Source organism: Tasmannia lanceolata, unplaced genomic scaffold (assembly GCF_043159265.1).
Source record: "Tasmannia lanceolata isolate RefF3 unplaced genomic scaffold, GAP_Taslan_0.1 ptg000002l, whole genome shotgun sequence".
Taxonomy (NCBI): domain Eukaryota; kingdom Viridiplantae; phylum Streptophyta; class Magnoliopsida; order Canellales; family Winteraceae; genus Tasmannia; species Tasmannia lanceolata.
In genome coordinates this window covers 54191536-54332516 of record NW_027518679.1, presented here as the reverse complement: position 1 = coordinate 54332516, position 140981 = coordinate 54191536, and the positions used below count along the sequence as shown (strand labels likewise).

Sequence of the window (140981 nt, the reverse complement as noted above, 5' to 3'; positions counted from 1 at the left end):
CGTGGGAAAATAATATGTTACTGATTCATTTTACCATGAATTTATAAAGATTTTTGGAGTTTATTTGGTATATTATTTAATATTTTCTTTGAAACTTATCAGATTTTAGGAGAATTTTTACTAACATCAGATCATCATTAAAATTCATAAAATTTTTACAGTAGTCTTATCTTCCATATTACTTGTTACTGTAAAATTTTCGTGTTATTTGGATCTGTTTTAATATGGGATGTAGTGTTAATTTATAATCTGGTCTGGAAATTGTAAAATCCGAAATTGGTAGTAAATAATTTCTAAAATTCATGAAAATCTCACTGCATGCTATTTTGATTCATATAGTATTTCTGTAGAAATTTCATAGAATTTAGAGTTGTATTTCTACTAGTTTATGTGTTAATTGTGCAATCTGGACATTTAATGGATTAATCAAGATTAAATGTGAATTTAATGTAAAAATATGCAAAACTCATCCTGTAAGCTACATACATTTTCATCTTGCTGCTGTAGAAATTTCAAATCATTTCGAATTTATTTGCAACAATTTCACTTGTAAAACCGCTCATATGCTTAAAATTGATAAAATCCATGGAAAATTCGAAATTAATTGAAAATCATATAAAAATTCCTAAAGAACTTTAAAATTCTGTCACATGTTCACTCCTTAATCCATTGAAACAGAAATTTTAGGATCTTTAGATTTTCCTGGAAAAATGGCCAGTGCATCCATAATCGTATCCCAATTGCAACTTGATCTTTGACAATTTGAATATTTAAGTTATAGCATGTTGTTGGCTCCGAGGTTATTGTCCACGGATATCCTGAGATTCTGCCAGGCAATAAGATGCTATAACCTAAGTATTAAATTGCACAAGGAAAGAGCGCACGATTCCCTCCTTTGGATGCCATTCAAGGCCGAAATTGGTGAACCCTAGAACCATTGGTAATCCTTAAATGTCTGGAAACTAAAAATCTTCGAAATCTGAAACTCATTAACCTCGAGAACTTAAATCGATTTATCTTGTGTCTTTCGGAACCATTGGATTATGGTTTCCAATCTAAGAACCATTAGAGCCCAATTTAGGAACACTGGTGTCGTGCCGTGTCTTAGGTTTTAGGGAGTCCTAGAGTTAGGAGTCCAGCCTCATCACGGACGCTTGCTATGAATAGCAACCGTACCATAGGTCTAGTTACACTAGTCACCCGATCTTTCCCTAGGACAAGCCTAGTAAACTAGGATGTAGGCAAAACCTGCATTAGTCTAAGGGACAACTTGCATTCAGATAAGAATCATATAGCATCTTAGATGAAATCCTAAGATAATAAAATCCTCAACTTGAATTAAATAATTCCTCTTAAAACTGTTGAAACAGTCAAATCCGTCTAAGTCGGTGTCCTAGTTGAGTTAGGCATATGTAGCTTAGCTTAGGTGCACCGAACTACGTCGACTCTGATCCCAGTGAGGCTTGGGTACGTAGGCAGCTTGGATGTCTGACGGCATACCACCCGCGAGTCGGCACCACAACAAATTGTGGTGTTTTGTATATTAATTTTCTTGTAAATACTTAATCAAATCAGTTAGGGTTTTCCATGAAATTAGAATTCTAGGAGAACTTTCACGTAGAATGAATCCAGACAAATTAATAAATCAAGATACACATCTAGGATTCACATTGAAATTAGATTCTAGGATGCATGTCACTTAGTTCGCACATTAACATAGAGTTGAATGAGCCATTTAAAATAAATTTAAAAGAGTTAGCTTTTGGAATCGAAGACCGATTATCGGGCAGGAATGGTGCATGTGGCGGATAACTCCCCATACCTTCCATTCTCGTAACCAGGTAGCGAGTCTAGATTTCTGGTTAATTACGGGTCCTAGATCCCACATCTAGGTGGCGACTCTGTCAGTCTCTTTCGTGTGGAATTCGGATTGCCTTAGTGATCCCAAGTCCACAGGAAAGACGAATTCAAATCAATATTAAAATGCACACGCCAATCGCGTGGGAACGAGAGACCAAAGGAGAGCGCGCGGCGGCTCGCGCCCCGCCCCTCTCGCGGGATCATGTCCCACAGCATCACAATCCCGTGCCCACCTCGGAGCAAGTCCAAGCCCTCTTCCAGCAGATGACGGCCCTTGTTGGTCAGTACCAACAACTACTTCAAGCACCCCCTCCACCTCTTCCAGAGGCCCCGCGATCTGCCCAAGGAGTCCACAGGGGAGAGTCATCACGTCACGGGGAGGGCAGAACTCATCACTCCGCTAGACAAGTTTATCGCCCCATAGTGAGGCACGCCCAGACAGAACCTCATCACCGCGAAAGATCGCGGTCTCGCTCCACGCAGAGGCGCCGGCCTCACGAAGATCGTTTGCCACCGGCAAAATCTCGACCTCGTCGTAGGAGTCCGGAAAGTCAGTCCGGTTCTGCGGCAAGCCCATTTGTGGGAAGAATCAGGTCCCCAGACCGCAGAACGGATCCGCTGCTACAGAGAATGGAGGAGATGAACCACCGGATAGAGGAATTGGCGAAGGATCAGAGCCGGCCCGCCTCTAGAGCGTTCTCAAGCAGAACGCCATTCACTAAGGATGTCCTGAGTGCTCCAGCACCCAGAGGATTTAAGATGCCTGCCGTCCCTCAGTACGACGGCACTACCGATCCCGTGGATCATCTGGAAACATTTAGAACAATGATGCTCCTCCACGGCGCCTCCGACGGCTTCATCTGCAGAGCCTTCCCAACGACGCTCACTGGCGCGGCAAGAGACTGGTACTCCAGGATCAAACCAAACTCCATCAACAATTTCGACGATTTTGGAGAGGACCTCGTCCGCCACTTCATGAGCAGCCGCAGGCCAAAGAAAACAACAGCCTCCCTGATGGCCTTGCGACAGGAAGACAATGAGCCCCTGAAGGTGTTCGTCCGCCGCTTCAACAGGGAGGCACTACAGGTGCCCAATTTAGATCCCTCAGCGGCTATGAACGCACTCCTCACCGGTGCAAGATCTGATGATTTCCGTCGAGCGGTGGCTCGGCAAAATCCGCACTCACTGGCGGATCTCATGGCCGGGGCAGAAGAGTACATAACAGTGGAAGAAACACTGGCAGCTCTTAATTCAAACCGGAGGATAACCTCTGAAGAGAAGAATCTGCCTAAACAGCGTAGGGAGGATAAACCTCCCAGGAAAGAGAAGTCTCCACCCCCTCAGAGAAGAGAAGAGAACTTCACACCTCTCAATACCTCTAGAAAGCACATACTGGCAGCGATCAGTGAGGAGGAGTTTGTGAAGTGGCCGCCCAGAATGATCTCCAAAGGAAACAGAAGAGATCCTTCAAAGTACTGTCGGTTCCACAAGGACCACGGCCATGACACAGAGGATTGCTGGCAACTCAAGGGAGAAATTGAGCAGCTGATCAGCCGGGGTTATTTGAAAAAATACATCCAGAATGACGGCCGCACCCAAGGGCGCAAAGGAAAGAGTCCCCAGGGCCGTAGCCCTCGAAGATCACCGCAGCCCCCTCCTCAGGATAAGACTTCTCAGGTCACCGACGCGCAGCCTGAGGCACCCCGATCTCAACCAAGGGGGGTTATCAATACAATCATGGGCGGACCAGCCGCCGGGGGCACCTCCTCTGCTGCTCGAAAAGCATATGCACGGCAAGTTAACGCCGTTCACACAACCAGCAAAAAGTCAAGAACGGAGAATGAGATCTCCTTCTCAGACGCAGATCTGGACAGCCTTATTTTGCCCCACGACGATGCATTGGTGTTAACCATGCTCGTTGCCAACTGGGAGGTAAAGAAAATTCTTGTGGACAACGGGAGCTCAGCGGATATTCTATACTACCATGCCTTCGAGAAAATGATGATAGGCGACGACCGTCTAAGGCCGGCGAACTCAGATTTGTTCGGCTTCTCTGGAGAGGTCGTGAAAGTAGTGGGGCAGATTGAGCTCCCCGTTCTTGTCGGAGACCCACCTCGTCAAGCATTCGCCATGGTTAACTTCCTGGTAGTGAAGGCCACCTCGGTCTATAATGCTATCTTGGGACGGCCTGGCCAGAATCTGATCCGAGCAGTCGCCTCAGCCTACCACCAAAAAATGAAATTCATAACCCCTAATGGTGTGGGGGAAGTTCGCGGAGATCAGCCTCAATCAAGGGAGTGCTATGCAATGGCACTGAAAGGTAAAAACGCAGTGGAATCACTGCCAATCGAACTGCTTGATGTAAGGGACGAACTCAGGGGTACTCAACCCGCTAAGGACCTACTCTCCATCCCACTGTGCCCGGAGGACGGTGAGAAAGTCGCTCTGATCGGTTCCTCCCTTAGTAGTAGCATTCAACATCAACTCACCGAGTTTCTCCAGGGCAATGCAGATGTCTTTGCATGGGTTCCTGCCGATATGCCCGGCATCGATCCAGAGATCAGCACTCATAGGCTTGGTGTCGATTCAACCTGCAGACCGGTGAAACAGAAAAGGAGACACTTTGCTTTTGAAAGGCGACAGGCAATAAAAGAAGAAGTGGAGAGGCTTCTGAAGGCTGACTTCATTCACGAGATTCGATATCCGGACTGGCTAGCAAATGTAGTCCTAGTCAAGAAGACTAATGGAAAGTGGAGAACCTGCGTCGATTTTACTGATCTGAATAAGGCTTGTCCCAAGGACAGTTACCCGCTCCCGAAGATCGATCAGCTCATCGACGCCACAGCGGGTCATGAACTGTTGAGCTTCATGGACGCCTTCTCCGGATATAACCAGATCAGGATGTACGAATCGGATATACCAAAGACCTCATTCGTCACAGATCAAGGGACTTATTGCTACCGAGTCATGCCTTTCGGCCTCAAAAACGCCGGAGCTACTTATCAAAGGCTGGTGAACAGACTTTTTCAGAACCAGATCGGCCGAAATATGGAAGTGTATGTGGATGATATGCTGGTCAAAAGTCGAAGCGCACAGGACCACGTGTCTGATCTCAGAGAAACATTTCAGGTCCTCAAGAAGCACAACATGAAACTCAACCCCACCAAGTGCACCTTTGGTGTCAGTTCGGGGAAGTTCTTGGGATTCATGGTGAGTCAGCGAGGGATAGAAGCAAATCCCGAGAAGATCAGAGCTGTGGTAGAGCTTACCGCCCCAAGAACCATCAGAGAAGTTCAGCGGCTCACGGGAATGATAGCGGCGCTGGGTCGCTTCATCTCCAAATCGGCGGAGAGATGCCTGCCTTTTTTCAGTGCGGTTAAGGGCCTCAAAACTGCGCCCTGGACGGAAGAATGCCAGATTGCCTTCGACGAGCTGAAAAGGTATCTGTCCTCCCCGCCATTATTAACAAAGCCGGAGCCAGGTGAGGAATTATTTATATATCTCTCCGTTAGCTCCACGGCACTGGCAGCTGTCCTCGTCCGCGAGGAGCACCGCCAGCAAAAACCAATCTATTATGTCAGCAAGGTTCTTCACGACGCAGAAACAAGGTACCAGCGGGTCGAGAAATTGGCTTACGCGCTGGTAATGGCTGCAAGAAAATTAAGACCGTACTTTCAAGCTCATACTGTAAAGGTCTTGACTGACCAGCCGCTCCGGCAAGTACTCCATCGACCAGATATCTCCGGACGACTTGTGAAATGGGCCGTAGAGCTGAGCGAGTTCGACATCCAGTACGCTCCAAGGCCAGCCATCAAGGCCCAAGTACTGGCAGATTTCGTAGCGGAGTGCACCATCCCCCAGCAAGTCGCCGACCCTGAAACGGTACAACTCCCAGTTGCAGAGAAAGCGGTTCCTGACGAATGCATAGCAGAAACTCAGACAGAAATCTTGCAACCCCTGGCAGAGCAGGACTCCATGACCAGCACACCAACTTGGGAAGTATATGTCGACGGTTCTTCAAATAAAAACGGCTGTGGAGCAGGCCTCATCCTCACTGGGCCTGAGGAGTTCACTGCGGATTATGCTCTGAGATTCGGATTCCGTGCGTCCAACAATGAGGCAGAATATGAAGCCCTCCTTGCCGGAATGAACCTAGCAATTCAGACCGGCGCCCGGAAATTAAAAGCATACTGCGACTCACAGCTGGTAGCAAATCAGATCCAAGGGGTCTACGAAGCCCGAGATGAGCGTATGGTTAAGTATCTTGCTAAGGTTCATCAACTCTCCAGCCGGTTTGCCAGTTTCGAGGTCATCAGAATACCGCGGACAGAAAATGCCAAAGCAGATGTACTGTCGAAGCTGGCTGCTTCTGGATACACCACTCTTGGAAGCATACGTATGGAATTTCTACAAAGATCTAGCATCGAAAGGGAAGCCGCAGATATAATGCAGGTGGAGAACGAGCCGTGCTGGATGGATGAGATCATTCATTACTTACGGGACGCGAAACTTCCCGAAGATAAGAAAGAAGCCCGTAAGGTGATACAGAGAGCCGCCCGATTCTCCCTCAGCGGTGACATTTTGTATAAAAGGTCCTACACTCTCCCGTACCTGAAGTGTCTGGGACCAAGTAACGCCGCGTACGCATTACAAGAGACTCATGAAGGAATCTGCGGAGAACATCTGGGGGGCAAAGCCCTGGCGATCAAGGTACTCCTCAGAGGATTGTATTGGCCCACCATACGACAAGACGCGCTGAATTTGGTTAAAAAGTGCGAGAGGTGCCAGAAGTTCTCCCCCACCATCCACCAGCCTGCTGTGGCGATGGCCCCAATTATCAGTCCACTCCCTTTTGCAGTATGGGGGATGGACATTCTTGGTCCTTTTCCACCGGCTTCCGGAAAGCGCATATTCGTAGTAGTGGCAATCGACTACTTCACCAAGTGGGTGGAGGCAGAACCTCTAGCCCAGATCACTGAGCAGAATATACAGAATTTCTTCCGGAAGGCAGTGGTCTGCAGATTTGGGATTCCCCGTGCCTTAATCACAGATAACGGCAAACAGTTCGACTGCCGGAACTTTCGGAAGTTCTGCTCTGACCTAAAGATTGAACAGAGATTCACTTCGGTTGCTCACCCCCAGACCAATGGGCAAACAGAAGTAACCAATAGGATCTTGCTTCAAGGGATAAAGAAAAGGCTGGATGAAAAGGCTGGCCGATGGGCAGATGAGCTCTACCATGTTCTGTGGGCTTACCGCACCACTCCTCGCACGACGACTGGTGAATCACCATTCAACCTCTCTTTTGGAACTGAAGCCGTGATACCTGTTGATATAGGCACCCCATCTCCCAGAGTCATCAGTTTCCATGAGCAACTGAACAGCGACGGACTCCGCGCCAACCTCGACTTATTAGAAGAAATCCGGGAGGAATCTCGAATCCGGGTCGCCGCTTATAAGCAGAAGATGTCGAATTATCACGACTCCAAAATCCGCCCCAGAGAATTCAGGACAGGGGATCTGGTCCTGAGAAAGGCAGCCGTCTCCCAGCCGACGAAAGTAGGGAAACTTTCCCCAACTTGGGAGGGACCCTATCGAGTGAAGGAAGTTATCCGGCCAGGAAGCTACAGGCTAGAGACACTGGAGGAGCACCTATTACCTCATGCATGGAACTCCAAAAACCTCAGGAAATATTATCAGTAGTCGAATTATCCGGCGTGAAAAGGTGATCTTGTAAATTTGTATATTTGTTATTATGAATAAATAATCTTCTTACAAATTCAGTGTCATTTTTATATCTGGAAACCCAGTTCTTAAACTTGGGTACGCACTGGAAACCCAGTTCGCAAAACTTGGGTACTCACTGGAAACCCAGTTCTTAAACTTGGGTACGCACTGGAAACCCAGTTCATAAAACTTGGGTACGCACTGGAAACCCAGTTCTTAAACTTGGGTACTCACTGGAAACCCAGTTCTTAAACTTGGGTACGCACTGGAAACCCAGTTCACAAAACTTGGGTACTCATTAGAAACCCAGTTCTTAAACTTGGGTACGCACTGGAAACCCAGTTCACAAAACTTAGGTACGCACTGGAAACCCAGTTCACAAAACTTGGGTACTCATTAGAAACCCAGTTCTTAAACTTGGGTACGCACTGGAAACCCAGTTCACAAAACTTGGGTACTCACTGGAAACCCAGTTCTTAAACTTGGGTACGCACTGGAAACCCAGTTCACAAAACTTGGGTACTCACTGGAAACCCAGTTCACAAAACTTGGGTACTTGTTAAAAGACCAGTTCGTCGCAATTCGACCATCAACGGCCTCACTCACAGGTTATCAAAATAAAAAGACAAAGTCAAGCAAATCACTCAGCTGAGAAGTATCAGAGACAGACAAATTTCATTGATCAGAATATGTGGGGCCTCGAGGGCCATTACAAAATTCACTTTAAACATGCTGGTAAAAGCTGTAGGGTCTCAAGGACCATTACAAAAAGAGGTCAAAACAAAGACAAAACAAAAAAAAAAAAAAATCTCTAAGCATCTGGAAGAGAGGTGATGTCAGCAGGAGTATCAGCAGGAGTATCTGGCTCCTCATCAGTAATCTTCGGCCTGGCAGGGAGAGTCATGTTCTGCATCAATAGATTTGGATTGCAGGCCTGGAGCTCCTGGAGGCAGTCGTAGTATCCAAGACTGTAAGCCTCGCTCGACAGGCTGAAAAGTTCAGCCTCCTTTGCCTCTGTGGCCTCTTTTACTGCCTTCTCCTGCCTGTCAGTGGCCCTTCCTCTTTGAGCCTCCATGGCTTCAGCAGCCTTGGCCAGTTTCCTCTTCTCTGCGGCCAGATCTTCTTTTAACATCTTCTTCTCCTCCTCTATTCGCCCAATGCTCGTTTGAAGCTCCTGCACCTCAGCGGCCAACTTTCCGTTCACCTCTTCAGATGAAGTAATGGCTTGGGAGAAGCTCTTACTCTTCTCCTTGAGGTCATTATAGTATAGCAAGATCTGAAGAAAGAACAGAAAGAAACAGGCATCAGTATGGTGAAAGGAAGAAATGGGCAGAAAGTTAGCAAATCAAAGCACTACTTCCTTACCTGGTAAGCGGAGGACAACACAGCCTCCTCTCCTGTAGCTGGCGGCTCGTAAAGGACCTGTTGCTTGTCCTTCTGCAGCAAACACTTGCTCATAAGCTCTGCTGCTACCCGGCTCTCGCCTAAGGCAGTGTCATCCTTCAGAACGGCCCAATTGGGTCGAAAGACTTGCTCACTAATCCCCGCAGGAGGGCGAGCCCCAGAACCGGCTCCGGTAGAAGCACCACCGGACTTAGAAGAGCCACCGCCCTGAGCAAAGGGGCCTACTAGCTTCACCTTAGTCTTGGGCCTCTGGGATGGGGGAGGAATGCCCTGTGACGGGGCCGGACTCCCCAGCACAGTCGCTTTTCTCTTCTGGCGCTCCTGCTGCGCCTGTTGAGCACCTTCTTGTGCCCGCGGTTGAGCTCCCTGCCTGATTTTCTCGACGGTTGATTGTTTCTTCATCTCTGCAAGACAAATGAGCAGCCAACGGTCAGAAGCAAGTATATAAAAAAAAAATAAACAGATTGCATAGACAAGTCTAGCTACATACGTTCTGGAGTCGCGGCACTCACGCCCAGCCCGACCAGAATCGCCTCTTCAGAAAACTCCTTACAACGGATGAGGCCCGATTGCTCAATCTCCTTCCGCATCAAGGCGAATGTTATACTGTCCTCACCTTCGAGGAGCGGCTTTCGACTCAGTTTTGAGGTATCTGGAGTGTCCCACACTAGAGGGACGGACCAGGGCTCACTGGCCTCCTGATCCACAACATAGAAGAATCTGTTCTTCCACGAGTGAATCGACGAAGGAATGCCAGTGATTATCTTCCGTTCAGGGCGCTGGCTAATGTAGATCCAGCCCCCTTCTTTATGCTTCTTCAGGTGTGCACAAGCACGGAACAGTGACAAAGTCACGCTCCTCTCTAACCGACCGTGGATGAGGTATAAAAACCCAACTAATAATCTCCATGAGTTCGGAGCTACCTGGGCCGGGGCTAGTCCGTAGTATCGCAGCACCGCTGAGAAAAAGGGGTGCAACGGAAATCGGAGTCCTGCCCTCAGTGACTCCTCATAAATACAGAGATCCTGGCTCTCGTTGCAGGCTCTGTCTCCCTCTATAGCTGCCCTCAGCTCAAATCTCGGGGGCACACAGTATTTATCCCTGATATCTCCCAGCATAGACCTGGTGAGGTAGTTCTCCTCGACTAGAGCTCGCAAGTTGTATTTTGGATCGGCATCCATCCGCGCTCTAGCGATCACCTCCACGGCCCGGCCAGGAAGGAATGTTGTGGACGCTTCAGCAACGTCGCTCTCAACACTCCCTCCTGCTCGCGGGAGACTGCCAGTCAAGGGTGGAGTGGCATTCAGATCTAAGATCACTTCATCCCTATCCCCTCCGTCGTCACTATCTACAAGGTCTATCCTATCAGACGGACTAGCCAAAAAAGGCTCCTGAGGCATCCTAAACTCCGAAATACTGCTAGTGGAGGACCCCGTACCGGACTCGGAATCGGAAGTACTATCAGACATAGTAAAAGGAAGGGCTGAGAGGAATACCGGTGAGTGGAGCTCTTAAAAGATCTTGGAACGCGACTGCGAGCTACGGGCTGCGAACTGCGATCTGCGATCTGCGGACTGCGAGCTGCGAACTGAGAAGTGGAAACTCCCAGAGCAAGAAGAGAAAAAAGATGAAAGGTAAAAAGTAAAAAGTGAAGGGGGGTAAACCTCCTTATATAGTTTTTCAGAGGCGGTGGGGTAATAAATGCGATGCACGCATCTCGAGGCCATCCGGATTGCGCCACGTGTCCCCTATTTATGACGGACACATTCTCCCACCATCAATACGATCAAGCACGCGCGTAAACATTCACGTCCCAAAGATGGATCTCCGCACTCCGCACTCCGCACTCCGCACTTTGCACTCCGCATTCAGTCCGGAAAAAACCGTACTGGATATAACGCGTTCTCACAAAACGACAAGAATCAGTCCGGTCCGCACCGAACTGGCCGCTAGAAGACAAAATTCAGTCCGGAAAAAACCGTACTGGATATAACGCGTTCTCACAAGACGACAAAAATCAGTCCGGTCCGCACCGAACTGGCCGCTAGAAGACAAAATTCAGTCCGGAAAAAACCGTACTGGATATAACGCGTTCTCACAAGACGACAAAAATCAGTCCGGTCCGCACCGAACTGGCCGCTAGAAGACAAAATTCAGTCCGGAAAAAAACCGTACTGGATATAACACGTTCTCACAAGACGACAAAAATCAGTCCGGTCCGCACCGAACTGGCCGCTAGAAGACAAAATTCAGTCCGGAAAAAACCGTACTGGATATAACGCGTTCTCACAAGACGACAAAAATCAGTCCGGTCCGCACCGAACTGGCCGCTAGAAGACAAAATTCAGTCCGGAAAAAACCGTACTGGATATAACGCGTTCTATGAAGCATTAGGAGCCAGTCCGGTTGAAGCCGTACTCCGGACTGCGAACTCCCAACTCCGGACTCCGGACTGCGAACTCCGGACTGGATATTTGACTCTGTGTTGCGCCAGGAGCCAGTCCGGTTGAAGCCGTACTCCGGACTGCGAACTCCCAACTCCGGACTCCGGACTGGATATTTGACTCTGTGTTGCGCCAGGAGCCAGTCCGGTTGAAGCCGTACTCCGGACTGAGAACTCCCAACTCCGGACTCCGGACTGCGAACTCCGGACTGGATATTTGACTCTGTGTTGCGCCAGGAGCCAGTCCGGTTGAAGCCGTACTCCGGACTGAGAACTCCCAACTCCGGACTCCGGACTGCGAACTCCGGACTGGATATTTGACTCTGTGTTGCGCCAGGAGCCAGTCCGGTTGAAGCCGTACTCCGGACTGCGAACTCCCAACTCCGGACTCCGGACTGCGAACTCCGGACTGGATATTTGACTCTGTGTTGCGCCAGGAGCCAGTCCGGTTGAAGCCGTACTCCGGACGCCGGACTGCGAACTCCGAACTCCGAAATCCGGACTGCGAACTCCGGACTCCGTGCTAAATTCTTCGATTCACCCCCGAACAACGTCTCCCCATCCAGAAAAACGAGTGATCACACTTTCCCAAGTCCTTCAATGACTTGGAAAACTGGGGGGCAACTGATGGGGTGTGAAAACACCAGCCTCTCACAGGCTGCCACCTGTCCCAGAGTAGGTGAGACTCAGCCTCTCACAGGCTGCCACCTGTCCCAGAGTAGGTGAGACTCAGCCTCTCACAGGCTGCCACCTGTTCAGAGTAGGTGAGATCCAGCCTCTCACAGGCTGCCACCTGTCCCAAAGTAGGTGAGACCCAGCCTCTCACAGGCTGCCACCTGTCCCAGAGTAGGTGAGACTCAGCCTCTCACAGGCTGCCACCTGTTCAGAGTAGGTGAGATCCAGCCTCTCACAGGCCGCCACCTGTCCTGGACACCTGTCCAGGACACCTCAACAGATTTTCCCTATAAATAGGGGACTAAAGCTCAGACTGATGGGTAATGCGAAAATCCCTTCTCTCCCTAAACTCTTAAGACATCTCCCCTTCACTCCTGCTCATACTGACTTGAGTGTCGAAGGGCCTGTCCGGAGTAAAACCCGGTCTGGTCTTCTGACCTCGCTTGCCTTGTGCAGGACTAAGCACTCACCGCAGGACTCATACTCAACCTCCCTCGTCGCTCGCTCTCAGCTCTTACGCCACTGCTGTACCTGTTACCGATTTTTGGTCTAACAAAATGAACACGCCAACATCCTGTGAAAGAATACAGGTGAAAGTGCCCTAGATGGGAGAGAGAGACTAAAATGGAAGCTTCAGGGGTCGCTGTGGTACTAGTTCGCTCCTTGGAGAGGGGGTTAGCTCTTTGGAAAATACTGTGGAGAAGACAATGCTAGTTGGAGAAGAAAGTTGGGAGACGTGCTGGATAGAATAAAACGAGTTGTAGAGGTTTGCACTCGTGTCCGATAAAACGACTCAAAATCCAGCCAAACACGTTTTTATATGGGCGCATGTTTATCAAAATATTGGAGCGCTGAAATGGGATCTCGATTCGGTATCAAACCTGGGCCCATTGGGTCACCCAAGAGATGCCCCATGAGACAAATGGTCTCGATTATCAAGCATATGGTCCACTAATGCATTGGATAATGAGATTGTATTACTAGTCAATCTCGTTCACACATTTTACTCAATTATCAAATTGAGATCGTCGTTCATCATATTCCTCAGCAATAACCCTAGCCATTAGATTGATAGCTTGCTCCACATTTAACCAAAAAAAAGTTCGCTGATCCAACGCTTAGAATCATCTGATTCTTGCAAATATCGTAGGTAAGCTTAGATCAAACTTGCGACCTCAAGGTTGGGAAACAAAGCCACAACCATTGAGCTACATGGCTGGGCAAAGCCTATCTGCCTCTTTATTTGTGGATCTATGTCTGCCTCTATATTTGTCGTCCTCTGAGCATGTTGAAAACAAATCGAGACACCCTACATAGAAACCAATATCTCATCTAGCATCTCAAAAAACCTCCAAGGACGAGTGTGTATGTGCCATCTAATTATGTTAAGGGAGTCGCCTTCCACAACAATATCATCCAAGCCTTCTCTTGCGATCAGTCTAATACTTGGGAGAGTTGTCCTCACTTCTGCTTCATTAGAGTCCTTAAAACCAATATGCCCAGATAAGGCCACTTCCTTAGAGTCCATGTGGGCCTTTGTTCATTTAATCTGGCAAATGGGATCTTCCACTTATGGTTTGTAGTTTTCCTTTAAAAATAAGGAAAATTTACAGTTTGTAAAAAAATAAAATAAAAAGTCACAAACAATGACGTTACCAAACACTGGAAATTTCATTTTCGTTTTGGAAAAAAATATCATAAAAAATGACTTTACCAAACACTGGAATATTCATTTTCCAGGAAAAAAAAATTCATCCAAACACCCCGTCGAGAGTGAGGGTTTCATTGTTGCAGCCACGGGAGTGATGGACATGGAAGCTCCTAAAAAGCAATGATCTTTCTTGTAGTAGCTTTTTCTCTGTTATACATTGGAATTTTAGTTTAGATGGAGAATAATCCCTTTACTTTGAAGGTGGGTCAGGTATTTACCGGCTTTGGAATCGGTTGTGGGATTGGTATCGGCGTTGGACGCCCTTTAAACGTAGGTACAATACGTTTCTCCCTTAACTTTCTTTCTGAAAATGAATTTTGGAGGTTTTTTCAAAGGAAAGGATGCTGAAAATCCAGATAAACCAATTACTAATAGCCCAAGTAAACATTCATCTCGTTCTGGGTTGTTTTAATCCTTTCACCCTATTTTTTGTTCTGTTTCTGTTCTTGTTTTCGTTATGATGTATATATGCTTTTGGGTGTTTGTTAGTTATTTCAATTTTGGTTTCATCTTTAAGTTATGCAAGTGATATCGTTGTGTATAGTCTCATAGAAGCAAATACAATGCACTTTGGTGCTTTGAAGATTTTCCTTTTACTAGTACTGATTGTTGTTAATTGATATTATCATCATCATTATTAGCATAGTGGTAGAAGTACGGATTTTTATATTGTTTCCATTAATTTCTGGAGATGGGTAGTTCTGCAATGTCCCCACTTGAGCTGGTGTGTAGTTTTTTTGGGGACGTCTTTCGAGATCTTTAGGTGTCTGATGGTAGGAGCTCTTTAGCCTAAGTACTTCAGAACAGCTGTTTTGGTGGTTTGATATTTCTTTGGTTTGCGTTGTTCTTGTTTTAGTTCTTAATTTTGGCAGCACAAAGGATAAAATAGAAGAATGCACTTTTAGAATATGATAATTGTGTCCTGAGATTTTAAGCTTTCATTCCCTTTGGCACTCTACATAAAGTTTTTAATTACTTCTTCGAAGACATTAAAAAGTAGTATATTGGGATCTTTGATAACTATTGCATATACACAAAATACTATGAACAGAAATGAGAGAAAACATTACTCAAGAGGGGAACAAAGGCCCCAACCAACATGAAAGTCTCAGAAGTTCGTCCTTAGTCGACAATATCATTAGCTTCCATATGGAACTGATGATTGGAGACCTCTTTCATTAACGTCCATATGGAAACGACACTAGGAGACTTCTAATGGAGCACAAGATCCTGAACTGCTTCTGATACATCCCTTTTTTTCATGGTACTTTTCAACATGGCTTACCCATATGATAACAATTATAGTATCTCCATTTGGTGCAAGAGGACCTGAGAAGTAAGCAGGATACCCCCACATTAACCCCATTGTCTTTAGTTGTCAATTTTCCTGTAAAGAAGTCATCGCATATTTCCTTCCATAAACCCCAAATGAGCAACCCTTAAAGGATATGGTACCCTTTTTAGTGAAGAGTGAACACGAAAAACTCAATAGCTTATCCCAGAAAGGTCTAGCAAAATATTCAGAGCCCTTATGGCTCGAAAGTTCTATAGGAAAAATGGTCAATTTTCTTTATACTGGTACAACATGTATTGCATATGAAAAAAAAAGGGCGGCCCAGTGCACGACGCTCTCGCCATTGCGGGGTCTGAGGAGGGCTAGATGTATGAAGCCTTACCCCTGCTTTGCAGAGTGGCTGTTTCCGTGACTCGAACCCGTGACCACCATGTCACAATGGAGCAACCTTACCGTTGCGCCAAGGCTCGCCCTCTACAACATGTATCGCATATGTGATAATAAAATCTTTCTATTGGGAATGACTGATCTACTGGTGAGAATCCTGTCAATACTCAATATTATAATCCAACGAAAGGCCAGTGCAATTTTATAGGTGGGTATACACCACATGAAGCTACTCTTGTGTTAAGCTCCATTTTCACATGATATATCACCATAGAAGGATGTTACAGAGAACATAATTTTACTTTCCCACCTCTAAACTCTTTAGTCACTAGTCACTACCATTTGTTAGAATATAAGTCTCCCTATACAAGCCTGTGACCGGAAGGTCCGGAACGGATGAAAATTATACATTCAAAAGATTGTATCACTTATGCTAAATAGAGGGTATTGTCATATATGTTACTTCTCTAACACTGCCACTCAAGATCATGTGGACTCCAATACATATGTAACTTGTCCGCATGAAAAAGATGATGATCACTAGTTAGCCCTTTTGTGAAGATGTATGTGGCTCGATCTTTGCTCTAGATAAATAATGGACATATTTCTCCACTTTCTACCTTTTCTCTTATAAATATTGCGATATTCTATCTTTGCATTTCGTACTGGCATGAAACATTGGGTTCTAAGATAATTTTATTGCACTCTGATTATCAAAATAAAGAGAAGTGGAAGAGTTAGGCATATGGGGATCTATTATAGAAGATGCTTCACCCATGTTTACTCTACAGCGGGTCTCTTATATAGAAAATATAGTCATTTTTCCTTTTTCCTCGTTAAAATAAAGAAATATAGGGTTTGAAGAGAGTGGTAGTTTTATGATTTGAGAGGAGAATGTAAGATTAGGTTTTGAGATTGAGAAAAAGGATCTAGGCTTTGAGTTTGAGAAGGGATCCAAGGTTTTGCAAGAATAGGGAAGAGAATCCAATGAGAATATTTAAGAAAAAGCAAAGAGAAATGGAAGATATTAGACATACCTTGATGTGTTCAATCTTGAGGTTAACCTTATCTGTTAGCATGAAAAAACTACCTTGATCAAGAATTGAAAATGTCAAGAGAGTGGAAAAGGAAAAACGTAAGGGAGCAAGTAGAGTAAAATAGATTAAAATGTGATTTACAATGGTATTTATACTAATACAATATAGTTGACCATTATACCCTTAATAGAATGTATTATCATACAAGTAATATATTTTACTTCTCCAACCATGGAAATTTCATTTCTCGTTAAAAAAGCATGTTTTGAATAGCTAGATGTGGATCATAGGCACAGGTGAATAAACTGACATTAACTATATCTTATGAGTTATGAGTTATGACTACCTCTTTGAAGGCATGAGCTTGATCCCTTTAAATATATACACAAATTAGATCACTTTAAATCTATACACAGATTATTGCTTACATTATTAAATATTACACTGTGCTTTTCTTCCATGGATAGTCAGGTGTAATATATAGTTCCAAGGTTCCTATCTTCCTTGTATTCATTAGAGCGGATCCAGATCCATAAAAAGGTCACAAAAAAATCAATGCCATGATTCGCCTCTATCATTCTTGTTGAATTTGAATTCTAAGATTACTTACTCTCATCTTGTGGTGTTTTTTATGGTTATTTTCTTGCCCAGAAAGTGTAGAATTAACACTTGCAAAACAGGTGCAATACCGGCCCTACAACAAGTTTTGAGTGCCGCCAGAGGTGCAACAGATGCTTTTTCCGGTGCTGGGACGCATTTGAATAACTCTGTAAGTGCTTGGTTTGTGATACCATTTTTGTGTAGTTATTACTTATTTTGTTCTATATCTGGTTCTTGTACCTTAAATGTTAGCATGCCCCTTTTGTCTTCTACTTTTGCCCGTCAGTTAAGAAGGTTCGGAGTGAAGAGCGTTGAAGCAGGCATTGGATGTGGAGTTGGTGTTGGTCATGGTTTTGGCGTCGGTATGTGTCGTATTGGATCTATTGTGTGTTAAACATAGATGGAGCTTGAGTTTTGATAATTTTGTAGTATTATATTGAATCCCATACACGATAACATGCTAACAATGTGGTTATGTTACCTAATTTACATGTTCACACACATGCACATCAATGTATGGGAAGCCACATCAGTTGATAGAGAACATCATGGTTTGAAATTTTGGCCAAGACCGACATCAAAAGTACCTGAATCAAAAATTTCGTCAAAATTTCCAAGATTTCTACCGAAATGTTAAAAATTTCCACTTAAATTTTAAGATTTCCACTGAAATTGCCGAAATTTCAAGTTTCAATTTCAGCTGAAACTGAAAATTTTCGGTTTCGGTTGTGGCCGAAACAGACACTGAAACCGACATTTAAAACCTTAGAGAACACTGATTAACAATGAACCAAGAGGTTATTCATAGAAGTTATGGTTGAAACATAATACCAGTGAACTGTGTTCACGGAGTTTCATTGACTATGTTTAAATAGATTATGTACTGTGTGCACTGATACCTGCATTTTCACGATAACAATGAATTCACATCACATGCATGCATGTTAGTGCCATACATACATGTACCAGAACTATTCACAAACAGAGCAATTTACATCACAAAAATCACAACAATTGCTAATAGGGATCTAAAGTATTAATCTTTTTTCATAACAGGCCTTGCTGCAAAGCCTGGAGTGGTGCAAAAGATTCAATCTGGTTTTGTGGTATGTTTGATTTCTTTATTATGTTTTATACTCTAAAACATGGTTTTCTCTCTATTTCTTTAAACTTATTCCGTCGTATTTGCTAGCAAACTATGGCGAAGATGATGATGAAGCTAGGAATCGTGCCCGGCTTATCTGGTGTCCAGAGTGTCATTCCTGGGTCCTTGCAAGGCGGCTTGCAAATGATTACTTCTGAGCGAAATGTGCAAACCCAAATTGGAAATATCTTGCAGTTGGGATCTAAAACTACCGAAAGTGCATCAAAAATGGTTCCATCGGGAACTGCCATTGGCAGTCGCTCTGAAAAGGTTATCAGCAGTTTCTTACAGAATCCAATCTTGAAAATCAAAGAGGAAACAGAGCGTAATGAATTGGTATGTACTTCATGTGGTGACAATATCATGTTAATTTCCTACACATTATTTAATTTTATGGTTTTGTGAATCACTAGACAGAAAGGCATAATAAATCAAGCAAAACAGTACAATAGAAAATTTGGTATGTAATCATTCTCAAAAGTTGAGAATGATTACAGACCCCCATTGGCTGGAGCCTCGCGCACTGGGCTGCCCTTTTTTAATCATTTTCAAAAGTTGTTTTTGTCATAGGCATTGCATATCTCATTACCAAAATATAGGGATTCATTTAATATTATTTTCGCACCAGTTTCAAGAAATAGAACTGCCTTTTGTTTCTGTTGTCTGTAGATTTCATTCATAACAAAATTGATTTGCAATTAATATCTGCTTGCCTGATTGCATTACCATTTGAATAGGAATTCATGGGATGAAGCATGTTTTTTATTTTATATATTTTTCAGTTGCATCTTTTCAGGTGGTGAAAAGGAACAATGGAACTTACACGTTCATTCCATTCCATGTTCTCATCTGCTTTTTGTAGGACCTTTTTCCCGCCACACACAAGGTGCAACCCGTGGTTGTCTTTTTATTTTTGTGCCTAGTTCGTTAGTGAAGTCTCCTTAATCTAAGGATATCATGGAGTTATTGGCATATTAGGGAAACCTCTCCTTGTCTAGAGGTCTTTTTCAATCTTAATTCGGTTCACTTTTACCGTAGGGCGTAGCATGTTCCCTAGTATACATGTCTTTATATTGATGGTACTAAACATGCTTAGAGGCTTTCACTAAATTTGGTCTCTACTTTCTACTACATATTGATGGAGTCTTGTTTGTTAAATCTCATTTTATGCCTTTGTGGTAGTTGCCCCATCCTCTTCTTGTTTTCCTAATATTTGGAAATCCATGGTGTCCCCAAGAGCCATCACTTTTCTTTGTGTGATGCACAGTAATATTTTCTCCCACGACCATTTAGCTCAATGCAATGACTAGGTGGATTGCTGCTTTTGCATCCCTCTAGGAGATTCTTGTGAGCATATATTTACTCACTGGGTGGTTCAAGTGTGTAGTCATTTCTTCAATCTATACAAAGTTCTCTCTTGTGCGCCAGATTGGTTATCTATAAGATTGCCATGGTCTGGTGGCGCAAAACTATAGGTATTAAGCAGATTTCTTGTCTGTGGAATATTATTCTCCTCCACCATCTGGATTATCTGGATTCTGGAAATAGCGTAACTACTACATTTTTTTATAGTAAAGGAATAGCTTGGGTTGTGTTATCAGTTGGATTATCGTGAAAGTCTCAGATGCCACCCTTTTGCTAAGTTTTCTGTATAGTAGATTATCAAAGACTGGATTGCTGTCAATATTGACTACTCCCCCCAAACCGCAGTGTGATTGTATGGAGTTGCTCATCCCAATGGATAGAATGATTAAGCTAAATTTCTATGGAGACATTAAAGTTGAGTATTGATATCCATCCAGATGACCTTGGGTAGCTGGATATCATGGCTTTTGCACCTTTCTGATTGGCTGTTAGAGGCGGTTACAATTCCCCAGAATCTATCAACAGCCGATCAAAAGAATTATAAAGAATTGTAAAATAAGAAGAGTACCGTAATCAAAAGAAGGGGTGTGGATAGAATCTGTCATATGTGAAATAAAATTAATTTAGTATTAAATACCAATACTTTTAGAACATAAATTTCACAAACAAGAAATGCTTGTATAAATACCAATACGTTTAGAACATAAAATATTCTCTCCCGCCCCCCCCACCCCCGGGGCGAGAATTTAGAGCTGCATACCCTGGATGACAAGGGATAGTGACAACAGAGGATAGTTATTTCATTTTTAAGATTTTGGTTTAGCTTGTGTACTGGTATTTTCATGATGAGCTCAAAAAATACATTGATCAGGGAGCCCATTTCTCTCTTCACATTGTAATTTTGGATAAACATTGTATTTCAGCAAATATGTACCTTTCTAGAAACATGAACTTGACTTGCTCTTTTCATTTGTAGGCTGGACAGTTGCTGTCAGAAAACAATGTGCTTCAAATGGTAAGAGTTTTCATCACTAGTATATCTCTGTTGTAATTGAAATAAATTTAGTTGGTAGTACTTAATTTGGATATACACAAGATAGTTGTTAGCAATACTGCACACAATTCTGCCTTCACGATTTCTGTGGGGTTGCTCATGGATCCATTTTCTTTTTGTTATTAAAGGTTCATATTTTGGCTTTATATACAAGGTATGAAACTTCAAAGATTTGGGCAAAGTTGTGCCTACTTCTCAAGGCTTGTTTAATGACCACTTTTTAAAAACTTCCCGAGTCAAACTCCCTTTTACTGTGGTTGGGTACTTGGGTTGTTGTCCGAGTCTAAGTTTTGCCCTATCAAGTCAATCAAAACTCCTTTGACTCACCTGAGTCAAATCCTTTTACATTGGCCTAGTTTTTCTTTATTTTTTTTACAATTTCAAGTTTTATAATACTGCATTTGACGTGCCGTTTATCATCTGATTTCTGCTGAAAATCCAAAACATGGAATGCCTGCTTTTTTTCCAGAGATGTGCGAACACATGAAACACCTTTTATCCACAATGATCCTCTTCATTTCTTCCTTCCACAAACTTACGCTGAACTCCTACTTTTATGTTACCGCTTTATTGTGAAGTCTTTACACCAATGTTATCTTTGAAATTAAACATGGGTTTACCATTCCCATAGGCTCTTTGTTGCAACTTGAGGTTGTGGTTTCATTCCCGCCTTACCTACAGAAAGGGGGGAAATGAAGGGACAAAAATCATGAGTTCCAACAATTAAAATGCTGACAAAATTTCCGCCTTAATGGGGGCCAAGACATATTTTCATTAGTTCTATAGGTACTTTCTGCAATTTCCATTTCTTTTACCATTCCACTTTTTGCATGTGTCTTACACAAAACTGTACTTGTTTCGCTATGGTCCATTCTTATTGAAGTTTCTCCATGCATTTTCAGCTGTTGAAACACCAAAAAGTCATTGAAGAGCTGATGGAGGAGAATGAGAAACTGCGTAGGGTACTTGTGGAAGACCTGAAAGTGTTACCAAGCAAGCTTGAAGTCAGCAATGATAGTAGAACTAAATTTAGTAACCCATGTTCTGATTGCTTTGAATGTCAGAGAAGACGAAGAAAACCTGCACGGTGACGCAGATTTAAGACCCACACTCGCATTTAGGAGTTCCTGTCAAAATTCAACCTGATACTAGCTTGAAGTTCTTGATTTAAGAGGCACTTGCACTGCTTCATAGGCAGAAAGACTGCAATCAGCAAAAGCAAGCATGTCATGGTTAAAATTCAGTTCTTCCAGTCTCTTTATAGTGGCTGAGTAGATCAGGTTTGTTTGCTTTATATTTGATTCTATTCTTTTTTCACTTCAATCAGAAAAGTTGGCAGTGCAGTTCATTTTTATTGAGAGGCTAAGCTCGATTCAGGGCGGGTTGGGTGAACAAAAAATTTATCAAATTAGGGCTACATCAACCCAAAAAAAGGAAAAAATATGGTGCTATAAGTATGCGTTGATTTGAGAAGAGAAGGTGAAAGGCATTGGCAAAATTGCATTCTTGTTTGTAATTTTATTTGTTCCAAATTACATGGGGAGATTTATGTAAATCACGTTCTAACATAAGATGAATAATTTTATTTAGTCAAAACTACATTGTTAGCTTCATTTAAATCATTTTCTAACATAGGATGAGAAATGCACACCCATTTTAATCATGACTGCGTCCCTGTAGTGGTTATATACCTATTGGACATTTCTCTATCATGAAACCACTTAGGGGAGAATGCTACAATGAGGCACACCCACTACAGCATAGTGAATGATCAGGTGATTGGCATTGATTCTTCTGCCACAGGATATCCAAAGCAAGATCTGTAGAATGGATGGTTCAGATCTATCAAAGGTGGGTCTTACAATGAGGTCGTGCCCCACTTAAACATTCCTCAACCACTAGAAGAGGGTGTTCCAAGTAAACAAAGGGGATCAATATTACATATTGTATTTAATCAGATAAAATTAATCTTATGCAAAATAGAGTACTAAGGCCTTATTTATTTTGGATTTTGTGAACCGATTGTGACTTCAAAACTGATTATAGGACTCAAAAATCCAAAACATACAGTGCCTAAAAATAATTCATTTGTTACAAATCCCATTTAGAATAGAATCTCACTGAGCTGCCCACATATTGCTCATCTACTTACAAAAACAACTGATAAATTTTTTTGGTGGACCAGATAGTATCAAACCCATGTGGCTGTAACATTTCCAAACTTGCAGTTTACTTATTCCTAACCACTAATATAAATTGAGATGCCTTGCATGCATTAGAAAAATATAAAAAAGGCAAACGAATATGAATCGTTTTATTGATAATATCTCTGTAGTAGGTTCTGTTTACGTTTTTATTTTTAGTAGGTATGTTAACTTACCAACTTCTCCAAAAGCTTAAGCTGTTGGAGAAAGATGTTATTTATCTTTTATACTTTAACACTCCCCTCATGTGTGGCCCACTTGGCAAACACATGGCACATGTGGTCCCACTTTGGGCTGACCATTGCATGTGGATTTTCGCTATCCGGGTTTGAACTCGAGACCTTTGACTCTGATACTATGTTAACTTACCAACTTCTTCAAAAGCTTAAGCTGATGGAGAAAGGCGTTATTTATCTTTTTTAACACCCACTCGCACGTGTGGCCCACTTGGCAAACACGTGGCATATGTGGTCCCACTTTAGGCCAACCATCACATGTGGATTTTTGCTATCCATGAGGTTTGAACTAGAGATCTTTGGCTTTGATACCATGTTAACTTACCAACTTCTCCAGAAGCTTAAGCTGTTGGAGAAAGGCGTTATTTATCTTTTATACTTTAACAAGGTAAGCATAAACGATTTTTGTCCGGAAAAAATTAGGTGAATGATTATATATATGTTCATGAATGAACATTATTCAAAGCAAGGTGAGAAATGATCGAGAATTATCAAAGAACAGAATCTTTGCACTGTCATTAATGTCTATTTCGAGGACCAAACACCTCATACTTTATCTCACTCAGTGCCCAACAATCATCTTATTTATTGCTATTTATTTGTACGAGTAGAAAGAGCATGTCCAACTATGCTTACCTAATCTCTGCAAGGTTAGGTGACATATGATAGATAATGTTAAAAATAAGGAGTGCCGATATCATTTCCCTAAAAAAGAGTGGAAATGCTGGAAAGACATGTGGAAATATCATTTCTCATATATGAATATTTCCAAATAATTTTTAATGGTATTCAAAAGGGGGCTCTCAAGCAGCAGGTTGTTGCTCCTCAATATTATATACATAGAACTTAATACACGCAGTGTGAAAGAAAGGCATATTCATCATCTACTCCGTTCAACCAACGTTGTCTGTTGCCTCTTTTGTTTGTTATTACTACCTAACCAAACCTCATGCCGCTCGAGCCACCGCCCTTCACAGCCTCATCTCGCCAAAAAATGAAACAAAAAGAAAGATAAATAATCCCATATCACAATACAGAGTTTTTATATAGTGTAAATGGTTTTAAATTTCGACCGAAATTTCGGATTTTGGCCGTAATTTCATTTTTCCCCGAAATTTCACCCAAAATTTTTATTTTTTTAATTATTTTAATATTTTACACTTCTTATTGTTTCGCGAAATTTCGGCCAAAATTTTGTTTTTCAAGGGATCCAAAACCGGTACCGAAACCGAAATTTCAAACCATGAGTGAAAGCCCTTATAGTCCCATATTTTTCAAAAGGTACTGTATGGACCACACTATAGGATTAACCAAACCTTCCATGTGATGGGCCACGGTGTAAATATGTTGTGCCCGGGAGGATCATCCTATGGAAATGATTTTTGGGGCACAACCTATTTACTCTGTGTTCCATCAAATGGACGGTTTGGATCATCTTATGATGTGGTCTGTACAGTACTTTTTAAAAAAATACGGGACAGTAGGGCTTACACCATATAAAATCTCCACAATACAATGCATACGTGCCACATTTATGTTTGGGAGAGCATGGCATGCCTGAAGCAGTTTTATGCACTCATCTTGTTTAAGGGTGTCCGATGGATCCAAAGGATTTCAAGGTTAATGGACAGGATTTGGCAAGTTGGATTCGACTGTGCCCATTGGATCCAAATCCTAAGATACAGAAGTATTTTGGATGGTGACGCCGTGAAGGAAGCAGTAGAAATAATGAAGAAAATCACTGTCTTCAACCTTGAAAAATGGGGCCCTTGAATCCACAAGGAAAAGATAACTAAAATTTACTAAACAATGAAGTTTTATTGATAATAATCAAAAGAAGCCCATTACAATTCATTCACAATCCTTAAATAAACTTGAAATACTCCTAATCCAACTCTATTTGCATACGTAGTAAAAATGATAATTAGTTTCTTAAAATAATAAAATTCGACGCAACAATAAGTAAGAGATAAAAAAAAAACTTATTAAAATCCCTACTCAAAATTACAAACAACATTTTATTTTCATTTTTCACAGCTTTTGGTTTCACTGATGATTCTTCTCACTTCTCCTCTAACCCTAAGTCCTAATTCAGACCGATGAAGAATCTAATAACCAAGACATAGATGTATCCCATATTCGAAGTGGATCCCTTGACAACCCTAATCTTATTTTCCTAGGACCTCACTCCACTTAAAATAAAGACCTGATGCTATGGGAAACTTGACTTGGGCCCACACACATAATGTTAGAATGATCTGAATTCATCATCAAATGGCCTCAATTTCAAGATGGCATAAACTTGAAATTTTCTAAAGGATTCATTAGCCGACCCCAACTAGTTTGGGTCAAAGGCTTAGTTGAGTTGAGTATAAACGTGAAAATAGCTGGTCGAGCAAATGTGGAACATCTGCAAGCCATAATATTGATTGGATTTCTAGAATTGATTTTGTGAGTCCATAACTAATTATTGGATGCAAAAATAAACAATTTTGAGTCCAAAATTTTGAGTCCAATATTTTTGCTTCCAATAATCAGTTTTGGACTCAAAATTACTCCAAATCCAAATTTTGGAAGTCATTAACTATATTATTTTCTAGAAGCATTATTTGCAAATAGTCATATTTATCTACAAAATTCTTTGCATATAAGATCACATGCAACTAATCTTTTGAGGTATCCAAAGAGGCCCCAACTCTCCAAGGCATCAAAATTTCAATAGATTAGGTAGACAAAGGAAGGTGTCTAGGGTGGCTGAATAAAATAAAAGATGATAAATCAACAAAACAAAGAAGATTTGGAAGAGACTTCTTCTATCTCCTAATAAACTATTCCCAAGTTCCCTTACTATCTGGCTATATAACAAGGCATCACCCATCACCTTCTTCCAAAACATTTATCTTAGCAGCTTCATTTTTTTTTCCTTTATTGTGCATTAAAGGACATGGCCGGAGCAACTGCTCTCCTTATCTTTCTGTTTGCCATTCCGGCAACTTATGCCGCCAATTATATAGTCGGCGACTCCGCCGGCTGGGGTACGGGCGTTAACTACAACAATTGGGCTTCCGGCAAGACCTTTAATGTCGGTGATTCACTCTGTAAGTTTAATTAAAGGCTCACATTCTAGAAATTGAAACATGAGAATGTTGGGTTCCTGATAAAATAATGCACCACCCAAAAATGGTTAGTTTTAATTTTGTGAAACAACCAATTAGTCCAAGAGCTTAAGCCCTCACATGTGGCCCCTCTTTTTTGGGGGATGGTTAGCCATACATGAGGCCCCTCTTTTGGGCTGGCCTTACGTGTGGATTCTTAATATCAAGGTTTGTGGGGTTCTGAACCTAGGACCTGCAGTGAGGCAATTGCTCCAATACCATGTAAGACAACCAATTACTCCAAAAGCTTAAGTTGACAGAGATAATGTTATTTAATCATTTATACTTTTAACAAATTTGTGTCACACACACACACATATATATATATATATATATATATATATATATATATATATGAATTAGTCTTAATTTATATAAATTTATATGTAACTGAATAAATGTAAAATCTTCATAATACCCATCTAGTCATTACCACAAGAAGGTGCAAGAGTGACATTCGTCCCATTATCAAAACATGGCCGCATGGATACAAGTAGCCTTTATTAATTAAACAAATTTCTTTTCCTTCAAAAAATATAGATTTCTTCCTTCCCTTCTTATCCCCTTTATTTCTCACAAAACCACTTTTCGTTCTCTTCAAATCATTTTTGTTTCTTAATCATTTACTTCGTTCTCTTCAAACCTGCCATCGTACCTCTTGAAACACGACTCCATTTCATACGTGAAGGACATTTTTTTTCTGAATTTTCTACTTGTAAACAACAGTTTCCTAAAGAAGATTTTCCCCTCACGTGTGACCCCTCTTTTTTGGGTTTGCCTTACACGTAAATTTTTAATATCAAAGAGTTGTTAGGTTTTGAACCCAGACCCTGTAATACCATGTGAAACAACCAATTACTCCAAAAGCTTAAGTTGTTAGAGTTAAAGTTATTCAGCCCTTGTTAGTTTAGGATTATTACAACCGATTGTGAGTGCCAAACTTATTATTGGACTAAACTTACGATTAAATTTGAGTCCAATAATCGGTTTAGCACTCACAATCGGTTGTCATAATCTTAAACAGGGCCTCAATCCTTTATTCTTTAACACCTTGATTCCTAACACCACTATAAATGAAATAAGAGAAGTCATGCAGAGAGAGAAGAGAGAAGAAAAGGGTTGGATAAAGTCAAATAACCACCCAAACCTGCCAAGCATCTCGCTCGTATAAAATCGTGGGTTGGTATTGATCAGTTTATACTTATAATAATATTCATTCACATTATAACATGAAAATTGGCCCACCCGGCCATATCACCCTAATTAGTTGAACAAATATGGAGTACTTGCCATGTTCTCAATAACTTTATTTTGAACCCATCTTCTCTTCTTTTAACTACTTGAAATTCAAAAAGAAAAATGCTAAAAAGACAATCACATTTATCTACTTTCCTAATGGCTACTTTTTGGCCCCGGCCATGTCCTTTGATCTTACCGAGACCCCACCTCGATCGGATGATGCTAGCCCTTTGATATATTATCACTTCTTTCCTTGGAGGAAAATAATATGAAGACTCACTTGTGTTAGCTTGTCCCTAACAGTCCAGCTAAAATGGTGCTCCATTCTAAAAATAAAAACTAAGGTGGTTAATGACCAAATTAAAACCCCATGATGGGCTATTCTGTTCATTTTAGTAGAGCAAAAATTTTTACCCAACAATCGAAGCTGTCACTTTGATCTTATAAAAAAGATAGGTACACCAGGGAAATCAGCCTTTCACTTTAATACAGGCTGAGATTGAAAGACATATTTTCTAGTGAGATGAATCTCAGCCCTTCACTTTAAAATGAAAGGGTGATTTCAATGTGGGGCACTTGGTCGCGATAGAGGTGAAACAACCTCATACTTATATCACAAAAATGGTCATTAATGTTTTGTAAAGGTAAGCCGGTAACAGAGAGGGCTGTTAGAAAGCTCCCTCACAAGGGTGTGTCTTCCTAGTCTTCAATGAGCCGAGAGGCCCAAGCATGGCTGGGACGGATTACAAGCCCATTAGCATTCCTAAATCTCCTTGTGATAACAAATCTATGATCCTTGGAACTACAGTATTTTCATACGGCGGGTTACATACGGTAGACGAAGTGAGCGCCTCTGACTACAGCAGTTGCAACTCCGGCAGTGCGATCAACAGTTACAACGACGGAAACACAAACATAACTCTTTCGACACCGGGCCCACATTACTTCATATGTCAAACTCCTGGCCACTGTGGGGGAGGAATGAAGCTACAAGTCGCAGTGACTTCTGGGAGCAGCTCTACACCCACGCCGGTGACTCCATCTACACCTACTCCGACCGGTTCATCAACTCCGACTACTCCGACAGTCGGAAGCTCTCCTGCAACTAGGACTCCGAGTTCTTTGTCTCCTACTCCTCCATCTCTGAGTGGAGCCAATGATATGAATAGTCTGTTTCTTGGAGCTCCAATCTTGCTGGCAGCTTTGCTTGCAATTATGGGCTAAGGAAGAGGCAGTGCTTGTTGTGGTGTTTTGCGCTATCATTAATGTTTTTTATTTCAGGTTTGTGAATTTTGTTGTTTGTTGCACTTCCATGTAACATTGTTTATTTGATGATAAACGTAGGAGGTTTTTTTCCCAACATATAATTTGTAATAAAGTATATTAAAATTGTGGAGATGGAATTTCAACAAAGTCGTTGTAGTATAGTGGTGAGTATTCCCGCCTGTCACGCGGGTGACCCGGGTTCGATCCCCGGCAGCGGCGTAGCTTTTTTTCTATTTTTTATTTGTTACTAGTAGGATGGTAGCCGTTAGGATCAATCCCCGCCGTCCAAGTTGGTTTCACATAGAAGTGAGTTTTGGTAATCTCGTTGATCTAGTGGAGCAATTTGAGGAAATCACTTGTAAATGACGCCTGCTTGATAATTGGTCGTGGCAGGTGGGCCCAACTTGTGTACTCCATCTTGCCCCATTATTTTCTTTTTTCAGGTTGGTAGGACCCTCATTGGGATTGTTGGTCTGTACCTTTCCAAATACTTTCGGATCTACTTTTTGAGTTGAGGTCACGATCCATTTCGAATTGGACCGTTGGATTGTCCTAGGTCCTACTTGTGTCTTGAATTGGACCGTAGGATCATCCTAGGCCCTACTTATGTTGTATACAGTTAGGACAGAGTTGAGAGAGGATCATACTACATTTAATCTTGATTTCTATTAATCCAAACTACTTTCCTAATCACTCTAGGTTACCTCTTCTAATCTACTTGCCTAATCAACCACCAAGACAATTCAACAGTGAGATCTCTCACACTCTAATAGTCCAAACTTGACAATGGATCGTTGTTGATCTTGGTTTGACCTGGAAGTGGTTAGAGGGCAGTGGCAATATCATTGGTGTGTGAAGATGATTTTAACGTCATGAAATTCATTGATGGATGTGACGGGTGTGTGAGGATATCGCCTAACATGGTGTCCTTCTCAGAGTTTGTTAGTAGAAACACCTTGGTGGACTTGCATTTGTCTGGGGAGCACGTTATATGTGGGCTAAGAACCATAGCAGAAGCAGATTGGACCACTTGTTTGCCTGGTTTGAATGGGCCTTCATCCCCTTTTCCACTTTGAGTTAGGTTAGTTGGAGGAGCCCAAGATGATTGAGTGGCTTTCTGATTGGTGGAAAGAGACTTGGTCCTATGGCTCGGAAGATGTCGATTGGGCAGACGCCGAGATTTGTTAAAGACAAACTTAGGAGGTCGCCTCGATAAGAGAAAGATCTCGCTAGTAAGAGGAAAGCTGATATTCAGTAGGAATGTTAGGGCCTGTTTGGATACCTCAGATATTGTATTTGGATTTGGAGTTGTGTTTTGAATACAAAATAAATAGATCCGGCAGCTCATGTTGAGGGAGAGAGAGAGAGGGAAGGGGCTACTTCCTATTGGAGGGGAGAGGTTGAGAAGCAAAGAGGGTGAAGGAAACTGCCAAATCTGTGGATTTTCAATTTCTTATTTGCACAGCTAATTTGGAAATCTGATTTTTTTTACTGTCAGTTGCTGAATTGGAAATCCAAGAATTTGATCAGATCCAAATTACAATGCAAAAAGGGCTGCAAATGTGAGAAATCCAAATCAAAATATTCTCTGCATCCAAACGGGCCCTTAAGGAATTGGATGGCAAAGATGTTGGCCCCTTTTCGGAAGGGTAGACGATCATGAGATTGAATTATAAGGATTATAATAGGATAGCGCTATAAGAAGATTTTGTCTTGTTTCTTCCAAGTGTGTTTGGAAATTCTGAAAAGGGGCCTTGATGGTCATATTTGAGGCCTTTTCATTTTGTCTTGCTTTATTATTCCAAGTGGGTTGGAAAACTGTGAAAAGCGACTTGATGGACATGTTCAAGGCTTTGAGCTTTCATGGGGACTTGATTTTGGACAATAGCATGGATGTGTCCTACGTCACTAATATTCCCAAAGATGGGGTTGACCATCTATCAGATCTTTCCTATTAGCTTGAGCCTAGGTGGATGGTGTTTACAAATTATTGGCTAAGGCCGACATGGTAAAAAAAAAGTTTAGAAAAAGTTATATTGCAGAATGAAAGAACTCACATTGTATCAATTCAACACTACAGACTTGTCCATCAATCCTTTTAAGGACAGCCTTCCATCACACAAACAGTAAGCCAATATAGATGGGAGTATTCCAAGAGTTTTGATAATCTTATTGAGGAAGACTATTGCTATTTCAGCAGGAAGAACATCATAATACAATTGAAAGACCAAAACCAACCCACTAGGAATATTATCAATAGCCGGGAAAAAAAAGCTTATATTGATGATCTCTATAGAGTACAAGTGATAAGCCCAAAAATGGTATTACAATTTGAACGAGAACAAGTGTTACTTGTTCATCATTTGTTCCACTTTTTTTTTTCTTGCTTTGGTCAGAAACATTCTTAAGCCTTTAAAATTCCACAAATCTACAAAGTTTGCATAACTCCATACCTAATTAAGATGTTTGAAAGATCATCATCGTGTTTCCTCTCCTAGAAGAGGTTCAGAAGCATGACCTGCAAAAAGATAATTCAAATAAGCTGAAAGTCATGTAATGACATGTAAAAGGAGAAAAACTGATACAAGGTAATCTTTGTAAAATCACCGCATTCTTAGCAGAACAGAGATCTATTTGCACTGCCACAGAAAGTAATAAAGACATCCTAACAAAACCACATTGCCGTATATTATTTACCTCTGGTTCGTTGCTCCGTTGAGCCATCAGTTGGTGGCTTTTGTATGCAGGATTTCTCTCGAAATTCGGCACAAACTAGGTTTGTTAGAAGGAGACCGGCGACAAAAGCCCCAAGAACAAGCATTAAAAAGACTAAATCCCATCCTTTCGTTGAAAGAAACCCCGTAAGAAGAGGCCCAAGAGCAGCGCCTACTGATCCGGTACCATCAATAATGGCTGTCACTGTTGCCAATGCTCGAGAATTCCCTCTGAGAGAGCTATGGGTGCCAAGATCAGCAGAAACTGCCGTTGTGATGAGTGCATAAGGCCCATTGACGAACAACCCTGCAATCATCATAAGTGCAATGTTCGTGGACTTTGAAATGCTCCCATACGAGCGATAGAGAAGCAGAGCTGGAATTGCGGCGTACATGAAACCGGCTGCCGTAGTAGCTCGAGCATTGAGTTTGTCGGATATATAACCGGCCAAGATTCCCCCAACGATTCCCCCCACATCAAAAAGGGTAGAAAGGTTTCCAGCTGACTTGACAGAGATGAACTCTCCACCAATGGCTGCAAGCAGATAGCAGAGATAGAGATGAGAAATATGCTACATAATTTACCAGAAGGCTAAAAAATGTTCAGAGGACCATAACAGTGTAGATTGCTGTTTACCCTTCCAATTCCATCATAGATATTATATTAAAAAAATAACAACAACAACAACGATAATAATAATAGTAGTAGTAATGTATTAAAAAGAGGATTTGCTTGGCAAGTTCGTGGAAAGCCATTTGGCGGCTGACTTTCCGCGAAATTGCCTAGCAAATTCCTTAAAAAGATCATGCTTACTTTCACAATTACATGAAAAATTCAGTGACATCTACTGGGTGGAAGCCTCTAATGCATGATATGTAATATATGTGTTTTCAAGAGCTAGTAAAAGAAAGATATATTAGATGGATATTAATCCACAACCTCCTAGTTGCTTCAATGAATTCTTATAGTCCTTGACAATAAAGCGGATTTTCTCTTTCTGAAATATGGGCTTTTGTTCCTCCTGAAATCCCCCAATGTGTTATATGCGATGGGTACAGGGTCACTTTTAGGTACACACACATGCATGTAGGTCACGCACCCACATACATGTCGGCATGGCTGGAGTGCTGGACACTGGTGTAACTCCTTTCTTTTTACGAATTTTTAAATTTTAGGAACTACACTATTTCTTAAATTTCATCTGTTAGTATCAATCTCTATATTGGACAACATATGACACATCAAGTCCCTTGAAAGCCATCATGTTCGGCAACCCACATCCATGTTCAACATACGGTATACAGAACTATAGGTTTATAGGAAGGGAATGTCATGCATACTGCACTTAAAACTGAAGCATCACACGGGATTACCTATTTGGGAACATTCAGGTAGTCCGGAAGTAATAATAATCGAGGAGAAATATGATGACTCTCTCTACAGTTTCTTTTTCTTTTTTTCTCTACAGTTTCTAGTAATGAGAAAACCAACAAAAACCTATGGCTGGTTCAGTTTGTAGATGATCGGTGTGGGGTTTCCATTCTATTTGTAGGAAGAGACATTTTGGCTATTATGCACTTTTACCCAAGTGTGTATGAAAAAAATTATTGAAAACTTCTCTCTCTCTCTCTCTCTCTCTCTCTCTCTCTCTCTCTCTCTCTCTCTCTCTCTCTCTCTCTCTCTCTCTCTCTCCACATTGCACCCAATCATTGGACCCTTTCTCATATTCTCTGAGTCCTGAAATGGCATCGACCCACCTAAGGGTGCATCTTAGGTTTTTCACCTGCTCTATGAATGCTTCAGAAAAGAAGAATGAGTAATCTATAAATTGAAGGTGTGCTATAGATGTCACTCCTAGGATTTGTACTCCTTTTATTAGTCCACTCTCCTCGGCCATGGTGAGTACCCAACTGAATGCCTCTCCTACTTTCATGAATAAGAAAGGACAGGCTTGCTCCCTTTGTCTTAATATTCAATTTCTGGGAAAGAATCCTCTGTGTGAGTTAATTAGAACCAAAAAGAAAGGTTCTGTAATGAATTCCGTTACACATTCTCTCCATTTCTCCCTGAATTCCATTCATTCCACAAGGTAGTTAACAAAGTCCCATTGCACATGGCCGTAAGCTTTCTCCCTATCAACTTTACACACCACGTCTTAGCTTCTTTTTGTTAGGAGTTAGGACTACAGGCACTCGTTGGAAACTCACACTCCATTTAGTATTGGTCTTCCTGCTACTAATCCACTCCCTAGTAGGTTGATAGGTCTAAAATCTTTGACTTCACTCTCCCACTTACTTTGGTACCAAGGCAATGAATGTTGCCTTTTTATTGTTTTCAAGCATGCTCCTCTCTTGGAATTCCTTCGCTACCTTCATAGTGTCTTCTTTTATTACTTCCACAAGTCCTAATAGAAGGAAAATGTGAAACAATCTGGACTAGGGACCATGTCAGCTTCTTTTTTTTTCTTGTGTGTGTTAAACAATCTGGACTAGAGGCCTTGTTTCTGTTCACCAAGAAAATTGTATCCCTAACATCTTCAAACTTTTCCTCCAGGAAACAATGTACCAATCAACTAACGATGTGCCAAGCAATTATTTCCAATTTTATGTATTCTTATAGTCATGTATTTCATTGATGCATTTGTTCAGTACTATTTATTCCATTTCAAGGATCATTAAATCAAAGCTATCTGGCCTTCGGAGTTCTCATCGTCTCTGCAACAAACAAACTCTATGGTGCATTTTTAGACCACGAGCTTTCTCCTTGATTGTTTGGATTTTTCCAGTTTGAAAGATGAATACAACATCAAAATAGATCAATAATTTGCAAGGTACTACAATGTGATCCAAAGAAAAAAATGAACTTCATCATTCTCCAGATCTAATCATTTGATCCTTTAGATAAAACCATCAGTTCTATAAGCTATCAACTGTTGTCTCCAAAAAGCAACAGATTCTCAATACGGCTTAGCCAACCTTGAGCTACGATTGGTGAGGGTCTGAGGACTAACTTAGCTTGCGTCAACAAGCCAAATAGTGTTATTCCCATTGATTATCGGAAGTCATTAGTCGTGGCAATTCATCTTCCATTTCCATAAGCATATTCTGACCACTGAGACAACAAGATCAGCTCAAATATCCATTGCACCTCCAGCCAGTGGAGAACAAAGTAGGACATAATAGAAACAGTGAGGGTAAAGGTGTCAATTTTGGCTCGGGCTCGGAGGCTCGCTCGAGCTCGGCTCGAATCCTTAACGAGCAGAGCCGAGCCGGCTCACCAGGCTCGTTAAGCTTAACGAGCCGAGCCTAATTTAGGCCAGGCTCGGCTCGGCTCGGCTCGGCTCGTTAAGGCTCGTTAAGAATTTAATATATTTAAATATATATATTATATATTAATTTATACATTAAAAGGGTTGTCCAGGGAGTGAAAGGGGGGGGGGGGGGGGCAAAATATGTCACTTCATTTTTGGAACCCCATTTGTTACTAGGACCACCCCCCATAGTGTAAAAAAAGTAGTCAAATTACACTAGTAGCGCTGTCCAGGGAAGATGAGGGGTGTGAACATAATATAACCCGAGCTCGGTAAGGCTCGCGAGCCTGGCCGAGCCTGACCGAGCCGAGCCGAGCCGAGCCTGGCCAAGCTCGGCTCAGCTCGGCTCGTTTACACCCCTAAGTGAGGGCATGTTTCATGACTCCTCTCAAAAGTTGAAATGGAGAAATATTAAAGAACTGAGGATAAACCTAGCCCGTCCTCTCAACAACATGAAAACCTAATCATGAGTTCATGACACATTTGATGGGATAATCCCACAAGGTTATGTCAACTGATGAATTCAAAAGGACTATTACAAGTTAGATGGACTATGAAGTACCAAATACTCCATGTGCGCGACTCCTTGGATATAATCTTCTATGCAAATGAATTTAGTACAAAGCCATTAAAAAAGAATTTGGACTTCATGGGCTTCATCTCAGTAAAAATATTTGAGTTGTTGATTTGTAACAAAAAAAAAGTTGCTAAATTTGGTTATTGTGGAATATCTGAAATTCTGAGTTAGTTTATCTCAAATGCTTGTTTGGATGATATATAAATAGCCTTCTCTTTTGGCATAAACTAAACAAATTTAACCAACCAGTCAGTGACTGACTATGTAATTTAGGCAGGATTGCTTAAGCAGTTCAGCTAGGTGTCAATTCTGTAATGCTGGTGAGGGAGGGAACATCAGTAAGGTGTCGGTTTGATGTCGAATATTTGGCTTGAATACCAGAAACTTGCTTGACCTTTCCTTGACAATCAGGTTGTCTACAATCTACACTACACAGAACTAACACTTAGTAAATTTTGGTTTATTTCAGTTCTATCAATATAGATTTGATTCAATTTCTTATTGGTAAAATATAATTAGATGTTAACCTATTTAAAACTAAATCCAGTAACCTACCCACCCAACGACTATAGTATAATTTTCTGAGATTTCCCATCAGATTTTCTATATTTGCTTGGACCAATCCCATTGTTTGCCTTAGCACAGAGCTCTAATATAAAAAAATGAACGTCATGGATTAAAATCCGTAGGTTTGGTTATAACAGACTTGACAAAATTGTGCCTTTATCAAATTAAAGGAAAAATCCATTGAAAAGAGTTCTAGTTATCAGTTTCAAAAATCAAGTTGCTTGCACACTTGTCAGTCAATTCAATACCACAAATGTCATAGATAGAGTGGAACGGAAGAGCATTACCAGTCTGAGTAAGATAAAATGGCAACCAGTACAGGAAGGTGTAGGCCACAAGCTTTGAGAAAAAGAGACACATCGCGAATGGTATCACTCCTGGTATAAGACAAGCTTCAACAAGCCCAACAGCAATACCCCTGTCTTCTGACCCAACTTGGCGAATAGTGCTTGTTTCTGCTTCAATGGCATCTCGTTTTTGTTTCTGAGGTTCTTCATCCTTAGGACCTGTCTGTGGTCTAATGCCTGAGTTCCATACACGTGGGCAAGGAAGCCCAACATCCTCAGGATAAGCAGCTAGAAACAAATAAACCAGTATACCTCCCAAAAAGATCAATGCACCAGGAAGGATAAATGACCAACCCCACCCATACTCTAGAACACTGGCAGCAAGAAGTGACCCACTGATATTCCCCACAGACGTGTGCGCATTCCAAATACCCATTATCAAACCCCTCTTCCTCTTCCCAAACCAATTACCAATAACAGCAACAACAGAAGGCCATCCAGTCGCTTGAAACAATCCAGCCATCATTTGTGTGACCAAATAGAATCCAAACACATGGATATTCCAAAAGTAACCCATTCCCGTAAGTGCAACAAAGATCCCACTCCCAATCATGCCCGTGGACAAAAACAGCCTCAGGTCCAATCTATCCCCGAGATGCCCAGCTACATACATTCCCAAGGAATAACAAGAAAGAAATGCAACATCAATCTCTCCCAATTTCGCAGTTCCATCTTCTCCATTAAACGGAGGCCAACCCTTGTCCTGTAATCTGGTCATGTTACTGGCCAAACCTTCACCCCTAATGAATAAATTGCCTATTGGCCATGGCTGGGAAGCGCCAACCGTAGCAGGCTCCGGATCCAGAACACTTTTAACAATACTCGTGGGCTTTCTAGAAGCATGGTAGCAAGCATATGCTATGAATGTAAGTACGAGAACAAAATATCTGTATGTACTGAGGCTCCATTCCGTGCCACTCAAGCTTCGTATGAGTTTAATTCCTGGAGGAGGTCCTCCCATTTTAACCTCTAAACCCTAATCAGAAGATCAAAATACGTTTAGACAGATACGTTCTTCACCAATATCATATAAAAATCAGATCCAGAAAGCTGTGTTCGGTGAAGACTTCCATTAACTAGAAATGATGAGTTGCCAAGGAATCAGAGCCAAAAAGCTGTGTTTTGTGAATGTCATCTTTAGTTTTTTTTCCTTCTCAAAAAAACTAAAGATGATGAGTTGCCAATCCTTCCAAAGCCCAAATTACAAGTGTTCCCCCAATTATCGTAACTAATTCTACCCAAAAAATGAGATTTCCAATGAAGAAATTCTCTGATATTAGGAAACTTCAAAACTTTGAGATCTTTTAACCGTTAAAAACTCAATAGAATCTCCAACAAGTAGAAATACGATAAATTATCTGATTTCTAAAAAATCTCCAGTAAATCTTAGCAGAATCATCACAACAATCACTCTCCACATGAAAAGAAGAGAGAGAGAGAGAGAGAGAGAGAGAGAGAGAAGAAGAAGAAGAAGAAGAAGAAGAAGAAGAAGAAGAAACCTATTAACACACGAAATACTCAACTGTTAAACAATTCAACCACTGAATCTCAAATTAGATGGAGAATATGATAGATTATCTGATTTCTAAAAAACCTCCAGTTACTCTTAGCAGATTCATTGCAAAAACACTCTCCACAGGGAAAAAGACAAAAAGAGAAAATAAACCCTATAAACACACGAAATACCATTGAATCTCAAATTCGAAGGCTTCTTTAACCAATTTCATCTCCGAAATCTTCCGTTTTACAAAAATGAGCCACAATTTCAGAAGAAAACAAGCACCAGACTCACGGACTGTTAAACATCATTAAGCCTACTGAGAAAACGCCATTAGATGCAAAAAAAATAAAAATAAAAATAACTTACAGACGTAGCAGATCAGTAAACACAGCGCATAGTGCAAGAAAGTGAGGAATTTCGTGCGAGATTGGAACCTGCAATTACAAATTTGTGTTAAGGTTTTGGGATTTCTAGTTACAAAAAAGTGAATCTAGGGTTTTGAGAAAAAGAGAGAGAGAGAGAGAGAGAATGTTTTTGGTTCGTTTGAGAAGAACAAGTGGGAAGAGCGAGAGAAGCGGATCAGTCAAGAGAATAGGTATCAGTTGGATTTCCGAGGCCAGAGATTTACATACGGGTAGTAATAAACGTGAAAAGTGGAAAAGCGCCTCCGAGTGAGGCGAGCGATGACGTGGCGAAAGTATGGAGCTTGAACTTTAGCTTTTGTCTGGGATGCCACGTCACCGAACACGAAGTTATAAAAAGACTTGCGATGGAAAATATAGTTTTTTTAAAGGGTAAATGATCCTAACCCTTTGATTTGTAGAGTTACAAATGAATGGTTTGGATCATCTGGACATATTGGTCCCAGTGTATTTTTAGAAGAATACTTGCACACCGTATAAAAAGGAGGAAATGAGTATTTATGGTTGAATATATCATTACCCAATAAATACTTTGAAAAATTAAGTGCCTTTTATTTTTATTTATTTTTTTTATTGGTGTGTGTGGTGGTGGTGGTCCCACTTTCAAGGATGTATTGAACAATCCTAGCCATTCATTCATGAATTAGGGAGTAATCTATGGCTTAAAAAGTCGAGAAATGATAGCACAAAATATCTTAGCAAATTAGATCATTCAAATTAAATCATTGGGATTATAAGAGGTTGAAGATTTTTGTTACAAGACTAAGTCTCTATTTTGATTGCAGGTATTTACTTTGAAAAGGAGAAATTATATGGTGCCTAACCGTCAAGTCCAGTGTGGGTAGTACAACAAAAGTACCACCCTCGATGTTTAATCCAACAGCAGCCTCTTAAAAAGTGAGCTGCTGTTGGACCAAGCGTCAAAGGTGGTATTAGGGTTGGATATGGTTCGGTTCGGTTTTGGGGTATACCCAGAACCAAACCATATATAATCGGTTCCCTAAAATTGGAATCAAAACTGAACCATATAAGTTTAGAACCGAACCGAACCAGAACCATATATAATCGGTTCGGTTTGGTTCGGTTCTAGTTTTACCCAACCAAACTACAAACAGCCAAACAGGTATATACCATTCGTATCAAAGTTTTGGGCTATTCCTAATATACAATATCCAATGCATATCAAAGTTGGGATAACATTTATATATGTGGACTACAAATAGGCCCTATCAAATTACATATGAAGTTATGAACTACAAATCGGTAAAAGGGGGGTGAGTTAAATTTTTAAAGGCAAAGGAAAACGTTACAGAGGGGTGAATTAAATGGGGGAGGACTGATTTTATCAAATCCCTAAGTAAGTAGTGTCGGTTCTCAGTTCGGTTCTCAGTTCCGGGATCCCAAACCCAGAACCGAACCGAATATCCACCGGTTCCAAATTTTTAGAACCGGAACCAAACCATATATGGAACCGAACCGAACCATATGTGCCGGTTCGGTTCGGTTCTCCGGTTCGAACCGGAACCATGTCCACCCCTAGGTGGTATCGCTAGCACGGGACTTAACGGTCGGGCATAATATAAAAAGTCCTAAAATAAGTTTGGAAAAGGACATTTTCATTGCTTGATTACCAAGGTTTAAAATTTCAATTTCGGTACTGGTTTCGGACCTTGAAATTTCAAATTTTAGACTGAAATTTCAAAATTTAGGTCAAAATCTGGTACAAACCCCGAAATTAATATTTTATTCAATATTAAATTTCGGTCAAATTTTCAGTGAAGTATTAAATTAATATTTAAAAAATAGATTTTTTGGGGAAAGTTTTGAAAAACCCGAAATAAATGACCGTTTCGGTTTTGGGTGATTTCGGTGTCGGTAATTTCGGATTTCGGTTGAAATTTAAAACCATGTTGAATACACATGGAAAAAAAAAAAAAAAAAAAACTTAAACCACACCGTTCAATTCTTGTTTAGAGGGACCTTCAATTTATAATTACATCCCTCTGAATAAGCCATAGTCATATCATTTTTCTATAAATAATGGAATGAAAATAATTTCCTTAAGAATATTTTTTGGACAAAAAATCCTGTAATCCAAACAAGACCTGCCTAATGGACAATTCAATAAGCTGCTAATGCAACATGTACAAAAACTCCTTATCAACAAAACCCCTTTCCGTAGGGGTGTCAATGGATCCACTTCAGATTAGATCCACCTGTGTCTTAGTCACATCAATTCAAATCTGTTATGGGTTGGATTGGATCCAGAGCGTTCTTCACATCCTACTTCATGTTCTCGGTCATGATCCATTTCAAATCGGACCATCCATGGAGTGTTCTACTAGGTCATACTGACATTTCACACAAGTGCAAGCATGATCTGTAGTGGTAGACACGGTGGGACTTTGGTCAATGATCAGTCTAGATCCGGGCGGTTAAAGTTTGGATTGGGATGGTCCATCGGACCGTTCCATTGACAGCCCTACCACTCGGAAACCTCAACTTTTAATCAGAACCATTGCTTTAATCTGACAGCGTAAACAAGCCGGAGCTTTAGAGTGTCTCTTATTATTCTTATTTTTATTTATTTATTTAGGGAGATGATATCACCACTACCATATTTTGATGATCGCACTCCTCACTTTATTAAAAAGTGCGGTATGGCCCGCACCATAGGATGATCCAAACCGTCTATTAAATGGGCCACAGCATAAATAGGTTGTGCCCTAAAAATCATTTCCATGGGTTGATCCTAATCCCCTTATCTACAGAGGGACTGAATATTAGTGTGATTATCGGAGGGTTAGATCAACCTATGGAAATAATTGTTTTTGGCTGTGGCCCATCTAATGGACAGTTTGGATCATCCCTTTATTTACTGGGAATGCTTTGTCGACTCCAATTCCTTTATCCTAGCTCTCTTCCTTCAGTCTCAGAGCCCTACCAGCAAAGTTCCAAACCGAAGAAAGAAAAGCAGAAAAAGGAAGAAAAAGAGAGTAGGATAGGGGGGGAAGATGGAGGATCAAGGAGAGTTTTACCTTCGGTACTACGTGGGCCATAAGGGAAAGTTCGGCCACGAATTTCTCGAGTTTGAATTTCGGCCCGACGGGAAGCTCCGATATGCCAACAATTCCAACTACAAGAACGACACTATGATCCGAAAGGAGGTCTTCCTCACGCCCGCTGTTCTCAAAGAGTGCCGACGAATCATCGCTGAGAGCGAGGTCTTACCATTTCTTCTTCTTTCTAGGGTTTTTGGCAGTTTTAGGGTTTTCATGTTTCTAATCCACTGATTGAGATTTGATTCTTTTTCTTCTACTACCACTTGTTCTTTCTATGGTTTTGGTGGTTTTAGGGGTTTTTATTTTCTTATTCTAGCGGTTTTTCTTTCTAGGGTTTTAGTTGTTTCAGGGTTTTTTTTAACTTTCTAGGGTTTTGGTGGTTTTAGGGTTTTTTCTTATTCTAGGGTTTTGGTTGTTTCAGTTTTTTTTTCTTTCTAGGGTTTTTTCTTATTGTAGGGTTTTTTCTTTCTAGGGTTTTGGTGGTTTTAGGGTTTTTTCTTATTCTAGGGTTTTGATTGTTTCAGTTTTTTTTCTTTCTAGGGTTTTTTCTTATTCCATGGTTTTTTCTTTCTAGGGTTTTCGTGGTTTTAGGGTTTTTTCTTATTGTAGGGTTTTTTCTTTCTAGGATTTTGGTGGTTTTAGGGTTTTTTCTTATTCTAGGGTTTTGATTGTTTCAGTTTTTTTTCTTTCTAGGGTTTTTTCTTATTCCATGGTTTTTTCTTTCTAGGGTTTTCGTGGTTTTAGGGTTTTTTCTTATTCTAGGGTTTTTTCTTTCTAGGGTTTTGGTGGTTTTAGGGTTTTTTCTTATTCTAGGGTTTTGATTGTTTCAGTTTTTTTTCTTTCTAGGGTTTTTTCTTATTCCATGGTTTTTTCTTTCTAGGGTTTTCGTGGTTTTAGGGTTTTTTCTTATTGTAGGGTTTTTTCTTTCTAGGGTTTTGGTGGTTTTAGGGTTTTTTCTTATTCTAGGGTTTTGATTGTTTCAGTTTTTTTTCTTTCTAGGGTTTTTCCTTATTCCATGGTTTTTTCTTTCTAGGTTTTTCGTGGTTTTAGGGTTTTTTCTTATTCTAGGGTTTTGGTGGTTTTTGGGTTTTTTCTTTCTAGGGTTTTGGCGGTTTTAGGGTTTTCATGGTTCTAATCCTTTGAGCGTGATTTGAATCTTCTTCTTCTACTATTACTATTACTACTACTACTACTTATTCTTTATAGGGTTTTGTGGTTTCTCTTGGGTTTCAGATAATGAAGGAGGACGACAACAATTGGCCGGAGCCCGACCGAGTTGGGCGGCAAGAGCTGGAGATTGTGATGGGAAACGAGCACATTTCCTTCACTACTTCCAAGATCGGATCGCTTGTTGATGTTCAAAGCAGCAAGGATCCCGAAGGGCTTCGCATTTTCTATTACCTCGTTCAGGTACGAAAAGCAACGCACATTTATTCTCTTCTTCATTGAGAGCTTTTTCATTAGGGCCCTTTATTTGTTATTACTATTTTTTGTTAGTTCGAATTCTGCAGTGATAATGTCGGCTGCCTTGAATGCTTGCCTTCTTTCCTTTTAGTCATTTGATTCTTACCAATGATAATTAGGAGAATAGTTTTTCTTTTCCCTTAATGTTGTGAACATTTTTTTTAAAATAAGAGCAAAGTTCATTAATCAGCTCAGGAGCACAACATAAGGCGTGATCGAGGTTCTAAGACCAATGATCTGACCAAAACAAACGAAGATAACTAGCACAACACAAACAATACAGTTCAGTCTAAATAAGAACTATTATTACTTCTATTTTCATCTGTTTATCCCACTCAAGCATATAATCTCTTATCATCAGATTAGGACAGGCACTCCCTCCTTTGGTAGCATATCAGCATCTCCCGTTAGCCTCTCTTTTCACTTGTCAGAACTTAATTTGGTGATCCTTTAATCTTTTAAGTATCTCGTCAAATTCATCTGCTATCTTCCATGAATACGTTAGCCCCTCTTTTCAAATGGCAGAACTTAATTCAGTCATTATTTGATATTTGAAGAACCTCTTCAAAGGCATCCACTAGCTTCCATGGATACCCATGCTGCTCTCTACACTATCTAATGATGGTTAGAGAATCACCTTCAACTGCCCCTCACTTATATGAAGAACCCGAAATGTTATTCCCTGCACGAACACCAAAACTTCTGCCTCGGTGGGAGTTCTTATCTCCCACCGGACCAGCAAAGGTAAGCCTAATCTCACCATTCCCATATCTTATTATGCTTCCTGCTCTTGCTCGTCCCGGATTCCCCTAATTGTTCCATCAAAGTTCCTATTTATGCTCTCCATTGTAGGTTTCCACATAAGGAACTGCCTTAAGCCCAGGAACTACCCTTTTCCAACAATAATTCCACGGGTAGGAATCAAATTTATTGGAAACGTGGAATGGGATAAAGTGATAGTGGAAGGGAACTCTCTAAACGTTATTAGATGGCTTTGTGGCACTCTTCCCTATCCGTGGGGATTCACCAATTTCTTTGAAGAGGTTCAAGATCGGGTGGGGAACCCCCCCCCCCCCCCCCCCCCCCCCCCCCAACCAAAAAAAAAAAAACTTTTATCTTTCTCTCTTTATTGTTCCTCCTTGTATCTCTCTCTTTTGTTGCTGTTTTGACCATCTCGGTTTCCCTCTTTTTTTAATAAGATCTTCAACCATTAAAAAAAAATTCCACTTTCTCCACATCATTGAAGCTTTGAACTCCCTTAGAGCATTTCTTCATTACAACCTATGATCTGTGAATATGGATTCTTGTGTAGTGTCAACACCGATAACGAGGTATCTGACACGGCAAACCCTTAAAATCTAGTAAAAGAGGCACACCTGTACGTGAAATTATATATAAAATTACTGATTATTAATCACTAGTCGCAACAATAAATATGGTATTCATTTATCAGACTAATGAATCTAAGAATTAAGCAACTATATGTCCCAAGGAAATATGAGATAATCAAATAACAATGCATTCATCAGTTTAATCTAGTTATCTCCAGTCTCCAACAAGAATCAAGAAAGAGAGACTAGTAGGATATTGAATGAGTGTTAGTTTAATATTCTAGGCTAAGGGGAGAGAGGGAGGGTGGTGATAATAAATATTAGTTAGAGTTAAACGATAAAAGATGAGGTAAACAAATATTCGATAATAAACAATATTTCACTTGACATGGTACAATAATGTCTCGATGCGCCCACATTAAGTTTCACAGTTCTAATAGTATGTTTACTAGTGTTGAAAGGAGTGTCTATAGGTATTGATACATCTTTCGGTGTCAACACGTATATCTGCTGAAAATTCGAGGTGCCATCTAAATCATATATCACAATCCACACTGCTGTACCAATCATATTGTTCATGGAAACTTCCACAGTAGTCGTCCTCTCGTTGTTTAAGCTGACACCTTTCATGCTGCAATAAAGAATTTAATTTATTTTGGCATCACCCAGGAGTGAAATATCTCAAAGAGAATTAGTAAAGGCCACCTATCGCCGGTAGCACTCTTTAAATCAAATGAGAATAAGATTTGCTGTCCCTGCAACCTATCTAAAGGACGGAGTTGGGAGAAAGTCCCATCAGTGGGGATCCTTTTCAATACTTCCATCAACCAAGGAGGGCCGGTTCTTTCAAAAAATGGGTGAATGATAGAAGCAACTACACACATGGACATTACATAAGGGGGAGTTCAAAAAAGCCCTCGGAGCACAAACACTTATAACTAACCAAATCGACTTCCAACGATAGGGGCAAAGTAGCCAAAAGCTGCTCTACCATCCCAGCAATGTTTACCATCTCAAAAATGGGCATGTAGAGGACAACTCAAATTGTCTTTTGTATTAGCCAAGGGTAGACAGAAGCTTAAGAGAGAAGGGGGGTGAATGACCATCAAGCAAAAGCAAGGCAGAAGCTACTAGCCAACTCGAGCTACTAAGGAAGCCGAAAGCGAATAATAAAGCTCAAGCAAGACGAGCACACCTAGCAAGCCCTTCTATTATATTGCCCAACTTACCTTAGGCACCCTGGATTTATGGTCCACTTCCCGATTCATCTTGCTCATGCAACCATCTAATGCGTAGGAAGTCTCCTCTTCGCCCAAAGTCGCCAAGAAAAGGCAGTGAAGGGGAAAAAATGGAACAAAAAAGTGTTTGGGGATGTTCAGTAGAGGAAGGCACAATTTAGATCGGAGCTGGAACGGATTGAACAAACTATGGATAATGGTGAGGGATAGGCTTGACTATGTTTAGGGGCCCCATAACGTTAGGGGGCCTCCTATGCCGCCCTTATTAGTATAGTACAAGTGTTGCGCACTAGCTAACTAGCCTCTTTCCGCAGGCTGCCCCCACCCCTAAGAAATAGATTTATTGATTTACTTGTACTGATGATTGGGATGAGAAAGCAGAAACCTTGCGTAAGGAATGGAGGTAAGAGCATCACCTGTAAATGATAATGGAAATTGACGAAGGCACAAAGCCTCATTCAAATCCGTTAGTCAACGACGTGATTCGGTCTGGACGAATCTATCAGCCTGTGCAGCGTTGAGGGCTAGGCTAGCTTGATGTAGATTCGCCCTATTAGTCACGGGATAAGCCTATACATACGATATTAGAAATGACCAACTAAATGCGATGATCAATTTCCCATCTACGAGGTGGCCATGTGATGGTGATGGGGACCGTAGACGTCCCTTGCGTGTTTACTCTAAGCGGGGCCACACTCATGGACCGACATAGAGATATCATGGGCCCACATAGAATTTTTTTGTTTTGTTTTAGGGTTATTTTTTTGTCTTAGGTATATTTTGGGATTGCTTGATGTTATTAGGGTTATTTTAGACTTTATTGCTTTTAGGGTAGTTTAGTCTTTTAGGGGCCGTTTGGATACACGGATTTTAGAATTCGGGATTTCTTCAAAATTGTAGATGACAGACAAGAGAAGACCGTCATTTTCTGATTTCTTGCCCTTCTTTCCGTTAGCGAGAGACCAGCAGATCATCCCATTTTTCCAGGTTTTGCAAATCGCAGGACACAGGAGAGATTTCTAAAACGTGGATTTCTTAAAATCCAAGAAACGCTGTTAAGACAGCACACAGCAGCTTGATCATGAACCCTCTTGTACACTGTTTTCAAGCTAAATCCTGGATTCTAAAATCCGCGTATCCAAACGGCCCCTTTAGGGATTCTTAATTTAGTAAGTTTCTTTATTTTAGGGCTCTTAATTGCCTATATATAGGCTAAGCTATAACTTATTTGTAACTTTGATGGTTATTGATATTGATTGAGTGAGATTTCTTCCTTTGCTTGAATTCTTCTTCTTCTCCTCCTTCCTAAATTCTTCTCTTCTACTTCTAATTCTCTTCTACTTCTTTTCTTCTTCTTCTTATTATTTTCTTCGCCAGCCTACATCACCAGGCCAATTTGACTGGCCTTCACTCGTGGATGAACTGGGCTATAATAGCGAAGCGAACTCTTTACATAGCATAAAGTGAGTCAACTTGCTCGATGTAGGCTTGCTCCTCTTGGCAGCCTTCTTAAAGTAAGGCTTCTTTCTTCCAGGACGTCGGGATTATATATATTGTGAATTGAGAGGGATGTGTCCAAATTGTTATAAGTTTTATATATTTCATATCTTTCATAAAATTCAGATCTACTATAAATTCCAGATCTATTGATTAGAATCAAATCTATATCAAATATGACATCAATGCATCCATTTAGAACCAATTTTTCCTCATCAAATTTCCATTTTAGAATCGGATTCTTCATCACTTTGACATCAGAGCCATCCCTCCAAGAATAGCCTCAGATCTTGAAGCTAGTGGAGAGGGACAAGAAAGTACCATATCTGTTGTTATTAGAGACAATATTTGGCAACTGAGGGAATTGATGTCACCAAGAGGAATATTTTTGGCACATGAAGAGTTGATCCAGCAGCAAAGAGGGAAATGAGAGAGTGGAAGGAATAACAAGCACGGTTTGGTGTTGCTTTTACTCAATTCTTGCATAATCAAGAGTCAATTCTTTCAGAAATGGAGTTAGGGTTAGAGAGAGGAAGAAGAAGAGGAGTGAAGAAGAGGGGAAGTCTCCAATGGGGAGCTCCTCATGTAAATGACGTACATATAGGCCCAAATAGGGCAACCATGGTACGACTACTATACCCTCTAATATAGAGGTACTGCCTAAACTACCCTTACATGTTATTCAACAACTACAAACTCCGAGTGTAACAAAACATGCATAGGTTAATATGGTAGGATTTGATGAGGAGAAGGAAATGACCATGCCGATGAGAAGGGGAGTGAAGATGGGAAGACTCCATTGGGGAGCTCTTCATGTAAATGATGCATATATAGGCCCAAATAGGGCAAACATGGTATAATGACTACTATACCCTCTAATATAGAGGTACTGTCTAAACTACCCTTACATGTTATTCAACAACTACAAACTCCAAGTGTAACAAAACATGCAGAGGTCAATATGGTAGGATTTGATGAGGAGTTAGAGGAAATGACCATGACCTTTTTTGAATGGTTCACTAAAACAGGACCTTAGTTAAAAAAAATCCGTCAGAGGGGCAATTGGCCAAAATAACACCACTGGAGAGAGAAGCAGGCAAACACGCTCTCCAGAGGGTTCTAAAACACATTCTATTTCTGGTTCTGGTTCTACCCTTAATGGTTCTATCATGTCTTGACTAGCGCATCTTATGATAGATATTTGCTAGTTTGATTTCCTCTTTTCCCTTGTGAGTAACAAATGAATATCTAGCAGCGCGATGTTCTTTTCTGCCTTGTGACGAAAGAGTATCCATGATATTCCTGGAATTTTCATGTTTCTTTTAAATTACATTATTGTGATATTTGTCCTGATACGGGTTTTCTGTTGTTGCAGGATTTGAAGTGCTTTGTGTTCTCTCTGATATCACTGCATTTTAAGATCAAACCCATCTAGACCTCACCATGGGTTTGTCCCTTTTCATTGATTTGTAGTGTTGATACCGGCTGAAGGATGTGAATCTGGTTTTGAGAAGTACTAATCACAGACCATGTGTGTTATTTATGGTGATCTTTTGGATTGCATCAATGCTTAGGTGTGCCGCTGCCTCTATCGTTTGACGTTAGTTTGGCTCTTGGAATTTGTTTCTGCATTGCCTTTGTGATATTGGACTCTAATTTGTCTTGTCAGTAAAGAGGTGTGCCTAACCCTTCACCCCTTTTTAGTCTCTTAGGTAAGCTTACTTTGTAAGGAATTTGAATCTGTGGTCTCTTTTCTTTATTCCATATATTTGTTACAGTATAGCTTTTCTCGCTTAGGCTCCATTTATTTCTAAGTAAAATGGGTTTAAAAACAAATTTTATGCTCATTTTAAATTGTGCATGTGAGAGCAGCCACCTCGTGAATGAAGACAAAATGTGCTGAAAAGTGAGCTTGTGTGGCTGCTGTCACACGCAATATACCATCTGCGAAATGCCTTTTGCGATGGACGCTCTAGCGAATCACTTTTATTATAATTAGATGATTCAAAGTATCATTTCCTATTGGCTATGAGCCTGCTTTGGATTTTGGATTCACTCCGCTCCTATTTTCGATCTGAATCGAAGAATATAAAAAAGAAGGAAAAATAATCGAAGTTGCTAATTGATTAACTCGAAATCCAATTATGGAAGATTTCGTTGCAATCAATAGAGTAATAATACGTAATACAATTATTTCTAATCCCAGTGAGTAAGAAACATTGATCGGGGAATCTGTGATCTATCTCTCATTGAACACAAAAAAAAGTCTAATGTATAAATAACTAAAAACCTTCCTGCAAGTGCAGAGTTTTGTGCTCAATTCTTTAATGTTACCACATCAAACTTGCTACAAAACCAAGTCTCTTGCACTAGTGAAGTTGGTCGATCAACAATCCAATTCTGTTCGGTTTTGCATTTCTTCAATCCCCATTCTTTTCCCCGTTTCATTTCTTTTCTTCTAATTTGAGGAACTGTTGCTGAAGTCCATTTCTTATGCTGCCTCTTATGTTCATCTTCTTTACAGGGGAACCCATACTGATGAATGGTATATAGTGTCACTTTTATTTTGGGTCTCACAGGTTCCGTGTTGATTTTTGAGCCGTCCATTCTACACCAGATATATCAAAGGGTTAGAATCATCTTAATGAAGATTTTTGGCTCACGGCCGGTCTACAGTGGGACCAACGAATGTCTTTTCATTTTTCAAATTAGTGGGCCCCACTGTGGGTTTTGCTAGGGACAATAGCAGAAGGCATTTTGCGGACCGGCTGTTGCATGAGAGAACGCCGCATAGGATGAATCAAATAATAAGACAAAATCTGTTGAAAAGTGAGCCTATGTGGCTGCTCTCTCATGCAACACCCGGTCCACCAAGCGAAGGTCCCTAGCAAATCCCTTTTTGGGAAACTCTCCATACTCTTTTTGAGACGAAATTACCTTGTCTTATATGCTTTAAGCAGCTGGTTACAATTCCAAAAAGCTCTCAGGCTGTCTCAGCAACCTTGGACTGCTTCTTAAAACATATAAGACAAAGAGAGTTCGTGTCATTATCAAAGCAAGGTTTGAGCTGGACCCATGTACCGCTGATGTCGCCCTATTTGCACTCCGCGTATTTTAGCAGGAATCGGAAATGAACTAAAGAAAATGTATCTTTTGGCGCACTCTGGATAAGGCGCTCTCTCTCTCTCTATGCTTAACTCCACTCTCTCTTACTTCTTCTTCGTCACGATTTCTAAATCCCCAATTCTCTCATTCTCAACAACGTCTCAGTCTCCGCTTCTTTCTATCCAAGGAGTGATCTCAGCCGTGGAAATTCAATCATGGGTTCTAACATACTCCCGCAGGTAATATTCCATCCCATTATCCTTTCCCCCTTTCTCTCTATCTTTTCTTACTTTTTTTTTGGACAATTTGTTATCTACATTTGATTTTCAGGCTCTCCTTTCGATTCCACGAACTGCTTCTCCCTTTTCTTCAAACCTAGGGTTTCCTATTCTCCCCTCTTCTTTCAATTCGAATCGAATTATAATTCCCAGGCTCTCATTAAATGGATTTGGCTCTTTGATTGCACCCGTCATCGTCCGGCCTAACAAACGATCCGTTCCTCTAAATGCGGAATTGAATTCTGAGGGAGAAACAGTGGAAATTGCTGAATTCGCGGAATCGGAGGATTTCGAAGATGAAGATGTGGAAGGGAAGGGTTCTGAACTGGCGATTTCCGAGACTGAGGAGAAACCTCCTCCAAGGAAGCCTCGAATCAAGCTTGGAGATATCATGGGGGTAATCTCTCTGTTTTTTTCCCTCTTTGGATGATACTATAGTTAGATTTTCTTTTTTCCTCTGATATGTACAAGTTAGTGGTGTATATGGGGGTAATTAGTACATTGTTGTGGGGGTATGTGTTTTAGAGTTATGGGTGTTAGTTATGGTAGTAGGTGTTAGATATCTACCTACCTTTGTGCTTGTATTTAAGTAGTTGTATTACAATGAAAAAGAGGGGAATTTTACAGCAATAAAGGAAACTTTGTTTTTAGGAGAGTCATGGTTACTCTCGAGTTGAACCTCTAGGAGGTCCGGTTGCCTTGAATCAACCATTCCCCCCTCTTTTACTATCTTTTTTCTTTGTTTATTTGTGTTACGGTCAATTAGGCATGTTACATCCTGTTGCATGACTAAAACAGACAAACAAAGAAAATGAGAGAAAAAGATGAGAGGAAAGGTTGATTCATGGCAATCGGACCTCATAAGGGTTCAATTCGAGAAGAACCGTGAGTCTCCTGAAACATAAGTTTCTGTTTTGATTTCAAATTCTCTACATTTTCATTAAGATACAACTCCTTGAATACAAAGACAAAGGTGTGCCACATCACCAACCCATTTACTCACTTACATGATGCATAATAATAAGTCACTAACACCTACAAATATAAAATGCATAATCCTATAATAACTACTTTTTAACTACATCATATACACAGAACATGTAAGTATCATTTCCTCTCATTTCTGTTTGTTCTAATATTTATTAGAAGTTTGTATTCGTTGATGTTTATTTGATTCTGTAGATTTTGAACAAGCGGGTTGATGTTTATTTGATTCTGTAGATTTTGAACAAGCGGGCAGTTGAGGCGTCTGAGAAGGAAAGGCCTATTCCAGACATCAGGACCGGAGATATTGTGGAGATCAAATTGGTATGACTTTTTTGAAAATTTGTTTTTTTCTTAATATGATAGTTGTGATTGTTTGTTGTTGTGATTGATTACAGGAAGTCCCAGAAAACAGACGCCGTGCTTCCATCTATAAAGGTATTGTTATGTCAAGGCAGAATGCTGGTATCCACACCACAATTCGGATTCGGAGAATAATTGCGGGCATTGGTGTTGAGATCGTTTTCCCTCTGTAAGTTTTTTTTTTGGTCACCATTCATTAGAATGCTTTTAAGGTGCTTTTTTTGCTCTTCATTAGAATGCTCTTCATTTGAAAATGTTGCTCCTCTATGCAATTCTGCTTGGGAACAATGAGAAAAGAAGTACACAAATTGGGTACATAATGTCATGGATTTGTCATACTGAATTGACTGGTTGAGATTTACTGCTTACAAAATGGATGACGAATAGAAAGACACAATAACAATCGAGTTGAACATAATAGTAATAAATGAATTTTAATTATGTACGGAAGGACAAAAATAAAATAATTGATTTGTATGAGTCATGCAAGCTTGAGGCAGTCTACAATTATGTTTTAATATATGCAAGTGTTGGCCTGGTATGTGAAACATAATGCTTCGTGGTGGAGTGATTTTAAGACAAGATAACAGCACACTACACAGTTACTGCTGCAGCAGTTATTGGATCACTACAGTTTTTTACTTAAATAGTTTAAATAAGAATTTGAGTTATAGGAATGCAAATGATAATTTTATAGCTCTTGAATGTATGGAAGACCATTGTGGTTTCACAAAAGTTAGGGATTATTAGCTTAGCAAATGTGATCATAGATTTGGCTAAGGGAAAATATGAATAGAATTAGATGTAAGACTAGTACAAGTACTTTGAACGGAATAAATTAAAAAGAGTTGCTATGGTTATGCTTTTCAGATGGGGTTGTGGCCTGTGGAACTGGACTTCTAGTTATACCTCAAGACTGAGTTCTACATGTGATATTCAATTATTTGTTTTTCTGGGTATCGTTTGAATCATTTGCTTCATTCCTTAACACAATGCAACACTGGGAACTGACATTTCTAGAAACCGTGCAACAACATATGCATTTAACTTAAGATAAAACTCTATCTATTTAGTGGATAAGTATTACATTCTGTAAGGGCCCGTTTGGATATCTCATATTTTGTATTTGGATTTGGAATTGAGTTTTGACTGCAAAATGAATAGATCCGGCAGCTCATGTTGAGGGAGAGAGAGAGAGGGAAGGGTGTACTTCCCAGCGGAGGGTAGAGGTTGAGGAGCAAAGAGGGTGAAGGAAACTGCCAGATCTGTGGATTTCCAATTTCTTATTTCCACAGCAAATTTAGAAATCTGATTTTTTCCATTGTCAGCTGCTGAATTAGAAATCCAAGAATTTGATCCGATCCAAATTGCAATGCAAAAAGGGCTGCAAAATGTGAGAAATCCAAATCAAAATCTTCCCGGCATCCAAACAGGCCCTAATCGAAATTCAATATCTATTGCACAACCTAAGCATCCCATCTTAGCAAAATTTATAACACACGAGTAAAATTTTGTTTATCTTATTGATACTTATCTTGTTAATAAATTGATGCCATGCCATAGAAGCTTCATTGGCATTGTAGATGTTTTTCATTGCCGATTTTCCCTTTTTCTTTCATCAAAAAACTCCTTTCACCTGTCCAGCACAGCTCAATGGTTAGGTTACGATTTGTCTTTTTACCTTGCGTTCGATACCAACCAAGTTTGTTACTGTTACAAAATTCCCGCATACGAGCTTCAATTCCAAAAAGTAGGCTGAACAAGCTGCCCTGTCTTTTCTCTTCACGTCTAAGGTTTAGTTTTTTTACCTTGATTGAAGGAAGAGTCAACGATTATTTTCCCATAATGGATCTCAGCTTTGTTCTGAGCACTGCTACATAACCAACAACATAAGGACCCGATTACAGTTTTATGTTCAAACTTCAAACCATTGATGCTATTAAATGTAGCAAGCAACTTCATGTTGCTATTCAGCTTAAGCGGCACCTTTCTGGATACACAGTATCTCTCCATGTTTAGATAGTCTGTGCTTGTGACCATTGGCTCTATGTATGAGTTGTGTTTATTTCTTGTCATGTCATTTGTGAAAGAAAAGGCAAAATCTGTTCTTTATGCCCCTTGTGGGTTTCTTGGTTTTTTTTCATTATGTCCCTTAATACTCTTTCTAACCACCAGTTCATTTTCTTAAGACTCTTATACACATGGCATTCCTCTCTCTCTCTCTCTCTCTCTCTCTCTCTCTCTCGATAAACTTATGTGGCACTGGGAGAGCATTCCCAAAATTATTAGTTTCCAAACTGTCTAGGCATTATAGATCCGAATAAACCCAAGAAAAAGAAGGGGCTCAATTTTGATGCCCTGCACTTATGCACTTGGTTTGTGCAGGTGGGAAGAAATAGATCCACTGAGTGGGCACTGAAGGGGGTTCGCAATGTTGAGATTTTGCAATAAAATCTAGACGCACACCGCAGTAAATAAAATCAGAAAATACATTGGAACAAAGCACACACTCAAAGCTTTTCTTTCTGTTTCCGAATCAAAGAAAGAAACCCATTTTCAACTCTTGTAAGATTTTTGCGTGCACTTTAGATTTTAGAAGATTCCATGTATAAGTTTTCTTGTAAACAATAAGATAAATCCATGTAAAATTACTGAAGTCGTCAACAAAGTGAACATAATATTTATAACCATGAGTAGAAGAGGTAGAGCCGGACATCAGGGAAAACAAGTTGAAGAGGATGATTAGACTGATGAGAGGGTGACACGAACACGAATGGAAGCCAATAGCTCTTACCAAGCTAACGTGAGGAGAAGAAGGTGTCATCATTATTCTTCAGAACCGGTAATCATAACATATGAAGGGCATGTTTAACGGTTCGAGACGAAGTGTGGCCATGACATCGATGCCAAACACCAATGGGGACACATTCACCATCTGCTTGTTGGATCATGCATATGCGTCCCCTAAGCAACTTGGCTGGGTGTGCTATTGTGGGCATGTCAGAACCAGTCGTGGGTCAACGAGTTCAGCCAATTTCAACCCGAAGCACCAAACCAATCGTGTGATCGCTTACAATCGACGTTCGTCAGCCGATGGTTTGGTCACTTGTCCAATTTAGGCGATTACGGAGGTCTAGGTTTAACAAAAGGTGTGAATAGGTAGGTTGCACCGGTAATGTTCGGTTGGTGACCGGAGCATGGGTCCACAGGGTGAAGATGAAGACAAGTAAAGAGAGAATGTAACAAAGAATTATTGCATTAATGATGAAGGGCACACAAGATACCTGGATATCTTGCATGCCGATAAGAGTTACATTACAACTACACTATGCTAAGCTAAACTACGCCTTGGGGTTGCCGAAGGTTACAAGATAAAAAAAAAAGAATAAAGTAAAGATGATGTGTGTGGCGAGGGCCCCGAACCAATCAAGGGTTTGAGTATTTATAGTGTCTTCTAGGTAGTCGCAATGTCTTTCAGGGGGTCTTTTGAGAATATCTCCCCACACGTCTCTCATACCATCACCCCATTCTTTGTGTGCCAAGTCGGGTGATGTTGTCGTGCGACTTGTGGTGCTACATGCTCCCCCTTTGTACATGTGGCGGCGCTTTATTCGGAAGCCTCCTCATTTCGTTACGGTTAACTTGCCCACATCTTTTCATGCTGATCCTGCCTTGATCTCTGGATCCTCCCTACACAGGGTGCGATCTCTTCTTTATAAATGGTTGTCGATTTTCCCGCTTAACACCAACAAATGCACATTTGTCTGATTTATTCAAGGTCCCAGGATGCAGATTTAAGTCAAAAAATGTGTCATTATTGTAGCATAATTGAAGCACAAATAGAATTTTTCTGCTGTTGGAACATTCAAATCATTATGCAAACGAAAATTTTTAAGCGGAATACTAAGAATGATGTATGTGCAAACCTTATTCGCGCCCAACACGGATTTGATCATGACCTTGGTATTCGTTTGATGACTGAAGATTATTGAGCTTGGACGTGAGATTGTTGGTTGAGTCAGAGTCAGGATCTCAAGCAGGATCGAGGCTTGGTAGTTGTGGCCAGCATACGTGGCAGCAAAATGATTGTGGTGATCGCCTGACATGTGGTTGTTGTTGTTCTTTTAGCAAGTGATGAAACTGGCAAATAACACGATCGCCAGAGCAATGAATAATGGGGTGTAGAGGAGAACCAGTCCGAGAGGAATTTGCCCATCCATGGCCATGATCGTGGTATTTGTGCTGCTTGCTGTTCCTCTTAATGTTCAAATAGTTGTAAGTAGCCCCCTTGGATGCGACATTAGCTTCAGGGGAGAAATATGGAGTGCGAATTGCATCTCCATTCCCACTCCATGGCTGTGTAAGAGGCCATGAAGATCTTCAAGCGAAAGGTCATCCAGGCGATTGACGGCAGTACTATAGCAAAATTGTCAAATTCTTATCCAAGCCCTACAAGAATTTATTACCTGTCAGGGCCAGTGAATCAGCAAGTATCTTGGCCTTTTCGAGATAGTCTGACATTGAGGTAGTCCCTTTTTTGTAGCGTCTGCAATTGCAAATAGGTCTACATCACTCGAGCTCTAGATGGAGAAGCATACATCTTCTGCTATGTTAGTCAAATATCACTGGAGGTTGTGAGACCAGCCATATGGACGAGTGGGCCTTCCGTGAGCGAGGAGATGATAACTCAAAATGAGTTGATAGTGCCGTTGCCACGCCTGATATATATAGGATCAAGAAGCAGGGGTCCGGGGTCACGGAGTTCGACCGTGAACGAGGAGATGATCCAACTCAAATTGAGTTGATCCTCTTGCTTTGCATGCAAGAGGCACGTGGTTCGATTACCCACACTTCCATCTCTAGTTCTTTCATTTCGGAATTTAGCATGTAGCTCAATGGTCAAGGCTTTGTTCTTTCACCTAGAGGTTGGAGGTTCAATCCCAGCTTACCCACCAGAAAAAAAGAACCAGGGGGTCAGTGTGCTCCTTGCGTGGAAGATACATAGAAGGACAGGGGGTATCGTCAGTAACAAATCCATATAAATTATAGGCACACAAATTCAGAATAAACTACTGCCACAAGTAATTGGTACAATCAATTTTAAGAGAAATAGTGTGGCGAACATTACCGATCGTGGGATGAGTAGCATCTGTGTTGGCCGGCGAGATCATCGGGGTGGAGGAAGTGTTGGTGGAAGTGGATTCAGGCAAGAGAATAGGAGAATAAAATCGCAAGGGAGGCAAAGCTCACATCCAGTCTTCTGATATCATGCAAAGTTGTTAAGTTCTAGGAATTTTGGTAGCTCTTCACAATGCCTTCGGCCTGGGAGATTAATAATATTTATCATAAGAGTCTAATACGGATACAAAAGATCTTGATTACACTAATAGGCCGTTCAGTTGACACACTTTTCGCAGAAAAAACATGGAAAGTAGACGATTTTTGGTCAAATTTCCCTTGATCGCATGTTCAGATGCCATCTGTGGCAATTTTCAATCTCCACATGCAGCTGACGTGTTTTCCTTGTCGGCTGACTTGTCACCTATTTTCTTCGTTTTCTTTTCCATCTCACGGAAGCAGAAAACGAAAAGAAAATCAGCAGCAAGCCAATCTCTCTCTCTCTGTAGGTTTTCTCCCAAAACTCTAAACCTATTCCTAGTGCAACTGGGAAATTTCGCACCTAACCAAGTAACCAAGTATGTAGGGTGCAAAGCTCTCTCTCTCTCTCTCTCTCTCTCTCAACACAACAGAGAAAATCAAGTTTAGAAAATTATGCCGAAGTATTTGTAGGGTCTGTAACCTTAAATATTAACTTTAGAAAAGTATACCAACTATGTAGGTCTCCTATGTACTCTGTAAATTGATTCTGCCATGCATTTGTAATCGCAAAACTAGTATTAAATTATTGCGTGGGATTAGTCCCACCCCATTTGGGGATACCCTATGTCATCAAAAAAAAAAAGGAAGCCACATTCAAATTGGAATACCAAGACATTGTCTTGGAATAATACCATCCTCAGATATATCACTTGGCATCCCTAACACATGAATGACAATCCAATGATACTATGAATGAAAAGCCCATGATACTTGGTTGTTGCATGTAACCATTCTAATGGTTCAACGCGACCCATGACTTGATTCTAAGATTATCTTGAAGCAAAATGAAATCTGGAGCGCAAAGAAAATCTTTTGCCCTTGGGTTTTAATGCTCTGAGATATTATCAATATTAGTTTTTTTTTTTTTTGAATAGTATTAGTATTAGTTTGTTCTGAGATTGTTCTTTTTAAATGGTCTAAGATGATTTGACGACTCTATTTCAGGTACTCACCCAACATCAAAGAGATAAAAGTTGTTAAGCATAGGAAGGTAAGGAGGGCGAGGCTGTACTATCTGAGGGACAAACTCCCCAGGCTTTCTACCTTCAAGTAAATCTGTAGTGCACACCATGCCTACAACAGTTGCAGCTGTGCGGAAAAAGGGGTCTGTTTTTTCTTTCTTTCCTGTTCTTTTGCTTTTCATTGATTGTAGTAATTAGCTGAAGATCACCATTCCAATCAGTGTTGTTTTTGGGAGCTGATATTGAACTCAATTGTGTTGATAATCACACCCCTCAGTATATATTATGCTACTCTCATTGGCTGGAAGAGCAGACAAAATGGGCAGAAATGCGAGAATGAGAATCACTAGAATCAAATCCGGGTGGCATGAAAAAGAAAAACAGATGAAAACTTCTACCCTGCCATTTTGCAGGAATATAGAGAAACTGGTGGGTCTGGTCTGCTGAACAAGGTCTTTCTAATCTCTTCTGTAGGGCAAAAATGAGAGAATGAATGCCCTAACACCCCCTTAATTCCCAAGAAACAGGCAATGACCAATTGGAGAAGTTTCTCGGTGGGGTCCATCTTAGATCTCCAAATGAGTTAAAAATCATACTGAACAGATGTTCCCAACTTCCCAAGTTCCCATTCAAGAGCCAAATGATAAAAAACCAAGGCAACAATCGACATTCAAAGTGCTAAAATATGTTTAATGACAAAGTTAGGATTGCCTGATTGGCAATGATTTTTTGGCCAAATTAATGGCCCAGATGAATTAAAAAGTAGGGGCCACTAAGACAAAGGGTGAGGCTTTGTGCACCTCCCTTTTATTGAAGTGGCAAATTTTTTTCTTATTTTTTTTTCATTTTTTCTTTATTTTTGAGTTGGTTTAACTGTGGGACAGCTCTTCCTCTCTTCAAACCCATCTCCACTAAATATGTTCTTCCACCGTGTACTAAGTGCATAGCTTGAAGCATTATAGTATTACGTCAAAGAGAAAAATTGAGTTGATTTTTCAATGAATTTTTTGTGTTTGCTTCTCAGCTGAAAATGAAGTGTATGTTCTCCATTCATTTTGAAAATTGATTATTCCGTCGAAGAGAATAGGAGTATTAAAATTTTCTATGATTTGTTTGCTTGTTTGTGAAAATAAAGAGTATGATCATATCCACTTATTCCGTCAAAGTGAAATATTCATCCCTATTTTCACTTGGGACAGCCCTCTCTACTTTATTTATGAATTATGACCATGGTTTTAAATTTCGACCGAAATCCGACCGAAATTTTGGATTTCAGTGGAGACCGAAACTGAAATTTCCCGAAATTCCAAATTTTGGCCTTTTGTCGGAATTTTAGGAATTTCGGTCCGAAATTTTGAGAAATTGAAATCATTTAAAATATATATATATTTATAATAAGATTGTGCGCTCAACCGCACCAAGCTTAGGTGCGATCGAGGGCCCAAAACTCATGTGGGCCCACATTGTTAGGATGATCCAAAGAATTTATTTGCAAGGCCCTTACATAGATAGGGTGTGTACAAAAAATCTGCCCATTTTTGCCCTCCACTTTTGGATGGGTTAGGATGATCCAATGGAGCTGATTTTTTGAACACACCCTATCTATGATGGGGCCTTGCAAATGAATGGTTTTGATCACCACAAAAATGTGGGACCCATGTGTTTGGGCCCTCGACCGTATATAACCTTATATGCGGTCGACCGCACACTCCTTTTCCTCATATATATATATATATGTGTGTGTGTGTGTGTGTTTTACAAAATTTCAGCCGAAATTTCGAAATCAATTAAATATTCTTTATAAATTATTACCAAATTTCGGTTGAAATTTTGGTTTTTGGGAAGTCCGAAACCGGTACCGAAATTGAAATTTTAAACCATGATTATGACTACTCTTTTACACTGAAGGGGCTGTCCCGAGCAAAAAAGGAAGGCGAATATATTATTTTCCAAAAGAAAGGGCTACTGATATTCCCACAACTATGTTTGATAATGAGACAAACCCACGTTGTCTCTTATCATTTAACCAGAGCTGTTGAAAGCTACTACAAATCCCAAAATCTCTCTGCAGCTAAGGGTGGCAACGGTTCGGTTTGACCCCCAAACCAAAACTGAACCGAACACCTCGAAACCGAACCGAACTGAACCGAAACCGAAACCGAAACACTCCAAACCGAACCGATGAAAAGGGGCACATTTATCATTTTCCTATGAAAAGGGGCACATTTATTATTGTCCAAACTGAACCGAACCAATCATCGGCTTGGTTCTACCGAACCGAAATTTGAATTGGTAATCGAAACTGAATTTTCAGTTCGGTTCGGTTGATTTTGCCACCCTCATATGCAGCCAATCAAAAAGGAAAAGACAAGGTGCTGGAATCAAGTGTGCCCCACACATTTAGAAGTAGGCTTGGTTATTTATAAGTGGGCCTCATACATCTAGAATTAGGCCCACTCATCTTTAAGTGGGCCCCAGACATCAAGAATGTGCAATCATGCTACCTTAATAAGTTTGCATTTATTTATCTATTTATATCTAAATTACATTTCTATTTCAACAAAATAATAGAGATGCACTAAAGTGCTCAAGACCCAATTATATGAGAAATGATACCAAAAGAATCCTGATTTGGTCCCAGCCACTTGAGATATGCGTGGCTCCCCCAATTTTACCCTAACTTGGGGCCACCCAGATTACTTTTAGATTGAAATAGGGAATTGTTACCAGCACAATTAAAAAAGAAAAGACAAGCTGCATCTGTGCAATTATTAAAATATGGTTGTCCTGGAATCATTTCACTTGATTTTGAAAACAAATTTTGAAAAAAGCGCGGGAATTTCGCACGTGTTCTTCTCAAAATTCACATGAGGCGCATTCGCGCGCCCTTCTTCTCCAGATGTATTTGTCCGAAAAGAAAAAAGCTACTCTCTCTCTCTCTCTCTCTCTCTCTCTCTCTCTCTCTCTCTCTCTCTCAATATCACTTCTTTCTAGCAGATATTTTTTCCATGTCGAATTTGCAGACATTTCTCTAGCTCTTTCAGAAAGATCTCGGCCACATCGGAAAATTTCTCACCAACGGTTCTACGAAACCCTAATTCCCACTCCAATGACGAAGACAAACCCTAAATCTCCCACATTTCTGTTCAGAAGATCGGCCCTTCTCAAACACAAATCACCGAAAAGAGAAAACCCTAATTTTCATGGCGGAATTCAGATCTGAAGTCCAAGGTTACTCTTTCATTTCACATTTCAGTAAAAATCCTTCCATTTTAGATCGCCATGGTATCTTTTCTCACCAACACAGATCTCTCTAACATAAGCACAATCGAGAGAGAAAAAGCATGGCATCTCTTAGCCATTTTATTGAGGCTTGGACGCCCTGCTAAACCTTCAGAACTCGCCGCAAGATGCACTTTGTTTCGTGCACCGTCGGAATTCATCGAGTTGCTCTGTTCAATTCCAGATTCGCCTTTGTTTTTGACAGATGATCTGTTTGTCACTATTTCTTTTGCCGCGTTTTCTGCTTTCGGTGAGTTCATATCAAAGGCTATTATTCCCTTTGTGCCGCGGATTAGGGTTAGGGTTTCGGGACCGAAGAGATTATGGAACGATGATGTTAGAACGTACTTTAGGAAGCGGAAGGGACTTAAAGACGCATCAATCTTGTTGCCAATTGCGAAAAGGAGGTTGTCGCTTCACGATGAAAATGGTAAAGATGGTGAATTTGTTTGTGTTGTTGAAATTTATAGGATACGGTTTGCTATTTTCTTCTCTTTGTAGTTACTGACAGTGATGTGTTGAACCCAGATGAAGAAGGTTGCCATGTATTAGAATTAGCAAGCTGGACGCGGAGGAGCTCTTCGGAGGTATTTATAGATCCTATTTTGGTTTCTTGTTGATTTTATAGCTGATCAAACTAAACCTCCAAACATTAGACTTTTAGTGCCAGGGTTTGTTGATTTATCTTGCTATGCATTCTTATACCTTTAAATGATATTTCTTTTGTCTGGTGGAGTTTTATAAGAATAGAAGAGATTGGTACTTTTAATCAGTTCATATGAAATTAGGAAGATTCATGTAGAACTGTGCACTTACAGATGATGAGATTTCTTAGACAAAAGAGAAAGGAAACAGTAACTATATAAGGTGCCATCATGGTGATGATAAACAGAATGAAAGTCACTGAAATAGTAGTCATTAGGTTTATGCAGAATCAGATAATCTTAGGGCTAGTTCAAAAAAGGTGCCACACGCAGTCACACACTCACTCTCATACACACAATAGCCTATATATATATATGCTACTAATGTCAGTAGGGTCAATAATATCAGTAGCCTACATACACATACATATAGATGTCAAAGTGTGTGTGTGCGTGTGTGTGTGTGTGTGCGTGTGTTATATTTTAGTGATCGAGAAAGATTCCCTAGTTTATTATGTCACAGACTCACAGTTTTTTTTTTTTTTTTTTCTAGGAACAGTTAAATGTGGGAAAACTTGTTAGCATCTAGTCCAATACATACGAAATTGGGAAAGGTTGAGATCCACATGATTTATTGTGTAGTCTTTCACTCTTTCTAGTGTTTAAAAGCTCGTTGACTCCACACGGAACTCGCCCGAGTTGACTCCCTTTTACCTTGCTCGCATTCCGCATTACACCGCATCCGCATTCCGTGTTTTGCCCTACAGAGCCAATAAAAAAAAAAACTCCTTTGACTCTCCCGAGTTTTGACCATGTCAACCGCGTTCTTGGCCGCATCCGCGCCTAGTCGACAAGGATTTTTTCTTTGCCATGTTCCGTGTCACATCCGTGTTTTTAAACACCGAGTTCTTTCATCCTTTTACATCTCAATAACACCGTCATCTCAAGTCCCCTTCACCTTTAAATTTGTTCCAATTAATGCTTATACCAGGCTGCTCAAGGTATAAACACAGCTAGTGCTATACCCCACTAATGCTTGTTAGCTGTTACTGACTCTTGCCACGCTGTTGTTTCAACACTGAAATCCTGATGAGGAATTGGTAACATCTCTTTTCCATGTATTGAAATGCATGGTCTTCACCATATTCGGGTTTTGTATCCTATTTAAGGTTTTTTTAAACACTGTTTTGGATGATCATATTTTTCAATACTTTCTTCTTATTGGTACTTATTCTATACTTACCTCCAAACTCACATGTGGCTTGGATCCTTCAATTTTTTGTCTTTTATAACTTATCAATTCTTGATTGCTTCTTCTAAATTCTATGATTAATGCAGGTACATGTTGATGTTGCTGATAGTATGAGCATAGACATGAGTACTTCGTCTGTCATAGAATACACCTCAGGCATTTTGAAACGAGAGAGAGAAGGTCCACTCATGTTTCTTGACTCTAATGTCCTGTTGTTAAGTTACGAGTTAAAGGATATCGATCGTCCAAAAGATGCAAATGAAACTGCGATGAAATACGGTGATAGAGACAACGTGATTGTGCAAAGGGAATTGCCCGAATCTTTACCTCTACCAAACTATGATCATAGTTTTTCCAATACTAAAACTGGCTCAAATATTCCAAAAGCGTTGACATATAAAAGTGTTGAGGACTGTGGGCCTGATGTAGAAATAGGTCACTTAATGAGTTCTGTGGAGGCATCAGTATTGTCGAAGAGAGCAAAGGGGGATGACGATTGCACCCAATTAATTGTTCAGAAGGAGATCAGGAAGAATTTGAGTTCGATGGCAGCAATTTGTTTGGAAGCAGGCAATGGATGCAGTCGTTCATCAAGAAGGGAAGGAGCTCATGATAGTTCCAACTGCCGTGCAGAAGGCCATAGAATAATGGAAGATGCGGGAGCCACTATGCAGTTTCATTGTTTGAAAGAACAAGATGTCCTTGATTATGCCACTTCTAAAGGAGATCCAGAAAATTATGGGCCCCCAGATAGTATTGATCAGATGAGCAAACCACCAAGAAATGATGTGGCATCAGTGAATTGGATGGGCTATGCCAATTTAATCACAGGGGACACAACTGAAAAAATGGAAACTCCTGCATCTGCTCCATCATCTCAACCCTCCAATGCATGGAAGCCGGCAAGAAAATCATTTGATAAGGCAAATAACATTCACAGGGATGCCATAACTCTAGAATTGGGTAGTCTAACTGAAAATAAGCACATTGCCTCTCCTAAACAACAGGAGCAATTTAAAATAGATGAGAATTGCGTCTCCATGAAACCAAAGTCAAAGCGTAGTCGTAATCATAATGTGCCTATTAATGGAAACAAGGCAGATCGTATGTCCAAAGCTCCTAAGGTAAGTTATATTCCAGTAAAGGCATGCCATATTTGAGTATTTAATAATGTAAACTTGAGAGGATTAGCTTGTCTAGTTTAAGCCCTACTTATTACCACTAAAGTATTTATGAGGATGTTCGGTGGTCAATTCGCAGAATCATTTAGAGCCAAAAACACTACCGGATTGTGAATCTTTCGTCATTGAGGAGGAAGAAGGTTCAGGTATAGGCACTTCTTCATTATATTTAGGCTGTTTGGTTGGATCTCGATCAAGCTATCGTTTCAATTTTTACCATCTAACCATCTTATCAAACATGAAACTTACAGGTGGTTATGGGACGGTCTACAGGGCTCAAAGAAAGAATGATGGAAAAATATTTGCTGTTAAGTGTATGTGAAACATTACTGGCCCTTTGTATTTGTCATATGATTGATTTGTTTGGTTTCTGAACACGGATGTGCCAGTATCATATTATGTGACATGCTTGGCTGCTTAAAATCTTGGATCTAATGCTCTACAATTTCCTTTTGGAATTTGCCAGATTTGCTATATCAGTGCCGATCTTTAAGATAATTTCCTTTTCAATAAACCATATCCTTGTGAAATTATGCTCTGCATTATTATCTGCATGCTGTTGAAACTGCTATTGTAGTAGAAACTATAAGTTGGCATATTATTGAGAACTCCAATCAGGACAAAAGATTTAGTGAAACTGTGTATTTGAGGTTTTCTCATAGGAAAAAATATTTGGATGGAAATTTTGGATCTACATGGTACATGAAGACATACACCAAATAAATTGCACTTTAGGTTATAATCTTATGCCCCATTTATTGTTGAAGAACATGTCATAACACATAAAGCAGCATCTGTTTTTCGCCATTATCAAAATTTGAATTTTCCAAATTTTAAATGTCCTCACTTTAGCCCTTATACTGTCTTTAGTAATATGTGTTATTTATTTAACTAGGATGTTAATTCTTCCTTCCCAACATATTTCTGAATGCTGACCGAAAACGACACGAAACAGTTGACATATTTCTGTTTTCATCCCTACCGAAACGAAATCCTTAGGTTGACATGTATAGATTTCGGTAATATTTCAATGGTATCAATCGAAACACTACCACCTTATTATGTAAATTATAGAATTTTGGTCGACGTGTCATAATTTAGGCTAAAGTGCAGAGTATCTTGATTTTTCACTTTCTCACTTTGTATGTGCTTATTTAATTTTTTGCTTGTTTGTTCAATTATCGTGCAAATGCATCAAGTAATTGTTGATTTGATGCATTTGTACATAGATTCGTGCATTAATTTTCATTTGTCATGTATTTACGGTTTTGGAAATTGAAGAAAATATGCCATTCAAAAAAAAAATTTAAGAAATATATTTTCAAGTCAAAACTATTCATATATGTTAGATTCTAATTTTATTATTTGTGAGTAGTTTCCGGATCTATTGAACTCAGACATAGTGAGTTTGAAAAGGCTAGGCTGGCTTGGTAGAGATTCTGTATCCAAGGTTTTAACTTTTGGTTTCGGTTTTGGTGGAAATCTTGTAAAATTATGAAAACGTGTGGAAACACATGTAGTTTGGTGGCTGCTTTTAGCACTCCTTAACAATCCGGGTAAGTGATTGATCTTTTCTCACCATGTCTATTATTTACTCTCTGAAGTCGACCACCCTTTGTGTTGCAACAAATGTAATCCAAGTAGCAGACTGGGAAGGTTGTAGCTTGCAGGCTGCATCTGTCTTGCCTGTTACCCTAGCATATAATATTTTTTTTTTTGAATGATACCCTAGCATATGACATTCGATTCTTTAATCCTTATTGCATTCACTTGTGGTGTCTGTAAATTCTAACTTTTGTAGTGATCAATCTTTTCAGACAGCTTCAGAAAATCCATCATCGATGCCATTATTTTTTTTTTTAAAAGCAACTTCTTGTAATGAGTTAAAATGTGTGCTTTATACCTTTGTTAGGCCCTCATGCAAATGCCAACACCCACCATGTCAACAATGAGTTGAAGATGTTGGAACGATTTGGGTAAGGAAACTGAGAAGGTCCTTACTTAATTGCTATTAAGTGCAGTTAATTTCTATAATCAAGAAAATGCAAGCCTTAATGTGCAAGCTGCGTCTTCTGATGCAGAGGTAAGAACTTTGTGATAAAGTATGAAGGCTCTTTTAGGAGTGGTAACTCTGACTGCTTCATTCTGGAGCATGTTGAGCATGATAGACCAGAGGTGAATATTGGATGCTTCATTTTGTAATAACCTCATTGTCTTTTCTAGCATAACATTTCTTTTCTAAAATATAGGTGTTGAAAAGAGAAATAGTTATATCTGAGCTCCAGTGGTATGGTTACTGTATGTTTAGAGCCCTTGCAAGTTTGCATAAGCAGGTACGGGAAGCTCGTATAGAACTTTATATTTTCATTAAATCATGTTCTTTTGTTCTTAACTTTGTGTTTGCCTTTGTCAGGGAATAGTGCATAGAGATGTTAAGCCTGGGAACTTCCTCTTCTCTCGTAAACTTAATAAAGGCTACCTCATCGATTTTAACTTAGCTATGGTCTGTGATACTTTCTACTTCTGCCTGCCTTCTGGATATGCTTGTCAATAATTTTTCACTTAGCACAAATCTAATAGTTTATTGAATTTTCCCTTCACAGGATCTCCATCAGAAGTATTGTACAAATAGTGAGTTCTCTCTCCCCTTTCCTTATTTTCAGTTCTGAAAATAAAATTATTTAAAAATATATAAATATATAAAACCTAAGAAAAAATATAAAATAAAATATCATAAAAATATCATGATAATATCGTCATATTTTGTGATAAAAATGAAAATATCGCTGTTTTTTTAAAAAAATCTCAGGATTATTTTTTAGAAAAATCTCAGGATTATTTCGGGATTTTGTTGTTCCATCAAAATGTCGCAATAAAAACTCGATATTTTGAAAATACATAGCTCAGAAATTGCCTGGAGTCTTCATTGTTTCTGGTTGATGACATTCGATGCTTAATTTTCACTTTGTATATGATTTATACCTTTAGGTGAACTAAAATGAATGCAACTGATTTCGAAGGGATCAACCAATGCACTATTCAGTTCCTTGATTTTGAAGCTTAGTTCCGTATATGTTATACTTCAAGCACAAAAGCATGTGCTTGAGATGTCTGATATATGTGTCCCTCATTTTGTCAGGTAAATTGAAGACGGATCGCAATCAAAGCTTAGAACATGTTCCTCGGCCCAGTATCAAAGACTATCCTGGTGCCAAAGAATCTAAGAAAGTCGTACATAAAAAATTTCTGGAGGCTGCGACTAGAGGAGCAGTAAATGACTGCAAGTCACCTCTTGAAACAAAGAACGTGAAGAAAATAACTGATGTGGGTCATCTTAAGACCTTTAATAGGAATGTGTATGGGAGTCAAGGCACAGATGCCTCAGTTGTGAACTCCACAAAGGACGCAACAAGTACTAGGACTCCTTCTGCGGAGAGGCTGAGGGAACCCATTCTCTGTCAAGCTAGGAAGGAGCTGATCAGTTATGCACAGAAGTCAATCCAAAGTCTAAATCATGAGGCAGTGAGTACTCCATCTTCACAGAGGAAGAGGGTAGCTGCACCTCCGGGGAAAGTGGACAGAAGAATAGTTTTTTCTCCTATGCCTCTACACTCTAGCGGTATTGTTGTTGCCGGTGCTGGCCTATTAAAGAACAGAGGTACGTTGTGTATTAGGTGGTGGCATTTAGTATTTTACTGTTTGTTATGCCCTGCGATGATTAAGCATGGATTTTCATTGTTTTTAGGAGACGGGAAACATAAGAGGGAAGGACCTTGTGTTGGAACTAAGGGTTTCCGAGCTCCTGAGGTAAGATTTTTGCATTTTTTTTCCTTACACCTATAACTGCATATTGAGCTACATTCTAGCCCGCCAACCAGCCAATCTACACACATATTGATCTACATTTGTTCTTACACATGCATATCGGCCTACGTTAAAGCCATGCTCATCTCCTCCACCTAGCACTCTTCCCAACCCTCTCATGGAGTGGAATCACTTGGATTATGACAGATATTGCTTTTTTCGACTTTTTTGAAAAAACTTGATGTAGATTCTGTGATAGGACACCAAATCGATGATCTTGATGGAAATCCTTGCAAACAAGAAAGAAAGTGCTGGGATTTGAGAAGAAAGGCTGAAAATTCAGCTTGCAATCTTTCAAATTCTAAGGAAAAATGTGGTAAAATCCTTCTTCTAGCAAAGAAGAGGAAATTCCCTTCAAAACTTAGATCTAGATCTAAGAAAAACTCAAATTCAAATTCAATTCCAAAAGCAAGCGGACTGAAAAATCCATTTTATAGACCACTTACAAGTAAAATGACTTGACTACCCCTAAGTGAAAGAAAATGACCAAAACGTACATGAGTAGCCACAAAATAACCAAACTATCCCTAGTAAGGTGAAATGACATAAAAGGACTCATCAAACTAGTCTAATGACTAAACCACCCTCCTACATATGAAAGTAGCACAAATGATAAAAGCACATTCAGAAAAACTACACTAGGAAGAAAATATGGGCTGATGTAGTAAATCTAGGGGATGCTCCTGCATCGACCTCCACGTTAATTTCCCATAGTGATTCTTCTCCACAGCTCAATCCACATATTATAAGTATACGTGCACCATCAAAGGCAGTGATTCTAGAGCTGGTTTGTGCAGGTTTTATTCAAATCTACACATCAAGGTTACAAGGTTGATATATGGTCTGCCGGTGTCACCTTACTTTACATGATGATAGGAAGAACACCATTCGTCGGTGATCCCGAACAGTACATTCCCTCCCTTCATACAAACAGATGAGTGCTGTTATTTTCATCATGGAGTTCATCTTCTTAATTACATTACTTTCATTTTGCAGAAACATAAAGGACATTGTAAAGTTGAGGGGCAGCGAAGATCTATGGGAAGTGGCAAAGCTACACAACCGTGAATCCTCTTTCCCCGAGGTAACGTGACTTACGCATCGTCCGATCATTGTCTTTTTATTGAGACAGTTTGGGTTACAGTGTCCATTTGATGAAACAGGATCTCTTTGATATCCAAGCATTACCATCAATGGGACTACGAGAATGGTGCGAGATGAATACTAGGAGACCAGACTTTCAGGAACTAGTCCCAGGTTCCCTTTTTGATCTCGTGGACAAGTGTTTGGTAGTGAACCCAAGGCTGAGGATCAGTGCAGAGGAAGCTCTAAGACACAAGTTCTTTGTGCCGTGCCATGAGGCCCTGAGGAAGCAGAGGTTGCTCAGACGGACCCTCATCTCGGAGTCAGAAAACCAATCTTTATGACCAATTACAGTTCATTCAAGCTATGGGAACTCTGAAGAATTCAGCTATTCCTGCACCAACCATACAACTGACATTTCGTAACTAACTCCCACCTTTGTTTCTTGAAATGCAATTTCATTTTCTCGTGTGTAAATCCTCATTACCAGGAGCTGCCATTCATTTAGTGTTGTTCCATGAATTTTCCAGCTCATTTGTTTCCATGTGTTGTATCTTGTATCAATGTCTTGAATCTATTTAAGATGGAGAAGAGTTCCATAGCTCATTAGTGTTGGATCCCATATGAAGAAAATAAATGCAGTCTCAATAGTATTTCTTCATTGGATTATCCTAGCCATTCATGTTGATACTAGTGTGTCTTGTTACAGCTTCCCAAACCGCAAATAATATATGTGATAGTGCTAAAATTAAGATGGGAATCGCAATCATCTTGGAAAGGTCTCTTTTTCTTATATTGTTCAAATGTGTTTAAATCTTATACTATGAATCGGTAAAAGGTTATAGTTTTTGACCCATTACTTGTGTCCACAGAGATATCTCATATGGGTTGCCCCTGCTAATTGAGGACATTATATGCTTGATCAAAGGCTGCCAATATCAACGATTAGGGGTGTCAACTGATTCACTTCCGATCGGACCCACTATCTTAATCACGATCCATTCAAATTCCTTCTCGGCCGGATCCTTTTCAGAGTGCATTTCATATCTAATTTATGAGTCTAGGTCACAATTTATTTTGAATTAGATGAATCCGACCGTCCATCAAAAGTCCTAGGCCCTACTTATGTTGTGCACGATTAGGGCTTAGGGCTAAAGACGGGAAGAGGAAGAAACTTGAGAGAATTGTCAAAGAAACGAAAACTGGAAAAATTAAATATTATTTGTCATAGAAGTTTTAAATGTAACAAAATTACCCCTCATGAATTGACATAAATGAAAGGTTTTTGTACATGGGAGCCCTCCAAGGCCTCCATTCGAATCTAGAACGTGCCATTGGATTCTGTGTAGGGGTGCAACATGGGTCGGGTTGGGTTGAGCTTTTGCTAAAAAATGAAATGGAATCAATCCTACCCCGACCCGATTTTAAGGTAAAAGCTCAACCTGAATTACGAAAAATCGACCCGAGTTGCACCCCTAATTCTGTGGCTACATCTGAGTTATGATCCAAAATAATTTCAGCCCTTAGGATATGGATCCAATGGATACGTTCAAAACAGCTGTTATGGCCAAATCTTGTCCATTAACGTTCGGATCCTTTGAATCCATCGGACCTTCTGGGTCACACCCCTATTTGTAACGCCTTGATGGGTGCCTTTGTAACATACATGTGGGTCTTTTCTTTGACCTGTTTTGTTTGTAATGGACTTCTCTTCCCTCACTCTGTAATTTTGTTTTGAGAAATAAAAATGCTGTTATCATTCCAAAAAAAAAAACTAGAAAAGACATTCCTTGGTTCCTAATTCACATTTTGATTTGCCGCTGTATATTGGTAGAGCTTTTACGGCGCTTTGAAATCCTGTGGTTGGCTAGTTTGAGAAATTGTCCATGAAAAAAGAGCCTTCTCTTTCTTGGACAGTACATCACTTTGATTAAATATGTTCTTCTGAAATTTTAGCATTATTTGAAGTCCTTATATCGTTATTCCTTCAGTGTTGTTAAGAAGCATGAGAGACAAGAAGAATTACCTTTAGAGAGGTGAGGAAGAATGGAGAAAATACCATTTGGTCAGTTGGGATTGAGTCTGTAAGTCCTAAGAGTACTAGGGCAATGGAATTAGAAGTCCTAGTGTCATGAATACATCCTTGCTTAGTCAGGGCCTCTGGATTTTGGGGAGGAAGAATCTCATCTTTTGTATGTGGTGACTGGAGAAGTATGGCAATGGGTGCAGGGGTAAGATTTCTTTTGATGATTTCAGACCACAAGGAATCGGCGTGGATAGATATTGTTCAAGCTCTTGATTCCTTTAAGGCGGGTATTTGTTTGAGGGTTGGATTTGGGTCTGGGATTCATTTTTGGCTTAATCTCGGATATGGCAGCAATCCTCTAAAAGTTGTTATCTATGGCTCTTTATATGGCTACCTCTCCTAGAGATAGTCCATATCTAGGTAGGCCCCCACTTTAAGACCGTAACGTTGATGGTACAACTGGGTGGGATGTAAGAATTCAGAGGAATTTCTTTGACAGAGAAGGATATGTTGCTCAATTTACTAGATGTTTGGAGCCCATGTACAATAAATAAGCATATGGTAAATGATAGGAATGAATGGACTCAGCTGCCGATCGCAGTTCTTCGTAGTATAACTTCTTTCTGTTAATGCCTCGGGTACCCTAACCCGGCTAGACCCTAAGTTTTCTATTGTAGAATTGAACCATCTATGCATGTTTCTTTTGCTAATGTTTTCTATTATCTTGGATTGGTGTTTCTTTAGATTATTATTATTAATTGTCTCAGTTGCCCGTCATGTTGTTGAATTCATATTTTCTTATTTTGTTCCCTTTCTCTGTTTATTGATCACTTTGTTCTGTATGATAAGTGGTTGCTTTATTTTTGGCACTCTTAACAGGTATTTGCACTAGGGTCAATTAGGGCCGGGCCGGCTCGGCCCTGCCCAATCAGGGCCAATCAGGGTGGGCGAGGACCAGCACTGAGCCCTGTAGGGCGGGCCATGGGTTGAGGTTTTTCGGCCCTTACTCAGCGTCAGGGCGGGTCAGGGCCGAGATAATGGGATCCAGGGTTGGGCTAGGGTTTCGACCCAACCCGACCCTGTTGCAGCCCTAGTTTTTGCCTTAGTCAGCCAAAGGAAAGATTTTATGGGTATTGGCTTTGTCCTGTTGTGACCTGATCAGTGTGGAAGGAAAGGAATCACAAGACCTTCAAAGATGTTAAAAAATCTTTTGAGTGTGGTATTCTAGATTATTTTCTTCTGTTTTTTCTAACATACATACACATATCTGCAGACTAGCCCAGAAAATCCAACAAAATAAGAAAAGAAAGAACCTTTTTACACGGGGAGGGGATCAGACCATCTTCTCTTAACCTCAGATTTCGATCGAACCTCCTTCAACTTCCCATCAATCCCATAATCTCTCTCCATCACAAGGTTGATCCCTTCATCAGAATACCATCCAACTCCAATACAAAGGGTGCCATCCTTCTTCACATCAACATACCCAGTGACACCACCTGGCAGCCAGAGGACGGCCACATCCTGCATATCCAACATTTCTTCCTCTCCAAAGTAAACAGGGTTCTCAGGCCAGCTCCTCTTCTTCAATGTCTCCATGCAGAGGTACACGTACGGAGGCCTGCCTTCGTCCAATGTCTCACCAAATATTGGAGTTGCACTCACTTCGAACACCTTCCAGGACCCGGTAAGCTCCGATGGTTGGATTCGCCTTCGTTGTGAGAATGGCTTCAGATCAAAGTCCATATCACTGGTCAAAAACCAAAATTCGGGCCACATCATTTGTTTTCAGTCAGAACAAATAATCAATGTTAAAGACCTTCAGAGATACTATAAAATATATAAAGCATGTAAGTTAACCTCTACTCTTCTTGGTTTTCATTTTCCTTATTTTGAATATTTTCCTTTTTCTTTTTTCGGGCATAGAGCAACAAATCCATTAAGAAAAAATATGAATAAGAAAATGAGAACCTCAAAATACCCAGCATATGACAAAAGAGTTGGTTGTATTTGAAAATTTACTTTCTGAACATGTACAGTTTGACATGCTTTTCCTGGAGTTTTATTCAAAAAAACATGTGGCTTTCAAAGTGTTTTCATTAGGATTATCTTCCAAAAAACATGTGGCTTCAAAGTGTTTTCACATTCTGTTTTTTTTTTTTTTTTTAATGGTAACAAATTTCATTAAAGAAAAGGGGAAGACTGAGGAAGTCCGCCCAGATAGTTCTCTTGTTAACAATCCATTGAACATAGACATGGAATGCGCTGGTGTTAGACACAGGGTGTCAGACACTGTTTCAAAACTCCTTGCATCAATCTTTGACTCACCCAAGTTAACTCTCTTTTACCTTGGCCAAGCTCTTGTTGGGGTTTACATTTTTTTTTTGGCACAGGTTATCCCCACTCCAATTTTTTAGGGCGGGACTATTCCCTACAGATGCACGCAATCACCCGTAAACCACATGCATCAGGTAAGCCCGGGGGGATTTGAACTCACGTCAATGGGGAGCATCCCCATGGCTTTAATCCAAAGAGCCACACCCGTACGGGTTGTCTTGCATTTTTCCCTACTAAGTCAATCAAAACTCTTTTGATTTTCCCGGAGTTATGACCATGTTAACTGGAGTACTAGGCCGTGTCAACCGAGAAACTGCTGAATTGGGTTGAGTCGACAAGGACTTTCTTTAGCTGCATTTTGGCACAAATCCATGCTTTGAAACACTGGTGCCAGGCATGGAGATCAAGGACAACACAACAAAGTGACATGTCCATACAGTTGTAAGATGACATTGAATGATATTTTATTGCATAGTAATTTCTTAACAGCTTAAGATTCAGAAAAATGGCATCTACAGTGTAGACAGATTGAAACAACTTAGAAGTATATAAAAAACACCCAAACAAAAGACAAATTATGGTTTTCTTAATAGACGTGTTGCGCAGGACAATTTTTAAAAAATGGAATGTTACTCAAATTTATAATTTCCTTGTTCTTCTAATGGGAGGAATAAAGACAAGGGATTCAACCCATAACACATGCAAGCCAACCACGGCAACGATACAGGACAACACAAGTGAGAACTACAACATGGGGAAGGTTAACCTGAGCAGTGCAGGTGAGACTTGGTTAATACTGAAAGATTTTATGACACGAGTGGCTTACCTTTGGTCAACGACATTACTTGGGCTGACCCATTGCTCTTCATAAACAGCAACCCTGACTATTTGTATATCTGAACCCCCTCCGTTGAACTCAATTGTGTGTACAATACGCAGCCTTTTGTGGCACCCCTTTACCAAACACTGAGCCATGAAGAAAGAATATGTAACTCTTTTAAATAGAATGAATGCATTAAAAAAGGGAAATTTATTCATACCAGTCCAAAAAATCAGCATGATCAACCACAACTTTAAAAAGAGAAGAGATCAGACTTAGAGAGACTAACTAATCAATTGGTGTGGAGATATGCGAATATTTTTCACTAGTTCTTGATCATATGTGCCGCTAATGATTCAAAACTCTTAATATTCTGATATCTGTTTCTTTCTATTTTTTTCCGAACAGGTGTTAGAAAATTAATTGGTGTCCAGAACAGGGTTCAAAGTCCATGAGAGGCCAAAACCTATGCGAAAAAAACCCTAAATCAGGCATTCCAGTCTTTATATTCTGATTTTTAGCTAGAAATCCAAGCATGGAGCTATGTTAAACTAAGCTTTTTCATAAAATAAGGCTTTGCATCTATAAGCAAAATGCGTGCAAGAAGTATAAACAAAAACTTCTATGAAGAGGTTGGGCGTCTAGCTAAGTTGGTAAGAGACTTTGTTTCTCGACCAAGAGGTCGGAGGTTCAATCCCAGCTTACCTACTGGAAAAAAAACTTCATACGAAGTGAAAAATACCAAAATTGCAACAGAAAGATGACTAGCTCGAAAAAGAACACCTGAGAGGACAGTTCTATAAAGTAGAAAATACCAAAATTATAATAGAGAACATGAGTAGCTACCATGCACCAAGAATTGGAAATTCTCACCCTAGTTCTAGCATAAAAAATCTGCAATCCCACTAAAATTTTTTTTTGAATGGTGCTCCATCAATCTGAGGATTTTTGGCATATTGGTTAAGTACTTAACATTTGGTAATAGAGCCACAATCCCTCTAAATTCTAAAATCAGTTTATCATCCGACATTGATCCCGAAAATTCCAATCTTCAGCATAGAAATCCTACATCCTGCGGCTAGTTTTTTTCTGCAGCAGTGAGAAACAGTCACTTGCGAACCTTAGATAACCACATCTGTGTTTTTTTTTTTTTTTTTTTTTTTTCATTTTTTTAGAATGGTAACTAAGTCTATGTTTAGTGCTCTGCTCGATGAAGATAAAAGAAAGAAAGAAAAATTCAGAGGCGCCATAATGTCTTTTATGCCTACTGTTGCATCGTGTCAGTCAATTTCACATAATTTAGCAAGTGCCATCTAAGCTATAGTAGACTGGCCCTATAAAAAATTAGTGAAACTTCAACTTTTTCATCACAGTTGGCTAGGCACACAAACCCCAGATGATGCAGAACTAGAAGATAGATATCCTCTTCTCTTTTGGCAAATGGAACACTCTTTCTAATCTAGCTAATAAAGGATTTGAGAAAGGTTTCCAAAAATAGAGTCAGATCTGACCTTTAATTTATATTTTGAAATCAATATAAAACAAAAGGGTTCTTTAACTTCAAACATGAATAAGAAAGTGCAATTCTGTAGACAATACCTCAAGAGATGGAGAGAAGAGAAAAGATAGAACTCCAAGACAGTGTAAAAGAACTTCTGAGCAGAAACCAACATACAATCATACCATCCAAGTGAAAAACCGTTGACAACTGAAACTAAGATAACAGTTAACCATAAAGCTATAAAACAGTAGACACTAACCTGTTCAAACTTGAAAGTTGGAGAAATGAAGTACTTTGCCTCGTCAAATTCTCCAACCGGTATATCTACTGGACCTCTAGAATATGATCCATCCTGCACATAAGCAAACTGAATGATGGGCTCACCATGGCAGAGTGTAAACCAAATTTTTGTATATTTTTTATTGAAACTGTTAACAAAGAAATTATGTAAAATAAATGATAAATGTTGTGGATGTAACTCACTGAGTACAAGCTCCTAATAGTGGACAAAGAGACAAATAATTGATTTCTATTACAAACTATTTTCTTCCTAAAGAGTACCAGACAGATGATGACAATTTTTCACAAGCAAAGAGTACCAAACACTTAACAATTTTTTTACATGCAAAGTTCTAATAACACAATGCAATCAACCATGAAATAATAAATGTAACATCTTGTAACTTAAATAGGATGCATAAGGCCAGTCCTACCTCGAAGAAAACAAGACCTGGCTCCATGCCCATGAAATCTTCTTCCAACACTTCACTTTTTTGGAAGTCAAATGATTCGAAACTGGGAAGTTTCCTGCCTGTATCACTCCTATTAAGTGAAGAGAAATCTCCAACTTTTTGTTCTTCATTTCTCTCACCATTTCTAGCCAGTTGCAGTGTCTCACCATAAGGGTTCAAAACCACCCAAGTAATTTTCCTTCGAATTTGAGAGCTAAGGCCTTCAGAATGAGGCACTACCTGTTCAACACGAGAACGAGTATAACAGTCATACAGATTCTCATTTTGGTTCCCAATTCCAATCGGCTCCATCTCAGCAGTAAAAGGAGAAAATACTGCCCCTACTCCCGTCCATATTCCGCTGACACTACTTGCAAATGTATTCCACGATGGTATTAGCACTGGTTCCTGAAAAAATCATATTCAAACAAGGAAAACTGAAGGAAAATGAAGGAAAATAATCCCAACAAAATGTTTTAAGCCGAAACCAAATAATCCTTCATGCCATTTCAATCGATGTCGATGACAGGAAGAATTCATTTACTCGTCAAATTCAACCATTGTTTTAAATTTTGGTCGCCCAAATATTTCAATTTCAGCTGCTACCAAAATGAAATCCACTTGGATTCGGAAAAATACAAGATTTTGAAGGCAATTTTGGAATTTCATTCATGTTTTGATCGAAATATGCGAGACATATAACATTTTAGATAAAAAATAAAAAATAAAAAACAAAGACAGTTCGGCAGAAATCCTGCCCACTCTTAGAAAAAGAAAAAGAAAAACCATTGGTGAAGAATCTTGTTTGGATTTGGCCATGATTTCGTACCGAAATGTTTCCATGATTTTACAAAATTAACGCCAAAATTTCATGCCAAATCAAAATGTTTCGGTTTTGCTAATGACCGAAACCGAAATTTAAAACCATGAATTGGGGAGACCAAGACACCAGATAGAAATCAACCTCCTGAGAGCCGAAAGCTCGTGAAATCTTAACCGAAATTTCCCCAAAAAATGCATCTTTTTCAACATTTTCAAGTAAAAGAAAACCCTAGGTTTAGAGAATCTAAACCAAATGTCATAATTTAACTACCTGGGTTTGTAAAACGGTTTCAGTCTCCATTAACATAGCTTTAGAAACAATAACACGAGAATTCTCATTCCTCTTTCGAACGTTCTTAACCCTCCTTCCTCCCTTTCTCCTCCCACTCGTATTCTCCGCTACAGAAACCCTAGCAAGCTCATTATCAACACTCCACACATTCTCCTTCAGCCTCTCTCCATTGTTCTTCTTTTTCTTCTTTCCTTCGCCTCTCGGCCTTCTCTTACCTCCATTAAAGCTACAGAAAATACTAGGAAAGGTTTTGTGAGAGAGCAAAATGAGAGAATTTAAAGCCGGTGAGGGTTTTGGATGACGAAGCCCTAGAATTGGTCGGAAGAGGATGGGATGATGTGAGGCTTCGAGGCAGTGAGGTAGCATAGTGAGAGTTTGAGAGGCGAATTGGAGGTTATAAGAAGTTCTGATTTTAGGGTTTTGGTTGTAAAGATTGGGAGTGGGAGAGAAGATAACTGTAGTGGTGCTCCATGGGAAGATGAGGATTGAGGAGAGAGAGAGGGTTACTTCTGAGTCCGGGTTGGTTACGGGATGTGTATGGACACAAACGGTCCGATGGATCAGATTAGGGTCTTGGACGCAGAGGTTGGATCCGAATGTGTCCATTGGATCCTTATTCTGAGGTCCGAAATTATTTCATATCCTGATCCGAAAGTATTTCATTTCCCTAGGGTTCATGATCAAGCTTATGTATGCTATCCCGAGAGTGTTTCTTGGATTTTCAAGTGAGAAATTCAGGTTTTAAAAATCTCTTCTGCATCCTGAGATTTCTAAAACTTGGAAATATGGGAGGATCGGCTTCTCTGTTGCTGACGGAAAGAAGAGCAAGAAGTAAAAAACGACGGCTGGTCCGCTTCTTCTCTTGTTTCTTAGCTACAATTTTAAAGAAATCCCATATTCTAAAATCCGTGTATCCAAACGGCCCCTTGGATACGCAGATTTTAGAATCCAGATTTTTAGTTTGCAAACAGTGTAAAAGAGGGTATGAATCAAGCTATTGGATGCTGTCCTGGCAGCGTTTCTTGGATTTTAAGCAAGAAAATCAAGTTTTAAAAATCTCTCCTACATTCAATGATTTCTAAAACTTGGAAATATGGGAGGATATGCTACTCTCTTGATGATGGAGAGAAGGGAGAGAAGTAAAAAATGAGTAAAAAACAACGGCTGATCCTCTTCTTCTCTTGTCTCTAACCCTCTTTTACATTGTTTTCAAGCTAAAAACTTGGATTGTAAAATCCGCGTATCCAAATGGCTCTTTTATACTGTTTTCAAACTAAAACCTGGATTCTAAAATCCGCGTATCCAAACGGCCCCAGGATTTAGTTTGAAAACAGTGTAAAAGAGGGTACATGATCAAGTTGTTGTATATTGTCCTGACAAAGTCTCTTGGATTTTAAGTGAGAAATTCAGGTTTTAAAAATCTCTCCTGCACCTTGAGATTTCTAAAACCTGAAAATGTGGGAAGATCTGCTACTCTCTTGCTGACGTAAAGAAAGGCGAGAAGTCAAAACGAGTCAAAAATGACGGCTGGTCTACTTCTTCTTTTGTCTCTTAGCTACAATTTTGAAGAAATCTCAGATTCTAAAATCCGCGTATCCAAACGGCCCCCTAAAGAGCGGAGGGCTAGAATCATGCAACAGAGATGATTTATGGGGTGCGCACGATTTTGCTAGAGTTTTTATGTGGTGTAAGCCCGTATATAGTACAATAATTTTCAAAAAATACTATTCGGCTTACACCATAGGTTGATCCAAACCGTCAATTTGATGGGCCAAAACATGAATACATTGTGCCCCTACAATCATTTCCATAGGGCGATCCCAACCCGTGCAGTTACTTTATAGAATGGAGGGTTCGGATCATCCTATGAAAATGATTTTTTGGGCACAATCTATTTATGTTGTGACCCAACAAATGGACGGTCGGGCCACCCACCATATAATTTGTCTAATTTCTCTTATTTTAGGGAAACCCCCTTATAACAGAAATTGCACATTAATTTCTCTGTATGCGCATATAGCACCCAGGCGCATTATAGCCTCAATCATCTAACCTCCCTCCGTTTTGCCACGTCACCCCCAAAAAAAAATTAATATCCACACCATCCGTCTCAACAGTCAACCCTCCCCGCTAATTAAAAAGAGAAAGGAAGAAAAAACCCCAAGATGCTCTTTTCTGCTCCTCCATCAGCTTCTACTTCATGTCTCCTTGTTTTATCCTCTCGCTTTTCTCACCTCCCTCTCAAAAAAATTCCCCTCAAGCCCTCCAACTTTCCCCATAATTCCAAAACCATCCCCTCCCTGTCAATCCGCCCCATGAGCTGGCTCGGTAAGCTAGGGTTAGGATTTGGAAACCAAACCATGGATTCTTCTTCCTCGTCTCCGATTCCCCAAGGTCCCGACGATGATGTTCCGGCGCCGGGACAGATGTTCGCGCAGTTCGGCGCCGGATGCTTTTGGGGCGTGGAGCTCGCGTTCCAGAGAGTTCCTGGTGTTACCAAGACGGAGGTGGGTTATACTCAAGGGATTCTGCATAATCCGACTTATAATGATGTTTGTGCTGGAGCTACCAAGCATTCGGAGGTTGTTCGGATGCAGTTTGATCCTAAGGAATGTAGTTATGAGAATTTGCTTGATGTTTTCTGGGGACGGCACGATCCCACCACGCTCAATCGCCAGGTATCTTGGGTATTTTTGTTTAGTTCGTTTGGAATTAGGGTTTTTTAAGTCATGGGATTTTCTTTCTCTCTTTTGGTGATTGGCCTTATTTTATTTATTTAGAGTACCTTTGAATGTACACCCATATTACAATTTGGGTCTTGAGATTGTGTGCACTGAAATGTTTGAAGTTTCTAATCGCGTCTAAATTGCAATTTGGGTCTTTTGGGATTGTGTCCACTGCAATCTTCAAAGGATCAAATCACACCCAAATTGCAATTTGGTGCCGCTCTTTAAGATTTATCATAGATAGGGAAGTTGTTAGAAGCATGGTTTTAAATTTCGGCCGTACCAGAATTTCGGTCGAAATTTCTGCGGCAAAATTTTTGATACAATATTAAATTTTTTATTTCTTTACATAATTTCAGCCGAAATTTCGGAATTTCTGCTAAAATTTCGGTTTCGGTGAGGACCGAAATTTCCCCCGAAACCGAAATTTAAAACCTTGGTTAGAAGTGATGTTAATTAGTTAATGGATCAACTATGAACATTTCTTAAGTCATAGATAATTATGAGAAATTCAATAAAATTTGTGATTGGGAATCCGCATAATGGATTAGAAAATTATTACTTGCGAAGAACAAAAGGAACTTGATCAATTCTCATCATATTCAAATGACTGAACTTGTTTTAATTGTGGGAATGAGGGAACATTAGAAGCAAATAAGATCATGGCCTCCATGTCTGCCGCATTGGTATGATGGCAGGAAGATTCAGTTGTGTACTGTGATGGGATGTGCCCCATCACACATACTAGGGGTAGTGTTAGTTGTGGTCTTCCCCTTCGAATAAAAGTTATACATGGGGTTTTGGGCATTAGTGGAAGGTATTAGACCAGTAACTATGTACTTTACCTAAGAGCCACTTTAGAAAATATGGTGATAAAATAAATTTTTACATACACAGAGCCATGACAAGGAGGTGATTTGAATGAGGTAAGGTTTGTTAGAGAAAGATCTGGAAATACTAGGATCACGCCCAACATGTTGGCCTCCTCTGAGTTTGTGGGTAGGAACTGTCGTATGGATTTTTAATGAGGTAAGGTTTTTCTCTTAGAAGAGGTAAAGCTCCAGGCCGTGATGGCTTTTGGTTAGCATTCTTCCAGGTTTCTTGGGATTGGATGAAGAATGACATGACGGAGGTGTTTAAGTAGTTTTTTGAAGGAGGTTCTTTTGGTCGGAGCGCAGGTGCTACTTTTCTCACGTTAGTGCTTAAGAGGGCTGGAGTGGGCAGCGTGTTTGAATTTAGGCCGATAAACTTTTTTTTTTTGAAATGAAGGCCGATACACTTGGTGAGTGGTCTTTTTGAAATTTAGGCCGGTATACTTTTTTGAAATGTTTGAATGTGCTTTCATTGATGGAAGGTAGATCCTAGAGGTGGCTCTTATTGACAACAAATGTATTGAATATTGTCACATATTAGGTAAGGAAGGGGTTTTGTGCTAGATAGATATAGAAAAGGCCTATGATAGAGTTGAGTAGGAGTGCTTGGACTTGGTCTTGGAGAATATAGGGTTTTTGTCGAGGTGGAGGAATTGAATGAGAGCTTGTCTCTCTCTCTCTCCTTTTTTTCTGAATGGAATGAGAGCTTGTCTCTCTTCAGCTTGGTTCTCTATTCTGATCAACGAGTATCTAAGGGGCTTCTTTAATTCTTTTAGGGGCTTAAGGTAGGTAGACCCCCTTTCTATTTTCTTGTTTATCTTAGTTGCTGAGTCTTTTAATAAGATGATGACAAAGGTTCATGAGTTAGAATTGATATAGTAGAAGATTTATGATTTACAATATGCGGATGATACCCTCTTTTTGAATTGTCGGAATGTTGTAGAGTATAAAAGAACCTAAAGGTGGAGTACGCGGTGTTGAGAGAGCTCATCTCTCTTCAGCTTGGTTCCCTATTGTGATCAACGAGTCTCTAAGGGGCTTCTTTAATTCTTCTAGAGGCTTTAGGAGAATTGATAGGGAGAAAGTTTCGCGAGTTAGAATTGATAGAATGATGAGAAAGGTAGATCCCTTTTCTCCTTTCTTGTTTCTCTTAGTTGCCGAGTCTTTTTACAGGATGATGAGAAAAGGTTTGTGAGTTAGAATTGATAGGGGATTTTATTCCAACCAACTATGAGGTTGAGATTTATCAATTACAATATGCGGATGATTCCCTCGTTTTGAGTTGTCCAAAAATTGTAGAAGAGAAAAGAATCGCAAGGCTGTGTTGAGATGTTATGAAGCTATTTCTGGCCAGTGTGTTAATTTTCCTTGGTTATGGTATGGGAGTTTGTTTGGAAGAGGATGAAGTAGAAGAGTTTGCGATAAGTCTGGGCTGCATAGGGGCCAAGCTCTTGAACTCATATCTTGGTTTGCCTTTGTGTGCTGGTAGACCTTCCATTTGCTTGGGGGACCCTTTATGTGAAATGATGGAAAGAAGGCTAGCCCCGTGGAAGCAGAATCTGCTGTCTTTGGGTGGGAGAATTACTTTAGTTAAGTCGGTGTTAGCTAACTTACCGATGTACTTCCATTTTCTATTTTGTTGTCCTGAGGTAGTTATAAAATGTTAGAGAAATTGTAGAGAAACTTCTTGTGGAACAATTTTGAAGGCAGTGGGAAATTTCATCTGGTCAGGTGGAAGGAGATTTGAAAGTCTAAGAAAGAAGTAGGCTTAGGTATCAGAAGTCTGAAGTAGGGGTGTGCACTATTCGGTTAGCACCGAATTAACCGACCGAACCGATTAGTTTTTTCGGTTTCGGTTTTAAAACTAGAAATTATTCGGTTTTCGGTTTCGGTTTCGGTTTATAACAGTAACTCATATGGTTAACCGAAGTAACCGAATTAACTCTTTAAATTAAAGTCTATGTTACTTTTAATCTGTCAAGGGTGCAAGTCTTTATATTATATTAAAAAAATTATAGCTGAGGCTTGCTTTTGTGTACAATAGAATCTTAAAAGAATATACCACAGACAAAGCAAAGATGATAAGACTGACCAAGCCCTTTTTTTATTTATCAATTTCTATCCTCTGACAAGGTTCACCTACCGCCCTTTACTTTTATATTTTTTTTAATTTTAGGGTTTTATACTTTTGTTCTTCTTGACTTCTCTTCAGTCTTCCCTCTTCACGACATATGGGACTTAGGGTTTGCAACTCACCGGCTCACCACCGCCTCCAAGACTCCAACGGCAACACCGTGGCCTCCGCCTCTCTGCCTCTCCGCTCTCTCTCCTCGGCACCTCCATCTCTTACTCTTATTTTTGGGGATTATTCGCTGATCCACCGAAGCTCGCCTTCTTCTCCCCCACAAGACTTAGTTTAGCCCTCTTACATCAAAGATTATCATGTATTTTATTTCTGGTTTTATTTTTTTATTTTCTCAGGATTAGATTGCTGATATCATGTGTTTTTGTTTACTTGTTTTGGTTTCTTCATAGATTAGAATTCCTACCTCCATTAGGATTTTCGGTTGGGTTTCTCCATGGATTTTTTTTTTATTTCTTATTATTTTTTCTGGAAATGAAATTGTATGCAATTGTGCCTAATTCGGTTATAACTGAACTAACCAATTAACCGAATGTTTATTTCGGTTCGGTTAGTTTCGGTCCTGAGAAATTTCGGTTTCGGTTAGTAAAAATATGGTATTTCGGTTCGGTGATAACCGATTGAGCAGCCCTAGTCTGAAGTTAGTCAACAGGAAAATGGTTATGGAAGTTTGGTGAAGAGAGATCTAGTCTTGGATTGAGGTAGTAAGTGCAAATTATGGTCAGAGTTTTGATGATGGGAATCTCGGGGAAACTTTAGAGGGCATACCTTCTCTGTTTGGCAAGATATGTAGAGACTTAGATATCAGTTTGAAAAGAACATCAGGTTCAGAGTTGGTAGAGGTGATTGAATCAGTTTCTAGAGGGATGAGTGGTGCAGAGGGAGTTCTTTAAAGTTCGCGAATTCTCTGACCTTTATATTTTGACCCTGAATAAAGAGGTGAATATGGCAGCGGCGTTTAAGCGAGTTAGCGAAGGTGAGGTGTTGTATTGCTTTGTTTTTTGTTTGCTTCCTGTGTTGATTTTTTAGACCGTCATGGCCTCAGTTTGCGCCTTTAGGCTTTTTATTGATTACCATCATTCAAAACAAATAAATAAAATGAAGTCATGTTATCATTGAGCAAATTCTCTCTCTCTCTCTCTCTCTCTCTCTCTCTCACACACACACACACACACACACACACACACACACGGTAACTCACTCACTCTTTTCATTTTATGAAATGTCAGATGCTTGATTGGAGATTTCAAGCCGATAATTCATTTTCTGATTAGTCCTTCGATTCGTTATGGTGTAAAATTGGTGTGGACCCATCCCTGCTTTCTCTTGCTCAGTGTTTCTAGAAAGTTTTTCCTTGTTGCAAATTGCAGTATATGGTGCCATTAGAGCAACTAATAAAGTTTTTCTGGGATGAACCTTTTTGAGTAAGGGAAGCACTGCAAGATCATTGTTGGCGTTTGATAAGGTGACTTCAATATTAGTCATTGGTGATGTATATATGAACATTTGGGAGCACATGACCAGAAGCATATATTTATTATTGGCATCATGTGTTTCAAGGTGTATACTATCTCCCCTTCGATGGATCAGATATTTTTTACCTTCAAGTAAAATCTAATCTAGTAAAGGTGAGGAAGTCCAAATGTTAAAAAAGAGGGTAGAAAGTGGGAGCACTTTGACTAGAAGATTCTTGGTACCGCAGTTCATGGATTTGTGCCACGTGTGTGTTTATAATGTTATGGTTTGTACCTTGGGTGGTGGGATGGTCTGTCTCTACTGGTAGGCTATGTAACTTTATATAATGGTATATCAATTTCATGCATCCATTAATAGGTCTTGGATACAAAACATGTCACGAATTCACATGAACAATTTGTGCTGCCTCATTGTGTTGATTTCATATTGTATTGAGATGCTAAGATTAAAGTTCTAAAATTTTCTATAATTATTTTATCTAGATTCACATGATAGTGAGTTATGAGGTTGTAATAAATTACTAGAATTGTTAGGTTCCTTCTTTAGGTGTAAAAGTTTTTTAGTATTATTTTCATGTCTGCCTAAAGCAATAAAGATGTGCCATCAGAACCGTTCCCACTATTTTATGTAACAGAAAAGGGCAGCCCGTAGGTAGATCAAATCTCGCATTGGTGGGAGCTATGGGACCTCCTCGTACTTGGTCTTACCATTGGGTGTTGTGAACTACAATTTCCAATTGGACTTTTGAAGACCCCGTCAACTGCTGCAGCAGTTTCTTCATGTCATTTCTCTTACCCATTTTCACAATTTTCTTCTTCAAATTTACATTTTAATGACTTAAACATGAAATTTATGATTCACGCAATTGAGTGGATCAAGTTGACGAGTTGCAAGTTATGGGATTCCAATGGACTAACTTGGCAAAGTTCTAGTGAATGGATTTCTTATGTGCCCTCATTTTGCAGGCGAATGATGTGGGGACACAATACAGGTCAGGAATATATTTCTACACACCTGAGCAGGAAAAAGCGGCACAGGAATCCCTGGAAAAGCATCAGAAGGTCTTGGGTAAGAAGGTTGTTACTGAGATTCTGCCGGCGAAGAAATTCTACAGGGCAGAGGAATACCATCAGCAGTATCTTGCAAAAGGAGGGCGCTCTGGTCTCAAACAGTCGGCAGAGAAACGCTGCAACGATCCCATCCGTTGCTATGGTTGAGTCGTATTATAGAATACCCTTGATGTTTGTATCCCAAGTTGGATAAAGTTCTTGCATTCTACCTCAACTGAACAATCTATATTCCTAGTTATATATTTGATGTTTGTATCCCAAGTTGGACAAAGTTCATTGCATTCTGCCCTCAACTGAACAATATATGTTCTTACTTTTATGTATCTTAATTGATATTTGTTATGTGTGTTGGTATCTTCTGAATTTATGTGATAATGTAATATCAATAGCTTAGTGTAAAAACTCCTGTTATTGGGACTATAATATTTTGATGATGGGACGAAGTTACATTGTTTTACACTATTTAACCAACCATAAAAGGCTATTACAATTCCGAGAAAGCTCTCAGTGAATGTAAAACAGTGAGTTAACGCCATTATCAAAATTTAGCCAGGCAGATGTCAGTAGCCAGAAAAAACTTCTCTGTAATTTGGGATTTGCTAGGCAATTTTGCAGAAAGCCATTTCACTGCGCACGTATGCAGTAGAGAACAGTCCCCTCAGATGAGTTAGATGAATAAGACAATCTGCTGAAAAGTGATCCCACATGCCTGTTCTCTCCTGCAAAAGTGAGCTCCTAAATGGCTTTCCGTGGAATTTCCTAGCAAATCCCTTGTAATCTTAGACGTAGTTTATCTGAAAACAATACAGAAGAAGCAAGCAATTTATGAGGATAGGTACCTTTCAAGGAACACTATAAACGAGTGCTGATCCTCCTATTAATTTTCCTTGTCCTGTCATTATCCTTTATATCTATCTTATCTCCATCAATCCACCATTAATGAGGCTGTTATGACTACTACACCGAAAAATAAGTGTATCAATTATCCACTGCACTTTTTTATTAAAAGCGTCAAAGCAAGTTGGAAGCAGCTTGGGTCCATTCCTTTATGGTTGTTTGGCCATGTTCTAGTTAAAGGGTCACATGAAACACGTACTTAGATCGGCAGGTCATAATCCAATTGTACGGTCACGATCAGATGGTGACACAAGGTTGATGATTTGAGCCATTGATCTGTGATGAGACGTTGTAAAGTACAAGTATCATGCTATGCGAGACAGCTTTGGCAAACCTAATAAAACAGTAGTCAAGGGCCTTTCTTTTCAATGCCATGTTTCAGACCTTAACTATGGTTTTACTTGTCTGTGAGGAAGGAAATAACATAGTCTCAGTCTAATTCATTTTTACCTTAGTCGCGTTTTTCCCCTGCAAAATCATTTGACTCTCCTGAGTACTCGGCCAACCAAGTAGTATTCGATTAAGATTTGCTTTGGCCACATGCATTTTGGCCCGCATTCACGTTTTAAAACAAGTAGATGTTGAACTCCCGTCATCTGTTATTCATCTTCTCAACTATGCAATATGGACTCGTACAAAATATGCAACTCTACTTGCTCTTCTTGTTATTTGTGGGTTCTTAATTTTTTATAAACTGGATCTAATCTCTTGTTGGCACCCCTATTTAGAACTAAGTAACTTCTGGTTTAGACGCTTTGGGTGTGCAGCCCAATTGCATTCCCGGTGCGATTTGTGGGTGATCTGCAATCTAAAAGGCGTTGAATCCTGAATTGATCCTAACCCTTTCAAGTCATAAAATTCCTAAAGCCATGTACAACCTCAGGCCGATCACTATTAAGGATTCTGACGAGGTGGATCTTCAAGGAATTAGATTGGTGGGGAGCAGAGATATGAACAACCTCATTATGGAGGGTGATTCCCTCAATGTTGTCAGATGGCGGGATGAGAGATCCCCCACCTCGAAAGGTTTTTTTAATTTTTATTGATGAGGTTCTCGATTCCGTGGATGGTCATTTCATCCAATTCCTCCATTTAAATCATCATACCGATTCAATCTCGGCGATATAACCACAGCTTCGAAGTCGTATGGGCGATTTAAATAATCAAACTGTCCAAATGACTACTAAGATAAGATTAAAAAGCATTAGAAAAAGAGAGTCAGTTGCTTTAGACAGCAACCTAATTCAATAACAAGCTACCTATAAAGGAGAACACCTTTTCTTTACTCCATGCCAAAGTAAAAAGGGTCATATCTTTTAAAAAAAGGGAGAATACAACTATACTAACCTTATCTCTCTATGTTTTCAATGGGCCCACATCATGTGAATCTCTCCATAGAAAATCTTCTCTACTATCATTTTAATATCTCCTCCTCTCATTGAGTGAAACAAATGTAGTAATGTTTGCGCTATCCAACATTTAAGAGGATAGGTCCCTTTGTGCTTATTGAAGGGAAAAACTCAAAAAGAGTAACATTTTTTTTCTCTCTTCTCTGCTACGGTGTTAGGCACAACTAAGGTTGACAAAGTCCTTATAAAATCATGGGCTTACGTTGAACTTTGCTCCACTTTGTTCGGTGGTTGAAACCAAAAAGATATTGTATAATGAACTCTATTACCTAGGCCAGTTGATTTCTGCTATCTTGGATTCTACCCTAAGATTGTTTAGGGCAGCAGTTGATTAATATGTTAATTACCTCAGCATGGAAGTGAATAAAAAAAGCATGAATGTGAAGTTTTATGTTTTCGAGGTAGTTCGTGGACCATAGGTGGACCACATTTGTCCGTTAATTATTGATTGATGCGAATTAGGAGGATCCTATGTGATAACCAAGTATTTAAATTTTAGTTACGGTTGCCACAAGAACAAAAAACAATTCGGTTAGAAATTTCAGTGGAAATCCAATAAAATTACAGAAATATATGAAAACGTATGCAAATGATAGAATTTAAAGATGAAATTTCAGAAAATGCTAGAAATTGATCTTCTTGATTGATTGCAACAGCTGTATGACAGTTCTCTTTTCAATGTCATCATTCTCTGTAAGGTTAAGACACCCCTTCCTTCTTAGAAGTGATGTCAACGGAAATACTTCGGATCAGATTCACCTATGTCTTGGTTATGATCTGTTCAAATCTCTTAATGGTTGGATCCTTTTCAGTGTTCATTTTGGATCCTACTTTCTAATGTAGTCTCGGTCTAGATTCATTTTGAATTGGGCCATACATAGGAGTGTCCTAGGCCTAATTAGTTATGTCGTACAGAGTTAGGGCTTAGCCTTAGGAGAGAGAGAGAGAGAGAGAGAGAGAGAGAGAGAGAGAGAGAGATTTGTTTGTTTGAATATGATTTTTAAATGTTTGGAAAATATCCCTCCTGAATAGATACAAATAAACTGTTACATGCCTAATTGGCCATAACACAAATAAACGAAGATAAAAGATAGATGAGAGGGGGAGAGGCGTTGATTCGAGGCAAGTGGACCTCCTAGAGGCTCAATTCGAGAGGCGCCATGACTCTACTAAAGCAAAGTTTCCTTTGTTTGTTGTAACTTTCTTTTTCCTTCCCATTTCATTGAAATACATGAACTTAAATACAAGCACAAAGAAAATGCCACATCATCAACCCATTTACCCACTAACATGACACATAATAAAAACTAACACCCATACTCTAAAACACGTACCCACAAACTTAAAATGCATAACCCTACAGTAACTATACCTTGCAATTACCTCCGATACACCATAGCATATACGTATCATAAATGAAAATATGAAGGGTATTTCCATACATTGACACCTTCCATTTGGATCAAGGACGTTCCATCGGATTTTGTGGGTGGATCCTTTGGATCCATTGAACCGATGTTACGAACCCGATCCGGATCGTAACGTGATTGATCTTCTTAGAGGGAATATCGGCCTCTTGATCCACTTCGAGGGAAGGATCAATCTTCCTTTGTGCACAAGACACGTTTATAAACAATTTTCTGCATTCATCCCTTTCAATGCCTTCTACAAGATTTAAATAATACTGTTTACAATCGTGATACTCCCATGAAAATAGGCGCAATTCCCCCAGAATAAGCAATTCACCTATTAAATAGGTAACTCCCTTATCAAATCCCTATTAAATAGCAATTACTCCTATCAATTATCTTAACCTCTAATTAATATCCTAGCATAATGAGAAAAGATAAACAAGGCAATCCACACACACCCAACATTTCCTAATTATTAGTGATGATGTGGCCATATATGTGGGCACATATTCAAGAACGTAACATTCCTTCCCCCTAGAAAAGACCCATGTCCTCAAGGGTGGAGATCAAGTGTTGTGAGAACTGAGATCTTGCTTAGGATCTTCCAAAATTCTTCCCTCTTGTCTTTTTTTTTTCACACCCCCTTTCTTCTCCTCTTCGTCATGCGATTAGTCAAGTATGTCGTCATCAATGGTTGGGGCAGCTCCATCTTCAAACCGATCTGACCACGTTGTTCATCAAAAGTCCATCGCCGAGCTTTTTGAAATGATCGAAATTTTTACGCACTGATGGTCGTGGATGAGGATCTTCTCGGTGGCGTTGGATAGGTTGAGAAGAATGACGGATTTTCCGACGACGACCTTGTCGGAATTGACAACGCTAATAAACACCTTTCTTTTGCGGCTTTTCCTCTTTTTCTTTATTGTACTTGGGAAGATAAGAATTCATTAAACCTGAAACACATGTCGCATAGAGGCCATAAGATCTACCTCCACCATTACGATTTTGGTTGTTGGAGCTTTCCTTATGGCCGCGCGTACGCGTAGCCGCCATCTCGTCAAACCGAGCATTCATAGCAGAAAACATCATCTCCATCTCCTTGATCATTCTCTCTTGTCCCGTCGCAAGAGAACGCATTGCAGCTTCCAACCGTCCGATCCTCAGATCACCCATGCCTTGCTCTGCTACCACTTTGTTATGAACCCGGTCCGGATCGTAACGTGATTGATCTTCTTAGAGGGAAGATCGGCCTCTTGATCCACTTCGAAGGAATGATCAATCCTCTTTTGTGCACAAGACACAATTAGAAACAATTTTCTTCATTCATCCCCTTTCAATGCCTTCTACAAGATTTAAATAATATTGTTTACAATCGTGATACTCCCATGAAAATAGGCGCAATTCCCCCAAAATAAGCAATTCACCTATTAAGGGTGTGTTTGGCGTACCGTTTGAAATGGCGTTTGAAACGCCGTTTTGCAAAACGGCGTTTTGGTTCAAAACGGCGTTTTGCCAAACGGCGTTTTCATGTTTGGTTGGTCAGATCAAAATGACGTTTTAAACGGCAAACGGAGGTATTGTGTGTTTGGTTGCAAATGCCCCAAAATGGAGTTTTAGTGGTAAAATGACCAAAAAAGGCATTGTTTGGTTGGCTTCAATGTAACTCAACTACTCTCTCATTAGGCCCAATATTAAAAGGTTATTAGGATCTCATTCAAACACAATTAAAATTAAACATCATTGCCATAAATAGTTATACTATTGTTAAAAAAAAAAAAAAAAGAAGTGGCAAAATGAGTAATTTAAATATCACATAATTCATCATGAATGCTGTCCCGAACCGAACCCATGAAAGCATCATCATGTGCATAGTCAAATGTGTCATTCTGATCCATCTATTTTTCCATACACCAAATGTGCGCTCTATAATGTTCCTAAGAGAGGCGTGTGCTTGATTAAATTTCTCATTTGAACCACTTATTGGTTGAGTACCATGTCGAAAAGCTGGAACATGTGACCTTTCTCCCTTGTATGGGGCCAAGTATCCCTTCATATTGGGGTAGCCAGCATCAACCACATAATATTTATCTACATCAAAATTTGAAAAAAAATTATGTAAGATATTATATATTATAATATATTAAATTTACAGTATTATTATATATTATAATATATTATGTAAGATATTATATATTATAATATATTAATTCATTAAGATATTTGTTTACTATTTTATTGTAAAATTTCAATAAAGCCAGAGACTTCATACTTGTTTGTTTACAATAAAGCCAATGATTCATATTTGTTTACTATTTTAATAAAAATCAACAAAGAAAGAGAAGAGATTTTATACGGTGTAAGCCCTTATCACCCCTTATTTTCAAAGAAAACTGTATGGACCAAACTATATGATGATCCAAACCGTCCATATAGCCATAGCTTAAAACAGAGCGAGAGAGAGACCGGTCAAATGGTGGGAACAATAAAAATAAACAAAGACTGGGGAGAGAGAGAGAGAGAAAGACCCACTCCCCTTTTAATTTATTTCGTGATTAAAGGTGAGGGTAAACATGTAAAAACCCAATACCCAAAAACTCCGTTCAAAACGGCGTTTTGCAAACGGACCTCCCCCCCTCCGTTTGCAAAACGCCGTTTTGAGGGTTCAAAACGGCGTTTCAAACGGCGTTTCAAACGGCGGCTGCGCACCCAAACACGTTTGAAACACCGTTTGGCCCCAAAACGGTGTTTCAAACGCCAAACGGCGTTTTAAACGGTACCCCAAACACGCACTAAATAGGTGACTCCCTTCTCAAATCCCTATTAAATAGCAATTACTCCTATCAACTATCTTAACCTCTAATTAATATCCTAGCATAATAAGAAAAGATAAACACAAGGCAATCCACACACACCCAACCTTTCCTAATTATTAGTGATGATGTGGCCATATATGTGGGCACATATTCAACCACGTAATAACCGACTGGTCCATTGTCGCTCTACATCTGACCTTGGTCGGAATGAAATGCGACATCGTGGACAATACTTTGATGCATTGGGAGGACCTCAATTTGGCATGCTAATGATCACCAAACCATTGCAATGGAGATAGTTAGCATCATGCGAAGGGAACAAGCGCCCCTCGGCCGCATGGTCCACGTATAGAAGAAGCACACCATGTGAAGTTCCTTGATGCAGACCATGGTTTTAAATTTCGACCGATATCCGAAATTTCGGATTTCGGTGGGGACCGAAACCAAAATTTCATTTTTTGCCCTTTACCAAATTTTGGACCGAAATGCCAATATTTATTTTAAAGAAAATGTGTTACAAAATTTCCGGAATTTCGGTCCGAAATTTAAAAACATGATGCAGACAAGCTTTCCAAATAATTAAAATGTCCATGGGTCTATAGAAAAGGAGACACAAATATCCACCCATCTCAGTTTCTACATGCCCTAAGGTCAGTGGATGTCCCTATCTCTTTTTCTCCACAAAAAAGGAAGACATCTCAATGGCGAGTATACATTGTCATGTCACACTACTAAATTCATTTCTCTACTCACAATCTTTCTCTGAGAAATTTGCTATAAACTAACCCTATGTAGTGAGATAATCACGTCTGCCACGTGCTTATCTGATATACTAAGATGGGGACTAAAGTAGGAGAAATTATATGGTGCAGAAAAAAAATATTGTGGGGTCCCCTTATTCTGATGGTCTAATCAAACCATTTATTTTTGTAATTAACTTTTAATGGATGTTTACGTTTTTAAAAAAGCTTTTAATGGGTGTTACAATACTCAAATCCAATTAAAGCTTTTAAAGCAGACATGCTTAGACGTTTGACATGTCGGCTAAAAGTCTAACAACCCAACAAACAAGTCCATGATCTATCAACTCAACGCAGAGAGAGAGAGAGAGAGGGGAGAGCCTTATTTTCCTTAAATAACCTCACATCATTTTTTAATTCCTTATCTGTCCAGCATCAAAATTATTCAGGTTTTTGGCCATTTTAGAATGGGTAATGATAAATTCGCACTCCCTGTAGGATAATTCGCACCTTTCAACTTTCAAATAGCTTTAGTCTGCTGCAATTCACGTAATAGTGGTGTGAGCTATCCGATTGAGGGTGCGAATTTATCATCTCTTTTCCTCCCTCGTCAAATGATTCGATCTTTTTATATTGTCCTTCAAAATTAAAATACACCAGAAAAGACACTCGTTGTTCGTAAACTATCGAAATCTCGGATCTTAAAGAAACGCCACCAAAGAAACGCGAAAACAGAATATTTCCAAATAAAGGGTAGAATGGAGGAGTGGGAGAGCAGCTTGTAGGGCGTCTTTTTGCATATCTTGAAATCTTAGGGCTCCAAAAAACCCTAGATTTCCCCGTCTTTGCAGCCCTCGATTCTTCATTGGCGAGATCAATGGCGGTTTTGATTCGCTCTTGATGGCTTTGATTGAGCTTTAAATTGATCTGAATTTCTTCCTTTGAGTTAAACCCTAGATTTCGTCAAAGAAACCCTAGATTTCTCCATTTTCTTTTCTCTTTTGATTAGACGTGATTTGATTTGGAGCTTTCGATTCGAATTGTCGAAGAAACGCTAGATTCCCTCATTTTAGCTTTTCATAAAAGCGGAAACAAACATGTGGTGCTGTTTGATACGTTCTTGCTGATTTTGATGAGATGCGATTGGATTTCAACGAGTTCTTTTGGAGAAATCTTTCGATTTCACCACTTTCCCCTGTTTTCTATTGACGTAGAAGATTTTGAGGAGTCTTACTTTGAGATGTTGGATCGGATTTGTGGATCGATGGTTTAGCATTGGACATGGATGAACGTGGTGGATCCTTTGTTGCGGTGAGGAGGATCTCGCAAGGGATTGAGCGGAGCAGTGCTTGCCATTCGTCCTCTGGTATGCAATGGAAATTTAGTTATTTTTATTTGGATAATCCTATTTTTCTGAATTTTCGATTAGCTTAGTTAAAGACGGTGGTATGATGGCTTCTTATGAGTATATTCCATAGAATTCGTGTTTGTTTTGAGTTCATGGAGATTAGATGGTATTTAAGTCTTTGAAAGCAACGGGGGTAGCTAACACCGCGTTGCATATCCATGAGCATCATTTATGTTTCTTTAGGGGTCGTTTGGATACGCGGATTTTAGAATCTTGGATTTCCTCAAAATCATGGATGGGAGACAAGAGAAGAAGGAGACTGTCGGTTTAGCTTCTCTTTAGAATCCTGGATTTTAAGAAATCCAGGTAATAGAAATTTCTCCCCCATCTTGAGATTTCTTCTCTCGTCTCCCATCCAAGATTTTTAGGAAATCCAAGATTCTAAAATCTGCATATCCAAACGGCCCCTTAGTTGCCGAATTTTGTAGCCGAATTTTGTATGAAGTGGAGTGGGAACTGTGGATTTAAGGTTTGTCTAGCACCAAAGCATATCACTTTATAGCTTTTGTATTTTCAGTTGGACAACAAACAAACAAACAAAGTGCATGCAGTTACCAACAAAAGGAATTTGACATCCAAGATAATGTTTGAGTTAGATAAAAGGAATGTAATGTAAAAATAAAAAATAAATAAAGGGAATGTAATTTCCAAGATGAATATTAGAAGAAAAAAAATGTAATGCCCAAGATTATGTTTGAGTTGAGTTAGATATGAGAAAATCTCTCTCTCTCTCTCTCTCTCTCTGTGTGTGTGTGCGTGCGCGCGCGTGTGTGTGAACTGTGAGGCGCCCTTGCAGAAATGGGGTGAAAGGGTGCCCCCATTGGCTGCAAGGGACGGTTATGCATTCAATGCAATTTGACTTTCAGCCATTATAAATACACATCTGCTCCTTGCAGCCAATGGGGCCCCCCTTTTGCCTCATTTCTACAAGGGCGCCCTTCAGTTTAGAACACATCATATATGTGCGTGCATGCGTGTGTTAAATCCTTGGAAAGAAAGTCAACAAAAATTACAAATTCATCCATTATATTACTCAAATAATTATTCAGGGTCATGGAATAAATCGTAAGAGGCAATTTTTTCTCAAATCGTATGGATTATTAGGGATGGCTATGGCATGGATAATGAAATATATTATTGTTTGATCAATGACCTATTGTTTATTATGCTTACAGGATTATGGGTTAGGTAAGGCATATTCTAATTTACCTTATTTGTTGATGCATTTCTCTTGCCATGTTTCATAATTTGGACATTTTCTTCTGTTTGTTTCTCGCCCACCATATTGTATTTGTATCTTTTCACTTCATCATTTAATGAACAAAGGAACCTTCTGTCAAATGAGTTGGGAACATTATTCTAGAAACTTCCAATGTATCATGTTCGCTATACATCTTGTGGCTCCCTTGTGTGATGAACTCATACAACACACAGACATTTTTAAACCGTTGGAAATTCTCTGTTTTTCATTTTCTGTAGTTATTCATTTAATGGCAATTTGATGATTTGAAAATTCAAGTTTTGATACCTGCTGGTCTTATATTTACTATAGCTGAGGTTGTAGCAGGATCAGCGGCATGGCTTGGGAAAGGCCTTTCTTGTGTTTGTGCTCAGAGAAGGGAGAGTGATGCTCGTTCATCATTTGACTTGACCCCTTCCCAGGTAATTTTCTTGTGATTGCTTTGACTTGAATTTCATTTCTTTGTTCCACTTTGCATTTCCTTTGTATTATTTTTTATGCATTCATGCTTTACCTTGATTTTCTTGTTATGTTTGTCACAGTTGAAATATGATTGCACAAGACTGATTTTTGTACTGAAAAGTGCATACCAATCGTGGTAGTAATAAGTTTTTTGTGAGTCACTCTATTCCCATCCATCAACTGTCCAACACGGCCAACGCAAAGAAAGTTGCTATTAAAAGCCAAAAAACTGTATCATTTTGATTGGGTTTTGTTTATTTTGAACAATTTTCTCCTACAACAGCATGTGCACACCTCAGAAAATGACAACTCATACATTATACTTATAATAGACATCACATGCAAGTGCATAGCAGCAGCCTTACATGTGTGTGTGTGTGTGTGTGATGGATTTAATCTAAGTTAGATGACTATCGTAGTTTTGTTTGTACATGACTGCGTTAAAGTGGTAATCACACCACCAACTTGTCCATTGTCTTATCATAAGATCTACTCGTCCATCTTCGAATTCCATTTAGGACATAGCATCAAAAGAAATTCCTGCCCCAGTTTTCAAAATGTTTGCCAAATCTTACAACAACCAAAGGAGAAAGAGGGCGTTTTTTGGAATTGATGGCCTCAGTAAGCAAAGGTGGAAAGCTAGCTGAGAAGGCATGCTAGGTCCATAGTAACATCTGGCAGGGAAACAATGATCATCTGTTTGGACAAGATAGGCCAGTACAAAGAAGAGGAAGCTCCTCAAGTGGAAATATCTTGATCATGTTAAAAGACAAGTTCTTATGACAAAACATCAAGCAATCGATGCTGAGGGGCAGATTGCAGATGCTATTAAGTGTCATCCAAATTGTAGGAAGTTTCATTGGCAAGATACATACATGGTTACAATACTTACCTTGTTTTCTTCGTTTTCAAGCTTAGTACCCTGGAAAGTTGAAACCATATTCCCTTTTCCTAGGAAGTTCTTCAACTCCTTAGTATCATTGCACATGCAATCTATCACCTTGGCCTGGGGATTCAAACTTCAGACCTTCTTCACCTCATTAGTGACTGCTCAGCCATTCGTCATTGTCTTCTCAAGGATGACTTTGGTCTTCTATTCCCTGGCCTCCTGTAAGGAGTTCGATATTTCGTCTTTACATGAACCTAATGTACCGGTGGCACTGCTCATGGATGCCTCCCATTGCCTTCCTCCACTCACCCTTTAAGACATGGAGTGTGCTTCACATGTTTCCCTCGAGATCTGTATCGGCTTGCGCAAGCTCACAAAGTGGATTCAATCAATTGAGTAGAGATGCTCATAAGCCACTGATTCAAAGAGTTGAAGGCATCGAGGAAAGCAAAGTTGTATCCATATTGGTGAGCGTGACAGTGGAAGTTGAACAAAAATGAGGTTGCGGCTGACCCTTAACTGGCTTATGATATTCATCACAAGTGACAGTGACAACGTTGCCGTTAGAGGTTGACATCTGTGAGGAGGCATGAGTAGACAATTGGAAGTCTATTCCCTCTTCATTATATGATACCTGGTTAGCCCATGTTGGCTTACCATGTAAATCCCAACAAAAATCATGTGTATGATTGTTCAGATCACAATGTGTTCTTTTCTTGGCTCGTGGCCTCCCCTTGAATCACAACTACCAACACCTATACGACCATTGTGATTACCTCTTCCACAGCCACCACTGCCATGTCTTCCAATGGTAACAACTAACAAGCATAAACCTATTACTAGGTCCAACATTAGTAGTTCCATCAAGTGAAACACTTTGTTGATTTGAAAAGGTACCATTTAAAGATGATATATCCTTGCTGCCCAGAATTTGTGCTTTAATAGGATCTTTTCTTTTTTTTTTTGAAATGGCCGCTTTAATAGGATCTTACTCATACCTTTATCCAGAGAGGAATTTAGAAACTCTAAACTCTTCGCATTGCTGCCCTTGTAATTTGTAAGTCATTCCTGAGAGCTTGGTACATCATAAGTTCCTTCCACATAATTTTCAATGCTGCATAATATTCACCCAAATTTATTTCTTCTTGTTGGCATTCAAAAATCTCTTGGTACAACTAATATGTGTGTTAAGTTCTCGTCAAACCTGTACATCTCACGTACGGAATCTCAAATCTCCTTAGCTGAATCCAAAAACATAACATTTTTACTATGAATGGCTCCAGGCCCCATACTGATTTGGGCATTTTCTTGAACCTATTCATTATAAGTTGGTTGTATTGGAAGAGGGTTGGTCTTGTTTAATATATTTTAGTTTGCCTCAAGCAACAAGAAAAACTTTGACTGCTTTATACCATTGTAGGAATTTGGTTCCATTCAATTTGATTGAACCCATTTGCAGCCCAAGGAACTCAGAGGGGGCCCAACCACACCCAATTTTCCATTTGGTTTGCCATTCATGATAGAGAAGAAGAATGAAACAATCACAAATATTGAGCTTGCTGCAGGAAGTAGTACTCCGCATTTGGCTAATGATAAGTACACCCGAAACAACCAGTAGAAGTACTTCACTTTACATTCACTACATGAAATACCAACCGTACATTTACTACAGCTTCATATATAATGAGCCTAAAGATCCTCTTTTATTATCGATTTTCAAAAGAGGAGAACACGAACATAACACACACTGAAACCACAGCCAACCATTGTGGTTGCTGCACACGTGAAAACCCCAGATCTAGGGTTCTTCAACTGGTCTCCAAGTAGATCAGAAAACGATATATAGAAGAAAAGAAAGACAAGCGCTGGAGATTTTCGACTATCTTCCCCCTTGACTTTTTGTTGTTTTGTTACTTTGTTTTTTTTTCCTGTTGTCTTCCTGACCATCTAGTTCGCGGTATCTGTTGCTTATTAATAAAATATCACCATTTAAAAAAATCTGGAAGGAAATAAAAAAAGGAGAATACCTAGGACTGGATCTAATCTGAAGCTCTGATACCATGTCACTACTTAGGGCATTAAAGGAGAAGAAAAAGTAGAAATATGTAGGAGAGAAAGGGGGGAGGAGAAAAATGCAAGTGCTGTTTCACGATCCCATCTCATTTCTAAGGACTGCACCGATGGCTACAATTTGCTTTCTTTTTATTCCATCCTATGTCATTTTATTCAGACTTATCTTATGATTCTTTAGGCAACTTTTACTCTCTTCTCAATGAAAGTTTTTAAATAACTTCGCCAATGTTGGATCCTTTTTTCATGGCTTTTCTAATTTCAGGAGGAGTATTTGCAGAGGCTACAAAGCCGCATAGAAGTTGCCTATGATGGTTCAAAGCCTGAGCACCAGGTAATATAATCTGAGAAATCATGTTATGAGAAGTGATGGCTTTTCCTCACTATCATTTTTTAATGCTGCATTGTCATAGGAAGCCTTGAGGGCTCTCTGGTATGCTGCTTTTCCTGGAAAAGAATTTCATGGTTTAGTTTCTGAGCAGTGGAAGGAAATGGGATGGCAAGGAAAGGACCCATCCACAGATTTCAGGTGTACTACTTTTTCCTTGTCTCTGCTTGGATCCACGATTTGCTAAGATTCAAGTTATTCCTCATTGTTTTTGTGCTTTATACATGATTTTTGGTTTATTTGTTCCAGGGGTGGTGGTTTCATATCGTTGGAGAATTTATTGTTCTTTGCAAAGACCTATCCCGTAAGTCCTCTTGTTTTTCTACTGTCATTCCTCTCCCGAAAGCTTGAAGAAAAAAAATTGAACTCGAGCGATCATATTCTTATCTTCATTGCATTGCCAATCTTCTTTAAATCTGAATTAATATCCCTAAACTGGATTTAATGCTTTTTCTGGGCACTTAATTGGGCATTGATTATCCAGGGATGACACCCAAGGCTATGTTCCTTTATGTTATGTAGGAACTGTGTTTCTTTATTTAGTTTCATATATATTTTCTTATAATCTATAAGGAATTGCAAGTCGTATATATAAGGTACAAGGAAAAATTCTTTCCCTACTAACATTGTATAGATCTATCCTAATATGTCATTTAGTTGTATTATTCCTACACCAACAATGTAGAGATCTGTCCTAATATTTCATTTAGTTGTACTATTTCTATTATCCCTTTCATGTTTCTGTAAGAGTTAATATTCTCTGAGCTAAAGGTATGGCACATGTTTTTTGCAAGAGTTAAATATTCCATTTGGTCTCCTATCAAATTGTCCTTGTTGGTAGCCTTGCATATGTGATGTTTGTCTAGCCAAGCATCCTTGTTATTAATTCAAATGGAATTATTGCTTTTTGCATGGACAGCTAATGGTAAGGAATCTGTTGGGTCGTAGTGTCTCAGAAGAATCATGTTACTCTCAAATCTTGAATTTTGTATTATGAAGTGTCAAAGAAAGGTGCATCCCCCATTTTCAAATCCACCTAAGCAGTGTTAGATTTTTTGTACATGATTTACAAAGCATAGCTAGATTTGTTCCCTTGAGTTGCATAGTTCCTGTGTTTTTTTTACTTGCAATAAACAAAAGGACCTCAATTCTATAAAGTCAACATAGAATACTTACCTACATATTCTATAAAGTCGACATAGAATACTTACTGACACGGTTTTGCAATATATTTTTAAATGAATTGCCCACCGCTCTTTCTCAATCCCGCCATCATCCCACCCAAATCCTGACAAACCCCATCTCTCACTCCCGCCCCGCTCCATTAAACCAATTTTCTCACCATCCGACATTCCTTTTTTTCAAATTTCGTCAAAGCTAACCTACCTGGGCACCTTTCTTTCCCATTCCCTGTAACCCCAACTGCCATTCCAACACCTGATACCCCCTCCAACCCCCCTATTTAGTAAGGCAGTCATTCAATACCCTCCATCACTTCTATTAGTTTTTTGTTTGTTTTTTATTTATTTTAAAGATGACTTTATTGATCCAATGAAATATCCAATACAAAGTAAAAGATGGGGAACAAGATGCCCCCTGATACAGAAAACACAATGATTACCGTGATAATGAAGACGTACGCCACCGGACGCTCCCGCCGTAGGGGACTGGATGACCTAACTTGCTTCATGTCCAGAGTGGCCTGCTAGTGCTCTTCCGCTAATGTTTTATTGAATATTACACTCTGTGACCAAATTTATTTTTCTTTCCGGAGTTCCAGGCCAGTCTAGGATTTGGCATACCTTTTCTTCTCACCCGCCTTGCGTTTGTTCTCACCACTTATGCAGAAACCCTTTCAGGAGCTTCTCCAAAAGCAGGCAGGTGATCGAGCCATGTGGGAATATCCATTTGCAGTAGCCGGTGTAAACATCACATTCATGCTCATTCAGATGCTTGATCTCCAAGCTGGTTAGTATCTTTCTACCTTTGTGTTCTCCTACAATAGGCATTTTGTTTTGAAGGAAACAAAGAAACTTACCAAAATGTATGTGTTTGGGAGCAAATTTATGGAATATTACTTCTGAATTCAATAAATTCTCCTAGTCCAATGACAGTGATGTCATATAATGAGCTGTGAGTCTTTGCGAGGACACTTTTACCTTCTGAAGGATGCTTTGCCAGTTCGAAATTTTTTGAAAAGTTTTTTTTCTAAAGGATTCATTTAGCCGACCCCAACTAGTTTGAGACAAAGGCTTTGTTGAGTTGAGTTTACTCGGAAATGGGGTTACTTTGGCAGTTTTCCATTTTCTGCAAATAAATTATTTTTAACAACAATGCCTTTGGAACTGACAGCAAAACCACGGACAATGATGGGGGCAGTTTTTTTGAAGCTTCTTTCAGGTATGTCTTGGTTCTTTCTAGTTTTATAGTTCTTTCTGAGAAGTCATGCATTTGCCACCTATCTTGTTAAATTAGGTTTGCAACTAAAATGTCAAATCTTATTTTAAAAAAAAAGAAAAAAAAAGAAAAGAAAAAGTAAAATGTCAAAAGTCAAAACTAATTAGAATAAGCACAGTGGTGGGTCTGTATTTTTAAGTTCGAATTCCATTGTGAGAAAGTTTATAAGAAAACTGAAGAAATGATAAGCAATGCTCTTGATTTTACTAAAGTTTCTAAAATAGTTTAATGCGAAAACGTTCTATGCATTTTCATTTTGCAAAATTGTTTTTGTTTATGTCATTGTAATATGTGGTAATGTCACAGAAAACGAACGGGCATTTGATCTTCTGTACTGTATAACATTCAAGTTGATGGATCGACAATGGCTTGACATGCATGCTTCATACATGGACTTCAATGTACATCACTCAGTTCCTCCTGAAGCCCTTTTTTCTTCTCTTCTCCTTTTTTTTTTTCTTTTTTTTTAAATTTCTCGCTCTTTGTCCAACCCTAGTAATTAATTTCAAGTCTTTTTTTTCCCTTTCCCCAGTCAGTGATGAAATCCACACGGCGTCAACTGGAGAGAGAAATGCTGCTTGAAGAAATAACACGCTTGGAAGACATGCCTTCATACAGCCTTCTCCTTCAGTAGTGTGGCGAAAATCGCGTTAGGGAGATAAGGATTCTCTGATGATATTTTTCTTTTATTTTTGGTTTCTGATGGTTTTGCTTTGTTTGGGGCTTATTCCTATTTGCAATTCAAATAGGTATGTTGGGTGTTATGGCTACTTCACTTAAATGTAATCACCTGTAATTTCAAGCATGTAATATTTTCACATCACCCAAGTCGCTCGTCTTAGTCATATGCTTTTTGACTGCTAACAAAAAATAGTACTGTAAACCCCCATGATTTTCCCAAGTTTAGATTGCAGGAATGCCATTTCTGGCAGAAAAAATTTCTTTCTTTCCAAAGATTCAAGGCATGTTTGGCAACCATGGAAAAAAAATTCATGGAATATTTTGCTTATCTAGGGTCAGAGAAGGGTGAAGAGGGCTGGTGGGAGAGAGATTTGAGAGGGCGGTGACTGAGGTGAGCAAGTGATGAGGTTGGTAAACAAAGAAAAACAATTCTTTATATGGGGGCCGGCCCAAAAAAACAGTGGCGCCCACATTATTTGGGTGATCCAAACCTTTTATTTGTTGAGCCTGACGTAATAGGGTGGTGTGCCCAGAAAAATTTCTTCATATGATGATTCTAACCCTCCGATTTGTGGAGTTTCTATACTGTGCTGTTCATTTGAAACCTGCACAAACCGGAGAGTTAGGATCATCCTACCCCTGGGCACACCCTATCTACATCGGGGGCTGTTTTCAAACAGGTAAGGTAGGATTGAATTTGCAGCCTCGAGGTTGAGAAAACACTCCTTAGAATCAGAAATATTGATTCTAACTTTCAGAATGAGAAGCAAGAGAATGGTTAAAGAATCCAACCCTAGTTATAACTCAACCAATGCTATTTCATTTTGATAGGTAAGGTAGGATTGAACTTGGGACCTCAAGGTTGACAAAACACTCACCAGAAAGAGAATTGATTATGACTTTCAAAATGAGAATCACGAGAATGGTAATTTTTAATTCACTCAAGCCCACCTTGACGATAGCGAAAGATTATTATTGAAATTGGCTCCCATTTAGGCCCTGTTCGTTTCAGATTGAGACTAATGATCCTAGGCCCTTGATCCATAAGCCTCGTTTAAGGTTCTTCCAAGAAAAGACAAACAGTTGATTTTGTGTCAACTAAACCACTAACTCAGCATTTGTAGCCTAAAGTACTTTGCATTTACCCTCCTGATGTCTGAGTCCAAGTGTGCCCCAACTTTTGACTAGTGCAAAAAAAGCCTAGTGGATGGGCACATGACAACCCTTGATTGGATGAGCCTTGAAAGTTGTCTTCAGACAAAAACCCAACACCTTTTGCTGCACTAGCTTTGGCTAGTGGATAATGCATCACCATTTTAAATTTAGGTTTGTTAATTTATCATTTCCATAGGTTCCTATTTGTTTGTGTTCATAAACGGATCAGAAGGGTGTTCAGTCTAATCTTCTTCTGGGAGATGATAAATCTGCACTTTCAAGGGTCCTTATTTTGGATTTAATTAGGAGAAAGAAAATGATGGAAAATAATATTTTTCATAAAATTCTATGGTATAGTGACAGTTTTTCTTACAAAGGAAAATGATTTATTTTGGAAAAAATAATCCATAAAAAATAAGTTCCAAAAACAATAGAAAAATCATTTCCTAAGAAAAAAATTCTGAATTTTTTTTCCTACATCGAAACCGCCCCTTATTATTCTAGGTTTGCCATGGTATTGCTATGATATATATTGTTAAAGTATAAAAGATAAATAACGCCTTTAACTATAAAGAGGTGATGTTAGACATTGATGCGAGCAAAATGGTTAGATGCTATGGAATCCGAAATGGACTTTATGTATTCCAACAAGGTCTAGACTCAAGTTGACCAACAAGAGGGTATTAAGCCCATTTGTTAACTAATCAACTTCTCCAAAAGCTTAAGCTGTTGGAGAAAGGCGTTATTTATCTTTTATACTTTAACACTCTCCCGCACGTGTGACCCACTCGGCAAACACGTTGCACATGTGGTCCCACTTTGGGCCGACCATTGCATGTGGATTTTTGCTATCCGGGAGGTTTGAACTCGAGATCTTTGGCTCTGATACCTCGCTAACTAACCAACTTCTCCAAAAGCTTAAGATGTTGGAGAAATGCGTTATTTATCTTTTATACTTTAACATATATAAATCAAAGTCCTGTTCTACTTTTCACAAAGCTTTATTAAAATTAGTTTTCTCCAGACATATTTTCTGTTTAGGCCTGTTCGTTTTGAATTTTGAGAATCGATTTTTGAGTCCAAAACTGATTATTAGACTAAAAGATGAATGCAATTTTGAATCCAATAATCAATTTTGGACTTGAAACAATTCTCAAACTCCAATACAATGAGAGCCTTGGTATTTTTCTTCAAAAAAAATCACATCTCTCGATTTGGCATGCATCAGCTTTCATTTTTTTTTTTCGTAGTAATTAACTAGAAATTGGTACTCTCCATACACGAGTACTATTAATGAAAATATCTCCTCTCGTGCCCAAAATTTTCAGAGGTAAAAATAAAGCTAAAGCTCAAAATATGAGGTAGAAGAGTGGATTTTTAGAAGGTAGTAGATAAATAGAAAAGGAAGAGTAGTTGGAATGTCGATCCTTGTGAATTGATAATCACATGGGCTCCTAATATGACACTCTTACACATTGCCAGGGAGAAAGAAACATATCCAAATTTAAAACTATACCTTCCGGCTTCCCTATGAGTGCTCCTTTATTATAAAAAAAATATAAAAACCTAAAAGCCCCAAAAAGAACAGAAACAAAACCCTAAAAGCCAAATGAAAACTAAGCATGCTAGTTAGCTAGAACAAATCAGACATTGATCCACCTGAAGGTCTTTAACAAAAGGTTGTATTGTTCCTAACATGACTATATCTCCTAGCAAAATCCAATGATTCATCCGCATCTAAACTAGGATTGCGACTCGGATCGGGTTGGGTCGGGTTGAGGCCAACCCGAACCGGACCCAAGGAACCATTTACTCAATCCAAACCTTAGCCCGATCCGAGTTCCAACCCAAGGAGGTTTAACCCGACCCAACCTGAGGAACCCTTTTTTCCAAGCCGAACCCTACTTGACCCGAGTATTTAAGTTTACTAAAAACTAAAAATAAATAAAAAAATGTCGGGTTTCACTTCGGTCGGGTTGCCAACCAATCCCTCAACCCGAACTCAACCGAGGTTAGGAAAAACCCAACCCGACCGGACTTTTTTTCGGGGTTGAACCCGACCTGAGTTGCACCTCTAATCTACACAGAGGGTGCAATGGTTGATGATACGCATATGACGTTGACTGAGATAGTGGACTGTCTGGATTTTAGCTTGGAAAGCTGTCCATGGGAAGGCGCAAACTCTCGGAGGGGCTCACATGCTCTGGACTCTCGATAGTTGTGAAGTAGGGGATAGGGGTGCAACTCGGGTGAGGTTCAACCAGAAAAAAAAAAAAAAAAAAGTCGGGTTGGGTCAGGTTCGGGTTGAGTTTTCCCAACCCGGGTTGAGTTCGGGTTGAGGGTTTGGTCAACCCGACCTGATTGAGACCCAACATATTTTATTATTTTAAAAAAAAGTAAGCTTAAAAACTCGGGTTGAGTATGGTTGAACTAGGGTCGGGTCGGGTCGAGTTGAGTAAATGGCTCCTCGGGTTGGGTTGGGTTGGGTTTGGGTAGACCCAAGTTGCACCCCTAGACTAGGGGAAGAAAGTTGGCAAAAAAAATACTTGATCAATACCTTTTAAATCGTTGATTCAAATGGTAGATCTCAATTGGTCAAAGGAGTAGGAGAATTATGTAATGACCAAATAACTATGACTTCTTGAAAATTATTTCCAAACATTTCCTCTAAGCAACTCCAAAATCATGACAATTTTGCAGAACTTTGTCTTAATGTTTCTCGTATTAAAAAGGGCAAACTACTAAAAACCCCTGAATAAAAACGTATCTACAAGAATCCCCCCAAAATTTTTTAAATTACAAATGTTTTGTTTTTGTGCCTTAAATAGCTTTTAATTTGTTCTTTTACCCATTTTACCCTTGCCCCCTAAGATCTCTTACTTCCTAAGTAAAGGCAGTAAATCATCTGAATCTCTCAAATATAGGCAATATTTAATACAGTGTAAGCCAGTATAGTTCAATATTTTTCAAAGGGTTTTGCTAACGAGTGGGCACTTATTAAGGATCATTTAATTGCCACTGGGATCATGAATTTGCACATACTTTTGCTGTTTTGAGATCTTTTCCTTAAAGTATGTGTAAATTCATGATCCCTAGGCAATTGAATGATGCTTAACAAGTGCCCTAAGGGCACTCGTTAGCAAAAAGTACAATCCGGGCCATACCATAGGATTATCAAACCGTCCATTTGATGGGCCACAACATAAATAGGCTGTGGCCCCAAAATCATTTCCATTCCTACAGCCCGATCTATAGAGGAACGCCATATTATGGATACCTTAATAGATCGGGAGGTTGGGATCATCCTATGGAAATGATTTTTGGGCCACAGCCTATTTACGTTGTGGCCCAGCAAATGGATGGTTTGGATTATCCTATGGTGCGGCCCATACAGTACTTTTAAAAATAATAATAAATTATACGAGTCTACACCATATAAAATCTCCTTTAAAAGAAAGGGAAAGAGAGAAATGCTGCCCCTTTGGAGAGAGAGAGAGACAGAGAGAGATTTAAACGATTTAATGCGAGAGAATTTAGGGATTCCTACAGTATCTATAAACAAGGGTAAAATGGTTATTAAAAGCTATTTAATGCACAAAACGGTGCAAATGGTAATTAAGAAAAGTTTAGGGGGATTCTTGTGAATAAGTTTAGTTTTGATCCATGGGGTTTCTAGTAGGTGGTAGAATCATCCTATGTAGATGATTCTTGGGGCACAGCTAATCAAACCCACGGCCACGGCCCAACAAATGATCGGGTCAGATCGTCCAATACAATTTTTCTCTGCGCTTGCTTGTACTGCGGGCAATATGAAATAATCAACGGAACCAATGAGGGGAGAAAATGACACCAGGGTGGAATTAAACTTTGAAAAATATCATAATCTGATTCCTATCCCAAGAGGTGGTATTCAGATCATGCCGAGGCCGGAATGACTTTTTTTTTTTAAAAAAAAAATTTAATTTTGTATGCATTCTTGATTGGGGAAATCTAAACTCAACCGGGCTTTTGCCAGCAGGCTAACGGAGAAGAAAAAATTGCCAATGGGGGATATCAAAATACGAGAATTGCCAGCGGGGGACACACTTTTGAAAAATTGTTAGAAGGGACGAAATGGGGGTTATCAAGTCTCTAAAAGGGTGTCACCAACCCTCTAAATGGGGTTATCAAACTCTCAAAAGGGGGCTATCAACCCCATTTAACAAATTTTCAAAATTGCGTCCCCCGTTCGACAATTCTTGTATTTTGGTGTCCCCCGTTTGGCAATTTTTCCAACCTTGAAAATAAAAAATTTCAAGGTTCAAACGAGTCCACTAAGTGGGCCCCAAGAAATATTAAATATTTATTTTAATATTAGTTGTTCAAAATTTCATACGAAATTCATGAGAATAAAATAGTGTTATTCTAAAGAAGAGTATTATTATGCCACACTGACGACACGTGGGTGAGAATTGATTAGATCTTCTTTCGGGGCCCACCTGACTTTGAAATCACTAGGACTGGATAACCTAACCATCCGATCAACGATAATACAAATATATCCAACGGTCCCACCTTCGATCGTACTTAAATCCACTTTTGGCCATGATTCCAGGATAAGGCAATTCCATGGCGGGCTCCACCTTTGGGCGGTTCAGATTATTGGTTGACCACCCACGTGTCCACTTTGTCTAAAAAGATGGTGAACCAGACCGGGTGCAGGGTATTTTCGAAAGATTTTATAAAACTAAGGGTCTTTTCGTGATGCATTTTTTAATGGAAGATGATAACTTCGCACCCTCTGTAGGATAATTCGCACCCATTATAGCGTGAATTGGGGCAGACTTGACGCTTTTTGACGTAAAATCACGTTAAAGGGGCGTGAATTATCCTACAGGGGGTGCAAATTTATCATCACCCTTTTTAATTATTGATTTGCGCCATTGGTTGTACCGGAAATGGATTTTCTTGGACGGCTACTTTTTTAATAAAAGACAAAGAGAGAACGAATCAGTCATGAATTCGCATAAATCTCACCCGGTAAGATTTTACTTTTCCAGAAAATTCGAAAAGAAAAAAAAAATTAATTTCTTGTACTTTGTTTTTTTTTTTTTGGGATAGCAAGAAAAACATTTAATGCAGAATTATTTTTCCAGGAAATATTTTCCTTACCACTATTTAGATGGAAATAATATGATTATGGCTTATGTAGAGGGATAAGGTTATAAACTTATAAGGAAAAATTGCCAATGGGTGACACCAAAATACAAGAATTGTGAACCGGGGACACACTTTTGAAAAATTGTTAGAGAGGGACGAAATTGGGGTTATCAAGTCTCTAAAAGGAGGTTACCAACCCTCTAAATGGGGTTATCAAACTCCCAAAAGGGGGTTATCAATCCTCTTTAACAATTTTTGAAAAAGGTGTCTCCAGTTCACAATTCTTGTATTTTGGTGTCCCCCCCTTGGCAATTTTTCCAACTTATGATAAGGTCCTTCTAAAAGAAACTTGATAGGGCTGATTCAAGTTATTTTATTCACTTATAATCAAACATTAGGAAGCAATAAAATATGGAAAAGTTTATCCTTCAAAACTTTTTTCAGAAAATTATTACAATCTAAACTGGGCAACTTATAAAGTATATTTTTAGGGAAAATACTAAAAAGAAAGTCAATTTTACTCTAATTTCTAAAATGACAATAAATAGGCCCCACTTCTGATACATTTAAGTGATCGGATTCGTTCAACCATAAGCGCTAAGTCCTAACAAATACAGATGAGAGATATGGAGTAGGATCTTGACCCTATTTGGGATTTCATGGTCTCCGTAACCGTATGCCCAATCTTTTGGATAGTTGGTCTTTTGCCCCTTGGCCTAAAAAGGGTAGGACCTTGTGGAACCTAACTCTGTTAGTGTCTATCCAGTTTATTTTGGAAAGAGAGAAATGCTCGAACGTGTAAGGATGTGGTCAAGAGCACTTAGTGGTTTCTCGAGCAAAAATTATCCCGGATATCTCGTTTAAAAAAGAGAAGCTAAATCGCCAATTTTTGTAGTCCTTTATCTTACGTATGAGATGTTCGTTCAAAATGGAACCAAGATCATGTGTGTCATCTCATAATGTTCTAAATGATCAACGATGTTGATTCACTCACATACTCCCTTGGACCCAAAAGTTGTCTTTCACCATTGATCATCACTTTGTAAATTTTATAATTTCATTACAGGCCTTCTCACTTTGTAGTTCTCTCCCGAGAAGCATACACATATAGACACGTACACTAGTTTTTATATGGTGTCCGCACATTTTTTTTTTTTTTAATATCTAGTGAGGCATGCCTTTTTCAAAGAACTAAACCATTCATTTGTTGGACCCCAAAGTAAATAAGCCGTGCCCCAAAAATTATCTCCATGGGATGATCCAAACCTCAACTGATCAGAGGGTTAGGATTGTGAAACAACCAATAACTCGAAAAGTTTAAGCTGTTAGAGTTAGTGTTCTTTAATCATTTATACTTAAAAAAACCCTCACATGTGGCCCCTCTTTTTTTTGGGTTGGCCGTACGTGTGACACATGTGACCCCTCTTTTGGACTGACGTTACACGTGGATTTTTAATATCAAGGAATTGTTGGTTTTTAAACCGAGACATGCCATGAACTCTAATACCATAACAATTTTTAAACCGAGACATGCCATGAACTCGAATACCATGTGATGTTACCAACTGCTCCAAAAGCTATAGTTGTTGGAGTTGATGTCATGTTGAGACCAACAAATGGATGGTATGGATCTTTGAACAAGCTGGGCTCATTATACTTTTTTTTACAAGAAATAAAAAACAAAGGCTTTTGGTTTGTGTTTTCCCCTCATGTTCAATGGTCTTGTCTTCTGGCATATTTGTATTTACAACATTTATTTGGAAAATAGCACCAAAGAGTGGAATATAAAAGGTAGAGAAAAGCAACAAGTCTTGTTTCTTTCTTCTTTTTCCGTTCTTTGTGTTTTTTTTCATGACTTTTTCTTTTTGAGTTTTGAAAATTATCAACATTAGAAAAGTCGAGGGTCAACACGATATTTGTAATAATATCTCTCTACCCTACTTCCTCTCCCATTTAATAAACTCTATATATTATTTTTTAATTGAAAAGGAATTAAAGGATATGTGTTAATTTCATAAGAAAGAGCAACGAAAGCTGAACATTTACTCTATATTATACATTTATACCATAAGGACACCCAAACGCCCTTCATTTTCACCTTCATTTCACCACCAATAATTTGATTCCTTGAATGGTTTTTTTCTCTCTTTCATTGAATTCTACACAACCCATTTCAAAACCTATTTCAATCTGTAAATATTTGGTTGATTCTGCTATTTTTTTAGACTAAAATAGAAGCTCTTTTGGGGTTCTTGGGTTTTAAATTCTCCAACTTTGTTTGGGTCTGTAAAGAAATTTTCCCCAGAATATTGCCTAAAAGTGGTTGTATATAATAAACTTATTCGTGTGATTTTTTTTTTTTGGTCAAATTCCTATCAAGAAGTTACTTGGTTTTTCCCATTTACCTCCTTTTCTTTTTCTTTTTTTCTTTTCTCTAATTTTTGTTGGAGATTAAGGAGGGAGGCAGTTATGGGGAAGCAAGGTCCTTGCTATCATTGTGGAGTTACAAGTGAGTCTTTATTCATTTTTCATGGCTTTGTTTGTTTGGATTAAGAAAACTTGTGGTATTTCTATTCCTTTCTGTTTTTCTTTTTTCTTATATTTTTTTCATATATGCTGTATTAGTCGGTTTATTTTTTTCGGATTAATCAGGACTATCTAGAGAAAGATTCCCAATTCCCTGGTGTGTTTCAATGATAAATGGATTAATTGAACAATTAAAAAAATACCCTTTTTATTTATTTATTTAGTCTTTTCATTTCTTTTGAATTTCTACCGGTTTATGAATTTATTCTTGAAGTACTGAAGGCTGAAAAGATTATAGAGAGTTCTTGTATTCTCCTTGTTTTCATTGTGTTCTCCTTCACTTAGTTATTTTTATGTTCTTTTGAATAAAATTGTTTGTTAGCTGCCAAGGAACTGATCGTGCTTTGATCATATTTGTTCACACATAGTACTTTGTCATTGTATATTTCAATGACATATTCAATTGCTGAGGAACTTTCTAGCATTTGCTTCTTTTTGTTCATCCTAAATCAGGTTCTCGGGATTTTATGTGTATTTGCCAACTGAGGACAATCTGGCTTTGGATTGTTCCATCTATTTAGAATTAAAGATGCAATTATTTTACATTAGTTGCAAGCATTTCTTTTAAGTAATGTTCTATCTCATTCTGTGCTCACTTGTTTCTGCACATGGAGTTAACCATGTGGTGGACTTGGTTGCAAAGTTCAATGCTAAGTATAACCATCACACAGCAGCAAAGACAGACTCTGTAATGGTAGAAATACAAAGGCATGAAAGTCTTTAGTAGTAAAAGAAATGGCCACTCCTATGTTTGTGGGAATTGTTATTGGACGAGGCAAATGGGGTTGTATTTGTGGAAACTAATATGCATAGTATCGGTGAAGGATAGTTTTGTTTTAATCCTAATCCATTAGAAAGTGGAAAGCCATCACAGATCCATAATTAGCTGTGTCTGTGACATGATATGTTTGCTACATCTAGAAACTTTCTTGTGTTTGTCTTCTGTGATTGGATTTTCATGGAGGGCAGAAAGAGCTACTTGTTCATATGAAAGATTGGACTCAAATGACTGATGGAAAGTTGGAAAGTTCACTCTGACTGTTGTGATTTCGGCAAAGTGAATACCTGTTGCAGTGTTGTGGTCCATGTGATCATCTTTCGAGTATACTTAGATTTCTATTTCCCATAGTATCTTAAATCAGCTTCGTAGTACGAACAAAATTTTTGACCATGTGTCAGAAGAAATGTCTATATTGAGCATATGCTTGACCCATCGGTTCATTAGTAAACTAGGTTGTTGTTTCAGATTTACTATATTAGTAAGCAAGTCTTTTTGCTATTAAAAAAAAGGATTTACTTTTATACCCTCCATTCTCACTCTTGTCTACTCTCACAACTTCAAGAAATCTCTCTGGAATTTCCCTTGGAGAATTAGAATCATTATTGGTCAAAACATCTTGATGGGCACTTATAGTCATAGTTTTAAAACTCCCCCGTGTCCGCGTCGACTACCCCAGATTGACTCCCTTTAAACTTGGCCGTGTTTCACGTTGTGCCTCATCCGTGTTCTGCATTTTTCCTTGCAGAGTCAATAAAAACTCCTTTGACTCTCCCGAATTATGACAGCGTCAACTGAGTACTCGACCGCGTTTTTAAACACTGCTTATAATAGTGTGCTCAGTATTGGATTCTTTCCTCCTTTCTTATTGATCATCTAAGTGCTTTGATTGTTTTTCCTAGAAGCTAGAGAATGCTATTTTTCATTCCTTCCCTTCTGAGTGTCATCCTATGCACATCTGCTCCCTTCATTACAAACTTTGACCCGTGTCATGCGTCAAAAATCCAAAATATTCATTGATTCAAGATTTATGGTCACTTGTTCAAATCCAAAATTCTAATCCTTCAAATGGGTTTGGGGGAGGGAATATTGGCTTTGGCCTCATACAAACCTCTCCAATCTTATGACATTGTCATCATCAGTCTCATTGGTGCACTCCTCAGCAAGTTGTTATTTTCGAATGGAAAATCTGTTGTAAATGAGACCACTTGCAGACTCATCACAGTTGCATACTCATCACACTATGCATGTTATTATTTGTTTATGGACAAAGGCTTACCCTCATCTACTCGACCATTACCATGAGATGGTTGGTAGACTCATCTACTTGACCATTAGCATACCACATATCACATTTGCAGTTAGTGTGGTAAGCTATTTTATGCAGACTCTTGTTGTTCCACATTGGGAAGCTGTGATTCATATATTGATGTACCTTAAAGGTGCCCCTGGTCGTGGGATATTGTATAAGTCGGAATGAGTACATTCGAATTGAGGGTACACTAATGTTGATTGGGCAGGCTCTCTTTTGGATAGGACATCCACTACTGATTATTGTACCTTCATTGGGCGTAAGCTGGTAACAGGTAGAAGAAGCGAAGTGTGGTTGAGCGATATTGTGAGTTGACGTGGTGAAGATTTTACTTCAAGAGATTGATTTTTACTATTGGTTGTCCAGTCAAATTATTTTGTGGCAAACAAGCTTCCTCACATATTGCCAACAATCCAGTGTTCCATGAGAGCACAAAACACACCAAAGTGGATTTCTATTTCATTAAGCAGAAAGTTATGGATGGGGAAATATCTACGTCATTTGAGATCAGCTAGCTGATATATTCACCAAAGCAATTAATCCTTAGTCAAATTACATGTATTTCTCCAGGATGGGTATTAGTATCTACACTCCATCTTGAGACGAAGTGTTAGAATGATGTAATGGAATGGGGCCCATAAGTTAAGTCACTTCTTAACTGTCACTACACTTCTTAATATGTGATGGAGCCCATCATGTTTATATGCGATATATAAAGGGAGGGAAGTACTGGGTTTTTCCTATTTAAAAAACCCTATGGACTTCTTCTCCACCACTCTTCTCCTCTTTTCATTTCTCTCTTATGCTATCTAGTTCTCTATTTTTTTTTTCTTCCAAAATTGGCAATAACATTCCTAGCATGAGCTTCATATGGACTTGGGCAACATTTATATTCTCTGGGCGTTGAGGTTGCTTTGTCCACTCATGGATAATGATTATGCATTGATGCAAATGGAAGTACACCTCAACCTTTTCATCCCCATCAATCTCACACAAATCATATGTAAACATGCCACTTTCCTCATGGGAAATATTTATCACTCTAGAGTGACCTCCTACCTAATTTAACTAATTGTTGGCAGCCTCATGCATGTCATGACATTGGTGAGTCCATGGCTACTCCAAGCCATCCTATTCTTAATCACTTATCAGTTATCATAGCACATACAACATTTGGGTCATCACCAACTGTCACCTCTTATACATTCACTCACCAATGGACATGGTTATTTACTTTGATGATTGTCACTCCATTATCTGGTTTTGTCTGTCTTGTCTCTTCCCTCGTATCATCTCATGAAAGAGAAAGAAACAATCAATAGCCATTTGCCATTCAAAAAATATAAAAATAAAACAATCAATATAATGTAAAATAATTAAATAAGTCATGAACCTGATGGCTGATTGCGAATGTTGATATAAGACTCTTTAACTTAGTTTTGTTACTTCATAATTAACTACTCCGTGGTCTTTTGTTAGTGTACACTGAGAATTAAACTCTGTATAAAGGAACTTGGATCTAATTCTCCTTGAGTGGTGAATTGGTGATAATTCAATTTTTTTCGAGTCTTCTCCTTGTAAGGTGTGGCTTCCTCTCATTGACTCTTATGGTTTTATCTGAATGCCATTCTCAACTGTGTCTATCAGTTGACCTTCCTTTAATTTAAATGATTGTTTTAATTGTCGTTAATGTTTCTATGTGCATGCCAGTCAATTCTCAATCAAGATATTAACTCTTTGTAATTTTAACTTGAATTGTTGGTGATGGACGACGGCCTTCTGTTAACTTGAGGATTTAGGACTGCACCATTTTTCTTCCCGATGTCAAACATCTGTTAAAATTTAGACTATAAGAGTGAAGCTTTGAGAAATTAGGCAATGATTTATCTCTCTATTTGCTGTTTTCAAGAACGAGTAGGCAAAAATGGAGACTGATGAAGCAATTGTATGTCCATCCATTTGCTTGTTTTACAACGGAGGGACACGCAAATGTTCCCCTTTCTGTTCCCTTCTCGGGTGGCATCTTCTTTTTGTTTCTTGTTTTCTTTTATGTTTTATTTTTACACTGAAAAATGGATGTGTTGTCATGATCTAAGTTTTGAATCTTTAAGATAAAGCAACAGTTGTAAAATCTAAGCATTGCCTTGCAGCTCATGGTCCATAGGCCAACGGCCAACCTATCAGTTTATCCTAAACCAAAGCCCAGGTTATGGGGGTTCAATCTGGATAAAGCTCTCAATTCCAAGAAACCTCCCCTATATTTCCACTAATGTAGTATGGGGTTTTATGCTTGTCGGGGGTGTATCTTACCGGGCTACTTATTAACTGGGCCTCTTCGAACCTTACAACTTTATAAATATCCACCTTATACATCAAGGGCAACTAAGCAATGAATGGAAGCTAATCCTAAGCCATAATTTAATGCCCGATGGTCTCGTAGTCAAATTTCATCCATTGCCTTCATTAAGATTACTTGCAAGGTTTGTAATGTTCAGTTGCAGGAATAGTTTCAAAACTCCCCCGCATCATCGTCGAGTCGCCCGAGTCGACTCCCTTTTACCTTGGCCGTGTTATGGTCTGAGTCAGTATTTTGCCGTACAAAGTCAATCAAAACTTCATTGACTCTCCCGAGTTATGAACTTATGATGTCAACCGAGTACTTGGCTGCGCCGTGCCGAGTTGACTAGGATTTACTTTGGCCGCATTTTGGCCCACATATGTGTTTTAAAACAGTGGTTGGAGTTTTGTTGCTAACGAAGTTCCTTTTTTCTTTTTTTGCTTTTTTTATTGGCACTAAAGAAGTTTCTTTGTTTCTAAAGAAGTTTCTTTTTTATGGTTGTTACCACCTGAAATATAAAACAGGATACCTCAGCTTGCCATAAATGTACAAATTAGGCTGGAAGCATGGAATTTCTCTCACTTGAGATTTATATTACAAATATAGGCGATTTCATTGTGGTCCTCAAATTTTTAATTTGATGAAACTGGATTAGATGCCAAGTTTGAGCCCTTTTCCTTTCTCTCCCATGTTTGTTGAATTTTACATTTTATGTACTTTGCTTCAGGACTTTTGCGTAATGTGCCCATTGCTGATAAACAAATAATGCAACAGGCACTCCTCTTTGGCGGAATGGACCACCAGAAAAACCAGTTTTGTGCAATGCATGTGGATCTAGATGGAGAACAAAGGGTACTCTTACGAACTACACCCCACTGCATTCCCGTGCAGACCTTCTTGATCACGAGAATTACAAAGTTCCCAAAGTTAAAAGTATATCCATCAAGAGCAAAGATCTGAAATTGCAAAAAAGAAAGCGCTCCAATGGTAATGTAGAACTTGAAGGTGAATCACTAGATTGCGATCAGAATTTCCAAAAAGTTCTGGATGAGGATACAAGCAATAGATCTAGCTCTGGATCAGCAATATCATACTCTGGGAGCTGTGCCCATTTTGGCACCACAGATGCAAGTGATTTAACAGGTTCTCAATTCAATTGAAGCTTGAATCTTACATCACCTTATTTACATTTCTCTTGTTTGATTTTCCTTCTAGTTTTATTCTCCGAGTCTGTGTTTACATTGAAATGCTGGGGTGATCTTGGTATTGGCAAAATCCCTTGAATGATTGAAGACTTGTCTAATATATTATGTAATTCAGTGTTTTGATGTCGCAATAATCTTTCTGAAATTAAGATATCCTGTTGATGACCAAATTTTAAACATGATCGCTTATTTCCTTGTTCTATACTTTTATTTTATTTTATTTTTTATATTTTGAGAGAGCCTAGAACTAAAACTCCTGTTTAAAAACATAATGCTATCTGATGCCACCCTTATCTGTATACTCATTGTCGATTGATGTCTTCGACCATCTGTGTAGGCATATTTTTTTAATTATTATTATCATTATCATTATCATTATCGTTATGTGTCTTTATTCCTTAACATTAAACTTCATCCAGGAATGTGGAAATGGATCGGAGTGGCATTAGCAATGTAATATGTAAGATTTCGATCTTTTCATATTTTTCCTAGCCTAAAGACAAGATAAAACTTGATTCCACCATCAGCATAGGGGCGCACTCTAATTTGTCTTTCGAATTGCCTCTCTATGTTGTAGTTCTACCATTGCCTTGCTATGAAATCTCTTTGGTTCTATGTTTGTTTTCTTTTGAGATGATATCCTGTGTATTGGCCAATGAAAATAACAATTTTTTAAAGAACTTGTTTGAGGTAGAAAGAAATCAACTAGGGTGAGTCAATACACAGACTTTATCAGTTTTTTTTCATTACCTCAGATAAGTCAAAGCAGTTTTTGATTTACTTGGTTGGGCAAAACTTGGACTCGAACTCTAACTCGGCCAAGGTAAAGCTGAGCCACCTCGTGCGAGTCATTGTTCACGAGTTTTTAAACATGCCTATCTGTTGATGTTATATATGTACTCCGCAATAAAAAAATTAAAAAGAAGAAGGCTACTTTGCATCTCTCCCATTCCTTTACAAAAATTTTCTTTGTAGCTTGTTATTGACAAAGCAATGGAAGGCTTTTTTCATCTATCTGTATTAAGTTGTTAACCAAGATTGCCATTGTATACCTCACCTGAAAGGAAAAGAAACACTATGCCCAACAGTCCTGTTCATGATAACAATATATACGACCACTTGGGCTAGACAATTGCATGAACAATGACCCTAGAAACGCAACATATTCTATCCAGGATATGAATAATAATAGAAAATGCATAAAATGCAACTTATTTCCAACGGTACATTCTATCTAGGACTGCTTCAATGTGTCTCCACCATTTCAATTTTCTTAAAAAAAATGACAGCCCTTATTGTACTTATCACATTGGTCTGGATAGCTTACCTGAAAGATAGTCTTGAAACTTATCATTTAGTTAATTGGAGGAGTTCCCTACATGCTAGATTTGGGGACTGTTTCAAAACCTTGGTTTGATCCGTAGGGAAATATTTCAACCTTCAAATACCTTGCTCTCCACCAATCAATAGCTGACTTTTTGTAGGTGATGTCTGAAAACTTGACGAGCTTAAAACTGTTCAGACTGTGGTACTCCTCCTTATAGAATATAGAATTTTTTCTGCATTAACTTTGAATTTTATATTAAATGACGTTTTTGTATCTCACTTATATTCAGGTTCAGCACAATCAAATGTCTGGGACCCACTTGTGCCTTCAAAGAAGAGGACTTGTGCTAGTCGCTCAAAGCCATCTTATGTCGAAAAGCTCACGAAAGATCTACATTGCATTTTACATGAGCAACAATTGTCTAACCTTTCTGGGTCTTCAGAAGACGACTTGCTTTTTCAAAATGAAACCCCAATGGTCTCTGTTGAGATAGGCCATGGAGGCGTACTCATCAGACATCCAACTTTAGCTGCCCGAGATGAGGAATCGGAGGCAAGCTCCTTACCCATAGATAACAAAACTTATGCCCTAAATGAAGCTTATTCAGGGTCAGCATCCCTTCCTGTACATAAGGAATTCAAGGGAACATGTCTTACAAATTTTGGCAATGAAGAAGTTAAGAAACTTGCAGGACAAAGGGCACAAGAGAGTTCAAAAAGGTGCTTTCGAAATTATTAATATTCAGTTAAAAATAACTTCATATTCAAGCCTGTCTTTTTTGGATGCATTTCCTTTGTTTCCTTTATTGCAATATGTATTGTTGGGCTTTCCTCTATTGGAAGGAGTACTTAGTTTCTATGGGTGAAGTGTTAGTACATTGATATACTTACTTAGTGCCCTTGGGTGAAGTGTTAATACATTGATTTCTATGGCTTAAAATTTCTATTTGTGATTCACAGGGACAAGTTTTCCCATGACAAGTTTGGTATGCTGAGAAATAGCATGTCACCCCTAACATGCACAGATTTGAGAGTAAGATCACATTTATATTAATTTTTTTGTGCTATGGCATTTGAGGAATTAGTATTCCCGAGAAACCTATTTCAAATCTAATTAGTGCATTCATGATTTAACAATGTGTAAATGATAGTCGAAAGGGCATGCTTATTTGTTTTTTGTTATTTCTGCTATTATCAAATAACTCACATGGTTGCAGTCCCTATTGGAATAGGACGTCGTTAACTATGAGGAGTTCATGAGACATCTGACAAATGAAGAACAACAACAGTTAATGAAATATCTACCTTCTACCGATACTACCAAATTTCCTGACAGGTTGTTTTTCATGTTCTTCGTGATTAAGTGGTACATAATAAATAACATGATTTCTACTTAACTATGGATTTGTTAATATCTGTATAGAATGTGATGTCCTTTTGTCTCATGTGCAGTCTTGAAAGCATGTTTGATTGTCCCCAATTTCTGGAGGCCTTATCTTCCTTTCAGCAACTACTTTTGGAGGGCATCTTTGATGTCTCTTTTTCTGGAGTAAAAACAGAAGAGTGTCGGACTTTAAAGAGGCTTGCATTACTCAATTTGACAAAATCCAAATGGGTAGAACATTATAATCGGCTCAAGGTGTGAACTGACCACCCAATTTTTCTGTATTCATAAGTTAAATGTTAAAATATTCAAATTATCCACTTTTACTGGATTGAATTTTTTGGAACGGAATTACACCTTGGTTTGACTTCTAAGTGATTTTTGTTTCATGTCCTTTAGGATGTAAAACATAAACAAATTAAAGAAGGAAGCAGAGTTACAATAGGACAGACTTTCCTCGGGTCTGATAACTTGAAACCAGCCAAGAAACCTCGTGATAGCCAAAATCAGAACTTTCCAGGTTAGTCAATTTTCAGTTTTCTGCTATACAGATGAGATTGAGGGAACTTGCAGATATGCCGATCAAATGTTGTTCTTTGTTGCAATTTATTAAATCATCTGTGTAACTGTACTGCTTAGCCCTGTTTGTTTAAGATTTTGCCAACCGGTTGCGAGTCCAAAACCAATTATTGGACTCAACTTTACTTTAATTTTGGATCCAATAATTGGGTTCAGACTCGCAATCAGTTGGCATAATCTCAAACAAGCAAGGCCTTACTGTTTATCAGTCATGTTAGAACTTAGAACTCTCAGTGGCTGTTTCTTTTTCAATTTTCTTTGTCAAACTATATTACGTTAACTGATTTTCATTGGTATTTTTGCAATTTACAGAACTAAAAGGCATGATGAGAAGCCCCAAAAGAGTGCATAGCTATGACACTAATGACGTGGACAATGAAGTCTCTTGCTTTAGTCCGAGAAGCCTGTTTGCCTTCTCACCAGACACAAGCTCCATCATGCTGGATTCTTTGCAATTCACTGATGACAGTTGTGATCAAGCTTTGTTATTTGACGTGCCTTCAAATGGGTCTTTCCCACAGGCAGAGCTTCTACACTGCCATCTTTGGAAACAGAAAACAACCCAAAGTGATTCCTCAGCAGAGAATCGATCTGTTGGAAAACAAGAGGCTCTCTCCGACCGTCCGTCTTCGAGTCTAAGCAGCCAACAGCCAAGTAACAGTAGTAGCATGTTATACCCACATCTTGTGATCCCATGAATTGCATCTTTCTACTATGTTTTTATGATGGGTATTTCTCTTTAATACACTTTTGAGTATGCTGACCTGTTTTGAATTCGCGTGTTAAGGGGTTGAAGGCTGGTTTTGGTATTGGATGACTCAAGTTTTATTATAACTCAGAAGTGCGATGGAAGGCGAATTCTTAGAAGGAGGAGTTGAAAATGTATGCAAGTATGTCTGTTGCTGCCTTGCAAATAAACTGAGAGATTTCCTTTATACTGCTTCATATCATGAAATGTACTTGTGGGCTTCTTTTTATACTGTCTTCTTGTTGAAGAAGCAAAGAATTCTGTACAAATGGAAACAAAGTAGAACATAGGGATCATGGGGGCCATATGCTCAACACAAGGATAATAAGACAACACAAGATAGGTTTGTTTGTAGATCACAGAACTTTCAAATATCCATCAAGCTCAAGATCAGTACTTAAAATACTTTCATGGGAGCCTAAAGTCACAACTTTAACATCCTCTTAAAAGATTAAAACCCAGTTTCTTAAGCTAGACCTCTTCCCTCTCCCTTTCACTAGAAACAAAACAAAATCCTTAGCCTCCACCACAGAATGTCTGTACATGAAGAATGCTTCTAAACATGAGGTTTTCTAAGCTCTGTTACACCAGAGCTTTGTTGCATCAAAATCAGCTTTCATTATCAATGGCCGGTTTTGATTTAAACACAACATAGTAATAGCTGGAACGTATCTGTGAAAAAAAAACCTTCGGTGGAGGTTAGATCAGCTCTCTAAACATTAACTTTTTAAGATTTACTTCAATCTTTTCAGGTTACAAGCTCGTGGTGCCAGACACATATATGTAGAGACAGAGAGACACCTTAACCATTCATTTGTTGGGCCCCAAGTAAATAGGCTGTACGCCGAATATCATCTCCATATGATATTCGGCGTACAGCCTATTTACTTGGGGCCCAACAAATGAATGGTTTGGATCATACTATGAAGTGGGCTCCAGTGCACCTTTCGAAAAATACTGAACTTCACAGGCACAGACCATATAAAAATCTATAAAATAATTAATAATTATAAAGAAATTTACATAAAGGTATTTAATAGGGTATATGATTTTTTCACCCCCCCACCTTTAGGATAATGCGCCCCATTTAAGCTTTTTGACGACAAATCAGGTTGAAAGGGGTGCGCATAATCCTATGGGGGGCGTGAAAAATTCATCTCCCTTTAATAGTTGGAGAAAACTTTTTAATTATAAAGTTTCAAATAACTTCAAGGACCAATCAACTTCTCAGAAAGCTGTTTCGCAGCTGGTTGTTGCATGTGAGAGCAGCCTCACAGGCCTACTTTTCAGCCAATTTTGCCTTATTCATTTAATTCATCTGAGATTGCTGCTCTCATGCAACATTCAGCCGCGAGATGGCCCCTAGCAAATCCCTTAAAATAATCTATTTTCAGATAAGGACCACTTTTAGAAGAGTCAAAATTCAAGCCATCAACACGGCACCCCTAGTCAAACTTCAAGACACGTTGTGGCCCACTTCTAGCTTGTGAAAGAACTGGGAAGCTTGGTAGTTGGAGGTCTGTCCCTGTCTCTCTCTCCAAAAGTCTTACTTCAAACGCGTTCAATTCAATGCCCTCTGTCTACCACAGCAAGTCCAAATTTAGAGACTTAAGGGTCATCAACAAATTCCCACAGGGCAATTTCCCACACAACTTCCTCCACTGATTTGCTATTTCTACTATAAATACACACACATACCAGGCCTAAAGAAAGACACAAGTTTCACCCTCTTCCCATCCATGGCTGCTTATGGACCGATTCTTAGGCCATCTACTGTGTCAAGTTCCGCTCCCATCGACCCTTCGCCGGACCACCCCAGCCCGGCCCGCAGGTCATTGAACGAGTTCGGCTTCACGTGGGTCTTCGGTGTACCCTCAACCCCAAAGGTTGCACTGGTCCGCGTCCTAAAGAATTTGTGTTACTTTCGCGAGTATTACACTCTCATCGTATGGCTAATACTCTTTGTTAGTCTAGTTCCGAAGCGTCATGAGTCGTTGATCTTTTTGGTGGCCCTCACGGCGGTGGCTTACCTCTATAATCTGTTAACGCGGGCTATACATGATTCGGTGGTGTCACATAAGGTGATCGATCCACGATTAGTTCTAGCCTTGATAGGGATCATAGTCATAGTTGAGCTTGTCATCACAAAAGCCATAGTTCACCTTCTTGTATCTCTGGCCATCGGAGTTCCGATCATCCTTGTTCATGCAATTTTACGAGTGAGTAATGATATTGTTGGGAACCAAGAGACTTTCGAGGTGGGAGAGTTAGTTTCGCTTGTGGGAAGGGCAGCGACATCGAATCAAACGCGTAGACTATACAGCAGTTTGATTTTATATTGACCATGTATTTGTAATTTTGGTTTCGATTAGAATGTTTTTGTGGCTCGTAGTATCTTCAACGAGATAAACTCATAATCAAAATCATTCATGTATAAGACCCTTTAGAATATCTTAACTTTTTAAATTTTGACGACTTTCCCTATGAATAGGGCTACCATTTTTACTTTCTAACCAACAGAATACCCAATCCCACAAAATCTCAGAATCTATTAATTTTTTATATTATTTTGGGTTTATATCAAGAAAAAAATGATAAAATAAAATTACTTAAAAAGATTTAAATCAAGAAAAAAATATAAAATAAAGGGCAGTTAAAAAGACCCCCATATAGGGCAGTGTAGAGAGAGAGAGAGAGAGATGGGGGATAATTTAAGATATTAGGGGGTTGATTTATCACTGCCCAAAATAAAATATCTTGATATTATCGCTTTAAATGAAAATATCACTATATTTTTTAAATTCTCAGGATTATTCCGACATTTTGTCGTTTTATCAAAATATCGCAATAAAAACGCTATATTTTGAAAGTATCGGAGATGTTTGTGACATAGGGCAACAACACTTTGGGGATTCACATCATTTTGGCCATGTTTGGCAACTATGAATTTTGTTTTTAAGAGATTATTAGTCAAGTGGTGAGAGAGGGGGTAGAAAGAGTTGAGATGAGAGAATTTGAGAGGGCAGGTGTGAGGAGATGGTGCTAAGTGTTCGAGCCAAGAAAACATTTTCTTTTTCCCAAATACTATTGAGAAAATAATTTTTCAAAAACACTAAAACATGGCAAAATATAAGATTTTGAAAATCCAAAATCACTAACACTAAGTGGCTTATAAAAAGGTGAGTTTTTCGTTTCCCTGTTTTCAGCTGCTCCGTGTCCTCTCCTCACTCACGCCCTCACAATTTTCTCCTCCTCCCACCATCCCGGCTGCCTACACCTCCCACCACGGAGCAAATTTCATGACTGCCAAACACGGCCTTTGTGTGTACAAAATATTTGGATCATGGCCCATCCATAATTAAAATAACCTATTTCTAAGAAGTTGGTCTAATAAGAGTTTTCATATGGTGCCATAGCTCTTCCTTTTGTTAAAAAAATAATTAGAAAGCTAATTGAATATTTACTTCTTAATAATAAGTTGTTTTGATCAGTGATTTTGAAGTATTGAAGGGACATTTAGTGTCCTAATAGGAGGGCATATCACCTTTTCCTTCTCATAATCAATTTTAATAATTTGCAAAGTGCAAATCCCTTTTTTTTTCCCAAAATTAAATTACCTAAATTTAAATCATTTTGCAAATTATAATTAAATGTTTATAATTATTCACATACAACCCACAAATGGGGTATCTAACACTCTTTTCAGTGTTCTTCAACATTCAAAGAATCGCGTGATCCGATAATCCTAACCTTCCCATCCATGGCCTATAAATGGACGGCCAAAAATGAAATCCAACGGATAAATAATCCACCAATTAACAGTATATATGATCAACGGTCTAGATCGTTCAATATCCATTTCTTCTAGAAGCCAACCACGCCCCCCATTTCATACAAGTCATGGTTTTAAATTTCGACCGAAATCCGAGATTTCGGTGGACACCATCACCGAAATGGGCAAAAACCGAAATGGTCATTTATTTCGACCGAAATTTTGGTTTTTCCTAAATTTGACCTAAAAAACCTTTTTTTTTAATATTAATTTAATATTTCACCGAAATTTCGACCGAAAGTACCGAAATTTCGGCCGAAATTTAACATTGAATGAAATATTAGTTTCGGGTTTGGTACCAGATTTCGACCGAAATTTCGAAATTTCAAGGTCCGAAACCGGTACCGAAACCGAAATTTTAAACCTTGCATACAACTACAAAAAGAGAGAAATGAGAAATTTACCGAAGATTTTGGGGATTGCTAATTACAAGTGGCGAACTGAGAAACAAAAGCGGATTTTCCACTCTCACAGGTTTGCTCTACCAAACCTAGAAATTCTGTTCCTCTTTCATTTATTCCTCATCCAAACCCTAATTTTCATCCGTTTCAGCGCTTTCGCACCTTGATTTCTTTGTCTATTGAATAGAAATCTGGTTTGTTTTGGTTAGTTTCTTTTGAATTCTGACGCATTTCTCTATGGATTAGACATGGTTTTTCTTCGATCGAGTTTCATTCTATTCTAGGGTTTTTGTAGTCACCTATTGTGCATTTTTCGGCCATCATTTTATTTTTTAATTACTGCAGCTCTTAGTTTCTGCTTTAATTTCATTCCATTCTAGGGTTTTTGTAGTCACAGATTGTATCATTTTATTGCTTGATCACTGCAGCTCTTAGTTTTGCTCTCATTCCATTTATCTATGGATTAGAAATGGTTTTCGTAGTTTCATTCCATTCTAGGGTTTTTGTAGTCACATATTCTACATTTTCCTCTATCATTTTATTATTTGATTACTGCAGCTGTTAGTTTTGCGTTTGCCTTTGTGGATTTGGAGCAAAAAAATTAGTGGAAATGGAGTTCCCTCCAACTTCTTTGAGCGTGGATTCATTTAACAATGTTGATGTTATGGGCGAGTCTTCGAGGAAATGGAGTTTGGAAAACAACGGAGATGCGTCATCCGATTATCCGTTAAAGTTTAAGCAGCGAAAAGTCTCTGCCATTCGAGATTTCCCAGCTGGTTGTGGGAGATTTGCCATGAAAATGGATGAAAAACCCAGTGAAAATGTTGCCTCTGTCGATAATGCTCAGAACACAACAGTTAAGTTGGTGAGGATTGCTCCTCTAGGATCTGAACCTGTGGAATCATTAGGAGTTTCTGTCGATTCTGAATCACGTGAACTGTCGAGAAGTTTGGACCCAATGGAATTGCCAGACTTGTTGAAAGCTCCAAAACCTGAAATGGTGGAGGAGTTGAAGAGTTTGGGTCCGACAGAATCGCCCGAATTATCTAGAGCTTTAAAAGACGATGCTACAGAGTTTTTGAAGAGTTCTGATCAGACTGAATTGGCAGATGTGTCTAGAAGTTTTGATCAGTCTAAACCGATGGAGATGCCGATTAGTTTGAATCAAATCGAAGCCCTAGATCAACCTCAAATGCCAGTTTCTCTCGGTGAAGCTGCTGATGAACCTCTACCTCCGCCTCCGGGAAGAGTATCTGCAATTCGAGATTTTCCTCCTTTTTGTGGTAGAGATGCTCCACTAGTTGCAATGGAAGAATGCCTGAAAGCCGTGGCTTCTTTCAGAAAGAAAAGTGTGGATGGGTTGCCTCGGGCTGTAAAAATTGACAATGTCAAGGGAAATTCAATAGGGAACGATACTGACCGAATTGGGAAGAAAGTTCAAGTTGGAGATTCTCTTGTGAGGAAGTCGGATGTTGCTGATAAAAAAGAACTAGTTAAATTTAAATCTCCTTTTAGGAGTAGTGTCATTGGGGATGATACTGATGAAGTGAGTGACAGAGTACATAATAGAGCTAAGTTGAAAGGGGTGCACAAGAAAGAACTCCATGAAAAAAGTCTGGACAGGGCTGCACACGATAGTAAGTCATATCAATCAGGGGCAACACCTCAATATATAAGTAAAAAACCTTACCTAGAAAGCGAAAATTTGGAAGGGAAAGTGGGCAAGGAATATCAGAAACACTCCGAGGACAAGAGTTACATGAGAAAGTTAATGGGGGGTTCAGAAGATAAAAAGAGGGTTAGAAATCAATTTCAAGGAGAAGAGTCTATGGGTTTGGATTCTTTTGGTGATAGGATTTTCGTGCAGGCTCTGATGGCTGCACCAAATTGTCTATGGAGGCAGGGAAAGAGGCTTTCTAATTCCTCTCCTTTTGTGGGTAAACAAAAGGTAAGGAAGGAAAAAATTTTTGTGGATGACTTACAAAAGTCTGTTTCTAAGAGAAAGGACAAAGGCAGTTTAAGAAAAACTGAACACAACAAACTGTCTCCTATCGGAAAGACTGATTCCGAGCACAAGAATGAAGGGGTTGGCAAGGATGATGAAGATTCTCTATCATTTGGCGAGGAAGATGACGAAAATGCACTCATTGTTCACAAATCAAAGGACTCAGGCGTGAGCTTGTTTCCATTTGGTCTGGCTGGTCCCTACAGCAAGGGTGATGACCATGAAGAAATTGTCACCCGTAACAAAGTCAGAGAGACTCTACGTCTGTTTCAGGCAATCTACAGGAAGCTCTTGCAAGAAGAGGAAGCAAAGTCAAGGGAACAAGAGCACAAAAAGCGAATTGATCTAGCAGCTACTAAGCTTCTGAAAGAGAAAAATAAATGGGTAAACACTGGTAAGTCTATCTTGGGGATTGTGCCTGGAGTTGAAGTTGGTGATGAATTTCACTACAGGGTGGAGCTTGCTATTATTGGCCTTCATCGTCCATTTCAGAGCGGTATAGATTACTTAAATGAAGGGGGGGAAATTTGGGCTACTAGTATTGTAGCTTCTGGGGGTTATGCTGATGAGATGGACAGTTCTGATGTCCTGATATATTCTGGTCAAGGAGGAAATCCTGTGGGTGGAGATAAGAAACCTGAGGATCAAAAACTTGTGCGTGGAAATCTGGCACTGAAGAACAGTATGGATGCGCGAAAACCCGTGAGGGTCATTCATGGATTTAAAGAACTACTTAAAGGCAGTGATTCCCTGGATACGAGGGCAAAGTCAATATCGACATTCATGTATGACGGACTATATTTAGTTGAGAACTTTTGGAAAGAACAAGGGCGTCATGGTTGTTCTGTTTTTAAGTTCCAGTTGAGAAGAATACCGGGACAACCAGAGCTTGCTATGAAAGAAGTCAAGAAGTCTAAAAAATTGAAAGTACGCCCAGGTCTTTGCGTAGCTGATATTTCTCAGGGAAATGAGAAGATGCCCATTTGCGCTGTTAATAACATAGATGATGAGCGCCCGTTGCCATTCAAATACATAACCAAGATAATATATCCTTCATGGTATAACCCAACTCCTCCTAAGGGTTGTGACTGCACTGATGGATGCTCAGATTCTAAAAAGTGTTTCTGTGCCTATAAAAATGGAGGGGAGTTTCCTTTCAACTACAGTGGTGCTATTGTGGAAGCGAAGCCACTTGTTTACGAGTGTGGTCCTTCTTGCAAGTGTCCTCCATCTTGCCCTAACAGAGTCAGCCAGCATGGGATCAAATTTCAACTAGAGATCTTCAAGACCGAATCAAGGGGGTGGGGAGTCAGATCCCTTATTTCTATTCCATCTGGCAGTTTCATATGTGAATATACGGGAGAACTGCTCCAAGATACTGAGGCGGAACAAAGGACTGGTAATGATGAATATTTGTTTGATATTGGGCATAACTACAATGACCATGCACTTTGGGATGGACTCTCAACGCTTATACCACCTGACCTACAATCAAGTGCTTTTTGCGAAGTCGTTGAGGATGTGGGCTTCACCATAGATGCAGTTGAATATGGCAGTGTGGGAAGATTTATCAATCATAGTTGTTCTCCTAACCTCTATGCTCAGAATCTCCTTTATGATCATGATGACAAGAGAATGCCTCACATAATGCTCTTTGCTGCTGAGAATATCCCCCCTTTACAGGAGTTAACGTACCACTACAATTACACAGTAGACCAGGTTCGTGATTCCAATGGCAATATAAAAAGGAAAAACTGCTACTGTGGTTCTCATGAGTGCACTGGCAGGCTCTACTGAGAATGGACCTTTTGAATGGTATTGAGAGTGGGTCTTTTTTTGTGTCCGTAGAAAATTTGCCTTTGTTCATCATGCATTGAAGCTGCTAATATCATCTATGGCATTAATTGATTACTTGTTACAGTTTGTCTTACACCAGAGCATTATCTACTAGCCACGATATTATGCTTTTAGCTACTAGTTGTTATTGCGTCTACAGTTGTCCCTAACAGCTTTATATTGTTCTACTCTTAAGTGGTATCAATACAATACATATGCTTATTTCAAGTATCATTTGTGCATTTTGTTTACTGGAACCGTCGGAGTGTGCCATTTCCTTTATCCTGCATTGGATTTGGTAGAGGGATTTTGTTCGTGTACATCTAATGATAAGAATCCATTAAGAACATGCCTTAGTTGTTAACCTTTCGTCTCATGGGGCAAGTGTGGTCACATCCACAGGTGTGATTACGTACTGAAAAAGGAGTTTGACAAGCTTGATTGTGTACTCTTTGGGAGCTTTCAATTTTATTCCTTTGCTGGAAATGTCTTAGGAAATGTATAAGGTCCCTGTCATGAATTTATGTATATCAACAATTGCAATTCTCAGGAAGCCTTGACTCACCCAACTAGAATATGGCCTCAACTTAGTTATCATTTTCGTTCTGTTTCGTCTGGGATTCCGGAACAGAAACAACAACACCCCCCCCCCAACACACACACACACACACACACACACACACACACACGAACACTTCGTCCCATATTTCACCCCATTTTTTCATGCTTGTCCGAAACAGGACGAAATGCCCTGTTTCATCCGAAGTGGGGCGTTTCATCATGTTTTGTCTGAAACAGGGCGAAATGCCCAGTTTCGAACTAAACACACCTTTTTTCAGAAAAATTACCGCAATGCCCCCAAAACGGCTTTTTTTTGTTGTCTAGTTTTCTAGTTTTGACCGTTTTATAGCTGTTGGAAGGGTATTTTGCATCCTTTTCTATTTACAAGTGCTTACACCTCTATATAAACCCAGCTAAGCCTTATTATCTACTTCTTCAATTTCACTTACATTTACTATTCTCTACTACTTCCTTCAACTCCCCACTATTCTCTACTATATTCATCTACTTTCTTCTATAGCAATCTCTTCTAAACTGCTACTTCCAAGCTTGTACTCCAAACCAAAGGCTTCTACTTCAAAGGCTTCAAAGTACTAGTCTACTCTGCTACTCTTCTACTCCAAAGGCGTCAAGTGAAGGCTCCTAAGTCAACTTCAAAGGCTTCAAGTGAAGTGAAAGCTTCTAGTCCAAAGGAAGGCTTCTACTTCATTTCTTCACAATTCACAATCGTACCCGGGTAACATACATATACATTTACATATTCAAAGAGGTAACTCGGTATACTTTACTTTTATTCTATTTCATTTGAATTAAATTTGAAAAACAATATGAGTTCGGGACCTTCTGGAGGAGCCTACTCCATTGGCCTCGCACCCGCTAGATCGGATGACCCGATATGGGATTATGGTTTCATGGTATCGGGCCAACGAAACAAAGTAGTTTTTTTTTTTTTTTTTTTGTGATGAAGTTATATCAGGTAGAGTTATAACCTGATTAAAAGAACATCTAGTGGGTGTTCTTGGTGAAGCAACATCATGTAAAAAGATAAATCCTGATGTCAAATGGAGAATGGGGTAGCTCTTAGAAGAAAAGAAAAAAGAAAAAGCTCGGAAAAACATAGTTAGAGCAGAGGTAGGTAATCTGTATGAAACACCACAGCAACAATCAGAAGAAGTTGATATAATTAGGTCACCTATGAGTCGGCGTAAGGGAAAAAGAAGTTGCAGCAGAAGCAAGTGGGAAGGGGAAAAAGAGGAGTATCACAATGGGTTGAACTAATTTTTTGCACCACGAACAACCCCTGGATTCCAGCCAAGCATTAGAAGTGCTTTGGCAACGAAAGAAACAGTAAATCGGGCAGGCATGACAGTCGGCATGCTTTTCTACGATGCCAACCTGTCTTTTAATGTTGGCATATGTTTGATGTTGTAAATGCCGTAGGATCAGGTTATGAGGCACATTCTTTTCACAATTTAAGAGGGCCGTTATTAAAAAAAAAAAGTGGAGGTACACAACTACTTCGCAAAAGTTCAGATGTTATGGAAATTCAGTGGTGGTAGACTTTTAGCATTATGGCCGATGGATGGACAAACACTAAACAACGTTTCCTAATAAACTTTGTAGTATACTGCCCTCCATTAATACACCTGGCATAGTGAAGAATGGATATGCATTATTCAATATTTTTTATTCAATACTTTTAGAAGTAGGTTCGAGAATATCGTGTAGTTTATAACTAATAGTGAGCCTAGTTATAAAGCTATATGCAAAATATTAGAAATTAAATATGACACCTTCTATCAGACTCCGTGCGCAACCCATTGTTTAGATCTAATATTAGATCACGTGGTCAAAACGGATTTGTTTCCAATGGGAGGGACTTGGGTTGTCTTGCGTGTTACGTGGACTAGATTTGCAATAAATTTCTTAAGCATACGGAGTCTGATGTTTAATTAGAAATCACTTCAACAAATGATTGTGTAACGAGTATTGTGCTAGTAGGTATGTCAGACACTCATTGAGAGAAGTTATAATTTCTATCTTATTGGACATTTCTTTTTGGGTCAACTGTAGGTATATTTTGAACATCAGCGATCCTTTATTGAGAGTGCTCCGCTTGGTATACCGGCAAGACAGACCGGCAATAGACTATCTATATGAGGCCATGTATAGGGACCAAAAAACTATAAAGGCTATATTAAACAATAAAAAATCAGAGCAGTTGCCCCTCTGGAGAGTTATTGACCATAGATGGGATAATCAACTTCATAGTCCTCTCCATGTAGCGGGATACTTTCTTAACCATGCTTTCTTTTTTAGTCCTACCTTCTCTAGGCACAATGAAGTCACCAAAGGCTTGGTGGATTGCGTCAATAGATTAGTAGCTGATGAAGGTACACAGGACACCATCACCGCTCAAATTGAGGAGTATTGCAGGTGTCCGATCAGTTTAGAATGGCGATGACAATCCTCAACCGAGCTAAGTTGGGGCCATGTACATTGATTTGTTCCTTTTATCAAGTTTATTTCATTTAAATTTTCAATAAGTAATGCTTAAATATTTGTTATTGTACAGTTGGGGCCATGTACATTGATTTGTTCCTTTTATCAAGTTTATTTCATTTAAATTTTCAATAAGTAATGCTTAAATATTTGTTATTGTACAGTTGCATGGTGGAATAAGTTCAGAAACAAAGCTTTGCTATCAGAATTTTCAGTCAAAACTGTAGCGTGACTTGGATGTGAATGGAATTGAGTACTTTCAAACACATCCACTCCTCAAAGAGACGGGTTGGAGCATCAGAGATTAGATATTAGATGACCTGGTATTTGTCCATTACAACCTCAAGTTTCTAGAAAAGGTATATTAATTGTAGCTAATGTTCTCACCTCTTAAGCTTCACTAGTTAAACTCACTTTTTTATGACATAGGATATCCACACCCAATTTTTAGGGCGGGACTATTTCCTACGGATGCGCGCAATCACTAGTTAAACTCATTTGAGTTGGGCAATTTTTTTTTCAGGGACTTACACAGAAAATCTTCAACCACCCACCTAGTATAGATCACCTTGATGTTATGATTGATTGGATTGCAAAAGATGACCCTGTTGTTTTCACACCAGATATGATGATATAGGTTGAGAAAAATGTTGAAGAGCCTGCTAGAGTTGCTGGGACGACTAAGATGAGGATGTCGATGATGTTCTTAGAGATGCTGGTGGTGACCATGAAGAGGGTTACTACTCGATTGATTACGATGACCCTGTTTATGAGAGCCCTTAGGGGGATTCAGGAGATGATAGTTGACTGATTGCGTGATGAGATCTAATTTGGAGATGTATTTCGTAATTTTTTTGATGTATTGTGCTAAATTTAGTTTTTAAGTAATAAAGAGTTTTTTTTTAATATTTAGTTCATATGACTATTTCTTATATTTTTTAGCAATTTTGGATTTTTTGATTTTTTTTCATATTTTAACTATTAAAACAATTCCTGCCGTCATACCGTCTTTTCCAAAATGAAACGCCGAAGCATTCTGTTCCAATGGGCAAAACGAAACGGCAAACGAAAAATAATCGATAACCAAGGCCCTCAATATTTATGTCATTGTCCTTGTCTCTCTGTGTTTTTTTTGAATGGCAACCTTTTATTAAAAGAAGGCAAAGCCCGAGGGACCGAGATGGTCAGATACAAGCCAAAGCCAGGAAAATGAGAAAGGAAAAAAGAAGAAAAGGACAAAAATTATAATAAAAAAACCCTCAAGGAAGAAGATGGTCAAAATGATCGAAAGAAGTCTTCTCAACACTCCCGAGCGAGCCAACCCGCCTTAGAGTTTGCTGATCTCCTAGATCTCTTAACACACTGGAAAATGAAATTGTGACCCTCTATCTCGTTGAAAATTTCTTCTATCAAATTAGCAAATCTCCACGGGAGATAATTGACCTTACTTAGCGACCTTATCATATTCAGAGAGTCTCCCCTTCTACAGTGATTCTTTCTAGATCTCAAACCTCCACCAATTGGATCCCATGAAGGAGGGCAAGCACTTCTACTTCATTGGAGTCTTTCACCCCAATTGGGCCAAAGAAAACCCACTTGGTGACTCCAAAATCGTCCCTCAGAAGGCTCCCACCCTTGCTGGGCATGGATTACTAAGGCTAGATCCATCAAAATTAAGCTTCATTTGGTTGGGGCTAGGAGATCCATCTAGGAGAAGGAGTGTTCCCCACTTCATTACTGTTTTGAGTCTCTTTCCACGCTCTATGACTGGTGGATTATGAGACTTTTTTTAATTAGAGAAGGGTGCTCGCCCATAACTATCAAAGACACGATAAGCTGATAAATAGAAGTAGACTCTTTCGACTCACTTGTTGAAATTCGTCTGTTTCTTTCCTTCCATACCGATCATCACACTGCTATAAGAGCTTAAGACCATAAGGTTTTTTCCAAGGTTGCCAGAGCGGGAATTGAAACGGGAATCGAAAGCGGGAAACGAAGGCTCCCAGGGAAGAATCCTGCTCAAGGTTGCCAGAGCGGGAATCGAAACGGGAATCGAATGCTCCCAGGGAAGAATCCTGCTTCTTTGGTTTTTTCCCTTTTGGCAAAGGGGCGAAATTTCAGCACACCAGCAAATCAGCTTCCTTATTTGGGAAAACACAAGACATGACAAACAAATTAAGGATGTCGCTCCAGATTGTGTTGGTCATCATGCAATGAATAAAAATATGATCTATAGACTCCCCCGCATCAAGGCAAAGATAACAATGTTCCACTATGAGAACCTTGCGATTACAAAGGTTTTAAATTTCGGTTTCGGTTTCAATTTCGGTCGGCATAGAAACAGAAACATTTCGGTTTTGGTGGAAATTTCGTTGGAAATCTTGTAAAATCACGGAAACGTATGGAAATGTATGCAAATGATGAATTTTTTTAATCTTGATAATGAAATTTTTTAAGATGAAAGTACAATGACTAGTCTCCCCCTTAAGGACCCCAACTCTTTGTCAATACCACAGAGTTACGAGGTAATATTGGTCCCTTGCTGATATCATATGACATCCCATCCAAAAGATATGGTTGCTTTGTTGTGCAATTCAATGATGTTGCCTACCAAATATCATTCTCTCCATTAATGAAATGAAATGAAACGAAATGCAAACAATAATATTTTTTCCATTTTTTGTCGTTCCAACCATTTCGGTTGTTTCGGGGAAATTTCGGAGAAATTTAGAACCATGGCGATTACGCAGATGATCTACAGTTAAGATATTGTTAAGGAAAGTTGTCCAGCCAAAAGGACAAACCTTAGGAGGTGATGAAATCTACCAAATTTTGACGACCGGCGAGGGTAGCAATGTTGGGGTGAGATATACATAACATGGAGGAGTGGACCGTAAAATTCCCATCTCAAGCCTTAGTCTAGATCTTCGGAAATTCAATCAAAGAAAGTTCGAACCGAAAGGGAGAAGGACGTCTATCTGGAATTGGATGTCTTATCATTCAAAAAGAAAAGAAAAAGAAATTTATATGCTTTTGAGATCCAGTCATTATCCCCTTGGACTTTGAACTCCAAATTATCTACATATAGGCGATGCCTGATTTGTTATGTTGATTTGACACAGTAGCTTCTGTTTTAGAGCGTGGCTGAAGGTGTACGGTGTTGTGGGTGTTATTTGGGATCTTGGTGGAAATGCTACCTTTTTCCCTATCAAATTTTAGCTATCCTTGTCAAAGTTTTAAGATTACAGTACGATGGGTGAGTCATCTTGAATAACTAATGGCACTTGCTGCTAAAGTTCTTAAAGTATTTGGGGTTCAACCCAGAAGAATATTGGCGAGCATGTAGATGCAGCAAAAGAATCTTGATTGTTGCCCTACTCTACTTACTGTACAATTTGAAAGGTAACGGAATATGAGGCAAGAGAGTTAAACTGCTAAAATGGTTTTATGACATTAATGTTGCATTTGCCACATTATAGCTATTGATCTCTCCACTAATTCACTGAATTTAGCTTTAGCTTGAAAATATTTTTCCAATGCTATTTTTTATTACTTTTGTTGTCTAAAGTGTCTTATTAGTAACTTTATTGATGGGGACATCAACGAAGGAGGAGGATTTAAAGTTTACAAGTGAAGAAAGAATCATGGGAAGGGCGATGACTGATTTTTGCATGAGAGATGGACGTTCACATATGCCACATATACCACATGTGTTGTGCCACGTATACCACATGTGTTGTGCCACATGGCATCCACTCTATGTTGACATTTTTTCTTTTAATTGTTTTTTTATTATTTACTTTATATTTTCGTTATTTTATTTGCAGTATTTTTTTAGGGCATCAAATCTTGTTCTTTTGAGCTGATTTTGGTATTTTTAGAAAGGTTTTTCGATTATCTATCTAAAGAGCCCAAGATTACGCGATTTGGACTTGATTTGGCTAAGTTATAGGCAGTTTTAGAATATGGTAAGGGTCTATTACGGGATTTACTATTTTAGGTAAGTTTTAGTCAAGGTTTTATTTATGTTATTTTAGATGGACGGCTATGATTAGTTGCTTAGGTATTAAGTTAGCTTTTAGGGTTTCTTTTCTTATAAATATATTTTATGTAAGCATTGTAATGCACTTTTGACTATTGAATAAGGAATTAAAGTTTTTTTTGCAAAAGAAGCTATTGAAGCTTGGAGCTTCTTCTTGTCTCTCTTCTTGTGGCTTGGAGCCATTCTTCTCAATCCCTTCTCATCTTCCCACTTCTGTTCTCCTCTCAAATCAGCCACAAACAAGTAAGTTATTAGTTCTTCAATTTTTGTGTGTTCTTGAACCTAAAATACAAAAACCCAAAATCCAAATATCTCCTACATCGTTTAAGATCTTATCTTGAAACTTTGAAGGACTTATTTTGGGATTAAACCTTAGCCATAGCAATCAAAATTCATAGTTTTACAACCTTTTTCGAGGCCAATCAAAATTTCACACCTTTCAAGCCCCAAAACTTGCTTTTGGAAATTAAAGGCGTAATCGGCCAATGTAGCAGCCCCCTAAACCTGAAAATCTGATTTCTTTCATCATTTAAACCTATTATCTTTCAACCCACAGCAGTTTACCCAGAATTTCCAGATCTGTCCAAATTACCAAAATACCCTTTTGGCCTAAATTAGACCGATTTGACCCCGTTTTGTTGCTGCAGAAATTTATTAATGTTTTTCATTGGATTATTGCTAATTTCTCATCAAAATAAAGTTTAATTCATAGGTTTCGGTACTGTTTTAATTATTCTACTTGGTCGCACGTTTAAAACCCCATTTTAGCCTAATTTTGCCCTTAACTAGTTACCCGAAGGACCCTTTAACTGTCGACTAATTTGTTTAAGGTTTATTTCATGCTAATTGTGTTCTTTCTCATTATTTAATGCAAATTTAAGCCGCTGTTGTCCGCCAATTAATTCTGCCTTAAATCAACCCTAGTTAGCCAGTAGGTGTCTTTAGCCTCGTAAGAGTAAGCCCTAAACTTTTCTATAACCCATTATCCCATTCGGAGTGTAGGATTTTCCCTCGTTTAGGGATTGTCCTGCATCATTTATTATGGATTGTTGCGTTTGTTTTCTGTGGTTCAATGATCAATACACAGAATTCTAGAAAAACGACATGAGTAATCACCTTTTATATTGCTTTGCAGTTGGTGTTACATGGGATTGGGAATTCAGATCTTTATTTCCATGATCAATTTGTTTTCCTACTTGATTTTACTTGGTTTACTTTTTTTCTCTATCACTTTTTAGGATTTGAATGTGTTTCATTAACTTAGATGAAATAAGATACTTATGTTTGATCTTACGGGTGTCAAATATCTGACCAAGTTAGCTGTTTGTTTAAGAGGATTTTGACCCTTGCAAAAGGTTCAAAGGTGGTAATATTATATATAACACAGTAGGCTCTTGTTGGGTTTCTATTCTGGTGGCTCATCATGCCAATTCTTTCTTTCTTTTAGGAAGGCAAAGTGTCAGATCTACCAGCTGTTCTGCCAGAACTGCCACCATTTAAGCAAGGTGGCTTCATGACATTGTTATTGTGATAAAATTCCACTGTCCGCACAACAATTTTTCTAGCTCATATTTGGACGGATACCTTCAGTTCTGATGGGTCCTGGGGTACATAATTAACACATTATTTCTTGCCTCTACTAGGAGAGAACCATCTGTTGACTCTCCTAGTCCTCGGTGGGCTATCGTTCAACATGGACAGTGGAACTCCCAAACTGTTACGGTGGAACTATCACTACTTAATTTTACCTAGAATGACAGAAGAGAGGGAGAAAACTTGTGCAATGTGTTTCCAGACTTTCCACTTCTGAGATGTTTAATGGTATCTGACAGGTAAGACATGTTTTGCTCTTGAATGATTTTGATAGCATTCGATGTAAGAGTTAGATGCGTGTTGACACCTTGAATTATCTTCTTGACAGTATTCCATCTCTACCCCAATCACCATAGCACCACCTCTCTGTTAGATGGAGACACTTTGGACCCGGCGATTCAACAAACCATATAGGAAGTTACCTATTTGAGGAGATGGAGCTTGATTCTACAGTCGGCCAAGCAATCAAATTAGTTAGGTCATAAGGTATGCTCTGGGAGATCCTCATACCTCAAAATATTGGGGAAACTTGGTTTTGTGTATGCTCCAATATAGCAGGCTGAGAATTCATGCATTTGGACTTGTTCTTTGTTTAGTTATATCCTTATGCATTACTTTAGGCCCTGTTTGGATTGCAGGAATTTTCTGGAAAAGTTTGGAAAATAAAAAACTTCTCCAAAATTTCTTGGCTTCTCATTTTTTTATTACACATGAAAAAAATTAGCTTGAACCCCAGCTGATCAAGTTTTATCCAGAGAGACCTTCAATTTATAGTGATATCCCTCTAATTAAGTCATAACCATATTATTTCCTTCTAAATTGTGGAAACGAAAAAATTCTTGGGAATTTTTTTTCTGAAGAAATAGTTTTCCTGCAATCCAAAGAGCTTTAGTCTCTTATTCTCTTTGTGATGGAAGCAGGGGAGTCTTTAGGATTGCTAGGGGTGTGGTGCCCGTGTGCTCTTCTTGGAGGTGCTGCTTTTGCTCAAATGGTTCATGAGGAAATTTCCTCAAAATATAGGTGGTTTAATTCTGGGTGTTACAGCAATTGACCTATGCACTTTGTGGTCATGTCAGAAATCTGGCGAATGATTCCATAGTTGTCAATTATATTTCGATTGTCTTTTTGTTGACTTTCTAACAATAGAAAACAGTCTAGAAGTTGGATTTTGATGGGAGTTCCACGAAAAAACTAGGTGTCGATGGGCCTCTTGGGTCAGCTATGATGCCACTAGGGAAATTATTACTTGATCTTGGAGCCAGTTACATCAGCTGACAGCACATTGGTGGAGCCAAAGCCCTTGTAATTTCTCCACAGATAAACCTCATCTTCCATTAGATAGATGCAGACTCGCTCGATACAATTTGGTGAATCAACCATGAGTTCCCTCAACCTTGGCATCTAAGCATCGTCTCCTGATAAAATCTTTGACATCTTGAATTTCGTTTGGTTTTTAATGTCTCAGATGATCTCAAGCAAGCAAATAATAATAAAAGATCGGTATAATGTGCTTAAAGAAAGAATTTTAAGGTCAGACCTGGTTCGAGTTATGGGATTTCCTCATGCTAATTGTTATCTTTTTCCTCTAATAATATCTCTTATTATAATCATCGACAAAAGTATATCATTAGAAAACTAACATTGTTGTTTTAATTTTCATCCTCCTAAGAGCATAATTTTTTTTCATTGCAGAGCATAATTTTTTTTTCATCGCTGATACGTAATATTGAACTGTGACAATCTGATCATATTAAAGTTTTAGCAGTAGAAAGAGTATGTACTGATAGCAGAATGATACTTTCTCAAGATCATCATCTATGAATGGAATTCTTGTTTGCACTTGATTTTGGAGAGCAGGTCTCAGAGCGAAGATTGCAATAGTAGTGCAAGGACATTGCGGCTAAATGTCTTGCGAGAACGTGGAGTTTAGCCTGAGAGCGGATCTCTGTTTTCCAGGTTAGACAAGTTGGTTTTAATCTGGATAGGTTTCTGATTCAAGTAGGAAGAACTTATGCATCAGACATGATTGGTGCCTTGTAGGTCCATCAAGAGCGGCCCAGTTTTTAGGGATGCAAGTTGGGCTGAGTCGGGTTGACTCAAGGCGGCCAAGCTGCTAAAAATTGAATTGGAATCAACCCAAACCAGATCCAATTTTATGGTATAAGCTCAACCTGAATTCCCAAAATCTACCCGAGTTGCACCCCTACCAGTTTTGTTGTTACTAGCCAAGTGTCACGTGGCCATTTCGTCCAGTGCTGTTCGCATGGCCTATGGCCCGTGACTTGGTCTATCAATGTAATATGTAAGACTCATGCCTATGTACATGGTGTAGTGAGGACGTAGTTGGTATTAAAATCCATCTCGTCTCGTCTCGTTGCGTCTTCAAAAGTCGTTGTTTATAGCACCTTTGGTCGTCACTGGTGGTTAAGGGGGTTGGTAGCTAAAGCTCTTTACCCTGAGATCTTGGTTGGCCATCGAGGGGTGCATTGCTAGTGCATATCCTAGCAGGGATTCCATTCTAGTCAACGGGTGATCGGGGACCCTTAGGAGTTGTAGACCTTTTGGCATGATCCTATTGTAACTTGTTTTGGAATCATCAATAAAGCTTAACATTTGCCTACTCGTGTGCCCTATTGCTTTGTGTGTGTTTGGAAACTTAGCACTCCATTTGTGTTTGTTTTGTAGGTTTGATTCTCATAACCTTGCTAGGCTTACTTGCTTGTTGTGAGGCAACGCAAGTGCCGCACGGACCTCAATCCCAAACCAAA

The 140981-nt window shown here is 39.2% G+C and overlaps 13 protein-coding genes and 1 non-coding gene across 26 annotated transcripts; 11 read left to right on the top strand and 3 right to left on the bottom strand.

Annotated features, from left to right (window-relative positions):
* Positions 1-6137: 6137 nt before the first annotated feature.
* On the bottom strand, positions 6138-9854 carry LOC143893111 (uncharacterized). Its single transcript, XM_077398079.1, has 4 exons — positions 9482-9854; positions 8953-9395; positions 8600-8863; positions 6138-6329 (listed from the first exon to the last, which is right to left on the bottom strand). Exons 1-4 carry the CDS (start codon positions 9579-9581, stop codon positions 6138-6140), a joined length of 999 nt encoding a protein of 332 aa, XP_077254194.1. The 5' UTR covers positions 9582-9854.
* A 3979-nt stretch (positions 9855-13833) lies between these two features.
* On the top strand, positions 13834-22297 carry LOC143886998 (dynamin). Of its 2 annotated transcripts, none has more exons than XM_077391131.1 (7): positions 13834-14094; positions 17219-17307; positions 17425-17500; positions 18195-18244; positions 18331-18618; positions 20624-20662; positions 21604-22297. In XM_077391131.1, exons 1-7 carry the CDS (start codon positions 13995-13997, stop codon positions 21790-21792), a joined length of 831 nt encoding a protein of 276 aa, XP_077247246.1. In that variant the 5' UTR covers positions 13834-13994; the 3' UTR covers positions 21793-22297. The 2 variants fall into 2 exon arrangements, with proteins under 2 accessions (XP_077247246.1, XP_077247250.1); XM_077391135.1 differs by lacking the exon at positions 13834-14094 and adding an exon at positions 14111-14200.
* Positions 22298-26013: 3716 nt separating this feature from the next.
* On the top strand, positions 26014-28902 carry LOC143886985 (mavicyanin-like). Its single transcript, XM_077391124.1, has 2 exons — positions 26014-26239; positions 28344-28902. The coding sequence occupies exons 1-2, from the start codon at positions 26086-26088 to the stop codon at positions 28757-28759; spliced, it is 570 nt and encodes a 189-aa protein (XP_077247239.1). The 5' UTR covers positions 26014-26085; the 3' UTR covers positions 28760-28902.
* Positions 28903-28948: 46 nt separating this feature from the next.
* On the top strand, positions 28949-29020 carry TRNAD-GUC (transfer RNA aspartic acid (anticodon GUC)). The gene has a single exon. It is a non-coding gene; the product is annotated as a tRNA-Asp (tRNA).
* Positions 29021-31049: 2029 nt separating this feature from the next.
* Positions 31050-38388, bottom strand: G3PP4 (Major facilitator superfamily protein). The gene is made up of 4 exons (XM_077381355.1): positions 38185-38388; positions 36258-37293; positions 31499-32050; positions 31050-31319 (listed from the first exon to the last, which is right to left on the bottom strand). Exons 2-4 carry the CDS (start codon positions 37276-37278, stop codon positions 31279-31281), a joined length of 1614 nt encoding a protein of 537 aa, XP_077237470.1. The 5' UTR covers positions 37279-37293; positions 38185-38388; the 3' UTR covers positions 31050-31278.
* Positions 38389-41141: 2753 nt separating this feature from the next.
* On the top strand, positions 41142-48612 carry LOC143879167 (protein mago nashi homolog). The gene is made up of 3 exons (XM_077381383.1): positions 41142-41464; positions 42536-42712; positions 48208-48612. Exons 1-3 carry the CDS (start codon positions 41255-41257, stop codon positions 48265-48267), a joined length of 447 nt encoding a protein of 148 aa, XP_077237498.1. The 5' UTR covers positions 41142-41254; the 3' UTR covers positions 48268-48612.
* A 1375-nt stretch (positions 48613-49987) lies between these two features.
* LOC143879161 (large ribosomal subunit protein bL19cz-like) lies at positions 49988-58210 on the top strand. Its single transcript, XM_077381369.1, has 5 exons — positions 49988-50176; positions 50268-50612; positions 51437-51523; positions 51598-51731; positions 57887-58210. Exons 1-5 carry the CDS (start codon positions 50153-50155, stop codon positions 57993-57995), a joined length of 699 nt encoding a protein of 232 aa, XP_077237484.1. The 5' UTR covers positions 49988-50152; the 3' UTR covers positions 57996-58210.
* Positions 58211-63905: 5695 nt separating this feature from the next.
* Positions 63906-69976, top strand: LOC143879148 (Protein kinase superfamily protein). The gene is made up of 13 exons (XM_077381349.1): positions 63906-64205; positions 64342-64408; positions 64514-64576; positions 66175-66238; positions 66344-66437; positions 66512-66595; positions 66676-66765; positions 66866-66893; positions 67402-67920; positions 68008-68069; positions 68924-69033; positions 69123-69210; positions 69290-69976. The coding sequence occupies exons 1-13, from the start codon at positions 63930-63932 to the stop codon at positions 69551-69553; spliced, it is 1809 nt and encodes a 602-aa protein (XP_077237464.1). The 5' UTR covers positions 63906-63929; the 3' UTR covers positions 69554-69976.
* Positions 69977-72431: 2455 nt separating this feature from the next.
* On the bottom strand, positions 72432-78359 carry LOC143879142 (uncharacterized). The gene is made up of 5 exons (XM_077381338.1): positions 77718-78359; positions 76607-77032; positions 76153-76245; positions 74399-74538; positions 72432-72985 (listed from the first exon to the last, which is right to left on the bottom strand). The coding sequence occupies exons 1-5, from the start codon at positions 78342-78344 to the stop codon at positions 72553-72555; spliced, it is 1719 nt and encodes a 572-aa protein (XP_077237453.1). The 5' UTR covers positions 78345-78359; the 3' UTR covers positions 72432-72552.
* A 1493-nt stretch (positions 78360-79852) lies between these two features.
* Positions 79853-86367, top strand: LOC143879137 (peptide methionine sulfoxide reductase A1-like). The gene is made up of 2 exons (XM_077381327.1): positions 79853-80416; positions 85921-86367. The coding sequence occupies exons 1-2, from the start codon at positions 79904-79906 to the stop codon at positions 86170-86172; spliced, it is 765 nt and encodes a 254-aa protein (XP_077237442.1). The 5' UTR covers positions 79853-79903; the 3' UTR covers positions 86173-86367.
* A 7572-nt stretch (positions 86368-93939) lies between these two features.
* On the top strand, positions 93940-103033 carry LOC143879119 (uncharacterized). Of its 4 annotated transcripts, none has more exons than XM_077381314.1 (9): positions 93940-94662; positions 96257-96366; positions 99631-99699; positions 99779-99894; positions 100003-100057; positions 101613-101721; positions 102106-102153; positions 102517-102611; positions 102743-103033. In XM_077381314.1, exons 1-9 carry the CDS (start codon positions 94578-94580, stop codon positions 102842-102844), a joined length of 789 nt encoding a protein of 262 aa, XP_077237429.1. In that variant the 5' UTR covers positions 93940-94577; the 3' UTR covers positions 102845-103033. The 4 variants fall into 4 exon arrangements, with proteins under 4 accessions (XP_077237429.1, XP_077237435.1, XP_077237424.1 ...); XM_077381320.1 differs by having other exon boundaries at positions 93944-94662; positions 96272-96366; positions 101601-101721; XM_077381309.1 differs by having other exon boundaries at positions 93944-94662; positions 96269-96366; positions 101601-101721.
* Positions 103034-110985: 7952 nt separating this feature from the next.
* LOC143879115 (GATA transcription factor 26-like) lies at positions 110986-121673 on the top strand. The gene is made up of 8 exons (XM_077381300.1): positions 110986-111694; positions 116974-117342; positions 119021-119450; positions 119691-119763; positions 119963-120066; positions 120183-120369; positions 120514-120634; positions 121006-121673. The coding sequence occupies exons 1-8, from the start codon at positions 111655-111657 to the stop codon at positions 121389-121391; spliced, it is 1710 nt and encodes a 569-aa protein (XP_077237415.1). The 5' UTR covers positions 110986-111654; the 3' UTR covers positions 121392-121673.
* Positions 121674-123180: 1507 nt separating this feature from the next.
* LOC143893102 (PRA1 family protein F3-like) lies at positions 123181-123783 on the top strand. The gene has a single exon (XM_077398068.1). It carries the CDS (start codon positions 123181-123183, stop codon positions 123781-123783), a length of 603 nt encoding a protein of 200 aa, XP_077254183.1.
* Positions 123784-125682: 1899 nt separating this feature from the next.
* Positions 125683-140371, top strand: LOC143879089 (uncharacterized). Of its 9 annotated transcripts, XR_013251114.1 has the most exons (7): positions 125683-125747; positions 126233-129398; positions 138068-138125; positions 138264-138452; positions 138542-138699; positions 140071-140169; positions 140254-140371. XR_013251114.1 is itself a non-coding variant. In XM_077381294.1 (3 exons), exons 2-3 carry the CDS (start codon positions 126285-126287, stop codon positions 138279-138281), a joined length of 3132 nt encoding a protein of 1043 aa, XP_077237409.1. In that variant the 5' UTR covers positions 125683-125747; positions 126233-126284; the 3' UTR covers positions 138282-138432. The 9 variants fall into 9 exon arrangements, 4 of the variants coding, with proteins under 4 accessions (XP_077237409.1, XP_077237399.1, XP_077237405.1 ...); XR_013251118.1 differs by lacking the exons at positions 138542-138699; positions 140071-140169; positions 140254-140371 and adding an exon at positions 132743-132937 and having other exon boundaries at positions 126233-129494; positions 138068-138406; XR_013251122.1 differs by lacking the exons at positions 138068-138125; positions 138542-138699; positions 140071-140169; positions 140254-140371 and adding an exon at positions 132743-132937 and having other exon boundaries at positions 126233-129494; positions 138264-138362.
* The last annotated feature ends 610 nt before the right edge of the window (positions 140372-140981 follow it).

Coding starts and splice junctions, on each gene's coding strand:
- LOC143893111 (XM_077398079.1), bottom strand. CDS start 9,581: ATGCGGAAGGAGATTGAGCAATCGGGCCTCATCCGTTGTAAGGAGTTT. Junction 8,864..8,952: donor TGTTGTCCTCCGCTTACCAG/GTAAGGAAGTAG, acceptor TTCTTTCTTCAG/ATCTTGCTATACTATAATGA. Junction 6,330..8,599: donor CAGTAAAAGAGGCCACAGAG/GCAAAGGAGGCT, acceptor TCATCCATCCAG/CACGGCTCGTTCTCCACCTG.
- LOC143886998 (XM_077391131.1), top strand. CDS start 13,995: ATGGAGAATAATCCCTTTACTTTGAAGGTGGGTCAGGTATTTACCGGC. Junction 17,308..17,424: donor GGACGCATTTGAATAACTCT/GTAAGTGCTTGG, acceptor TTTGCCCGTCAG/TTAAGAAGGTTCGGAGTGAA. Junction 17,501..18,194: donor TGGTCATGGTTTTGGCGTCG/GTATGTGTCGTA, acceptor TTTTCATAACAG/GCCTTGCTGCAAAGCCTGGA.
- LOC143886985 (XM_077391124.1), top strand. CDS start 26,086: ATGGCCGGAGCAACTGCTCTCCTTATCTTTCTGTTTGCCATTCCGGCA. Junction 26,240..28,343: donor TAATGTCGGTGATTCACTCT/GTAAGTTTAATT, acceptor TTGGAACTACAG/TATTTTCATACGGCGGGTTA.
- G3PP4 (XM_077381355.1), bottom strand. CDS start 37,278: ATGGGAGGACCTCCTCCAGGAATTAAACTCATACGAAGCTTGAGTGGC. Junction 32,051..36,257: donor ATTTTATCTTACTCAGACTG/GTAATGCTCTTC, acceptor ATCTGCTTGCAG/CCATTGGTGGAGAGTTCATC. Junction 31,320..31,498: donor AACGGAGCAACGAACCAGAG/GTAAATAATATA, acceptor ATCTTTTTGCAG/GTCATGCTTCTGAACCTCTT.
- LOC143879167 (XM_077381383.1), top strand. CDS start 41,255: ATGGAGGATCAAGGAGAGTTTTACCTTCGGTACTACGTGGGCCATAAG. Junction 41,465..42,535: donor GAATCATCGCTGAGAGCGAG/GTCTTACCATTT, acceptor CTTGGGTTTCAG/ATAATGAAGGAGGACGACAA. Junction 42,713..48,207: donor TTTTCTATTACCTCGTTCAG/GTACGAAAAGCA, acceptor CTGTTGTTGCAG/GATTTGAAGTGCTTTGTGTT.
- LOC143879161 (XM_077381369.1), top strand. CDS start 50,153: ATGGGTTCTAACATACTCCCGCAG. Junction 51,524..51,597: donor ATATTGTGGAGATCAAATTG/GTATGACTTTTT, acceptor GATTGATTACAG/GAAGTCCCAGAAAACAGACG. Junction 51,732..57,886: donor GTTGAGATCGTTTTCCCTCT/GTAAGTTTTTTT, acceptor ACTCTATTTCAG/GTACTCACCCAACATCAAAG.
- LOC143879148 (XM_077381349.1), top strand. CDS start 63,930: ATGGAAACTCCTGCATCTGCTCCATCATCTCAACCCTCCAATGCATGG. Junction 66,766..66,865: donor TCGATTTTAACTTAGCTATG/GTCTGTGATACT, acceptor TTCCCTTCACAG/GATCTCCATCAGAAGTATTG. Junction 68,070..68,923: donor AGGGTTTCCGAGCTCCTGAG/GTAAGATTTTTG, acceptor TGGTTTGTGCAG/GTTTTATTCAAATCTACACA.
- LOC143879142 (XM_077381338.1), bottom strand. CDS start 78,344: ATGGACACATTCGGATCCAACCTCTGCGTCCAAGACCCTAATCTGATC. Junction 74,539..76,152: donor CAACTTTCAAGTTTGAACAG/GTTAGTGTCTAC, acceptor TTCATGGCTCAG/TGTTTGGTAAAGGGGTGCCA. Junction 72,986..74,398: donor AGTAATGTCGTTGACCAAAG/GTAAGCCACTCG, acceptor GTTTTTGACCAG/TGATATGGACTTTGATCTGA.
- LOC143879137 (XM_077381327.1), top strand. CDS start 79,904: ATGCTCTTTTCTGCTCCTCCATCAGCTTCTACTTCATGTCTCCTTGTT. Junction 80,417..85,920: donor CCACCACGCTCAATCGCCAG/GTATCTTGGGTA, acceptor CTCATTTTGCAG/GCGAATGATGTGGGGACACA.
- LOC143879119 (XM_077381306.1), top strand. CDS start 94,578: ATGGATGAACGTGGTGGATCCTTTGTTGCGGTGAGGAGGATCTCGCAA. Junction 99,700..99,778: donor GTTCAAAGCCTGAGCACCAG/GTAATATAATCT, acceptor GCATTGTCATAG/GAAGCCTTGAGGGCTCTCTG. Junction 99,895..100,002: donor GACCCATCCACAGATTTCAG/GTGTACTACTTT, acceptor TATTTGTTCCAG/GGGTGGTGGTTTCATATCGT.
- LOC143879115 (XM_077381300.1), top strand. CDS start 111,655: ATGGGGAAGCAAGGTCCTTGCTATCATTGTGGAGTTACAA. Junction 111,695..116,973: donor CTATCATTGTGGAGTTACAA/GTGAGTCTTTAT, acceptor ATAATGCAACAG/GCACTCCTCTTTGGCGGAAT. Junction 120,067..120,182: donor ACTACCAAATTTCCTGACAG/GTTGTTTTTCAT, acceptor TCTCATGTGCAG/TCTTGAAAGCATGTTTGATT.
- LOC143893102 (XM_077398068.1), top strand. CDS start 123,181: ATGGCTGCTTATGGACCGATTCTTAGGCCATCTACTGTGTCAAGTTCC.
- LOC143879089 (XM_077381284.1), top strand. CDS start 126,285: ATGGAGTTCCCTCCAACTTCTTTGAGCGTGGATTCATTTAACAATGTT.